This window comes from Mercenaria mercenaria, chromosome 14 (genome assembly GCF_021730395.1).
Source record: "Mercenaria mercenaria strain notata chromosome 14, MADL_Memer_1, whole genome shotgun sequence".
NCBI lineage: Eukaryota > Metazoa > Mollusca > Bivalvia > Venerida > Veneridae > Mercenaria > Mercenaria mercenaria.
This window is the reverse complement of record NC_069374.1, coordinates 15,096,618-15,237,694: the sequence shown is the minus strand read 5'-3', so window position 1 is coordinate 15,237,694 and position 141,077 is coordinate 15,096,618. Positions and strand designations below refer to the sequence as shown.

Here is a 141,077-nt window from a genome sequence, read left to right as displayed (position 1 = left end):
CCTCCCACTTTGTAAACTTTCTGTATTTCTATAAACACTATGCTTTCTGGAAATATTTCTATGTCTTCAGTACTATCACTATCTGATTTTTCACTTTCGTTATATAAGTCTTCGTTATGCACATATTCTCTGTGACTTTCTATTTTATTTTCTGTGTATCTTTCACTATACTTCTCTTCATCTTTATATGCACCTGTTTTATCCGTTTTGTTATCACTTTCATTACTTTTCCCATTTATATCTTCATCACTAACGTTTTCTTTATGTACCATTGCATGTACAACGTGCTCATTATACTTTTCACCCGTATCACTATAGTCATCATCATACACCATACTTTCATTTAATGACACATCTTTCATTTCTTTTTCTAACTTTTCTCTTTCCTTTCTATTCTTATCCATATCTAACATTAGCTGACGTTTCTCCTTATATTTACGCCTTTTCTCAAACAACTTTTCTCTCTGCTTTTGTAATTCTATCATTTTACTTTCTCTTTCATCCATTAAACGTTTATGTTCCTCTTCCTTTTTCTGACGTCTTTTATCTTTCTCCATTTGTACTCTATCTTCTTCCTTTCGCCTTTCTCTGTCGATCCTTCTTAATTCTCTTTCAGGCAAATTCGATGCCATTATTGAGTATGTGTAATGTTTTCACTGTCTCTTACTTCACTTTCAATTTCAAAGTCTCTTCACATTTGCTCGATATTTCGTGGCCGTTCTTTCCTACTTTATTTCAATTAAATAATAATCAAATTCTCAATGTGTATAACCTATCAATTCCTCCACTCCGGTCAATATAAAACAATGTTTATGTCTTTTAATTAATCCGTGTGCGGTGCGTGTCTCCTTTTGTACGCCGTACTTTTACAACTTTGCAGAATTAATATATATTTTCAGTATTTATGTATATTTTCAGTCTTTTATTTACACTGAAATTTTCACTACTTTCGTCTTATTTCCATATACTGATGTTCCTTCTTGTGTTCCGTAGTTTCTGTACAAGTATTTTCTTGTTTCATTCAATATACTAATTCAAATTTTCAATAATTTCAGTCTTTCCCTGTATTGTTTTCAAATTTCAATTCACATATACTACTTCTATGCATATGAACTATTTCTTACAATATGTATTCACTATATACATGTACGTGTTTTCAATGTGTTCAAGATTTCATTTAATTAACTTTCATGACTTTTTTTCTGTGTTGTGAAATATTGTATGTGTATGTGATGTCTGTAAAGTATTACGGAAAATGTATGTGTTTCGCGCGACCCGTTAAAACGACACGATATCAAGTAAATTTTGCAATAGTTATATTGCAACTATTTACTTTGATCACAAAAAACACGCGAAAAAAATCTTAATTTACCTTGCAAGGATTTATTTTTCACCGATAGAAAAACTTTTTTCTTTCCGATTTGGAAAAAAAATTTTTGCTCCGTCCGCGACTCGATCCGTGATCTTTGAGATCTGGTTGCACCAATCACTACCACTGGGCTATAGGGACGACTGACTAGGACAGTATATCTTATCGGGTCTTTACTAATCCGAGAAGTTTCGGAAATTAAAGCGGGGTATTTCAACAATATCAATCGTGTTAGCTCCAGAAACTAAGTCCTGTTTTCAATGAAAAAAATCAATATGGCCTGGCAATAATGTAAGAATTCACTTCAACGTAAATTTACAGAAAGAAAATAGTAGGTGGATTTGCATGCAATTAGTCTGTGTTAATATGTGATGGTCACTTCTTCAACACAATATGTATGCAAAATATTCAGCTTCTTTATGAAAAGTATGGCTTACTCAAAAATCAGAATTCAACTGATACAAAATTAATTTACCGCACAACAAAAATAATACATATAAAGAAAATTCAACTCACATATTCATCGTCACACAATCCAAAATTATTCCAAATAATAATAATTAAACTCTGCGTTATCAAAACGCCACAAAAGTACAACACTTCCTTTCTCTGAAACAAAGAATGTCAGTGTTCCTTAATCCTCAGAATTCCTCCTAATACTCCATTCTTTTCCATCATGGTAGGCCTAAGATCCTGTATGTAGATTTCTGCCGGCATCCGTATAAAAGTTTCCATTTATTTGTTAGTCCAACAGTCTCAAAATGCTCTTGTACAATTTAATGGAATATGAAATTCCATATAGTCATCTCAGTTACGTGCACTATTATGTACAGTCTGCTGAAAATGTTGGGCGCCATTATCACCGCCCCTTTTTATTTCTATAGTTTGTAATTGATTTGATTGGATTTTATTTGGTGATGTATTTCCGACTAGATATTTAGATGTTATATGGTATGGGTTCTTTTAAGGACGATGAAAAAAATTTGGTTGCAGACTTTAATAATGTCATCACAATCGTGTATCAAAATAAGTGTCATTGGCATCATAATGACATCAAAGTTTCATCATCCTAAAAATAAAGTTATGACAATTTATAATAATGATTTATCAATTACATTGTATATCAAATATTCAACGCGAATGACAGATGACAGCTGTCAAAATTGTAAACAAGTAATTTACCGAAGGTAAAAATCAATGATGCTTGACATCCAATAGATTACACAGGTAAATTAATAAATCGTTTACATAGCTTATCAAATTTCACACATACATAAAGAACAATATAAGATAAGGCGTATTTACCTGGAAAATGTATAATTTCCAGTCCAAAATATATATATGCACAAGTATAATTGAGGTACCTATGTAAACAAAGCCATTTTGAATTTTTTGACCAGTGCTGTGATTGGGTGTTAAAGATCACGTGCAGATACTTATTAGATATAGAAAGTATAAAGTATGGAAGGCCGGGAATGTCAAAAGTTACTATTATAGGAAAATCAAAAACAAACGAAGTATTTTCATGATTGTACTATATCATTTATTTGTGCTCTACGACACATGACATGATTATCAATGTTCTATAACATTTCGTTAGTTTCAACTGGTCAATTATTCTTTTATCTAGTCACTCTGATCAAACAAAATTGTAAATGTTATTTCGCATGAAATAAGCTCTTATATTTAAAAAACATAGCCTCTACTGTGAAGAGCGATAAAGGGGAATAAATCATGTTTACCAAGTTACTCGTCCTTAATTTCTTCTCTCTAGGCATACACTTAACAAAACAAAGGATAACCAGACTTAAAGACTGAAACCTACAAATTTTGTGATACTCGGTAATTAAAAGTTTTTGACTGTCAAAAAATGCTTCACTTTATTTAAATACTATTCTATTCTTCCTCTTTTTCACAACATATACATTGTTAAGAAGATACACACACCATGTAAAAGAAAGCAAAACCGTCGGACCACAAGTTGATTTGACATTAGTTTTTCGGAACACTATTGACTCGCATCAGTCGTTAGAGTCATTAAATGTAAATCACTTTCCTCTCTGATACCACTTTCTGAAAAAAAAAATTAATACCTCTTACCTCTGACTCTAACGACTGGACAAATGCGATCTGAGCTAGGCAGTTTTCATCCCAGCTATAATAATCACCATCTCATTAGAGATCATTGCAAATGTGTTCATGATGTAACATAACCCTTGATTGACTCCAGTGCCCTGGATCATAGAATATCCTTTATGACCTTCACAGTCTGTATAATGAAGTGCTTGCCAATGAGTATACCTTTTAATACCAGATGAATGGGAGAGGTGTTAATGAACTTTATACCTTAATAAACTTCATAAATGTATCATCTTTAATATGCAAATAAAGTAGAAATGAGTGTTTGAAACAAATATACTGCCTCAGGCAAAACCTTTTGATAAATACTTTTAGCTTTCAGGGTTAATTTGGTTTGTCTACATGTCATGTTCAAGGTCCATGCTTTTTCCATGACACACATGTATAAAGTGGGAAATTTTTTGTTAAAATTTATCAATCAATGCTGTATTTAATAAAATTAAGATAGTAATAGACAATCTGAGGCCATTTCGTAACAACTGCACAATTTTTGTAGTGTTGTTTCGAATATTTATTTACCCCACCCACTTTTACCCAGTTTGAGAGTGTACCACTCTTCCAATATTAATCAGAGTATACTGATATACTGTCATTTTTATGTTTATTTAGTTTACAATATCTGCTGAAAATAACACCTTAATATCTCAACTAAATAAAAATGTTTTAGCTTTTGGGTGAAGTTCGTCCATTGAAAATCAGTAAATTTGATTAGACCAATTTGTGGCTCTGTGCTGAAAAAAGTATTCAGTACAATTTAAAATGCAACATGTTGTGTGAATGTCCATTGCAAGATTATTTTATCATGAAAGTTTCAGGTAATTGTTAGAACCATTTTTAAAAAAATAACAGAAATTGTGTTCCTGGCTGGTCACATGTCAGATTACCCCACCCACTTTAAATGTGAATATCTATAAAAGTAAGTCAAAACTGGTAACAGTAACACTTGTTAATGAAACGTCATACATGTAGGTATATTACCACAAAGCATAAATAAAATCAAAAAACATTTTGCGCAGACACCTAACTGGGACCCTCCCTTTAAATCTCTCTGCTGGCACCAGGACGCTTCCATATAAACCAGATAGTGTTAAAAGTAAATGAGAAAACATAAGAACACTTTGTTCGTGCTCAATCTTCATACTGGTAACATTTATATGATTATTTAGTGAACGGAAATGAAACAACTACTTAAATACAGACTATTTGTAAACACTCAATGCCTGGAATTGTGCATTATTTAACAAAACATATTGTAGTCATGTCATAGACCAACAGCTTCTGTTATAACAAGTATGTTTACTTCCTAATAACTCTTGTATCAATTCACTTATTTAAAGAAATCATAGTGAGTGAAATGCATTTTAAAGAGGTTTTCAGATGACAAGATTGTGAATAACGCAAAACAATTTCAAAGTTTCAAAAGTAATTTATTTTCACTGGAACTGTTCATTTAATAGTTTTAACAAAATATAACTACCAGGTATTATTCTACATGTGAGACTGTAACATTTTCCATTCCCTGTCTTTTTTCTGCCTCTCTCTTCCCTTGTATTCTGCTTACATCTAGAAAATTATATATTGAAGAAGTGTCATATTGTTTCGCGCAAAACAACTTTAGCATCTCACAAACTTCCTGTTTATTACGAGTTAGTCCTCTTTTGAACACGGTGTAATCTAAAAAAAACAATATATTTCCGTAAATAAAATTGAATATTAAACATCATAAAACCCTGTGGCACAAACTTGTTGACATGTTTGTCAGGTAACACAAATTTGTTGACATGTTTGTCAGCTCGTTTTCTGCGAGACGTTGTATAAAACTAATTAACCTTGAAGTTCTTAATTTTGAAAGAAATCTAATTATTTATTGTCAGAAAACCGTACTGTCTTGAAAAATACTAAAATATCATGTTACGCTATAAAATAAACCACGGTAATATCAATAGAATATCTTTAATTATGACAGTTGAAAGGAGTAATGCAGAGTTCCTTTTGTTTTATACATAAACTTTGATATACGTATTTGATATCTTTGATATCTAATTTACACGCAGCACAGGCCCCGTTTTCACAAAACATTTTTCAGTCTCAGCTGAGTTCGAGTTTGAAATTTTATTATCATTTTTACTAAAACTTCAAGGTTAAATTCCAGCTGAGACTGAATAGTCACCTGCTATTCGGATATAAATGACAAATAAAGTTTCATTATCAAACTCATCTGAGACTGAAAATGTTTTGTGAATACGGGGCCAGTTGTTTGTGAGATGCAGTGAATTTTGCGGCATAAACGGAACACTTACATGCATATACTTTGAATAAACTCCATGATCCAAAAGGTCCAAGGACTAGACAATATAACAATACTTCATCGAAAGATCATTCTCCATAAAAAGCATTTGTCACGCCAAAAAGAAATAATTCGTCTTGGATATTAATTTTTATTCTCATGTCATTTATAAACTGAGATTTTTGTCATTTTGTCTACGATTGTTCCCCTTGAATGAGCATATTCAGTAAAAAAGTTACAAACAAATTGTGATCAAATTACAGAAATTTTGCGAATTACAATGATTATATTTTACATTTAAGAAATAATTTATAGCGAAAGAGTGCTTTAACACTATTTATACACGATGGGCGGTTGTACGTCGAGCGTAATAATTTCACGAGGGCGCAGCTGAAATTATTTGTACGACGTATTACCGCCCGAGTGTATAAATAGTGTTAAAACACGGTTTTGCTATAACTTTTTTTCAATTCTAATACGCATTTAATCTGAAAAGTACATAAAATGTAGTAGCGCTCTTTCTTGGGCTGCCATGCATATATGGATTATTTTTTATAATCAAATACTGTAATATAATTAATCTATTTTATATTAAGTTGCTGCATTTTTACTTGAATGATACGTCCATCAGCATTAGATCCAATTAAAACTGTTTCTCAGTAAACAGCAGTCATCGTTATTACATTTAGCGTTGTGCGCCTAGACTTAAACCGGATACGTAACACAAATTTCGAACATGACTGGAAGCACTGCTTGAAATTTCCTGTTGCATTACTTGCATATCCTGATAATAACAATTCAGTGTCATCACCAAGACTTTTTGCCATTGGTCTTGATAAGATGCAGGATAATGAGCTTTGTGTTCTTGATATATGCTTTGGCATAATGCATTAATACAGAGTACCTGTCTGAAACTAGATTGCATTTACGTACCAAGGCAAAGGAACACATTTATTTCAAACAGGAAGTAGATAATACTTTCATCTCAGTTTCCTAGATTAAAGAAGCGTTTATCTGGTGCAAGTCAAATATCAGCTGTTTAATTGGAAATTGCAGCTTGGTATTTGTGATTGGTACTGAATCACAGGTGTCCAGATAACGTTTAACCTTCTTCGTAATCGAGCTGACTGCCATCCAGGTAATATAGATACTTTTATTTCCTCCTCCAGGGAGATTAGAACATATTTACAAAATGTATAATATAGATTTACAATCAATTTTACAAGGATATACAAAATATATACAGATAAAATCAACACTCAGGTAACTATATGAAGATATTTAAGATATTTACAATAACCAGCCAAACTTGTACAAATAGCGCTTTGTTATATAAGTCAATAATACAGGTTCATTTTGTTTACATGACTTAGTGTCGCAAGCTGAGAAAACCATATCGACGGAACAATAATACAACAACAAATAGAAATGCAGTGTTCAAATCTGTATCGTTACAGTAATGTAACGACAGTTAAAATCCATAACAAATTCTTCATTTACATAAATTATATCTTTTCAAAACTATTGTTTTCCTTAAAATGTTTCCGGTTTTAAGCCTCGGGTATCAAGCCAATCACCAAAGACTCAAGACTCAAGCTATCTGACAAAAATACAGAACACATACGAACGAACACGGATAAAAATAACAATAAGAGACACAAACAATAAAGAAATAATGAAAGACATATTAAAGTTTATACATTATCGACATTTATAACACCCTCTATCTATAGCAAAGGAATACACATTTGGAAAATAACGTTACACGCAATCAAACTAAGTAACTATGTTGTAGGTCTATGATATACGTTTTTTATTACAAGACTGTATTCTATTGTTTCTCTGATTGGCTAGAAACGGTTCGAAAAGTAATGAGTACATATCATATCAACTTATCTTGGGTTATAAATAGTACGAAAATAAAAATAGATCGAAGAAGGTGCTTGGAAAACCTATATCAACCTGATTTGGTCTAAGTTTATATTTATTTCCTTATTTCTTTATTAAAGATACAATTGTAATAACAAGACTGACTATACATTTATTCATGTAATAAAAGAATTATTGACTTTTTCATAGGTTGACATCAGGATCAGCCTTCGGCTCGGTGAATATAACTCTTTTCGGGTTGATAAATCCTGATATCAACCTATGAAAAAGTCGATAATTGTATAATATATCAAAGATTGTAAGAGGGAAAGTTAAACTGGTATCATATATCGGTATAAGGTATTAATAATTGCAGTAAAAGAGTCGAATGTATGTTCATAAGAAAGGAAGAAAAGTATAATTATGTATTTGTGTTTATATCACTGTTATAGAAACAACAAAAAAAACAAACCAGAAATAGTCGTATCACAACTGTTTCCATCTTTATTCTTAAGATTCAAATGTAAATAGAAAGAGGACTGACCGTGAAAGGTGTCAAGATAGAAATTACAATTACATCACATTCCCACATTAAAACCCAGTAAAGCTACAATTATTAATAATTGTAGAAATTCGGTCAGTATAGAATTAATTTAATTATCGATAAATAGATTTTTGCAGAGCTACGAAACTAAGGCAGGTGGATATAACGTTACTTTTCAAAGTGCTTTTAAAAATTAACACGTCAAATCGCAGACGCCGAACACTGCAGCGTCGTTATCTTTTAATATAATATTTACAAATGCAAAGGAATTTTAAAGTTTGTAAATACATCTAAATACACAAAATCTGAAAATATCTTCAAAGTATCAAATTGGTGGACGATATGTAAGTTTTCCCTGAATCAGTATATTAGATGAAAAACGTGCATTATGATGCGGCATAAGAGGTTGGCTGTCGTAACATTTTACGAATCTCATCATTTTTGTTACCAGATAGTACAAATAATAATGTGTACAAACTCTATAGCCCATGGTACATGATGTCGTTAAAGTGTACAATGTATTTAATAGAGCTTTCAACAGATGAGGTGCAGTTTCGTGCATTATAGTTTCATCTTCTACGAATGACTATAATTATAGAGTCCGCCACGGGGCATTGCAACGGATTTGTTGCATCAGTACTTCGAATTAATTATGTTAAATGCAGGCTATTTCCTGAAGGAAAAAGTACTTCGTCGGCTTGATATAGCCATAATCCAGTTAAAACCAATTAAACGAGAGTTTCGGAGAAAAAAGTTAGCAGGTATGTTTCATGCAGCCATTTTCAATGTTGACTTCCTGTATAATCCACATTACAATTATTTTGTCAAAACAATCTATTGATTTTAATGTGCCTCGGAAAAGCCACATAAAACGGCACATAATGTTTCTTGCATTAACATAGGTCCCAATACAAAAGCTCAATCACTCGATACCCGCCCGCTTAGCTCAATAGGGAGAGCGCCATTCTACGGATCGCGGGGTCGTTAGTTTGATCCTCGGTCGGGCCATATGTTCTCCGTGACGATTTGACAAAAGACATTGTGTCTGAAATCATTCGTCCTCCATCTCTGATTCATATGGGGAAGTTGGCAGTTACTTTCGGAGAACAGGTTTGTTCTTGTACAGAATCCAGGAACACTAGTTAGGTTGACTTCCCGCCGTTAAATAACTGAAATGCTGTTGAAAAACGGTGTTAAACAAAACACAACAAACAAACAAATCAATCGCTTAATATTCCATCTAGTTGTCGTTATTCCTTTTAACAATTTAGATGAGGAAACGTAAATTGCTTAACAAACAGGAACAAGCAAAAATTGAACACTTTCCAGAAATCACGATTTCAATTTCCTGAGTAATTTTCAAATTACAAGATAATATCCGCTCGACAATATAAAAAAACACATTTGTCAGCACAACTTCCAAAACTCTCTTAATATTTGAAGTCGGTGGTCTGAAATGGAAATTATGTTTTAATAATTACTGTCGTTGGCTCTTTAAACTTAATCTTCTTTTATGCGAAATCCGTCAGTGATATCTGACAAATATCAGCAACAAAATTAGAAAACTGTTTCGCAATTTTGCTCTTGACACAGTTTACACAAATGTTTTAACAGCGTTATTCCGCTGAATCACAGCCACTACAATCCACATTAGCAAATAAGAAGATTTACTATAATAAAAGATTAATAAAAAAAGTCAAAGCCATATTTATCTAACCTTGTAACTAAATATCTAAAATGCAATCAGTGCTAATCATACGTGACTAGAATTTAATAGACACCATTATGACCTACAAGAGTTATTGTTTTATTTTCTCATATCGGGAAAAATCATAGAAAATGCATTCAAATTTCAAACGTCAATATCTTATACCAAAATCAGTGAACATGTGAAATGTACAAAAACAAAGTGAGATATCCGGTAATAACATTTAATTACAAGGGTTAATGTTATGTCTAGCACTTTTAAAATGCGGATAGTATTTATGGTACTGCATTGTTTGTAAAGAAGAATAACCAGGCTTAATTGTGATTTCATTTAAAAAGAAACAAACCTTTACGGTACCATCTCTAGAGAATTGTGTAGTTTAGAAAGAAGAACGTTCTGTACATATTGAGTATTAAATGTACATCACTTCATGACGTTAGTTCAATTTCAACGGTTGATAAAATTCTCAAAGCGAATATGTGATTGATAACCAGATGTAAATCAGTTATAGTTATAAGTAATTCAGGAAAGTTTAACACAAGAACATCGTGTATGTGATCAATCTTCACACAAGAGACATTCATAATAACATTAAGTGAAAGAAAACGAAAACAAATACTAGAAAATGGATTCGTTTTTAAATATTTCTTTGTAAACACTCAGCTCCTAAAATTGTTGAATATGTTGCAAAACGTCACAGATCAATAGCGATTGTTAAGATAAGGAACAAAAAATGGCAAAGATGTTCCCCTTTGTGAAGAAAGCACCAAATTTTGCATGAAATTACTTTAAGGTATCCCAAATCCTACAAGAGGAGGAGACACGCTATATCTGCCCTGGAACCTCCTTTTAAATAAATTTAAAAAGGGAGGTAAAATGTCTTGAAAAATATATTTTTTCCTTTAAATTGAACTTTATCTATAAAGTAATGTTTCATATGATCTAAACATGGATAACATATTACTAGCATAGACAAACAACCATTTGGTATTGACAAATATACAAAGTTTACTACAAAATACTCTTATTTTTCAAGATACATACTTAAAAGGAAGGTAATCAGATTTTACTGTGTTTAATTTCAAAACTGCGTGTAAAAAGATGTTTCTTATGAAGAAAGCATGAAAGTTTGTATTTAAGTATTAAAAAGTATTCTGAATCAGAAATGGACTACATATACGATCTGTTGGCTTGAATAGACCAAAACATGAGGCCCCAAACTACCTTTAATTTATTTCAATTAAATATATCTGTAACAATTTCAAAAATGATAATTCATTACCTTAACCAATTATAACCCTTGACACAAAATTTATTCAATTACATTTTATACACATTCAATATACTTAACTCAGGAAAATAATATGAGGTCCTTAAAAGGGAAATTGTTAAAAATCACATTTTAAGGGCAAATTAATTTATTTAAATCGTTAAGATATCATATTACTGAACTAAACTTAAGTAAAGAAACAGAATTCATGGATATTATGTATAAAATATAAAAAAATAAAAAATATTCACATGTTTAGGTCCACCTAAATATCTGTATTTATTAGGGCAATAGATTTAAATAAAAAGAGAGGCCCTTCAATGGATCATTTTTGTTTGTACATAACAGTATATTTATGACAGAATCATGTTTTCAAATCTAATGACTCATCCAAAGACCCATAAAATAAAACTGTTAATTACACCCATTCAATAGATATCTAAGAATTGTAACAAGTTTCCCAGTACTCCTCTAATACATTTGTTTGACAAATTTATATTTCTTATACATGACTGTGTTATTGCACAGAAGTGCACATAGTAATGTAAGTCAAGTGTCTTTACCGGTCAATCCAGATTCAACATAACTAAGCAATGCAAGAGCCACAGTTAAGGTATACAGACACTAAATAGAAAACTGGCGTGGAAAAAAATCATGGTAGTCGCATTCAAAGAGTCCTCCTTTTTTACATAATTTTTTTTTTTAACTTGTAAGCTTGTGAACTTGCATAACAGATGGCATGACAGATTTGTTATGGAAATTTAGGTCATAACAATTTGGGGTATCATTTTTAGTTGATATTGTAGTTGGTTTGTTTGACTGAAGTACATGACCCCCAATTTTCTTTGGATGTTTTTTTTCAGCACTGACAATATTCTTTTAGAAAATGTAAAAATGTAAGCTACATACATTTAAAATGGGCCCTGCTCTGTGCTGAAGCTATTTGAAATTGTAAATTTTATCTAGAATAAAGAAGGTTCATACCTTAATGTCTCTCCCCAAACACTGCTTCATATATAAATATTAGAAATGTGAACATCAGGTAGTTTACATGTTTTCATGGTGTCTACTTCCTTAAGGAACTAGAATTTTATCTGGCACCATTTACTGTCTTACAGCCTGATACCTTTGTTTATAACATGACCATGTATTGTTCCAAAAGTTTGTAGTCACAACATGTGGTGCACTAACTGGTATGCGACATGGTATACATTTGTTTGCCGCAGATGCATAAAAACAAAACCACAAAGGGATAATGTTACGAGCAATCAACACTGATACACACTGTTATTTCCTATAGTAAAACAGTTTGCTAGTTGTTAGCTGTAGCTTCATTTGGCCGTTCCAAACAGTTCTTGTACATGCTGACTAATTCCGTAGTAAGCAGTCTTTTTGCATAAAAACAAGGACAAAATTCTAACAGGAAAAGACACATCAAAGAACGTAGACGTGAAGATAACATTCTTTATAATGCATTATCTGGTTGTGATACTGTCTCAAAACGTTTGCAAGGCAAAGGATATCTTTACATATGGTTAGGCCGTGTTAAAATATTCAAGAAGCGAACATGACAACTGGAAGGATAGGTTGTTCTATCATGCAAAGAAATATAAAAATGAAGCCAGGGAATATATTTTCTTAAGCAATTAGACATATTGAAAGCAACCCCCTGAGAGATGTTCATGTATGTAGCAAGAAACATTGTATCAAGCAGGTTGTAGACAGGAATTTATAGCATACATTGACGTTGCTAATCCTGTCAACTGGAAATGGTCAAGAAAACTGGTACTTGGCTTTAATTATGTAATACACTTCATAATTAGCCGCTGTAAGTTGGAGGAAACTCATCAATGTAACTACAAGAATACATACAAAGGTAGATATAAATGTATCAAGCCAATTCTGTGTACTTAGACATTTTGAAGACATGTGTGCTAGAGAGTGAAATACTGGCAAATCTATTACAGTTTTAGTTAGATATTGAAAGGATTGTTAGGCCTAAAATTAAAAGTTGTTTGTTTAGGGTATCTTGATTGTTACTTTTCTTTCAACTTTGTAAGTTCACGAAAAAATGCTTTGGACATTACCCTAAACAAGTAGTTATTTTAGGACTTATAATTGCGCAACTGAGAGGTTTTCCTAACACTGTATTGGACAAAGAGCACATATCATCTATGATTATAACTAGGACGGCCTGCAATAGTCATTTTACCCGTGCTGAATGAGCTCCATCGGCTATACCGGAATACAGAGTATACTCAACTCTGACCCACAAGTACAATGTTCTGAATGATCATTTCTTTATCAGATACATGATATCATTATATAGGCCGATTTGGAACCTAAGACAGAAAATACAATATTTCGTTATTTGTCAAAAGGCTTAATTAATATGCATGATAACTGTAGCTCAGTATATTTTAAGGAGACAAGTTGTTTATAAACTAATCGATTAATCTTTACCTTCAAAAATTTGCATCTAACTCTATTTGGTATGACTTTCTTTATTTCTGTATCATATTTTAATCTTAAATACTTTTTATATGTAACTATTTGCATTCTTGGGGTGTCTGCAATAAATCACTGCACTGTAGAAATGTTTATAGTTATAAGCTCTAAGGAGGGGTTCAGTGAGAGTGACTGTCTAGTTGCAAAGGTGTTTTCAGATCAATAGGAAGGTCGTTGGTTCAAACCGTACAAAGGTTAATCTATCATACAATACCAGTGCTATTTTCAAGAAAGCAGAATTTAGACTGATTCTAAAACTTGAAATCATAATCTAATTCAAATAAATTAGTATCATTGAATATAGTATAAATTAGCAATAATAAATACAACAATACATTTAATTCACATTCCATTTTCTTTTGTTGTAAAGAAAGCATTAGGATGATCGTATGCTTTAGTTTGAAGTCATTAATTGTCTTGAAAAACATATATTAAATTATGTTTTGTATAATACGTTTTACATGAATTTAAATTAGATATTGAATTAAAAGAAAAACACAAATAACTCCTTCTTTGTTGCTCTTTTGACTGCTAATAAGGAAATTGAACTAACGGTACAGTATAAGTACTGTAAAATCGATTATATGAATTACAGTATGTACATATATGTGAACTTGTTTTATAAAATACCCTTAATGAACCATAGAATGTAAAGAATGTTTAAATAATATTTTGATATAATTTAATACTAAAATTAGTTTTGTTTACCTGCGTGATATAATATTCACAATAAAGTCATCCTGAAAATGAAATTTTTAAACAATTTTCTCCCTTTCAGGGCCTCATCTATGTCATTTGTCAGTGTCATATATATTAAATGTGTATAATATGTAACTAAATAAATATTATGTAGTTACTTATTTAGGTTATAAATTACCCTTTTCGACATTGCTTTCAAAAATATATGATTAAAATAAATAAAATCTAGGTCCCTTTTTGGGGCCTCATTTTAAGCTTATTGAGGTTAGCGAACTGCGTGTCTCCTCCTTTTTTGGATTCAGCATACTTCAAAATAGTTACATACAAAGTTTGGTGCTTTCTTCACAAAAGGAAACATCTTTTTTCTATAACCTACTCACTATATAGAAAGTATGTTTATTGGTTTCATATGATTTATTTTAAAAAGTATATCTAGATATATGGAGGTTTTATAGATGATGATAACACATTTTAAGGACAAAAGAAACTGATACCAGTAAAAAAAGCATTTGATGCTTTTAAATGATTAACTTAAAGATTTTATTAGCTATTGAAACAACAGAAATATAAAAGTACAGTGTAACAGCCGTAAAAAGTCTAGCAGTACTCAGATTCAGCGTTGTTATTTTTTCTGGTCCTCCTGTATTATGGAGTCCATTCAGTATCTGTAACAGAATTCGGCCTAAGCTCGTGCTAACGGGCACACTTTCCATTACCTCTCATGAACAGACTTGATTAAACCGAGTCTGTTATCACTTTCCTTGGCTGCATTCTATGCCCCCGAAGGATCGTCTCATCTTATTTTTATTTCTACTTTTCTCATACCACATATTTTCCGATTCCGTGAAATAGGCTAATGAACAGGTTCAAGGAAATTGTGTCGTTGTCTTCAAAACAGGAAGTTCAGTTCATTAAGTATACCTGCCATTTTATTCACTGTATAAGATGCATCCGATTGTCGGTATGAATATTCAAGATTAAGATGCCTTGGAAACATACAATAAAACCAAGCAGAATAAAATCTATCTTGGTTTGAATAAGACTGGTCATGAGAGGCAATTAAGAAATTGATTTGTTTTTGATGCGAAATAAACGACAGAATAGGATCGAAAAATCCATGAATCGGGCTAGCGACTTATATTTAATTTGTCGATCCTGTTCTGTCGTTCATTTCACATGAACTCCGTATATAAATCATTTCTTATATTTACATTATATTTCCTTTCCATTTGTAAACAAGATTATGATATAAATTGCATATATTGTTTGCATTTAACTTTAAAATCAGCTTCCCTACCATTCTCTTTACCAGACGGAACAACTGCCAAAGAACCTTCTCTATGACAATACGCGGACGTCGTCAAAACAGTGGCTGTTATCACGAGGCAGCGTTGTCGTACCTTTGGCGCCATTTTATTTTTGCTGTTCATTCGAAATGAACGTCATAATTTTCAATGGAATAGAATAGTGCGGATGTAAATACTGAGAAGTGCAACTCCCATCAAATCCCTTAGTACTGACTTAAGCAGTGTCCTTGTATAGTGAAGTTCAATGGATTCAATATTTCCCAAAGTATTCGGTACAAATAATAATTTGTCTTGTAGATAAAAACAGTTTGTTATGTACATTTACAAGTTTCTTAGTTTGTTGTGTGCATTCACTAGTTTGTACTATCCAACAGATAGTTCGTCATGTGCTTTTCTTAATATGTTCGGTACTAGTCATAATTTGTTGTGTAGATAAAACAGTTTGTTATGTACATTAACTAGTTTGTCCGGTACATTTCTTAGTTTGTGGTGTGCATTTACAAGTTTGTGCTCTCCAATTAATCGTTCGTTACGTTTTTTTCCCAATATTTTCAGTACAAATCATAACTTGTCTTGAAGATAAAGCAGTGTATTATGTTTTAATAAACTGATATGTATTAAATATCTTTTTAAAGGTTTCCGAAAATAGTTAATTGCCGAAAAGAACTTAATTAACACAAGTAGTATATTTGTTATATGTATGATAATCTACTTGAAAATACAAAATAGTAAGGGTACACGTTCTATAATTTCACATTAAATCGGATGTTTTTAAGCAAGAACGAATGATTAGAATAATAACAAACATTACTCTGGGCCTGCACTTTGCACTTTTACATACAATCGGGTATTCATAAAACAAAAATTGTAGTTTTTAAAGTAAATTAATTTTCATATTTTTCATGCAGAACATGCATATATTTAACATCAGAATTAAATTAAACACTATTTGCAAACTTCGACAAAAATAAGTATTAAAAGGAGGGGCCGAAAAAAATGAGGGACGAAACGTTTTATTTGAAACCGCCAAGGGGGGCGAAATGACCAAAATTGGGACGAGGTGACTGGAGGACGAGATGACTGGGGGACGAGTTGCCTGTCAATCATCCCAACAGGTTCCCTCTAGTTTTGCTGGAGCAATGCAATGTCAAATATTTACCTGTATAAATAGCCCGCATAACGAATTGTTTCTCGTTCAAGACAAACTGTTATCTCCGCATGACAAATTGATAAGTGGACATGACAAATCATAATTTGTACCGAATATATTGTGAAAGGTATATGAGGAACTATAAATTGGACGGCACAAACTAGTAAATGCACAACACAAACTAAGACATGTACTGAACAAACTAGTAAATGTACATAAAAACTGCTTTATCAACAAAACAAACAGATTTGTACCGAATACATTGGAAAATACACGTAACGAACAATCAATTGGGCAGCATAAACTGGCGAATGCACAAAACAAATTATGGAATGTACATGGAAAGCTAGTAAATGTACATAACAAACTATTTTAGCTACGTAACAAATTATGATGTACCGAACATACTGGGAAAAGAATATAATATTGGACGGCACAAACTAGTAAATGCACATTCAACATAAACTAAGACATGTACTGGACAAACTAGTAAATGTACATAAAAACTTCTTTATCTACAAGACAAATTATGATCTGTACCGAATATATTGGAAAATGCACATAACGAACAATCTATTGGACAGCACAAACTGGCGAATGCACAAAACAAATTATGGAATGTACCTGAAAAGCTAGTAAATGTACATAACAATCTACTTAACAAATTATGATGTACCGAACATATTGGGAAAAGAACATAATGAACTATTAATCGGACAGCACAAACTAGTGAATGCATGACACAAACTAAGAAATGTACCGAACAAATTAGTATTAATGTACATTACAAACTGCTTTATCTACAAGACAGATTATAATTTGTACCGAATATATTGGAAAAAGACAGTCTAGGCGTTCCATACATATGACTATCATAGATTTAGTGAGGCGGTCGAAATAAGTCGTCACGTATGAATATGGTGTTGTTTCTATTTCTGGTGGAGTTCATTTATAATATATTTCTAATTTGACTGAAGATAGGGGACGAGAGAACAAATTCAATATAATCTGATATTTGCTTGGTTTAGCCTACATAATCTATGAATCCAAATGATATTTATCTATCACAACAGCACTCTTATTAGGCTGTTTAGCTGCTGTAAAATGGTTTGGTACAGTTTTATTTCGGCCAGTCTTGACTACGATAGAGTTTTTGTTTCAAAACAACGAAACAGACCTAACCTTCCGAGTACCAAGGATGTTATAACATTGATTTAAATGCAATAAGAATTGGCGAGTTGAGAACCTATTAACCTATCGCAATTTGCTAAAAGGGACTAGTTCTTTCTAATCGATGAATATTGATGGTATACCTTGGTATATATTCTGTACTATGTGTTCCGGCATAGATGGTAAGTTTGAATCTATATCAGGCCAAATCTGTAATAAACATTTGAAAGACGCTAGTTCACGAGAAAAATAATCTATATCAAAACCAACATTCTCTTCACAAATCGGAATATTTTTTATTGTTTTTTCTTTTATTAATTTGGCTTGAGGTAATTAACTTCATGATGTATATATGTGGAGTTTGACTTTTCTGAAGTGAATGCGGATACAGTTCAAGGTCATAGCCACAGATCTTTCAGCCTCGGCTATATTGCACGGGCTTATTATCATTTCAGGACGTTAAGAAAATGATTTTCATTCCATTCTCTTTGTATTAAAACGTTCCACCTATTCGCAGTAAGCTGGGTGTGATTTAACTGTCGTCGTCAATAAACAACCATTTATAATATTGACACACATTCAGGAGTTCAGGAGAATGTTCCTGAGGTCGCGTCTGTAGTCTGGCCATCAGAATTTTGCATTCCTTCTTTAATATGGTAAAGAATCATAGCAAACAAACAAGTCCATGCGTCCTCTAAGTCATCACACCAATACACTTCAATGTGTGGTTTTATTGCATTTAGAAAGTGTGGAAGAATTATCTGAAAAAAAGAAGATAAAATTGGTTGTGTATATAATGTAACTGTTTCCGTCATCTAAAATATTACTTACTTGAAATCTGTACTGCATCAAAAATGTGTAAGTATACAAAATAAATAAATAGCATCATGAAAGGGTATTTTGCCGTTCGGTTATGCCTAGTGATACAACTGTAGAGAATATAGAATAAAACGTTTCAGAGAAACATCTGTGGTTTATAAAAAAATAATAAATATGTCCCTATATTTTATCAGTTAATAAAATATGGGCAGGAGTTCGGATGCGTAATAATTAAATCACCAGTGCGTACATATTTATTATTTCGATTCTAACCAAACAAATTCTTCGCATTTTACAACACTACATTTGAGCTCGATACGTCATTCGGCTGGCCATATGCTATGATAAAAACCTCCCCACGAACGGAAAGCGTTGCATAATTTAAAAAACGGATTTTTCCTATATTCAGTAATTATAATTAAAGTATTAAGTGGTTACTGCTGTGATAATGTTATTTTCAATAACATCTAATGTCGGATATAGAACTTCATTCAAAATTTATATATGCAGTTTCTAAAAACAGTACAAGTTACCTACACGATGGCACTGAAACATACACGCCAGAACATTGCGGCATATAAACACATAAACACTTGAGTCTGGACGATTGGAACGTGAATTATAATTTATTTACTGTCAAAGTAGAATCTAGTTGACATTTGTGGTACCTACAACGCAGAAATTGTAAACTATGCACACGACCAGATACAGATGGACCGATGTTGAAGTTGAAACTTGCCGGGCTGAAACATTTTCTTACGGTAAAAATATTAACAAATAAATTCATCAGTTAGAATTTGTTTGTATCAGAAAATTTGATGTACTTTTTATTACTACTACTTAGCACTGAAAAAGTCGAGTGTTTAGTCGGCATATAACGTACGGATGCAGAGTAGAATCTCACAGTCATGTTACAATCGTAGGGTGGAATGGAACAGCTATATTTTATCGTAGATTCATGTATAGGCAAGTTTGCTATATGTTTATATAGCAACTGCTGCGGATCGTGTTAGAATGTGCTATATTGTATATTTACAGATTACGCGCAATAGAAAAATCCAGAATCCTAATAATAATCTTAAGCATACAATTTGTTTGCACCGCCATCTATTTTTCACCTGTATACTGACGTTTAACTTGCGCTGAAATACACGTGTTTGCCTTAAGCATAGATATAATATTGTATGATGTTCAAAATATATAAACATACCATTTGTTTGTTTTGTTGGTCATTACGTCTCACCGACACAATTATAGATCATATCGCAACTTTAATGATGGAGGAAGATCCCAGTTGCCTCATCCGCGTGTTATTTGATCACGGGCGGGCACCCGGGTAGAACCAACGACCTTCCATAAACCAACTAGATGGCTTTCAACGCCCCGGATAAGGTTCGAACTCACATCGGCGGGGGGCAAGTGATTCAAAGTCAGAGACCTCAACCACTCGGCCGCGGAGGTCCCTTAAAATGGAATGGAATGGCTCCTAAATCGATCAAATTAAGATAAGTGTTTAACTTGGTGAAGCTATTCTTTTTAAAGGCGTCCATATTTTGATCTTTCAGCAAACAAGCTTATCATGGAGATATTTCTTAAACCACTTTAATGAGCAGCAGAACTAACATTTTTTAATGAATAAGCATATTAAGGTGGATCTTTCAAACCTATCATAATAACTATTAAATTATTTCTCGTTAATTGGTCTTAAGTGCTCCCAGTCACGCGACTTTTATTCCCGAAGTTCTGCTCGCGGATATTTTACAACTATTGCCGAAATCAATTTTAATCTTAGTAAATACATAATCATGTTCATGTTAATAAACAAAATCCACAATGTTATCATTGAACTGTGGCAAACGATTGATTCTAAATATGAATAGTCATTTCAGGGAAACGTCCGACATTATTTCTAAAATGACGTACGTTTAAAAATAAAGCAAAAAAAAAGCCCCAAAGAATTTCAGTTTAAAAAGAAATATAAATACATTATTAATATAAATTACAATACAATGTAATAATGTGAAAAGTGGGGCGTATAGAATTTTATAATTCGGTAGTTTTTAAATCTCTAAACAGATTATAACTAAGCTGACAATAGTAATTCTGACCACAAAAAAAAAACAACGGCCAATAAAGGGAATAAATTGTCTTATAAATCAGATAGGCCATCAAAAGTTTCACTGCTTTTTATATAGTATTCTCTGCGAGATTGCACTGTTTCCCAAAGCTCGTTACATGCTGACAAATTAGTTATATATCCTTGTTCGGTTTTACCTCCCGTTAGAGTTTTGTATTTTCAGTTGTTAAATGGTGGTCATGTGGTGGCCCCCAATATTTCTTTGGAGCTTGAGCAGCCTTTCATGCCACTCTACCTAAACATAAATAGTATATAAAAGAACGTCTCGTTCCCTACCCACTCCCACTCCCGACTTTTATGAAACCCGCCCCACATATTTCTCGTTGAGATCGAGTCACCAACAAACACAATAATTAATGTTGCAATGACATGATTTTCAATGGTATTTAATACTTTAAATTATTATTCTTTGATATATTTCAAACCTCCAAATATTCGACAGGCACTTTGTAGAGCGTGTGGTGAACACCTATCTTTCGAAGTGTTGAGATCATACTAGATGGTTGATCAAGGCGTGATATACACTTATCAATAGTAGTCATCACTCTCAAAGCATGGTTTCGTAAAAGTCCTGTGTACTGTAACTCGTCGACATTTTTGTCTTTAAATGTGGCAAATGTTTCTTTCAGTTCTGGTCTACTCTCAAACATACTGGAAAATAACAACGTAACATACAACATTAAGGAAAATTATCCTCTTCCTTGCACCAAGTAAATCAGTTTAAATCACTTTAGAAAATCTTTTTTTAAATATTTATGCTTTATTTATTTGAAAGCTTAGTGATTATTATCTAAAACATCGTGTAGACAAAAAATGGCAAATGTGTAAACACACCCTATAAAAGTAAATACTCCAATATTAGCGACTTGTGATTTCAAGATATTCCAGTTATTCCTTATCGCAGCTTTCTGAGCGTCGCTCAGATCCTTTGGTCTGGCACTTTTGGTATCGGCAGCTCCAACTTTTGCAAACTTCCTTTGTCTCAATATTCCATGTATACATCCCATTGTAAGCGAAAGGTTTACTTTACACACTCGCATCTGAGTTTTTATCCAAACACTACTCTTGATCCTTTATATCAAGTAGCTTGTTCACTTTATAGTAACGCATGTGTCAATACCATTTGCTTATATACCAGTGTGATTCAAGTGAGAAAACGGAAGAAACATTGGAATTCATTACGATTTATATTGCTGTAAGCTAGATAGAAAATTGTCAGGTAGAGTGCTGATTGGAGTTAAGTTTCTAATCAATTAAGTTATCCGATCTTTACTTGTCGCTGGATAATTGGATAATCATAGAAGAAAGAGCAACGTTTTCTACGTTTTCAACGCCCAAATTTCCTGGGTAGAAATAAGACAGAAGTGTGTGGTTAATATATGTAAACTGTTCTTTCTGATTGTCTGTGCTCACAAATTATATTTTGAGATCTTTGGTGAATTTTAAAATAAAATATGAAAAAAGTATTACTTGTAGTTGTTGTTGTAGCATTTTGTTCGGAATTGTGTTTGTAAGACGTAAACTGATCAAGATGTTGACATCTAATACTGATAGATAAGATCAAGAACAGCACTAAACAAACCTAAAAGAAATTAACGGCATGTGATATATATACATGTATAATTATGTTCTCCTCTAATAGCATGCTAGTATGCTATATTTTTTCACTTATGGTGTTAATGCAAATCATGCATAGACAATATAACAGTCTTGCTGATCAACATATAGCCATTTATGATGCAAATAAACTCGAGAAACATTTTTTCATCATAAAGGACTGAAGTTAAACGATGACAACTGTATTCGGTTAGATGAAAGCAGATTAGCAATCGTGAAGGATTTCACCGAATTTGCTTTTTTGTTTGACGGAGGGCTTGCATAGGGAAACATTTTATTTTGCAAAATGATGAAATATAATATTCATGTTGATTGAACTTAGGACAATAGTCTGCTTATAATTTGCTCCAGGTTTTTGTTATTCATGATAACGGATCGTTCAAAGGTTATGTCTGTTTCTAAACTGTGATTTGTTAGACGCGAGTTGTGTGGTGGGCTTAATATCTGTTTGTAATATTCTATCTTTCGTATTGCGTTTAACAAAACAGTTTTTAAACGTATGTCGTTAGATAGATTTATGCGTACAGTGTGCAACATTTTGTAGTATCACTTTGTTTAGCTGTTTGTCTAGAAAAGTAATTATTTTGATAGATTAAATATGAAAGGGGACATATTAACATTATACTTTTTAACAGGGTTTTTCGAGAGACAAGTTGAAAAAAAAAACATTGATTTAAAACCAGACCAAACAGAATATTTCAACATTATGGTTTGTACAATGTATGAATAAAAGATAATTATAATCAATAGCTTATGAATATATCAGCATCAAAAGGTTATAAAAAACTTGTAAGTCAGAATTTAGATAACAGATTTATATAATGTTTGTCTGTTTCTTTTTTATTTTGCTAGTTTTAAACACGTACAATATAATGCAAAATGCCGTGCAAATTAAATTATTTGCATCTTTAACTGTACAAGTTATCTTGCAAATTCAAAATAAAAACAAACGAAATGTATAATTTATCCCATACGATTAACTATCATGGGAAAAATAACTACTATCATCTTGTATCTCAATACGATAGGATAGTTTATTACGCTATCATGCATGTACGCTTTTTGAACATTTATTGAGTATAATTTATATGGAAAAACGGTCACTGGATATATTTCGACAGACATGAAAGCAGTGTATATGTAACTATGCTTGGAAGCAAAAGGTCTGTGTCTTTTTATGACTCCAATACACAGTTTTGAGTAACATCTGAGCTTGTAAAATGCCAGCTTGATACAAATTTCTACATTTATATAGATCGTAAGAAAAGTTTTACGTCACAAAGAATTTAAGCTGTAACTTGAATGTGTTATTTTGTCTTTCAAAACTCATGAAAAAAAGCAGTTGTTGAAAGTGATTGCACCAGTTATATTGTTCATGATATATAATAATAAATATAAAACAATTCTAACATGGCTCGATTTGATTGCCAGTTAAACAAAGGAAGAAGTCAAGCTCTGTATATTCTGCGATAAACAACGGTTGACGCGCGGACCGGTAAGAGAGCATTATGACTTCAATTATGACGTCAAATTGCCGCATGACGTCCAATTAATTACTACTCGAATGAATCAGACCCAGCATAATTTGTACAACAATATTTCAATGACCATGTAAGAATGAACAATCAAGGCTTTCTTGTGGTTTGTCGTCTAATTTACCACGGTTCATCGTTCAGATGCTTAGATATTAACTATATTTAATTCCTGTGTATCTTAACTCTGAAGACGACAAACCACTCGAAGGCCTTGATTATTTCTTAAGCAAGTTCTTTATTTCTCTTCCGGTTTTGCCTAAAATGTAAACAAGTTTTGCCATTACACACCCGTACGGGACTCTTGTATCCACCATTTTGGCATCTTAAAAAAATCTACTGAAATATTTCAGCGTAATTCACTTAAAGCGAAAATCATTTGTATGCTTGTGCACGGATATTTCCTGCATTTTTTTTTATCTAAATACAATTATTTGAGATCAAATGTTTCATTAACTTAAAGTCGTCAGTATGTTGTAAAAATAATAACAAATGTCTAATGAGACTTTCCACTTTCGAAATTACATGCGACTCGTCAAGATTCATGTTGATCGTATGTATAGTAGTCGCAACTTGACCGCGATGGTTGACCTTAGGCTGACTATTCATATCGATTATTTCATTAAATCAAGGGTGCTTAGGGTAGCCGTGTATATTTATATTGAATTAGTTTGTATACAGTACAGTATCAAAGTATATATACTTACATTTGATCAGTTAAATATTTCCATTACACTAATTTATATTTACACAAATTTATATTTCCTTTTTCTCGTGCAGCTCGTGTTTTACGTACACTCCTTTTCAATAATAGGTTGTGCCTCATTCTGTATTGTAATGCATAGGTCAACCATCGGGGCCAAGTTGCGTCTACTATATATAGCTAATGTTATAGATTTCGGGGTTCTTGAGTCGTCAATTTTATATCTAGCCCGCCCGCTTAGCTCAATAGGTAAGAGCGTTGGTCTACGGATCTCGGGGTCGCGAGTTCGATCCTCGGGCGGGGCGTATGTTCTCCGTGACTATTAGATAAACGACATTATGTCTGATATCATAAGTCCTCCACCTCTGATTCGTGTGGGGAAGTTGGCAGTTACTTGCGGAGAACAGGTTTGTACTGGTACAGAATCCAGGAACACTGGTTAGGTTAACTGCCCGCCGTTACATGACTGAAATACTGTTGAAAAACGGCGTTAAACCCAAATCAAACAAAACAAACAATTTTATATCTCGATCGTAAAAATATATAAAAGGGACTAAAGGCCGATCTTCTACGTCCACGTCATTCACGCATAATTGGGAACATTTAACTACACCGCTGTATATGCCATAATGCAATAAGGTGACAAAGACCAGTAAACAAGACAACAGTATATTTGCCTCTATCGATTCTCTGAAAAAAAAGATAACATGTTTTGATAGACTGGCAATTCGAATCAATTATAGATCAAAATGTAGTGTCCTCAGACTAACAGTTATCTTAGTTTCATTGAACAGACGGATGAATGGGTTGATTAAAACTTAATGCAATTTGTTGCTAGACACTTGCAATCACATAACCTTTGTTTAATGTTTTTTTTTTGCACTGGCATCAACACATTTTCGCAAACTTTTCAATACATTTATTAAAGACATTGACATTGGATGAATATCACATATTAACCAGTTTCCACGCAGATGAGCAAAAAATTATAATTAATATATGTTTACCACTCGTTTAAAGGTCCATTACTAAGGAAAAGTGAGTTGGCAATTTTTATCATAGCTAGTGCGTAGACTTCTGCAAGACACTAAATAATGAAGATTGGCAGGTCAAAATGTACAGAAGGTCTTTGGAACTCAAAGAAATGTATGTGTATTATGTTGAAATTTCAATGAATCGACAGAATGACCCCCAGGTCTTTTTAACTTTTTTCATACTTCATAGAAAACTAACTGTACATATACTACGATTTATTTCGAATTTCTACATACCAACTTTCATTTTCCAATAAAATGAAATAGTTTCTGTGCTTTTTAAAAGAAATTAAAATGTTCACTTTCCTTAGTATTGGACCTTTAAGCAATTTACAGGATCTGTCAGGCACCATATCAACGTTTCGAAAATAAAAAAAACACATATCCTTACTATACCTGGTATTTGGGAACCCAATTCTATGCATTCCGTAAAGTACCGTTAGATATAGTATTACCTGGTACCTTGGAAATTTCTTTTGTTGGGATCTGGAAACATCAGCAAATGAATGTGTCCACAAATATATATATATCGTAAAATTATGACTTCACACGCTCGCTTACATTTTCTTAAATTTTCATAAAAAAGGTTACAAACGAGTTTCGCCGTGAATGGCTCATCTTATTCCTAAAAATGGTCTCATAAGACAGGTGGTATTTTATTCAATCTATATGAAATGCACTATAGAGGGACCTTAAATTAATGGTCTTATAACACAGGTTTTTGCTTGATACAGGTGTCTCTTTAGCAGGTTTGACTATATGTTTTTCATTTTCGAAACGTTGACATAGTGCCTGAAACCAGCAATGACATATCCAGTCAACAGTGTATTGCCAACGTCATTGTCTTATCAGATCCTTACTGTAAAATCCGCACTAATTGAATGTAGAAATTCGGTCATGATAAAATCGATCTGATTAGCAATACGTAGCTTATAGTAGAGTCACGAACTATTTTTATGTCACAAACTAATTACAACTTTCCAAGGTGACAATGTCGAAAGCGTTAGTGTCTGTTTATGCCTAACGCACGTAACCAGTTTGTAAATTTGTAAGAATTCACGTACGATACGTACTACATGTACGATATGTACTACATGTATATTGTCTTAAAATAACAAACTTCCAAAAAACAAAGAAATAAAGTCGATGACATCTTAAATTAATATATTGTATTAAAGCTAGGTTCTTAACTGCGCTACCACGATTGAAGTATAGTTTGTTGATATTGCTCTTTGATACTTACAAAATGATTTTATTTGTTAATTTTTAACAAACGCTTTTTAAAATCTCAAACAGATTGGAGCAGATGTAAAAGAAACTGTCATTCTGCCTCTTATATCTTATTGATAGTGCATTCGTTGGATGATTTCATATTATGTCCTTTTTGTAAAATGGAAATAACACGTTTAATAATGAAACCAAGTGTGTATGAGGGGTACTCTGAAAGTAGTAATTCTAGCCATTGTTAAAACCGATATGAATCATGTGCAAGATTTTTTTAACATTTGAAAATGATATAGTATATAGGTAAATCTCTAAGATGTGAAATCCTTTACATGTAACTTCAAATCCGACAGATACATGCATTCCATAGGTTTCTCTTCAGTTACATACCGTATATTAACGTTCATGGTCACATGGACAGTTTTCTCAAATGAAAATTTTTTCTAAAATTTCTCGTAACTTCTTTTACAGTCATTCAGTCTAATCTAACCTAATCTAATCTAATCTAATCTTCTAAATAAATCTAATCTAATCTAATCTATCAATCAAAAAGTATATGATAAATGAAAGCATATGATCATAAAGGCTGAAAGCCGCCGTTGATATTAAAACATATTGTTCAATATTGAAATCACTGGATATCTTTAACACGAACATTTGTTTGAAACACCTGTTTGGCGCTTTCTTTAATGACGTCAGAGCGTACGTCACGGAATAAAACTCGAGAAAATGATTTTATTTTGACGGGTTTTAGTCGACACAAATAAGTTTTACATATTTCAGTTAACTTTGTCTTTCAGCTATTGATATGTAATCCGGATGTGAAACTTAATATCGAATGAATGTGCTCTTGTTTACTGGTCACTTTCGTCGTTTTCATCTCGTAGAATAAAAACCTATTTGCTAGTAAATTGATTTGTCGTAAATTAATTAGCTCTATATTGCTGCAAGTACGAATGCATTATATTCTCTAAAATGTTGACATATCTCAAATCCTTAAAAATAAGACGGGCACGGTAAAAACCAATATTCAAAGATTGTATTGTTTATCAGTAAAAGAAATAGAAAAGGGTTATTTAGATTCAATGAAGTACTTTTGAAGACGGAAGGGACCAGGTTTTAACATGATTACGTTCTAGTAATGTCCTTTGAGTCGTATGAACTTCTTGAAATCGTCAAAATAAATGTTATTCTCAACAAAAATACACGCAAAATGTACCGATGGCGCTTCCATAAAGCATAAAGTAGATGTCTTTTATTCTCACATCTTCCACAATACTTCATTATTCTGATAACTTCAAACAATTAAGGCAACTCATTTTCATTGTGACGTGTACTTAACAGGACTATAAACTTTAATATTAGCTTTCTGGAACTCATTATCAACAGATAATGAGTTCAGGGATGGAAAATGTACTTCATTGATAAATCTTAATACTACTGCTGTCAGGAAGCAATCAAGTGAAAAAGCAAAGGGCGATTCGAGTTTTTGTCATTACTGATTGTATTCTAGAAGCAACAAGCAATATAATATCAAGAAATTATGATGAAGTTTGTAAAACACATATCTTTTTCATTTTAGGAGAATTGATAATTCCGTACACGACGTTAACAGAATTTATTCAGCTGATAGTGGATTGTAGAAATATCTGCAATGTCAAGAGCAATGATTGAGACAAGTACCATTGTTCATAGGCTACGATTTGCAATTTAACTGACAAAAATTGTCGGCAAATGTACAGAATTATAACTATTTGACAAGTTTCAGTTTTTGTGGGGTGAAACAATTCGAAAATTTATCAAACATGTAAGTAATTAATGATATCACGAATGACAATTTTGTTACAGGAGGGAAGGTTGTATGCCGCCATTTTACCTAACTGTGATAAGATATTATGCTAATTTAAATAGGAATAATCATTTTTATTATATATCAAACGATGGAAGTATCGCTTGATTTTATATCATTTAAAATATTTCTGTTATGATTTATGTTCTGTCAATATATGTACCAATACATATAAAATATACATTTGTATTGACAATGACGTCGGATTTTGTAACTTAAAGTCATATTACTTTGTTTGGCACATATTGTTTAATTTTCAGATTAGTTGAAAGCCAAATAACAACAATTGAAATGACAAACATATCTGACTATGTACCAGATGCAAAAATTCAAGTGTGAAGTTAAAATCCAATCTTGAAACACAAAAAACATTTTGTTCTACTAACAGACACAGTTTTACAAACTGCACGACAATCTGCAACTTCAGGCTGTATAGACAGACTTTGGCATTTTTTCTACACAATGCAAACGAAAATTGCTTATTTTCATTAAGCGAAGTACGGGAATATGGGCCATTCCAGAATTTAGAATTCCAATAATGACCAGAAGTGTTCGGGTTCTGAAAATGCTCAGGTCAGTTTTTGAAACGTCCATGTGTATTTTAAGAGTCTGGACAAAATGGGAATTGCATCAGGTACAGCTTTACATCAACATTATTCCTAAAAAGATTCATTTTTCTACTTAAAGCTTTGACAGAGAAATTAATGGAATATGTGTGGTATGGTATGATATAATAAAATCCATATTATTTTAATAAAATAATAGTACTTTACGTTTTGGTCGATTCAGGTCTATGATGACTGCAGAGTGATGAAGTTAATGGTATGGTATTACTAAACAAAATGTTTTAAGATACTGATAATGTTGTCTTTTCAAGGTAGTTTTGCACGTTTGATAAACCGGATGTGATGGCAAAACGTCATTTATCCTGAAAACGTAGAAAAAAAGCTATGATTAGGCGTACGGAAATGAAAATCACTTTATGAATTAATGGCAACCTGTAAGTATTTTTTTTTACAATGGCACTAGTACTATCTTTCTTAAGTTAAACTGTGATATTTTAACATCTTACATGTTAAATAAGTCAAAATAATGTCTTAAAATTAGTTTTAAACGTGCGGTTCACTTTAAAGAGGGTCAAATATCTCAAAAACAAGCACGCGGACCGATACATTTTATTTTACCATACTATAGAACATAATTATTATGTTTATTTACAACTGTGAAAAGTTTTATTAAAGTCTACATTGTAGAAAAATTTCTATTCCCGAAAATGTTATGAAAGTTGTGATCTTCCCATAGACTCCCATTTTGAAAAATGGCATAAGGTCCAAATTTTTCAAATCAGTCTAGCAAAAATCAAGCACACGACCCTATCTTTTTTATTTGCTGAATTTTCCAAATATATAATGAAGTTTTGAAAAACCATGGTTTAATCAAATTCTACATTGTAGAAAAAAAATCTACTCAAACGTGCAGAACTACCTTAAGGCGATGGAATTTACAGGATTTAATACACATATACTTTGAATTGTGCATATGTAAATGTATGCCGTTCGTTACTATACTGTACTTGTATATTTAAGAATTGAATACACATGAACCAGCCTGGGAAGCCCAACTTACTGTAAGAGATATTAAATACAATATGTATTTTTGCATAACGTAAAGGAATAATCATATTGACTCGATTACGTCTGTTCAAGCAAAATATCCGTCTAGACATTATTTATTACATGTCATTCTGTTTGATAATCTAACTCGACGTATCGAGGAGATATGTATATCAATAACAAATTTGCATTTATTTCCCCACGCACTGTGTGCTTGGTCACGAAAGTCTGAGTCCAGCACGTTATTTATCCATGACGTGTCGGATTTACAGGCATAATAATTTGCTGGGCTATCAATTTTGTATAAATACAAACAAAAACGACCAAAAATATGTGGCAACCATAGATACATTTATCATGTTCATCATTTTATTGTCGAGCCCGCTTGCGGTGAGCTCGATATAGTCGTCACTTTTGGCGGGTCGGTGAATGTGCGTGCGCCCGTGCGAGCGTGCGTTCTTCGGCCCGATTTTGTCCGGACCATAACTTTGGCATGCATGGACCAATTTTGTTTATATTTGGCATGAATGTTTACCTCATTGAGGAGTGTCATGCGCAAATGCCATTATCCTTCAATACTTTGGCACAATTGTTTGCATCGATAAGTAAATGTGTCATGTGCAACAATCAGATTGGTAGTTTAGAGGTCAAGGTCACACTTTGAGGTAAAAGGTCAAATCTTGGTGCAGTTTTCTTATCCGGGCTGTAACTCAGCCATGGATTGAGGGTTTCTTAAATAACTTTGCACAATTGATACCTCAATGAGACAATCTGTCAGGCGTAATTATAAGTAGTTAAACGGTCAAGGTCACACTTAGGGGTCAAAGGTTGATGAAGTTTTTCTTGTCTGGGCTTTAACTACGATGTTCTTAAATAACTTGGCAGAAATGTTTACCGCAATCAATTCTGTCGCCGCCAGATAGTATCATAAATGTTATTTCTTTTGACAGCTGGCGGGCTCGATATGTTGCCCGTGGGCATCTAGTGTTGTGATATATTCAATGTTCGATGTTTAGACTGAAATAACTCCTTTTACAATTATTTGAGAGTTATATAAAGCATGCCGAAAGGTGGCTTACAAAAATGTCATAATGTTGATACCTTGAGATATTCTGCCCATCAAACACACGTAGAAATACTTCTGTTCTTATTTAAATAGTACAAATGAACTATTAAGTACTGCAAATGTATGTCAGCAACCAGTGAAAGATTCATACGAACATATCCAGCAGAGCATGAACATTATGAAAGCATTCTATCCAATATAGTATTCTTAGAGGGAACAAGAATAATGTCAATGTCTTAATTTGATGGTGCAGTTTGAATGCTTTCGTTTACTGTCTCGCTGTCAGGATACGAGTTATATGACCCAGGGAAGTGCCTACGCCTTTAGTATCTTGAACAATGAAATGGGTCCAATCGCTAAGGTGACTATGTCGATGTAGAATGCTCTTTTGTTAAACGTGTAGCTGGCCAGACCAAATATCTCGTATATAAAATTTTCCTCTGGCTACTTTGCCTATATGATTAGTGTACCAATGATTCGTAAATGAATTCGATTATGGCTAGATAATTCAGGGATTAGGCAAAAATCGCTCAATGTTTCAACTATCAACCTTCAAATCAGCTCAAATTCCTATAGGTTGGAGATACTATACTTGACTGGTCTTTTTGTTGAAGTTCCCTTCGGGCAATGTCTTTGAATCTACAACATATGAGTCCTATCGCATGGATGCTTAGTCTATGTCTTCTTTATTGAAGCTGTAACTCTATTTGTTTGCCCTGACTCCTGGATGCTCAGCGTCTATATGCTATCACATAAAGCATTCAACTACCATACAGTTGTGACGCCTATGATTTGGCTGTACTTCGCAAATAACGCTGAACTTTGTCTATAAATTGAAACTCTCCTACTATCTCAGTAGATTACCAAACACTGTCTCTGTCTCAGCTTTCCGATGCTCAGCCTATATTTGCTATCGTCTATAGCATTCAACTACCCTTAAGGTAAAACTCCTATGCGCTGACCCTATAGCTCGAAACCTTGTTGAAATTCTGCAACTCTTCTTAAGCCTATGAACTTCAAATGTCTTCTTTTTTATCATTTGTCCGCCCTGACAGTGTCGTTGCAATAACTTCCTTATCAAGGAACTGGGATAAATTATTAGTTGAATCCTCGATGTGTCTTCTTCGATCGCTGGATACAGAATGATCTCCCTGGCATCCATCGCCCTATTACCTTAGCAGACGTCAGCTTTGATTGGTGCTATTTATAGAACATTTATCTGATTGGTCCAAATTCGTACATAGCTTTTTACAAAGAGTACTTAATTGAATGTGTAATGCTGGGATCCAGCTAACACTGTAATTAACCCAAAATCGTCAATAAATGACCCAAATCCTATTATTTACAGCAATTCAAATATAATTATAGCAATGGTAGCATGAAAAGGGAGTCAAGCACTGTCTATGTTTATGTGTAACATTATCAATATACAAATTATTCTGACACTCGCGCACCTCAAAGAAGTCATTTTTTTTATTGTGGAGATAACTAGACTTAATTTTAAAGATAACGCGCTTCTTCAAATTAAAGTTTTGTCCACATACCATTAGGTACTCTGTAGTATAATACATATTTTGCTGAAAACAATACAATATGGACACAGTTTTCAACGAAATAAGCAACTGCGGTTTATACTTGTAAAGGTATTCAAAACAGTGAATGGGATGTCTATTCGTATACATGTATCTTACATGTATCTTTTATGTAGGTCATTCTCGGGAAAAAAGCACGTGTTTCTGGTTAGGTACAAAGTCGAGGAATGTCCCCTACTCGAAAATAATGCATTTGCAGGGACATTCATTAAAATGTTTGTACTTAATTATAGATAATGCGTTTCAGCAATAACAAATTAAAGATGATAGGCATTCTCTCTTTAGATTTCTCTTGACTCAAAAAGTGCAGATATTAAATTGCAGATAAGCATGTTAACAGGCAATTAACAATTTAGTACATCTATTCATTTCACAAGTAATACAAAACATTATACATTTTATCATTTTTTGATGTCTGTCGGTAACATGTTTGTGCAACAACTTCAAGAGAACTAAACATTTTTGTCAATTTGCGATATGATACAGTTAAATGAAATATTCGTTTGAGTAAAATTTTGTTTTAAAGTTACTACAGTAATGCGAAAACATTTCGCTTCCGGCATAGAACGCAGCTGTGCAAAATGATTGACTGTTCAAGGGAGGTTCCAAAACTTGCAGCACTCTACCCAAACATCGCACCCCCCCCCCCCCCCCCGTCAAAAAATATAGCCTAGCGTAGCTTCTTTGTCATACAAGTGGCATAACAGCGAGTGAATAAAAAAAAAAGTCTGTTCATGTCTTTCCGTGCAAACAGAATAAAAATTTCGAATGAATTCCCTCTTAATTATACACAAAATGGTTAAAAAGCGCTGTTTACATTTAGAACTATAGCGACCGGAACAACAATAATACCTTTATCGCACTACCGATTTCGAGTCTTATTCTCGAAATTAACAAGTCACGTTTGCATTACTAGGAATATACAAGGATATTCGCTAAACTTTTATCTGCATGAGTTGCACACTGCACATAGTTTCATGAGGATTCGATTAATTACTGCCGTTTACATTTTTGGTGTCTCAAACCGTGAGTAAAGCGGCTTGACTTGTGTCCCTTTCTTGGTGAAGCTAAAATCCCTTATATTCTTTACATGCCAGCGGAAGGTTGTAGTCATGAAATATTTTATATTCTGACTTTTACATGACGAATAAATAGTAATTTCTTTGTAAGAAAGCCGGTTCACACTGCCAATGATACGTTAGTTACTGCCCGTGGATACAAAAGTGGTTAAAGAAAAACAGTAAATTGCAGTAAAAATGTTTAATTGCGGCGAAAATATTTTATGTTTCACTGCAGTGATACGTAATATAAAAATACGCATTACTTTGCATTAATGTTACTGGAGAATGAATGTAATAAAATGAATGATAGCATGTTAGTTTGTGTTTTATCACCTGTTAATTGTCACTGTAGAATGGAGATAGTCTGTATATCCAATATACAATAGGCTGATCTTTGGTATAATGGTCTTATCTTTTCTACTAAGGATAGTTGCATATTTGTTTATGGAAGCATCATTCCATGGTCTTTGAGTATCATGGATTCCATTCAATACATGTGTAATAGAGTTCCGCTTAAACCACCGCTAGGGGGCGTAAGAAATGTGGCACTTTCATTACCTCTCTTGAACAGACTCAGTCAAACCGAATCTTCTATCATTTTATTTGGTTGCATTCAATGCTTCCAAAGGATCTTCTTACAATTTGTATTAACCATCACAAAAGCAATCTTTAAGTGCCGTGTGGCGGCTGTAAAAATGTCTCCCCGTACTTGGATTCAGTGTTGGTATATTTTCTGGTCCATTTGGATCATGGATTTCTTTCAATACAAGTATAATGTAGTTCCGCTTAAGCCGATGTTAGGGAGGCCTGAGGGGTGTTGCACTTTCCACTTCCTCTCATGAACAGAGTCGGTCAAACAGAGTCTGCTGTTATTTTATTTGGTTGCATTCTATGATTCGAAAGGATCTTTTTACAAATTTCATTTTTTAAATATTTCTATGACTTGATCAGAGATATACGCTAAGAATACCATAAGTATAATTATGATATTATGTCATCTCACTTTAGTCGAGGACCACTTCGTCTATATTTGTTCTTTTGTTATGCATGATGTCGTCTTTTGGTGGGGATTTCAAGTAGCCTAGGCCGAGAGTAATTTACAGTGTAAACTAGTTCCAAATTGTATCATTTATCAAGCAAGCCATTATACCAATAAAGTTTACGAAATATAAACTGAGCATTTTCATACAAGATAGGACATGTGTCTTACCAAGTTACAAGTTGGCATAATCAGCAAACTATTTGCCTTTGTCCATTTACAAACACAAAATGCCATGGCAAAGACATATGCATAGCAATATGGTAATGAATACTAAATTATCAAAATATACAGTGAAGAAACATTTAAACTTTCCAGTGCATTTTTATTAACATGACCATGCAAACTTTTACTTTTTGTTAACATAAGCGAGTTAAGTTTCGGTCATTTATTATCATAACCAAGTGTAGTAGTAAGGCAATCCTACTCATGATTTGAGATATGTCACTTTTGGTTGAGTATCATCAATTTGGACATAGATTAGACCCTAAGTCGACTTTCCAATAAGCAACTCATTTGTGTTTTGTAATTGTTTCACTTCTGTCCAAAGGCTGCTCAATTATTGCATTTTATGCATTTATCGTTACATAAAGAAAATGTACAATGTTATGAGATAAGAAATAAATTAATACTCAGCTGGTCTTCACCTAGATAAATAGGACTATGAACTATTTCCACATAATAAATTGTATAGACTTGTGATATAGCTTATCCTCATATCCTTCAACCAAAAATTAAAAACAAATAGTGTTCGTTCTGTATCATTCATTTTGTTTCAGTTGTGCAATATCTTAGACAAGCATTGTACGTACTCAATTTAGACAAGCGGTTTAAAATAACACACTGTATTAATTACCTGTTGTTGTTCCATTCTGAATAATATGCAAGAATATTGATATGATGAAAATATATTTCCAGTGCATAAATTTAATTTTCTCTGCATTAAAACATATATTTCAGTATTATCAAATGTTTTAGAACTGTTTTGGGTATTCTTTCGAACAAAATATTTGCTTCGTACACAACAGTTATTGATTTAATGAATGAATATTATGTATATAGGCAAAAATCTACACATATCACGATAGTTAAGGCAAACAATTCGCTCACATAATCAGCTGATTACTGTACTTCCCCATCCACCAATGAATATCAAGGGGACAGACATTATCTGAAACTGTGTATTTATCAAAGTACTGAAAGTACAGAAAGGCTGGCTACCACAAAACACTGAATGAAAACTGTGCGGGCAAGATGCTTGCAAAATCTTAGATATTATGGGGTTTCCATATTAAACTAAGGCAAGCATAGGGTATTGTTGTGATTTTGATTAACTTGTGCATCCAAGTTTAGTTCAATCGAGAAACCTAGTTTATCGGACGTAAACATGGGTCGAAGAGAGTAAACTATAGTTTAAGCCCGTTATACTGTGTGCTCGCTCGAAAATTTATGTTAGTATTCGATAATCATAGTTTTTCGACAAAGAATGTAATTGTTGGATAATTTGATTGCCGAGAACCATTGTATACGGACGTGAACCTTTGTTTACGACCATGAACTTGGGTTTACGAGCGTGAACCATAGTTTATGAACGTGAACGTAGGTTTAAGTTCGAAGAACTTGGTTTCTCGAGCAAAACTATGATTTTTGGTCATTATCCTATGTTCACCAGCGTTAACCTATGTTTACGGTTGTAAACCCATGTTCACGGTCGTAAACCTAAATTCTCGATCGTTAACATATGTTCACGTTCGTAAGCTATGGTTTACACCCGAGAACCCTGGTTTACTTCCGTAAACATAGGTTCACGCTCGTGAACTTAAAATAACGGCTGAAATTCAAAGTTCAATTAAAAAACCTAGTGGAAACCTGGGTTCACAGGCATGTTTTCGCCCGAAACTATGGGTAAGTATTAGAAAAACCTGGTTTTACGTTCTGAAACCCTTGTTTATCTGTAATTGTTAATTCTACTCTTTTTTTACCGTAAACCTGGGTTAACGTTATTATTGGACAATTGGCGTGCCATAACCGTTTATATATGTTTCTTACGAAGCGATAATAAACATTAAGGGACATAATATCAGATAAAATACAAAGGTAACAAACACAACAAACACAACATCTATATTTCGATATGCAATCCTCCACCCAACACACACATTATGTGTGATTGTATGAACATTGATCAAATGGGGCGATTTTCTTGTCGGTATGAGGTATGAGGGAAATTTTGGGCTCGAACCCCGCTATAAACCGGACTGTTAATGATTATTGTCTAGTCATGTTGCTTCCTTAATACGATGGTTAGGAAAATTGACGTTCCCGTAATAATGTATTTTTTTTTTTTGAAGAGTATTCAATTCCTACCATGAGATTACTTTAACTAATTTTTCAGGAGGGCGTAGGTTCAAACCTTACTAGGACCAAACTTTGTTCATTTGTTTCTTTTTTCGAGTAAGATAAACTGTTGTTTTTTTTAAGACATATTATCATTGATCTGTCGTACAAAAGCGGAAATGTTCTATTTGATTAGCCAGGTCTTAGTCATTTTTTGTTGTTTCAAATGAATTTGACCTGAAGGGTGAATGTTTAAGACATCTTTGAAAAATACTTAATTACATTTGTAAAAGTTCTCGATTTTGCATTTATTTTTACAAAGTTTTGAATAAATGTTGGTAGGTAGGTTTTACTTCTGCCCTATGGTTCTTTATGAATGCATAGAGCAAGGCCATAATTTTCAAAAGTTGGAGCTTAATTTCTTTTCGATTAAATCCTTTTACTCGAGGCTTCCCAGAAAAATTGTTATCGCCAATTTTATTTTGTGGTTTATAATTGTTACGCAATATTTGAGGCTTCATTTAGAGAAATATTTGGTAAAATGAATTCTCTGTGATCGTTTTGCACAATGGCTATCACTTTGAAATTTGTCTCTGTTTTAGCTGGAGGAAAATAAGACATAACTTATACAAAATTAATAAATAAAAACAAACAAACAACAACGACACGGTAAAAGTCATTTAAAGATCAATCACAACTTCAGGACTGTATCAAGTTAGTGCAATTGTTAAACATTACCAATACAGGTCCACTATCTTAATATAACCTGAAAAAGTTGAAAACGTGTGTTTAAATCAAACGCACTACATCTACACCCCCACCATTAAAGCAATTTGGTGAAAAAGTGCTTTTTACATTATATCTTTCTGTATTCGTCAGAATGTTTAAAACGAATTTAGTATAAAAATAGCCTAAAAACAGGTATAATGTGGTCATTTGTTTCTTATCACGTTACTGTGGCAATCAGGCAGCGATTACGCCCCTTAGTGCCTAAAGCAAATGATCTGAAAGAATAGTTTCTTAAAACTTAAGCCCTAAATATAAGACCTGACATAACTCATATCACTATAAGTTCATTTTAATTGATATTTCATATTAAGAATTTTCCACGTTATGTCAGGTCGTCGAATAATGCGCAATATAATTCATATCGACGATTGTTTCTCGGAACCAGCGTTTGTTTACTTAGCTCCTTATAGACCGAAGTCATAATCTATAACGAAGCGGTCAACGTTGAGTTACTTCCATTCATACGGACATTTCATTCATGGAGGCGAATTAATTTAACATCAATATGTAATATTTTCCAATGTTATCTTCCAAGTATTACCGTTAGAAAAATAAATTATTATTATAACATGTTTGCGCAAGTAGGTCATTTGAAACAGGTAAGCTTAACAGTCTTTATACAACTCTATGGCAAAACTGATTAACGTGGCGGACTATTTGAATTGCGCATGAAATTATATTTTGTGTTGTCAGTCTCAGCACCTGTTGAACTTTACAGAAACTCGATATATGGTTATAATAGTCTGGCGAATATCGCCAGCCTAAAAGCTAGTACCAGTTATCCCAGTGTAGTTGAACAATTAAACCAATATGATATATGTATTTGTTGAGAAATCAAAATAACATGTGATTACCTGTTAAACAACTTGGATGTTACAGTTATATATGGTATAAAACAGATAAACAATTGAAGTCAAAATTATCACAACAAGTCACAAAAGACGTTTGACGGGACAAATAACACATTGTGAAAAGCGTCATTCAAATGTGTCAAGACTTTTTTCTATTGTAAAACCTTTTGCACGGGTTTCAACGTTTACGTATATGTGAAACAGAATCATTTGTGCATATATGTATTATATGTTTTAATTTTACCATTAAACACCGTTTCATAATGAAATGTTACCATTGAAAACCATTTCATAAAACATTGTTTTACTCATTGCATTCAGTAGAAATAATTACAGAAACTAGCAGATAATACAGTGCCAAAGGGAGAAGTACAACCACGGTTACGTATTTATACAACGAAATAAAACAGTATTAAAAGTAATGATTTTCCGATACTATTTGTCACTTTTACGGGAAGTGAAGAGAGTTCTGAGAGACAAATCAATTTTCAACTGTTTGTGTCAAATGGTTGTACGTGAAGTGGTAAAAATGACAACTTTGAATGCGGATTTTAATATAAATAGTGTACGTTACTGAGAAGTAATAAACAATGCAACTTTTATTCATACAGGATACTGTGATTTCTTATTGTTATTTAGTTATGAATACTCGAGATTTCCTTCTTTGAGACTATCAAAGCATCTCAGCTTTGTATCATACAACAACACAATGATTGATAATAATGTGTCTCCTATGATGTACACGTATGCAATCGTGTTTACCTCGCAAGTCTGAATACCAAAGTATACAAAAAGTTCATATTAATACTTTTATGTTGTAACTAGCAAATGTTGATTTTATTCAATGAAAATGGGATGCGTTTGTGATGGAATAAAAGTGAATTGTTCAACGAAAGTTGGTCCTGTGGAAGAATATAAACAATCAGTGCCATCATTGACGCAAGACGAAATAGCCGTAGTTCGAAATAACTGGCACGTTATTAAACTAGATCTGGCTAATGTTGGAGTTAACACGTTTATATGGTAAATATACCTGCTTTTATGAAAATAGTAATTTATCAAAAGTATTTGGGAAGGAAAAATCAAGATCATGCTTCAATAGGTACATGCATAACATAGCAGCTTTTTGCCTTACGGTGGTTTTACAAAGAACAAAAGGTTTGAAAATCCCAAAATACATTTTTTACATTTGATTCACAATAATTTTCAAATTGAAGTAGTTTCTAAAATATCTTGATGCTTGTCAATTTAAATGTCAATCTAGGTCAACTTTCTGCACCACTATTCTGACACTTGTTATGTTTTCAAAAGTAATATACTAACCTGTGCGCCTTGCATGATACAGTTGTTTTAAGTACGGCTCAAACTTAAAAATACCTTATGAATGTACTAGCGACGTACGGTGAATATATTGTGATAAACTTGCCTTGCTGTTGCATTTTACTGTCGACTCCAAAGAAAAGTATTTGTAAATAAGTATCTTGACATCATTAATTTACGAATGAAAAATCAATTCATTGACACATATACACAGAGAGCAACATGCAACATGACCAAAGAGATGTTTCTCGATTAGCTAATGTAATGATCCAGACAAAGAGATATATTGTAAATCTGTTTTACTTTCTTTCACATTAGAGAAATCTGAAAAAACGATGTGTCATTGGTATAATACTTGTCTACCGTCACACTGAAAAGGACGAATTTAAAGAACGGCCATGTTGAAGAAGATATTTTGTCTTTGTTAACGTCTAAATATTCATATAGTTACAACGTAGTTCTGATTCATAGCAAATATGTGTTTTAAAACTACTTAATACACATCAAATATTATGTACTCATTACAAATAAATAAATAATTTTCAATTTCCATTCGGGTAATGATGTTATTCATCATGTCATTTGAATGGCTAGCGTGGCGTAAAAAGTCATTTGTACGAATGTTATCAATTTTTCTAAAACCAAAGTGTCTGTGAATTCGCATGCAATAAAAAGTAATCAGTCTTCTATTAAAAAAATTAACCCATCCTTTCTAGTTATTATATTACGTTACTTAAGCTGTCCCAAAACTAAAAAGGTTCCTTAAAAGAACTACAAACGATGTTTTAAATCATTTGAATAAAATATGTCGGCTTTCTAGAGAAAGCTTTTTACGTAAGCAGTATTTTCCTTTCATATCTTTTAATAACTAAAACAATTACGTGTGCTGCTAAAACAGCATATTAATAAATAGAAGAAAGAAACATAACAGAATATGAAAACTACCAATGATTTGTATATGAAATAACCTGTACAGGAGGTTATGAAACACTTTAGGCGATAGTAGATGAACAAATAAGTTCATTGGTTTGCATGTAAATGTAAAATAGTTAATCTAGATATTATCTCACAGTTGTTGTGTCTGGCTAAAACTATTAGATTTTGTTTTTGTTTTAGAAAATAAGGTACACGCACTTCAAATGAATATCGCCTGTCCATGTGTACTGGAACGTTATCTAATAGGATATCCTTCTATCAAAACTAATTATGATTCTATAGAAGCTTACTGACTATAAGTTTACTGCTATCGATAGTACACTTGTAAATTTTGTGTTAGCGAGAACAATATATCGGATGTGTAAATGCTGAGTTCTGCTAAATCTTGAGCTAGAAGCATGCATTTCCACTACCGTCCATGAACAGGCTCAATCAAACCGAGCCTGCAACATTTTCATTTTTGTCGTGTTGAACGACCTTTAGAGTTTCCACTTTTTCTATTTTCCTATCAGAGTTTGTTTTCAAAACGATTTAAATACCATTTTTTGAAGGTCTCCACAAGAACGATATGCTGATCAAGTTCCAAACTCCCTAGGCTTGTAAAATAAGATATGTTGTATAAGTGACTTCAATCTAAACAATCTAAAGCTAAATCCAGAAGTGTACATGAATCGCTTTGTTTGGCAGGTAAATACTTATAAAAGACAGTTACTTTAAACATTTCTTATTGTTTCAGCCTGTTCGAATGTAAGCCCGAGTTGCAAGATTTATTTAAAGAATTCAAAGGAAAGGGATTAAGAGAGATTCGATTGGCTGGTTTGCTAAGAAAACATTCTTTAAGAGTAATGGCAACACTGGACAAATGTGTGATGCATCTACATGATCCCTCTTTTATTGTACCTACATTGATAGACCTGGGGAAGCAACATGCAAAATATGAAATTCCAATAAATTGTTTAGAGGTTTGTATATTAAAACGTTGTTAACCCTTACCCTGCTAAATTTCTATAATGAACTTGTCCATCTTTCAATTTGGGCAGTACAATAAACTGTTAAAAGGGGTGCATACCAAAAAGATACTAACCGAATGGCGAACAGTGCAGACCATAATCAGACTGCACGGATGTGCAGGCTGATCTTGGTCTGCACTGGTCGCAAAGGCAGAAGCACTGAGCGCCAGCAGGCTAAGGGTTAATTTAACTGTCGAGTTGAAGTGTTGTGTTAAGTATCATTATCCTAGAAATAAATACATACCAGTGAAGTAAATAGGCAGTCGGCAGATTTTATATTTTCTTATTAAAGAAAATATGTATTGAGATGACCGTGCACCGAAGGAATTCTAAGAATAATTGTCCCAAGACAATTGTCCTAACGTGACTAAATTACATACATGCATTGTAAATAATGGTATCACTGGAAATGTTTCCTTGTAATGTATAACTCTCGGGGAATTTGAATTCGGATAGGTGATAATTCGAAAATACAAACATTTGGTCACTTTGCACAACGCGTTGGACGCAGACGTAATTAGAACTTTGACGCAAAGTCCCACGAGATGGCCCATATCGCAATTTGTATTTAATGCAATAACTGAACTGTTAACGCATCATCAAATGATTTCTGAGAGGCGTCCAAATAAAACCTGGTATGTATTACTGATAAAAGTTTTAACATTCATTTCCGTTATAAGCTTAAGGTTTAGATGAAAAATAATGTTAAATTATCTATTTCAGTGTATCCTACCTCATTTCCTGAATGCAATCAAGCCATATGTAGAAGAGTACTGGTGTAACGCACTGGAAGAAGCTTGGTCTAAAGTCTTTAAATGGATCGTTTATCACATAAGAAACGGAATGTTACAATTTGACGGAAGATAATCTATGAAATTTTGAAAGCAATTGCTTGTGTTAACAGATGTGTTAACCTAACTTTATTTAAGACTGCTTATTTGTTAGTAGTCTAACATAGAACATATGTTGATATGCATTTTGAAATTCAGCAAAATCACTTATAGTCGTTAGAGTGTAATTTTCACGGATCTGGTGGTTGTGTCATCTGTGAAGTTAAATACACCAGACAAACAGAACGTGATTTTATATCACTTTTAGGAAGTATAAAGAACGAATTCATATCCCTCACGAAGTAGTCAATTTGACAAAAGGCACGACATAATAAGCTCTCTGAACTAAATACTTCCAGAGTATTTGTAGAAAACTAATGGTCAGAAGGAAAGTTTTAGTTTAATATCAACTCAATTTTTTTGTAATCGGCTTGATATCTTCTGTCATTTCTAAAGCAACGACCGCTAGAAGATAACAATATGATAAAAGAAAGTACTGTTTAATAGAACAAGAAGAACCACTGGAACGGTTAACAAAGAAAGCGCAACAAAGCAAAATGATAGCACACTCGTGTTGGTACTGAGTTTTTTCATGAGTTTGTGTATTAAGAGAATAAAATGTCAACAATTTACTACATTTAATCCGTATTTGTTATAAAAAGCAACATTATCATTACACTGGAAACTGTAAAATATATGTCTGTAAATGACAGGACTAGAAATGAAAAAAGTTCATATATATAGAATGTACTTTTAAATAAAGAATGAAATTGGTGGGCATATAAAACTATTAGTTAGGGAATTTGAAACATGTATAACATTTATAAGACAAATGAATAACTTAGCATGCAGTGATATTAGTGAAAGTATGTTTGATTTTGATATTCTTATGAAAGCCATGATGGCTGTGAATAGAATACATTTTCAGATAATGAGAGTTTTGTATCTAAACATATACACTGATCAATAAAAATCAAATGTTTAGAAGGACCCTTTGGAGGTATAGAATCAACCAAGCAACATAATAACAGACTCAGTTTGATTGAGTCTGAACATGACATGTAATGAAATGTAGAACACGACCACGCCGACACCTCTCATTGCCCGCCGGCTTAAGCCGAAATCTATTATCGTAAGACCCGAAGATAAAAATTCAAACACTTTACCCGCTATTTAAGTATTTACATTATTTTTATCAAAGTAAAACATTTTATTTTGTTGAAACGAAAATTACTATAATTAATAATGGATTGATGATTTATATATGCAAATGTAATATCACTTACAATTCTGCACTACATCAGGTAAAGTGATTATAAGATGGTAGCACAAACAATACAAGTGAATAACTTCCTTTAAATGAGGAATGATGCATTATAAATACTGATTGCTTTTTTATAGTGTACATGCACAAAGTACAGCTTAAGTAAAACAATAAATCTACTGAGTGTAAAAGTGGCTTAAATCAATAATCGTACCAGTGCATTTTCTCGAAATTGATGAAGGTTAATATGCAATAATAACGACTGAAAATGTGAAAGAGAACATTCAAGTAAGGAAGGCCCTTCGTGTTTGCTGGTCAGATGTTTTGCTCTAGAGAAGTTAATCTACTCATAGCTGTAATAATATCCCATTCAAATTACCAAAAATAGAATTAGCTACTTCAAGTGTACTTATACTATACGTATCTTCAAAGGTTTGCCGTCAAACTGAAATACAAATGTAACATTAAGAACGTGTTTACTCAAACAAGGAAATTTGACTGTTATCTTTACATATCTTTGCTCCCCAACTTATAAGAAGAAAATTTCATTTACAGTATATATAAACGGGCCTCTGTACATTTCTGATATGCAAACTATATATCGTGTAGGTCATATACATGTAGAGACATAGCTTTATTCTGCTAAGATCGCCAACAACGGATACAACAGATCAATATTGAAGTCATTAACACTTTTGAAAGTAAGATATAGTCTATGAGAAAAATATATTTGCTTGAACAGAATAAGGTAATGTAATAAAATGAACTCGGTTCTTGACTCGCGTTGGTATATCAAGTCACTTAAAATTAAGAAGCCCATTACCCTTTACCGAAAAGAGACTAATTACGTAGTTTATATCAGTTCCCGTCAACTCCTTCAATTTGTGACTAATTTGAAAACTAAATCATTTTAAATCATTTTTGAATTAATCTTAATGATGCAAATTCAAAAAATGTTCGAATGTACAAAACAAACAACACAAAAGCATTTTGGCAGAACACAGTTGATATACCGGTATCTTAATTAGTCTAGGAGATAGATCATTTTCAACTTAAATTTTAAGTATTTAACTAGTGTTACTTGGTTTTGTTGGCAAATATGACATTTCTACATCTTAAGATAGCCAAAGTGAACTACTTGTGCCGCCGTAAAAGTCAATTCATGTCTTTCTTAGTTTTAACAGTAGCATAACGAAACAGACATTTCTTCAATAATCAGTTTGTATACTTTAAAATATCATTTAAGTCTTTTGCTCTCCGGTATATATACACTTTGAGTATTAAGTTGTAAAATGGACTAGTGTTTGCTATGTCTAAGCTATTGACTTAAACTGTAAGGATAAAATGTTTGAATAGTGTCATTTGGTGTTATTTGTATACAAATGCTTTAGATTAGGAGTTATTTCGTCCGCAATAAATGCTAAGCTTTTCCAAAATGTCAGACAAAGCCATTAGACGTGAAGTAAACTGCAGTAAAGGCAATATTAAAATTTTTCCGACATAAATTTGTTTGACATATGAAACACATATATATGGAGTAGATGACAGCATGCTTAATGTTACTGCGACAATTTTTCTCCGAATCCCTTTAATGATTAATGCTTCCGATATATCAGATAGTCTAATTAATTTGTACTGCCAATATCTACGTTCTGTCTGATAAAAATATATATATTACACGTCAACAGAACGACATCAAATATTTATTCAGTTTAGCTTCTCGGTATCGGTGAGAAGTCTTGTAAAATGTGTCTGCCGTAGTGTTTTATGATTTACACGTGTATTTGATACAAAAGTTCGGTATACATTTAGGTACATAGTGTTAAATTACTTACAAACTCCAAGATATAGCTATATCTTTTCCAGTAGAAATATTTTGAGGTCATATAACATTAAGAGATGAACACGTAACTCTTTGGAGAACCCTGAAGTAGTTTTCACAGTGTTTGTATCCTATTGTACTTGGCAATTATTCACATGCTATAAAGCCTTTTAGATAATTTATCTTTTCTATCGACTCAAATGACAAAGATCCTTAAGATTATTTCTACGGTGCCCCTAAAGTGACATGTTACGCACTTTTTTTCCACTTAGGTAATGTGAGACTTTTTTTATTTCGTTTAAACGAAATGATTTCGTTTCAATGAAATAACTATTTCGTTTAAACGAAATCATTTCGTTTAAACGAAATAACTAATTCGTTTAAACGAAATCATTTCGTTTAAACGAAATAACATTTCGTAAAAACGAAATAATTTCGTTTTAACGAATGACTATTTCGTTTCAATGAAATAACTATTTCGTTTAAACGAAATCATTTCGTTTAAACGAAATAACTAATTCGTTTAAACGAAATCATTTCGTTTAAACGAAATAACATTTCGTAAAAACGAAATAATTTCGTTTTAACGAATGACTATTTCGTTTAAACGAAATCTTAAACGAAATAACTAATTCGTTTAAACGAAATAACTAATTCGTTTAAACGAAATAACTAATTCGTTTAAACGAAATAACATTTCGTAAAAACGAAATCATTTCGTTTAAACGATGTTATTTCGTTTAAACGAAATCATTTCGTTTAAACGAATTAGTTATTTCGTTTAAACGAATTAGTTATTTCGTTTAAGATTTCGTTTAAACGAAATAGTTATTTCGTTTAAACGAAATCATTTCGTTTAAACGAAATAGTTATTTCATTTAAACGAAATTATTTCGTTTAAACGAAATAAAAAAAGTCTAACATTACCTAAGTGGAAAAAAAGTGCTTAACATGTCACTTTAGGGGCACCGTATATTTCTAATGACAATAAGAAAAGATTTAGCTCAATTTTTTAAATACATAAATCACACATAAACAAAAACCATTATATTAAATTTGTCTTGAACGCTTTCTATTTTTAATGTTTGTTTTCATTTTACATATAATTATGTTAAGGGAATGATGATACTGCAGAAACATTTAATCACGGAATTGGAAAACGTTTAAACGATCGTATACCTTCAAGAAATGTTCAAGAGATGCCATGCAGTTAAGAGCGTTGCAAATCAGGTTAATATACGAACGTATTCGTAAAAGAGTAACGCCTAACTAATTTTGTCAAATCTTTTGGAACTTACAAATTTGTTTATCTGACGATCTGTAAGTATTTGCAAATGGAAAACAATGAAGTATTCATTCATTAAAAGCTTGTGCATCTAACAAATTAACAACAATATCTGCATTTGTCTCAAACTGTGTTTTGAATTTATTATTGTTTATGACGCTTTTGTACATGTCTTGTCATGTATTACTACAAGACATTATTAGTAATATAGAACAGAATTATTAATTATATAAGTAATGTAATCAATCCAGTAGAAAACGGCGAAGCTGGTTAAAGTCAAAAAGTGGTTTTATATAATTATTTGACAGCCAGAAGAATAACTATGTAATATAAATATCGTGTATGTGAATTGATAATGGCCTTGTGCCGAAACATGATAAAATATGTTATGGTTATGCTGATATAATGTGTTCTGTCTTATACCCATCAACTGGTGTAAAGGGCGATAACAATTGTTTAAAGTATTTATGTCCAATATTTAGCTTCCTAATACTGGCATCCTCGTAGTCAGAATTCAGAAATAAACTTTATCCCTGTATTATTAAAATCTATACGAAATTCCTATTGAAGCATAAAACGCAATTTAAACAAGTTAGAAATTAGCATATTTTGTTTAATTGAGTCTATTTATGAGAGGTTATGAAATATGCATCTTACCCAATAGCACCGGCTTAAATGGAACTCTATCTTAAGAAAATTGAATTTTACACTATGATTCCAAAAGACCAGACAATAAGTAAAACGTGTTTGAGGGTGTTTTGTCATGTTCAATTCGTTTCTTAAAGACGCGCCACAAAATGACTGTATTCTTTTGTATTTCCATGATGGTAATTATACATGCTTTGCATGAAGAAAATGATAAATGAGCCGTGCCATGAGAAAACCAACATAGTGGGTATGCGACCAGCATGGATCCAGACCAGCCTGCGCATCCGCGCAGTCTGGTCAGGTCCATGCTGTTCGCTTTAACAGCTATTCGTAATTGCAAAGACTATTAGCGAACAGCATGGATCCTGACCAGACTGCGCGGATGCGCAGGCTGGTCTGGATCCATGCTGGTCGCAAAGCCACTATGTTGGTTTTCTCATGGCACGGCTCATTTATGTATTAAAGTGTGTTTAGACCACACTTTGTTTCTACAGTGAAAGACAGTAACTATTCTATGTTTATAAGACTATACTGAAAAGAGAATGACTGAATAAGTTTGCAGACGAAATTGTGAAAACACATTGATTCATGGAGGGCCTAAATTGTCCACCTGTCATCTTGTAGCAAAGCTGTAGTATGCCAGTATTACCAGAATGATTTGCACGAATTTCATTTGGGAGGAAAAAGTAGGTCACTAGGTCGTGGTGGATCTTTAAGTGCTTCCTGACGTTCTAATTTTATATTTCCACTTTGAAAGGTCAATCAAATGTGTTAGCCAGATAACATGTACAGATACTGCGCGATATATACGTTGCGAAGAATAGCCGTGAAGATACCAGAATGTCATCGTCAGTTATTCAACCAATATCAACGCAACTCGCATTTTGAGGAATTGATTATTTCAAACGCTTATATATATATAACTTGCACATGTTCCGGCAGCTTACTTAAAATATTAAGCAAATATGATATTAATTCAGAAATAAACTTTACATTTTTCTCCAGTTTGCAGATGCAATCTCGGTAATCAACACGATACTGTTATAAGTGCATATTTAATAAATTGGATAAGCAATTGACCTAATATCAGGCCATTAAGACATAATACGACCGCTGCCCGACAATACACGTTATGAAAAACGTCGTACAAAATTGTTGACATTTTGCCACTATAAAATTCTTGAACATACATAAATATCTACTTTGCATACCATATACACGTCACCTGTTTTGAATATCAATGCTATTATAAGTTACTGAATTTACGTGGGAATTATTACAGAAAAAATATCAGGTAAGGCAAAGCGAGCAGTATAACAATAATATTATTACAACGTAATGAAATAGTACTAACAGTCATTATTTTCCAATAGTGTTTGTTAATTGTCCAAAGAAGAGAATTCTCAGTGAGAAATCAATTATTGCTGTCATACCTTGTACATGAGCAGGAAGGAAGATGATAATTTTGATCGTAGAATTTAATATAAAATACATTGTAATTTACTAACAACTTCTTAATAAAATAAAGAGCGCAATATGAAATAACTAATAAAGACTGGATATCGTGGTTTGTTATGTTTTGCCTCTGCTTTTATTTCTTTTCAAATACATATTCATTACATGAGTTTGAAAATATGTTGTGAAACTTTAAATACCAGGGTATACTTTGAATGTTGACATATATTATTATGTGCCTTTCGTAATTAACAAATGTGGAAGTTATTCAATGAAAATGGGATGCGTTTGTGACGGGATAAAATTGAAATGTTCAACAAAAGTGTACCCTATGGAAGAATACAAACAGTCGCCGCCATTACTGACACAAGACGAGATAGCCGTTGTTCGAAATAACTGGCACGTTCTGCAACTATATTTGGCGAACGTTGGAGTGAATACGTTCATATGGTAACTATGCTTACTTTCAATTAACCATTTAAGGAATTCTGATCCAAATCTACATCAAAATTACATTTTTTAAGAGGAAGAAATGTTTCAATAATCAGTATTGTTTTGGTAGAAATTGCTTGAAGATAATGTAATGAAAATTTTATTTCCTTTTATTTTTATAAACATTTTCATTGCGACTCTAACGCAGTCCATAGTTTTTACGAAATACAGAAATATGTATATCTATCAATACAATCAAGCAACAGTTAAATCATTAGATTAACAAATCAAACAGTTTTTTTGAAAAATGAGGCCAGTCTTTTTCTTAATTTAAAGCACGCTATTCTGACACTGGATGGTCTTTATGCTCCCGTTTAATTCAATCTAGATTTACAAAATGTTTACAATTGCTTTAGTAACATGGCTGATTCATTCTAAAAGTACGATTCAAATGAGAAAAAAAAGATAAATAAAAAAATGAGGTATGCAAATGTTACAATGATCAAAATATATGATAAGAACTCTGAAAAGTTCCATTGTATTCTATATATAAAGTGTTTTCTATATTAAGATCATTTTCTAAGACAAAAAAAAAACAGTAAAAATTCTGTGTCTCTTTTATTTTAGAATGCAAAATCAATGCCGAGAGAATTACATGTTACTAGTTAAAAAGCTTTTTTCGATTAGTTAATTATACTGTAATGTGCCCATTGAATGATATATCTGGCAAACATGTTGCATTTTAATTTTGCAATAAAGCATACTCTCATTACCGATATGTTATTGATATACATTTGCTGCTCTTCATAGTGAAAATGACGATAGAAGCGATTTTGTTAAATAATAGAATTTGAATCTGATGACGTCGTAATGTTTACAAGTTATTATAAATCATTGCATAATATTTAGTTTAAACAATGTTTTTGTTCCACAAATAGCATGTAATTAAAATATTGCATAATATCTGACCTCTCTTGTTCTGTTCTGAGTGAAATCAGATGTCATATTTTCACGAACGGCGCTGCCATGTGTAAAACTATTACATTTAATTTAATTAATGCATTTTAATGATTTTGACCAATTATATCCATTTTTCCCGCGAAACGACACGTACAATGCGTCATGACATCACGATACCTATGTTATATATATAAAAACTTGTTAATTCTATGAGATTTCTATATTTCGTGAAAAGAATATCTTTATGTTGGTTTAGGTATTTATAAACATTTATATCTTTAATAAAGTATATTTCAGAAATTATATCCACTTATTTATAATTACAATCTAATATTCTTTAGCATTTATGTGTTGTTCCATATCAGAGAAAATTAAAATGTTTTTTTCACTGCTTTGAAAAAGTGACAGTTTTTATTTCACACATGTAAGTCCGAAATTCATGAAAACCCGTAAAGTGGAACATTAAATTACGTATTTATGTGCAGATTTGTTACAACATTTTGCAGTTTCATTACGGTGTACTTTGTCATGTCATCGTTATAAAGACAATATTTAGTAAATAACCATTTAAATTTAGTTTTATATTGGGAACTAAGCATTTGTTCTGTTGCAGCCTTACATTTGCAACATCTCCGCTGTAGATCTTATCCATATTTTCGATGCAATTAGCTGTTACATTTAATTTTAACCTGTTCGAACAGACAATACATCATAGGAGTTTTAACATGAGTAAACAGCGAAGTCTATTTAAAGGTTTTTCTAAACAAAGCTTCTACGAAATCAATTAATACAAGAAACAATCCAGTACACCGCCATTAATGCACATACGTTACAGGAATGATGAAAATGTCATTGATTTGTTTCTAAGAATCAGATCAAACGGTTGCGAAACTGATTCCTCTAGAAAGCTGAAGAGCAAATTAGTTCTTTTAGTGTCAAGAATATGTAGGAGAGTCAGTGAAGATTTTATCTCCTTGTCGAGTCTTATCATGCGAACTAAATGTTTTTATTTCTGTTGTCTTAAGACAAACAATTGGTTACGCAAATATCAATAAATATCGTCCGGAAATTCAAATAACAAGTTCGTTTGTTTGTTTTGGGTTTAACGCCGTTTTTCAACAGTATTTCAGTCATGTAACGGCGGGCAGTTAACCTAACCAGTGTTCCTGGATTCTGTACCAGTACAAACTTGTTCTCCGCAAGTAACTGCCAACTTCCCCACATGAATCAGAGGTGGAGGACTAATGAATTCAGACACAATGTCGTTTATCGAATCGTCACTGAGAACATACGCCCCGCCCGAGGATCGAACTCACGACCCCGCGATCCGTAGACCAACGCTCTTACCTACTGAGTCAAATAACAAGTAGCCTCATCTAAATGAATATAACCATTTAACATAGAACATTCCTGCTTAAAACAATCGTGAGAGAAATTGACAGTTCACAAATGTTGTTTTCACCAAGAATGTTAAACTTACATTTGATCAAAATACAAACCTAAGTAATTATTTATGTGCAATGATCTTTCTTTCATGGTAGAAATATGCTACTAAAGACCCATCGAAATACTAAATGCTACTAACCCACAAAACTTACTTTGACGATAATTCGAATCTTAGTAACGGAAACATGCATTCTGCAGCAAATGTATCAAGGGTAACGAACTTAAGAGTTTAAGGTTTGTTTTTCACGTTTCTTACCTAGCACACCTGCCTTCTCTTAGACTAAAACCTTCCATCTAGTAAGTAGAACATGTCTCAAAGGTAACAATATTTTTCAAAGCCAACTGCATAATTTCTTGTACCACCTCAGGGATAGTTCAAACTCTTTTTTTATTTGTATTGTATTGAGCTGATGACCTTGGCATTATATGCATTACTTTGCTCCAAACATATTGTAAGACAGTCCGAGCGTTGGACTTAATATATTGCCTCTCTATATCGTTTTCGGAGCATTCACTATTTGTTTTGTACGGTTACCCAGTTGTATGACTAATAGTTCATATTGAGTCCATGCAAATATCGTTCCAAGGTCATTAGGCCTAAGACCACAGTTATTTTTACTATATGTTCTGTATAGGCACTGGACACTATAACAATTTTGCATGCATTCTAACCCCTATAAAAATACCTGAACTCAGCAGAACTATTCAAGAGGAAAAATTCCAGCCACAGTAAACATTGGGTTGACCGGCTCTTTTTTCCACCATTTTGAACCAAATCACATGCGTATGAAGAATACTCTCTAGATGGCCGCAAACAGGAAAAACAGGCCCTATCAAAAAGTCATGTTATGCATATTCTGACATTCTCATTCTGTCAGATTGTACATGTACCTACTATTTCATATTTTCTCTATTAAATCATGCCATTTATTGCAGGTCTTTCACTCAAAAATTCACCAATATTCACCATCAAACAGAGGAACTATTTTCCGCGTAACCACTTCCGTATTGTGGTCAACCAAGGGCAAATAACTGTGGTCTTGTGCCATTAACCACTTCGTTTCCTATACCTACATGGATGTTTATTCTTCAAAAGTCCAAACACTTTGCTATGAAATATAGCGTCTATTTTCGCGCATACTATATGAACTTTAGGAAATAAATTGTATCAATACAATACTGTTATAAAAAAGAGTGAAATTAATAAGTTTCGAAATTCTCGTGCACGCACCTCATGGATTTAAAGAAAAATGTATAATGATAGGTTGAACCCCACCACCTCCCCGACACACTCACCGTTATATACTGTAATTTAGTTATCGAACAGAGTTAGCGTTCATGTAGATTCTAATACTCAAGATTACGTGTCTCTAAAATTCTACGCTCAACTTCCTAAACACAAAAAAGGTAATTTACATTAAACTCGACTGACAAAAACTACAACAAGTATTATACAATGACAGGCAAAAAGCTACAAGTGAATTTAAATCTACAACCACAAAATACTTACGAACACGTTTATAACGGAACAGCCGCAAAAACTAACGAACAGAGTTTAAAGTTCGACAGGCCAAACTCTACACACCTGTTCTTAATATCCATCTAGGTAAGAAACATTAAATAACAATTTAATAGAATGAAGTAGTTTTTGTACCAAGGGATATTTCAATAGAGAAGCTAGGGAACTTGTTATATGTTATTTAGCTCACTTTTGAAAGACAGCCTGAGTTGGACAAAACTTATTCCAGATTCAAAATTGGATGTACGGACCAGTTGATATGACAATAGTTTCTATTGAGTCAAAATTCTTTAAGAGTCAATAGGCTAACCACTGTTATACTAATGTTATATAGCACACACTAATATCAATTTTATATTTAATCCTATAAATACATGAACTAGTATCAGATGCAAAATATAAAGCCGATAAATTAGGTTGACGGTCTTTTTTCCACAACTTTAGTAAAATATGCGAGTGAAGTACTCTCTATGGCCAAACAGAAAAGCCTATCAAAAAGTAAAGCAACGACATATTCATTCTGTGGTTGTACATGTAAACTATCATTCATATTTTCTTATTAAATCATGATATGCATCTTCCTCAATATCGCTTATTTACGAGAACTATTTTCCTACCTTCATGGCAACAAAGGCAAATAACTGGGGTCTGTATAACATTGTTCTATATCATGGATGTCTAAAGTCCACTTGAAAATAAGCTATTTCGCGCATACTTTTTTGAATTTTTTAAAACGTAAAAGGTGAAATTTGTTTTGAAATCCGTGCACAGCACTATTATTCAAAATTTTATAAACGGTTGAACCCCCCCCCCCGTTTAGGTATTAGTATCGACAAGTTGGTATGTGTTATGCCATTACTCTCACTACGCTAATTCCTACAAAAAAGTATTACTTAAAACTCGCGGAAAACTGAAAGTTGTAACTCGCAGGCCAGTAATACAGAATTTTAACTCGACAGTCCAATAACTAGGAATTCAACATCGAAGGGAAAAATAAACATTCTGAGGGAAAACGTTCCATGTTTCTGCAAAGACGCAGATTAATGGCAGGCAAAACTATCAATCGTTTACGTCGACGATGGCCAAACCGACAATTCTTAACTCGACAGGAACACAAACTGTTTAACTGACAGCAAATTAAAATTAATTTTTTTAATGTTCAGGAAACAGACATTCAGAACAAAGTACGAAAATTGTTTTGTTTTTCGGCTCTATTTTGAAATAATATTGAGAATATTTCTAGAAACAAATGGAAATGAATGGGGATTCATTGAATTGTTGCAAGAAAACATCAAGAGTAAGGGATGGATGTATTAAATTGTGAATTTTTATTTACATATACTAGATTTGTATCAGAAGGAAATAAATCCGATAATTAGGTTAGATGTATTCTAAATTAATATTTATTGTCGGTTACGGAAAAAAATAAAAGAAAGCAACATTATTCAATATTTGGTTTCGATAACTAAAATTAAATTCAATTATAAAGACATAAGCCTAATATTCTCATTAGCTAATAAGTCTTAGCCGACTAATATCTATAGTATGTTTTATTGACATGTCGTTATGCTAAAAGTGGAAACATGAAATGTGATAATGACAGATGTCGACGAACCAGAAACTTGTTTTTTCCATAGTAACTGAAGGTATACCAAACATTAAAACACGTTTCCTATATTCCAGTTATCCATTTCAGTGTATCCTACCTCATTTCCTGAATGCAATAAAACCATACATGGAAGACCACTGGTGCAATGCTTTAGAAGAAGCTTGGTCTAAAGTCTTCAAATGGATGCTTCATTACGTAGGGGACGGAATGCTGAAATATGAGGACGAATGATTTGACCATTAAAGACTGTACATCTATTTCAAGACTATCATGTGTCATGTTAATATGCATTGTGAAATATGTCATTGGTGTACCACATTGTATGTATATTAGTAGACAATATTTGTATGTTCAAGGTCAAAAGAAAAGAAATTGAATGATAGTTGATTATAAAATTATAAGTACAATGTAAGTATAATAATGATTTCCGGTTGAGATCCCTTTAAGGGCAACTACCGTAAGTAGAATGATTATAATATGACAACCCCGTGATATGTTTAATCACTGTTGTTTTAACTTAGTAATGAGTGCGAATTGATGACTAGACATGTATTAGATAATGTAAGTGGATTATGATACATGAGTGTCTTTCCATACGGTACACTTGTTTTTATTCAACGAGCTTAACAATTTAAATATCCATCGATTTGTCACCTTACATAGACAAGTCAATTCGAAACCACTGACGTCAGGACCAAAACTTCTCATCCTGAAAGGAAGCGGACTCTGGAGTGGTTAAAACACATTTATTATAATCTAGTTATGGCAATTATACATTTATGTGACCAACGGCCTCTGAGCAGATGAATAGCGCCCCTTAGTCAAATGGTAAATAGCGTTAGCAAACGATCTCGGGCCGCGCATGTCGACCCATGTGGCGTTGCGACAGTCATGTGACTATTGATAACGCGCATTGCGCAATCTTAGTCCTCCACCTTGATTTATGTGGAAAGTTGGCATTACTGCGGAGAAACAGTTTAGGCAGAAACCAGGAATACTGACATGTCTGCCGGACATGCGCAGCTGTTGAAAGGTTCCAAGCATGGCGCAAAGACCAACTTGTTATTTTCTCATGCAAACATAATTAGCGTTGTTGCACAACGACGGTGTCAAACATGATAAGAAGATTTATTTACTTGGAAAGATTCAATGCAATTTTAACTGTCCAGTATGTGGCTTTAATACCTGTAAAAAGAGCAGGGTAGATGCCGTCGAAAGAAACGGTATTTGTATAGAGTCGGAACATGTTCTCGGAAAATCTCGCATAAACAACGATAACATCAGGAACATATTGTGAAATCATTAATATTCGCGGGGACTATTTTTCATGGATTTCGTGGTTGAGTCAATCCACGAAATCTAATCCCAACGAAGAAGTAGCATTCCCATTCATTTTGTGTTCAAAACTTAAAAACCAGGAATTCATATCCCCACGAAATTGCCGTTTTGACCAAAACCACGAAATTTCATGCCCACAAAAGTAAATGATTTTACAGTAATGGTAATTTAGAAATGCTATTTACTTCACAAGTAACTCGTTTTAATTAAATGATGCATTTGTTAACATTTAATGTATAAAACAAACCGTTTACAATCGTCAAACTTTAAAATGCAGTAACGTCTTTAACAACGTACCTTTTTTGTTCTTGTCACTATCGCTTAAGATGGCGTGAAATTTTGTGCCAAGTACATAGTTCATGGAGCATGTTTTAAACGGTCAGGCGCCTGTTTTTCGCTGCGAAAACGTTCGTTCGCCAAAAGATGTCTGGAATGTTTATGCTTAAAATGAACATTCAATTTGTAACATATGACAGCAAAATATACTTTGAATGCAAAATGAACATTGTAAACATTTAAAACAACATCTCCGAGACACCAAATTCTTATGATAAAGTGCACTGAAACTTTATGATGATTTATTGTTTAATAATTCTCAAAAATCAATATCAAAACAAAATTCTATATGACTCCTTGATTGAGTTATAAGAGATAATTATAGACATAACATGAGCCGTACAATGGGAAAACCAACATAGCGGGTGTGCGACCAGCATGGATCCAGACCAGCCTGCGCATCCGCGCAGTCTGGTCAGGATCCATGCTGTTCGCTAACAGTTTCTCCAACTCCAATAGGCTTTAAAAGCGAACAGCATGGAGCCTGACCAGACTGCGCGGATGCGCAGGCTGGTCTGGATCCATGCTGGTCGCACACCCACTATGTTGGTTTTCCCATGGCACGGCTCACATAATTTTTTTCAGTTTTCAATCGTTGCAGTATATGTTATATTTTCTTTGTCATATGAAACATTCAGTCGTAATTTTATTTATTAAACGGGCGTTTTTAGCATAATTATATAATATTACTTAGAAGGATTCATAATAATTTTTCAACATAAAGTCAAAAACATCGAGTTGTGTCATATAAGCAGTGATACATTTGACTACTGAGAGAAATTAAAAATGGATATCTTACTCCATCTACCACTTAATACAAACCCTCCCCATAATCTGGGCACAACTCAGTTTCAAACTAGAGTTAGTACTGTCTTTAAAACAACAGATTTATAAACCTGTATCTACGTACATGCTATAAGTTAAGTAAAACCCCAGAGATTCTAAACCTGTGTTTATGTACATGCTAAAAGTTCAGCAGGAATTAAATTTAGTTCTGGGTATATTTAATTTATGATGGGAAATTGCTTTGATATACAGTGAAATAAATACTACATGATCATCTATAAACACACGATGTAAATCAGATAGCAAAAATCTAAGAGTTTTAACAATAAATACAGCACATATCAACCCTGAAAACACAACAAAACTTCAAAAGATTATTTATTTAACATAAATTAAGTGATATTTGTCGTTATGTAAATAGAATGTTTATAATCTGAGTGTAGGAAATGGAAATTAATATTGCGGATTTATGGCAACTATACGCAAATGGAATATTAATGTTTCAGAAATTAATATGGTAAAGTAATTACTTTTGCCATACGGAATAGAAATGTATAGATATTTCAGAATAATTGTTAACGTTGTTAGAGTGAGGAGTGACTAAATTCCTTATCAACGTTATTGCAAACAGTTTCTTTTCATATTAGAGCTAGTATAAATATTTGTTTAATAAATATATGCACTTTTGACCTTTTATATCTCCGGAAAATATGACTGTTGAAAATAAAATGTATATCTGGAATGGCATATGTAAATATACAGTCATTGATATACAGTAAATATTAATGTATTATCATACACTCCATATAATATCAAAATAAACTGCACGTTTTGCCATTTTTTCCAGGGTGAACACTCAACACAGTTAAATGATATATCTACATGTTTGTGAGTTCATGTAAGAAAGACATAAAATAATAAGGTATGCATCGTATTTAACTGTCAAAGATGCAATAAAATTTGTAAAGAGTTTGAAGCACGGAATGCAACCAAGACAAATAATAGTAGATTTGGTTTGATCGTGTCTGTTCATGAGAGGTAATGGAAACTGGAAAACTTTTTTACGGCCACCACACGACATGTCTAACATAAAAGTGTGTTTCATCAATTTTGGTATATATGCATTTATTGCATAAGTACTTTCTACAAACTGGACCGACTTTAACAGTACTTGACGAGAACAAAATAGAAACTTTTCTATAAAATCATTATAAGTACATTTATAATAAAGAATTTATCGACGTTGGGTGAAAAAAAATAAGTTACAAAGTGTGACACACGTAAACCACTTTACTGCTTTATGTAATGAATCTTGTAAGTTTGTATCACAATCCATATTTTCGTAAATTAATTTCAGCTTCTTTCGCCAAAATACTTAGATGTCTTCTAAAACGCCTTTACTGGCGCAATCATGTTTACATATAATGATAATGACAGACTACAACTTCAAAATATATATGTACATTGTATGGAAAAAATGCACTTGAAAATTCATTTTCTCCTAAACATATTTTTGGGATTCAGTATTGGAATGTATATTTATATACGTTCGAGCGATTTCGACCTTCTGAAAGAAATATTACATTGACCTATTTCTGCATTAAAAGAACAACTACTATTACAGTATAATAGCATATGAAAGTTATGGCACTATACAGCCCTGTCTGAGCTGCGATTATAAGAATCATGTTAATATTCTATGACAGTTTCTTTGTGTTGTATAAAAATATTTTGCGTTAAAAGTTGATGCAATTTGAAAACTAAAATTACCCAATAAAAGTATATTGTTTAGACGTACATGACAATGAAAGTTATATATTTGGATTGTACGAAGATGTATCTTTTCATCTAGCGATTTCACACACACACACGCACACGCGCACACAAATAATAATAATAACACACGAAAGGGATGTATCTGTTTCAGGTATTTTACACAGTACCTTGTAAATTGTGCTTTTAAGTGGTATTTAAAAAAAACGAAATCATTTCAGAAGATTTATAAACTTAACCATCTTTTTAGTAAGTATTGCAAATATATATTTACTGTTCTGCAGAACACTTTGAAAACCTCTGTACTTGTCTTCGTACATGCATTTGACGAAGGGAAAAATAGAAATAGTTTTCGTAAACGTATAATTTATTTTTATTTTTAATCTCGTTTTCTTCAATATGCACTATTTTCTATTTTATCAACCTAATATGAAGACCATTTTCCGAGCAAACTAAATTATATGTTTTAATAGAAAGCATAATTAAATGTATGAAATTTGATTACATTTCCTATAAAACATCAGTTTATCTAAACAAATCCGCCTCTGTTTTCTAGACAAAGAAATTTCAAAGCAATTTACCTCAGTCAGTATCACTGATAATCAGCGAATGTTCTTTTTCTAAATGTAACAGGCAATAGAAAGTTGCTTCATAAAGTTCACTGTTGTTAGCTGTATATCGTTACGTAATGCTTGAACCACAAAAGAATTCGGTTTACAGGTTAGAAGTGTAATATGACACTGAAAATGAGCGGTAGGACTCGAATATAAGGACTCCTTTGAATTGAGCCAGCTTTGATTTGTTATTCTTTAGTATTGACATGTTTTTCGGCGATGCCGTCTAAATTCGTTTTCGTTACTTATGCCACGTGACTTCAGTTTGCAAATCAAACTACTTGATAACGCATTATAGATAATTTATCAAAATGGAAGATTTATGCAACACTGCCTGATTGGACGAGAGTGTCAATTTCTTTCACTCTGTTGATTGTGCTACGCTGAGTGAAATGTAGACAAAGCGTTTATCCTAAACGACGCTGTTCACAGTTTTAAAGCTAACTTTGGCTCAGTATATTTAGCAAGAATATTGATATATCTCAAAATGATAAGTAAGTTTAATAAATATGATAAAAACCTGTTCAAATACCAACATATATCAAATTAAAGAAAGAGCTGAATACGGTCTGCGTATCACATGAATAAGGGTGTGATAAGAGTCTTTTATGTAGAGAAGTGCTTTTAAAAGATTTTCCTTGTTACAATTGTCGTCTGTATATGAAAAGGTTTCTTGCTTTTGTGACTTATTCAGATTGCATATTAAAATGCGTACTTGTTTGCTTTGATATATTTGTTATAAATTATTTAACTGATTTATTATATATGAATATTTTTCTTTAGTATGGTATGCAAACATTGAACTCAGTTGAAATCTGTTTTATTTTATATATGCTATATAATGACTGAATCTCATTACACTGAAATAAAGGTACGCTGCATACAGTTTATCTATGTGATATAACTACGGTCAAACTTTGCTTATGAAACAGACATATTGAAATAATTACAATTGTATGTTTTGCTTGACCTTCACTTTTTATAGGTGTGACGTCATTGTCCAAAGATTCATAAATAGCGAATATGCATTTGTTAAAGCGGGATCAATTGCCCTATTTTAGAAATAAATAAAAATAATAAATAAAAAACAGAGGATATTACATGAGTGTCTTTTCATATTGAATTTATTAAACGAGTTGAATAAAATAATAAAATGCGAGGCTCTGCCGAGCATTTTATCAATTTTATTCAACGAGTTTAATAAATTCAATGTGGAAAGTCACAAATGTAATATTCTTTTTATCACATGTTAGCCTTTCTTGTCGAAACATCAAAGATTTGACTTTCTTTTACCATATAAACAAGACAATTTGACCGACGTCGCCAATACAATGAACGATTATTCGTCTAAGGATAAACGAAACAAAATTGCAACCCTACGAAACTTTTGCGAAAAATTAAAAAAGAACCATTTAAATTGTTAAAGTGCGGTGTTTAGTTTTGCAAAATGTTAGATGAAAGATGAATGTTAGACGAAAAATTCATAAACTTCTTTCCTTATTACAATTCGCCGACCATCATTTTTAAAGATATTTCTTGTTACTACTGGTTTCTTTTCAACAACAGAAATAAATCGTATAAACTATTGACATCTGTTATCTTTAATGAAGCCGCAAGATATTGTAAAATTTCGTATGCTTATCTTTTGTAAGCCGCAATTAACGTTGTATCGATCGATATTTTGCACTTTTATGAAGTCATTAACCTATGAATTAATTTGTTCCTGATAAAACCTCAGTAGAATGTAAGCCATTATTTTGAATGTGTGTCTCCTTCTTCATTTAAATTTTCAATGAAAACGCGTACTTATTATACGTCACGTATTAAAAGTTGTGTTTTTTTAGTAAACTTTTAGCCTGCTGGTGGCAAGTGAATCTACCTTTGCGGCCGGTGCAGATCCGTGCAAGCTGATCTTGGTCAGCTCTGTCCGCTATGAGGTCAGTAAATTGAGTAATGAATGATAACGCCCAAATTAAATGATAGACTAGTCCATTTTAGAAATTTAGCAGGGTAAAGGTTAAGTTATTGTCGGCTGTAAATGACACATGGCTATTATTCAGCTTCAATCTTGACCGATATCCTAACTAGTATATATTATTGCAACGATCGAATTTGTTATTTTTCGTTTAAATTGTCTTTTGAAGGCTCGATCATTAGAAAATCAGCAAAGAGGAGTAGTTTGAAGTGTTGGATCATACTCGGTTATTTAATTTTTCAGTCAGTAGGGCCAGACTGACTATTTAACTATTTACAAACAAAGGAGTTTTACATTCATAACCAATGAACAAATATGAGGCTCAGCTCTTTTTATAATCGTAAATTATTTTACACCTTCAATTAGCAATATTTATACACAAATATATGTAAAGGCATATGTAAAACATCAGGGCAGGTACAATATGTAAAACATCTACTGGAAACTTTTCTGTAAAGCTACGCAAAATAATTGATTTAATTGATTTACTCAAACATTGGAACAGACTTTTTCAATGCAGAATGATCATAAAAGTCTTGCCATTATATCAGTATTCATACTGACATATGACTGATTAAGTTTACGATTGCGTTTTAAGATATAGTGCTGTATGTTGTTTCATGAGATCAAACTTAAGATCAAATTTGCCATTTGAACGGGAAGATTGTATTCCATAGACGTTTGTCAATCAAATGTTTCAAAGTGGTTAATGTATTCAAAAATGATATGTTGATGTTCACAATTTTAGGAGTGTGTAAGCAAGCCGCTTAAGTATGTGTATACTATGTAGATTTACTTATAGTGTATGTAAAATTGTAGAAAAGACGGTCTTTTAATACTAGAAATTTCGAAAACCGTATCATCAGATATTAGACCATGAACTAATTTGTGTATTCCGTATTATCATTCTCAAAGCGATAGGTAACCATCAAATTATAAGAAAAAATTGAAAAGATACTTCCTTCTTCTGCTATAGTGTTCAAATGTAATCAATGACAGTAAACATGTATCACGTATATGGGACGTTAGAACGTTTTCACCATGACTGAACAAATTGTAGACTCTCAGGTCGAGGCCACGAGGTAAATGTCTTTTTTTCTAACTGATATTTTTCTGGTAGCATGGTAAAGATGCTAAATCATTACAATGTGTTAGGCCTTTAACATAGCTCTACGGTTCATAAAATACTCCATCTGGTCTGTAAACATATATGAAACATATGATATCGCACCGGTGGTTCATCATATCTCAGAATTCACAAAGTTGTTGGAATTACACTTCATATCATAGATGAAAACAAAATAACGGACAAGACCTTCTGTTTGATTCATATATTGTGTAGAATGTTTCTCGCGATTTTCATACAGGTATTTAAGTAAATATAACACAATAGTCTGAAAACGACATGACAGGAATAAAATACTTTTCGTTGTGATCCAATGTTAAAAAGATACACCTGTCAGTTTAAAACGAGCAATTTTGCAAGTACACTAGACCTCCGATGAAACAGTTTACGGACAAACTCCGGAGACATTTAGAATCCTGCAACTCATATAAATTGTGTAATTTATAGGCTAGAATAATTAATTTCATTCATTAACTGAAGCGATGCTATCTTCCTTCATAAATAAAAGAACTTGGATGTTTTCCGAATGAAAGCCAGTACTAAAGAATGAAGAAACACATATGTAACACGCAAAATTATCAAGACCAGATCAGACACTGATTGCTAAATGAAATAGAACGCATTATCTCGATACAAATTCAGGTTATCAGAGGATTATGTCGCCTTGATAGACCTGAGGTATGCATGTTATTGAGGATAACTGTGAGTTGTGCTAATGCATGAACGACATACTTTAACTATTAAATCACCGGCCAAGTCTTTATTTTTCTTTAAATGTGTATTGTAGTTGATTGCGCGGTAATGAAGTAGCGTAGTAGCGACTAGCGTCAACTGCTCTATTATTTTACACTCTGCTGATTTAAAGGTCCATTACTAAGGGAAAGTGAGTTGGCAATTTTTTTCATAGCCAGTGCATAGACTTCTGCAAGACACTAAATAATGAAGATTGGCAGGTCAAAATGTCAGAAGGTCTTTGGAACTCAAAGAAATGTATGTGTATTATGTTGAAATTTCAATGAATCGACAGAATGACCCCCCAGGTCTTTTTAACTTTCTTCGTACTTCATAGAAAAATAATTGTACATATACTGCGATTTATTTCGAATTTTTACATACCAACTTTCATTTTCCAATAAAATGAAATAGTTTCTGTGCTTTTTAAAAGAAATTAAAATGTTCAATTTCCTTAGTATTGGACTTTTAACTTCAGTAATCTTTCTGTATCTTTAAAGTTCAACTGACGCAGAAATTAGAAGCCTTGAAATAAGATGTTATTATTATTATTATTATTATCATTATTATTATCATCATCATTGTATGAAAACCACTTTTGAATCGACTGGATATGTCTATACAGCATAAGCAAAAACGTCTGCAGAAATTATTTTAAGTAACAGTAAGAACAAATTAACACATAACAAGAATAAACGTCAACAGATCACTTCATATCTGGGCAACATGAAACGTCTACGCAGTTTCTACAGTAAATAACAAAAAAGGCCTATTAACACGTTACCAGTACACATTGTAAAGTTAAACTTGAAAAATCAACGACCCTCGCACAAATAAAACGTCTTCAACGAGTAATACGTAATGCCTTATATCCTAAGGCTCCTTGGCTGGTTGTCGGTGGAGATGTCAATATGCGGCTCGAAGCTGTTAAGGCAGTAACGAGGTTCTGACGATTACCACGTGAACAATTACATAATACCCTGATATCCCCATCCGCGTCTTAATCCAGCGATACAATATTTTTCTTGCATGTCATATTCAACAAATGATAGTAAAAATACAATCAAACAAATAGTTTTCTTTACAGAATGTTTTTCGTAAAATAGCGAACATTTAGGAAAGCGCGGCGAAATTAGCGTTCATATACAGGGAAGACGTCATTACATTCAAAAGGCAAACAAAAACGTCGAAGTTCTATTTTCGTTTATTATCTACAGCATAACGTTATGTCTTTTTGTAAAGTAACGTTTTATAAATCGAGTAATGTACAATAAAAAGTTCAAAGTTCAAATGTTATTGGCAAATCAGCAAATTACTTGCCTTTGGCCATTTACATTGTAATAGAAATATGGCAAAGACACAATTTTACAAAATCATGACAAATCGTGTCAATCGTTAAAGGATATGTTCCATCGTATTTGTAAAATAACTCACAATGACAAAATATGGTATACCTAGACTAATAGGATTAAAGGTAGGACTTTTCGTTAAAAAAAATACAGTACGTACTTACATCTAGAATGATAAATTTGCCTGTGCATATAGTGCTAATAATTTCAGATACAAGTACCTTGACAGTTCCTCATTGTTCTTTTTGTAAATAAATTTACAGATTTTCAACCTATAAATAATAATACTGTATTAATACATTACATATAAGAAAACTGATGGAATTACATTAGTCATAAAATTCGCCGGTTGAAATTAGTTGTTCTTTAAATGGTTTAATGGTATGCACATATAATACTTCATTTGTAAGTTTTGGCCGTTTCGGTATACTTTGAGATTTTGGGTTTTTTTTTGCTTTCTATTCAGTAAAAACCAAAATAACATGAATGGACATCATTACTTCTTTTTTATCTATGCACATCATGAGCGTACCAGTTTATTTCAACATGCGTCTTTATGGACAAAAATAACTTACATAGAATAAATCTGTAAATTACGTAATTTGACTAGCAAACAAAAATGAATGATGATTCGGATCAATGCAGATCATTCATAAATGTCAAACTTATTATTAAAACTATTATAAAAAAAAGTCTTAGCGTCCATTCAAAACCATTTTTCTTTCACTAGTTAGTCTTTATGGACAAAAATAACTTACATAGAATAAATCTGTAAATTACGTAATTTGACTAGCAAAAAAAATGAATGATGATTCGGATCAATGCAGATCATTCATAAATGTCAAACTTATTATTAAAACTATTATAAAAAAGTCGTAGCGTCCATTCAAAACCATTTTTCTTTCACTAGTTTGTCTTTATGGAGAAAATTAACTTACATAGAATAAATCTGTAAATTACGTAATTTGACTAGCAAAAAAAAATGAATGATGATTCAGATCAATGCAAATCATTCATAAATGTCAAACTTATTATTAAAACTATTATAAAAAAAAGTCATAGCACCCATTCAAAACCATTTTTCTTTCACTAGTTTGTCATTTCTATACGCTATCAAGAAATATTCTTCTTTGTTCAAATACCCATCATATATTGTATTTAAAAGAATTATATACACATATCTAACTATTTATTTCACTAAATATTCAGATACACATATTAATTAAAGCAGTATTTGACTATTTCCGAATAACGGGAGGCTAATTCATCATACATTTCACAAGGGCGCAACGAGTTACCTCTCTTAAATTAGAACTGGTATTACTGATTTTTGTATATTTCATTCATGTTTACTATAAAGGCGTTGATAGTATTATTGAATGTTCTTTTATAGGGGTGGTATGTTCTGCATCAGCTGACATGGTTTATTAGATGTTGAATAACATTTTATATTGTACAAGTACTCAAAGTTAACTGACTGGCACATATTTTCAGCATGCTAGTATCGTTCACAAAGAGACATTTGTTGTCTCTTATCTGGTTGTCACCATGAATCCATTTTCTGCGATTAACGTACTCATGCCAATCAAAAGACATAAATGGAAACTAGTAGATTTTCTCCTGTCCTGCTTTTAGATGCTAAACAATGTTCCCAATAAATATAATCATGGTTAAAAGAAATGTCCATATGCGCTCTAGTCTACAATGTTTATGTATTGATAAACTGATGTTTCTGAAGTCTGAGAAAATATCAAAATGTTTAGGACCTCCTGCACGAAACTTTGTTATGTTGTTCGGAATAAGTATAATGAATAGTTGAATTTTTTAAGGGATTGGGCATAACAAATGTAACTTGAACCACGAACCGCAATGCAGGTCACTTACAAATAGGTACTGTAGTAATATTATAGCGGATGTGTTGTAAAATGCTTTAAAAGAATCTCTCATACAAATAAGTTTCAGGTATTCATTTCATATTTAGTTTTTCGGTCAAGAATTAATCATGTAATTACATAATATTTTGCATTCATTTTACCCTTAGCTTTTCGGTCAAATAAATAGACATCTGTATTCAGCAAAACTTACAGGTTACATTCCTTCACCTAGATCAGATTACATTCCTTCACCCAGATCATACACGAGCCAGTCATATATATTTCAAAATTACTAATTGTTTGACAGATTTTAAACATTCTAGTTTTGTTGACTACATGTAAGTGATTTAACTACACTTTAAGTAAAACAACCAGTTTTAATCACGCTGCAGAACCAACTTGTCAATCAAATATTAGTCAGCTAACGAAGTGTTCCTTTTAGATACCAGAGAGTTTGCTTCATGTTTTCGCATCATTCTTGCATTGATTTCAGGTTGTTAGAATTTGGTATGCCCGATACTCGCATAGTTTAGATCATAGGCAATTTACGTTGAGATGGTAATTTGAAGAATTGTAAAATAAAACATTGATTGCAATGGGGATGATATAAAGAGAAAGCAATATGTGTGAAGGCTTTCACACACTAGACATAGTCGTGTATGTTAAGTCCTGAAACATGTGCTGTAGAAACAATAATTATAGCACATGAATGTATTTTAAGCCCCTTGATAAAATATCATTGTTTCATGAACAGACTTTATATAATATTAAGTCTTTAAGTACAGTGCAATAGGTAAATACTTCCATATTTTCATAGACAAAAGCTTCTCGTAAAATAAATCTTGACCGCGAAATGATAGAATGATTTTAAACGATATTCTTCCAAAATACGTAAAAACTGCAACCGTTACGAATATGTACAAACCTGTAATATGCACAATGTCGATCAATACAATGGCTTGACTTACCATTTCATAAACAGGGAAATCTTATTTAACAATGACAAAATCCATTTTCGATAGTGTCTTATTAATACAAGATGTATATAAGGGTTTGAATAAAATAGTGAAATACAATATTCTTCTCAACAAAAAATTATTAAATTTCAATCACAGGTTTAATACTCAATTTTATCGCATGACTGTGGCATTTTCCTTTGAAGTTTTGTGTTTACTAAATTCTGGTATCGCCACGGTTAGCCGTGCTCTAAATTCCGTTGCACACAGGTATCGCTCACAGTTTTCTCTGTCTGGGATGTAGAACAATACACACAAATTAGCAAGTGTTGCTGTGACAAGGTCTTGAAAATGAATAGCTATTTGAAATAATTTATCACTGTATGTCTGTAGTTTAGTTCTCTAAATCTTGACTTTAAAACTTGATTTTTTAAATAACATAAAAACATAACTGCAAAAATGATTATGATATTCTATTCAGTTTAAATTTCTGGCAAAGTTCCATTGATACATGAAGCCTTCTGCTTATCAGGTTTGTTGATAAATTAGCCACGTGGGAATTGTTAACATTCTCTATTTCTTAAGGGTTCATGACCTCGTTAGCGCCTCCCGGCAAATTCAAATTTTTGGCAGTTAGTTTAAATTATTTTTTAAACTCTACTTCACAATTTTTTGTTTTAAAAAATAATTAGACCAATTGATAAAGACTGTTTCAACGTGTATTTATGCAATTTTTTATAACTTTTTATTCAGTAGTTTATTTAAAATTTTGAAAAATGGCTCTCTGATTTAAAGCATGCATAATTTATGTAAAAACCTGCCCCAGCGCCATCCTCTGGCTTTTATCTGGCAGTTGGGGGTTTGATATGAAATGTTTCTTAGGGAGGCTCAAGAGGGAAAATATTTTTAAATATTTTAAATTTAAGATATTTAATAAATGTATTCAGTTTACTATTTCTAATCATGCCATAAATCAGTTAGACAATACACACGCGTGTGTTACCGGCGAGTATCACCATTCTTGGAAGAATCTCAGGGAACGTAATTTGATAGCAAACTCGCTTCTACGAGGCTGTTTGCTATCCACATTACGTTCACTGAGATTCCCCCGCGCATGATGATACCAGCAGGTAACACACTTGTATGTATTATCTAACTTATACGTAATAAAAACATCAAAACTAATTTTAATACAAATAAAAAATCTACACTACATCCTATAAGACAACCACGTGGCTGTGTTCATTTCTTGAATATTATTACATGAACATTAATGTTCATAGATAATATTGTTCTCAGTATACACTTACTGAAAGTCAAAGTTTGACTATTACCCGCAAGCAGTTCGATACATGTTTTATTACTGTAACATGACATCAGAAATCAATTTTCACGGTTCTACTTTTATCTTTGTCATTCATTAGCCGAGGTCATGTAACACAGATTACTGACATGCGATCTATATAACTATTTAAAGGAGTCATGTTTAAATATTAATTGTATCCCTACTGTAGCATAAAACTGCTATGAGTGTCATTTTAACAGGAGAGTAATGTTATACCAACAAGGAGACCATATGTTATTTACTAGTCTTTTATTTATGTGCGGGCGCATACAAGCGCAAAAGTTATATAGGTTTGACCGGAAATGAACATTTGACGCAAGTCATCTATTCACTTTAACTTTTTACACGTTTTATTTTAGCATAGCGTTACCATACGTTTGCTTTTGGATATAACATCTGCAAATCCCTCGGCATACTTTATGCCTATGTCTTAACGTGTTCAAGGACAAACAATTTCCGAGTGATCGAGATAAAAAAGTAAACGATTAAGCATTGTAAAGAGCACTTACATATACATTTTAATCCACATTTATTATTCATTGATATGACATTTCTTGTCACTTGTAACTGACCTGGCATTTTACATTAAATTTTCAACAAGTTCCTTTAAAACATCATTTTTACATATAAGAGAGTTTTAAAACCCATTTGAATCGCATGTAAAACGGGATTTTATGAGGATGAGCAAGAATAAGACAAGAGAAATCTTAAATTACCCTTGACGTACGCCTACAGCCTACTGTATCCAAGCCTCAAACAAAAAGAATGTAATCAGCTTATACTCGGCAGGCATGCAATGTCTATCGCAAGTTTAGCTACCTATGGAATATATATGATTTAAACTTCTGACTTCATATAAGCCTGTATTAGTTATCTGTCCGAAGGTATTCATTTAAGCCAAATGCCAAGGACCTGTAAGTCTGCAATTGGACAAACAAAGTTCTGTCTTACTACTTCCATAACGGAAAGCGAAAAAAAAAAATGAAGTACTTCACACTCGCCTTCGAACCAATTTTAGCTCAATGATCTGTTATTGTATAACCACTGAAACAATTCCAATGTACACATTACGACAACCTACGTCCATTACTGATAAATAAAGTTAGCAGCTTTTGTGCCGTTACTCAAAGGACTATTTTCTTCGGTAATATTGCATTAAAGGACGAGGATAATGAAAGAATATTTCTTGCAGTTCACCACTATATTAAAAAATCTGAACGGTTTGACTGAGGCGAAAGAAGCTTTCCAAAAGTAACGATTAGGCATCAGTTCCCAAGTCGCTTCTGCAAGTCCATACTAAACTTACATTTACTGAACATTTTTATTTCTCCAGTATTTTTGAGTCTTTCTATCGAATACTTTAAAAAAGTTATATATAAGCAAAAAAAAAAAAAAAAAACAATTCCATCACGGTCTTATATTTTTCAGTTATCTTGTTGGATCGCCATATCTTATACTAATATTAAGCAGGCAGCGGTGAGAATTTCTATAAGCTTAAGCTTTCAATTAAATCCACTTGTCTATACTATGTGTAAAACTATGAAAATGTCATTTGATATGGGATACTAGCATACAGAAGAATAAATAAGTCTAAACCAATAAACAAAGCAAAAATGTAATCACTGGACTAACAATAATTACATTATTCAACGCTATATTTCGCCTCCATCCAAACCTCAGTTTAACCACTCGAACAGGGCTTGAATTCCGTATTTAGTCTAATTGTCTTGTATTGGCCTTGATGTTTTACATTGACTATAAACTTATTTGGCTCAATTGAGCATGATACTTGCAAATTTCTGTCAAACGATATTTGGCATCAAAATTAACACGATACACTCGGATCTTTTATATGAAATTGTGATTTAGTATATTTTGGTAGGCTTGGTCAAACGCTGTACTTATCACAATTACTGACAAAGTTACATGAATTGCTAAATAGGATGTTATATAAATTGCCAGTTATGATAGTTTGAGGAACCCAACTCACTTTTCTAAGAATAACCACACAGAATGAATGAAGAGCACGACCAACAATGGTGTCAGATTAGACATTAAACACGTGTGATGCCGTTGACAGCTCAACGCATTTGTACTGATTTTAATTTTGCTGCTAATGATATTTTTGATGACATGGTAATACATCTATTATGTTATATTTTATTCACCATGTTTCACTTATTGTTATATAGCATTACACCTTTTCATATACTTTGCTGCTGTTAGTCACTTCGCAAAACAATATACTGATACCAAATTCAATAAGCGTTTCCTAATCTTTCTATTTTTGCCAAGGCTTTAACGTCTACTCCACTTGTGATTGTTGTTCCAGTCTCCCTCTCTCTCCTCAGGCAGCAACAAAATCAGTTCGACTGGAGAAAACTCTTACCGCATTGATTTGTTTTATATTTGCCATTTTAATTTCATTCAGCTCAAATCATATAGGCCAGCGAAAACTTCAAATGTAACTGTATACTACATTATTATTCAACTTTACAATATTACACACTGTATTAAATCAGTTGCGCACTTCATAGGAAACAGGTAGAGGTAATACTCAGCATAACTGAGCCAACATGAGAAAAGAAGGGCCAATACGAGAAAACAGGAACAATACGGAATTCAAGCATTTTGATTAGTTCAAAAGAGAGGGCCAATACGGGGAAACCACTTCCGTCAGATTTTTAAATGACGCCATTTTGTTTTACATCAAAGTTATACATTACATTTTTTTTACATTTTTGACAAAAATATCACCTATTAGTAACATGTTCATGTAATAGCTAAATATGACTGAGCGGACGTATGATGTCAATGAACGTCTTTGTAGATTTTAAAGAAACTTTTGGCTTATTCGGTTTTGTGTAGAAATAAATGTTCCTGTCAGAAGTTCTGACAACTTTCAAAGACAATTGTGAAAAAATACGCGAAACTCAGATTAATTAAAAGGATGAGACATCTTTAATAGACATGTTTATGTGTGAATTATTTGTGTAATAATAGTACCGATTCACATGCTGGGAAGTTGATAAATAATTGATTGTGAACAAGAATGTCAGTTGTACTGCAAACAATTTCGGATAAATATAAAACGAGGCATTGGGGTGTATAATATGTGCTTGGTTGGTTGTTATCTTTATCAACACATATGTGTACAATTTTGTGTCTCGTTGCCTGCAGCCTACATAAAATGACATATGAGCCGAGCCACGGGAAAACCATCATAGTGGCTTTGCGACCAGCATGGATCCAGACCAGCCTGCGTATCCGCGCAGTCTGGTCAGGATCCATGCTTTTCGTTTTCAGTTTCTCTAATTGCAATAGGCTTTGAAAGCGAACAGCATGGATGCTGACCAGACTGCCCGGATGCGCAGGCTGGTCGGGATCCATGCTGGTCGCAAACCCACTATGTTGGTTTTCTCATGACGCGGCTCATATAAAGCTGTTTCTATTACAGCTCAAGTGAGAAGACACTTACTAAAGAAAATAAATAAGGTAACTACCAGTTATTACTGATTATGTCGAGTCATCACAATATCTCTCAAAATTTTTCGCACGAACCTACATAAAACCCAGTCTGTTTTACTGGCTAAAATGATTAAGCTTTCTAATATAAGTCTGATCTGAATGTGCATACCTGCCATAAGGAAGCTTAGAGTTCTTATAGTGTTACCGCCAGTTTTCTAAAGCTGAATAATAAAATTGTCATTAATCTAGAGATTTCATATTGGCCTAATTATTTGTCTTCGGGCAGTCGTATTGGCCATCGGCCTTGATTAATAACTTGATCGCTTGATTAATAACAATATATTATAGTAAGTGTGCGGTCGATTATTGGTATGGAAACTAAACATTCACTTGTACCAGAGACAGTACCTAAATTTTAAACTATGAGAAACAATTAAAACACTAACGATCATTGCTTATATGTAGCATTTAAGACCAAGTATAATTATACTAAAGTCATAACTTGATCATTTCTAAGCATGTTGTTAAAAATTTTCTAAAATTTTTCATTTAATTTCCATTTAGCTCATCATACAGATCGTCCTACCTATAAAGTCGTCGATAAATACTTTACCCTCGGTTATAATTGGATTAGTGCGTGAAGAACTTATCGGAATATTAAAATTGTAGAAACTTTTATTTTTCACTCTTCACTACAGTTATAAACATAATTTGTAAAGTTCATGTTACTTTACAATTAATTTAACAATTTAATATAATAATTATGTTAAACCTAACTTCTGTGTATTAAGATGTTTTCAGGATTATTTTGTTTTATTTCACATAAAATTTGGCATCCGCTGAAACAAAAGCCTTAGATTTAAAAGTATTTTCATTCCAGTACGATAGGGTATTCTTCCAGCTCGGGAATGACATATTCATGATGTGAGCGCTCGTACTGATCACCGCTATTGACACAATATCTGTCTGATGTTCTATCGTCTTCGGTAAGATGGTTATCTATAATTTTGAAATACGTTTGTTGGCGATTGCTTATTTGAAGTGTATGCAGATGAGAGTAATCATCAGTGTCAGTGGTCTAGTTGATATGGTTACCAACAATCACGTGATCATACACGGTCTGAAAACAATCAGATGTTTTGATAGTATTTGCTTTTGAACTACCTTGTAGAGTGTCATATGTGCCACTAGATTTTGTTGCGTCTGTTGTGTATTGCCCCTGAAGTATACCAATGGAGACAGTGTTGTTAGAAGAACGATGGGAACAATTACTGTCGTCGTTGGAAGTTTTGACATTGAACGTTTTATTTACTGCAGTATTAAACGGATGACTGTTTTTTATAACATTCTTTCGCCGGAAACATACGTATTGGTCATCAGTATGTCGGCTTTTTCTGAAAAGCAACATAATAGTTAAAATGTAAAGAAAAGCAAATCTGGTAAATTCTGACACTTATAATAATATGAAAAGCAACAGAATCTAGTGATAAAACGAATTGTAACACTCAAAGTAATTATGCAATATTGACCATTTAAAAACATATTGTGCCCAAGCCATTCTCATCGTGTTCTGCAGTCATTCAATCATGTGCCACTTACCTCAGGCTAAGTTCTAAGTTTAAATGCAGATAGATTATATGTTTGTTTTGGTTAATATTTGCTTTTGAACTACCTTGTAGAGTGTGATATGTGCCACTAGATTCTGTTGCGTCTGTTGTGTATTGCCCCTGAAGTAGACCAATGGAGACAGTGCTATATCCATTCTCAGATGTTTCTAACGACTCTGTACTACCAAACACTATTTCAGCATATAAATTGGCACTCAAGAACAACTTGAAAATTTTCATGAGCGCTCAATTACGTTAAAGTGCAACCAATGTTAATCGCAGTGCAGGAAACAATAGCGCGTAAACGGAAATGACGTCAGATGTATTGAGACGTTACAAAGAAGCACCTGACATAAAGTTCCATTTCATTTTATTATTTGCAGCATAACTTTATATGAAACTTCATTTGAATCGAAAAATATACCATTAAGGAGACAGCTCGATTATAATTTTCAACCCGTTTTACGCGAAAAATTAGAAACTTATACACAATGTTAAAGTAGATAGGCAAAGTTTTACATTCACAGTGTGAATGACATTGATTATATCTCAGTGAAATATTCTCAGTATGTCTCCGAAAAGTGTTTGCCATATTTGTTGGTTTCCTTTGCCCAGATAACTTATCATATCTTTAGTTTCATTGATGATACAGATTCTGAAATGACCTACCGCTTAAGACAGAAGACGACTCCTGTAAGGGCAGCCACAGTCGTGACCAGAACTGGAACTGAGATGTAAACGGAAACGAGGTCATCTGTTCCTCTTCCTAAAATGTATCAATCTCAGGAAGCGAAGAAATATATAGAGATTTACACTAAATCCTATGTACACAAGGGAAACAATCTGCTTTAGAGTGAAATTGTTGAGTGAACACCGTTTTTCAATCTTTATCCTGGCCATGTTATATCAGTGAAGTTGAAAAGCAATCTAACTATTTTACCTGCTATACAGGATAACACTGTCCTGCATCTAACAGTCCTGAAATTGTTTTCTTTAGTTTTTTAACTTTTCTAGATATTTTTTCCGAAAATTTGACGCATATATGTAGGTAGCAGAGATTGTTCTCTTTCGACCAATCGTTTTCTCAAAAAAAATTATCCTGTGACATTCTATGGTTTTAACTTTGAAAATAAAAATCGTCATTTTGTTGACAAAATTTCATTACAAAAAGTGCAACACTTTCCTCGAGGGATGTTGGATGGTGCTCCGTGGCCGAGTGGTCAAGGTCGCCGACTTTGAATCACTTGCCCCTCACCGATGTGGGTTCGAGCCTCGCTCGGGGCGTTGAATTCTTCATGTACAGAAGCCATCCAGCTAGCGTACGGAAGCTCGGTGGTTCTACCCAGGTGTCCGCCATGATGAAATAATGTACGGAGGGGAACCTGGGGTCTCCCGCCACGATCAAAAGCTAATAAAGTTGCCATATGACTTATAAAACATTTCTTGACTTAATTTTTCCTTAATTCGGTCCACTGTAGTAATTATGCATGCTGTTTCATACCTAAAGGTAAAATGTGCATGGTGAGATGAAGGGTACATAGTCACCTAAGGCTACAATAAAGTTGTAGCAGAGTTGTCTTCATTTTTTCCAAATATTTTACCAAAGATCTTTTTTTTGTGGCTTAAACAACTCTTTTTCAGAAAATGATACTTTAAGTACTTTGCACTTTGCAGTTGACTACACATATATTTAAAATATGTACTGCCCACAAGAAGTTTGTGTTTTACGTTCAGCTGCCTACAATATACATTATTCACAACCTATTTCAAAAAATATATATATATGAAGTGAACGGCTGGAGAATACTTGTTAGTCTTCATTCCCGATTTCGTGTTTTGTTCAGTGTATATACTGGACAGATATACCAAAAATTCATCCGGGTTTTCTTGTTGATACATTTAAAATAAATCACGGAAAATTAACTATTTTGCATGAATAGAATTTTTTAACTGGTTCTGGTCCCTTATAAGAATCCCGTTTATGCCGAACTCTTGTTCGACGCCTGGATTTACGTATCATTTACGACGGCGGTATCAAATTGCGTTATTTCTTTACAACAACAAAGAAAACTGAATACCAATTTCAAATGTTATTTCTTGATCCAAATTACGTAAATACTGTTTTTTTAGTTGTTGACACATCAGCAGATACTGAAGCTTTTACTTGGGGTATTAGAGCAACAATTAGAAACTAGAGATTGCTTTTCACGAAAAAGTATATCTCACGCATACCACACAGATTGTAAAATGCCACAAATCAAGGGTAATAACTCCAGTGAAAACCATCAACCATAACATTCCAATGATACACAAAACTAGGCTTGACTATGATCACATAGGTGAAGATTGGTGGAATTCCAAAGAGAAGAAGCACAAACATTATAGAAGTTGACAAATGAAGGGTCAAGTCCGCTGAAATTCATTAAATGTCAACATGCTGATGATTTGCACAACTACGTCTCCCACGGACCACTCGTAAGTTTGGGTTAACTTTTGGTTAACTTCGGCCCACTGACATACGTCAAGTAGTGTAAACACTGTAAAATACAACAAATCAAGGGTCATAACTTCACTGAAAATCACTGAACCGGAACATGGCGATGACGTGCACTATTACGCTTGACATTGATCACTTTTGTGAAATTTGGTGTAACTTGTCTTACGCATGCGGAAAAGGTACAATACGACAAAAAATCCCATGAAAATCAATGATCCGGAACATGTCAATAATATGCACATTGAGACTTGGTACTGATCACTCCCGTAATGTTTGGTGGAGATCCGCCTATGATTAGAACAGAAGTAACCAAAAACTTTAAAATTAACGGAAGTCATCAAACTATAAAATGCCGACGGAATGCTCAACTAGGCTTGTTAATGGTCACTTTTTGTGAAGCTCTGTGCATATCCGCCTAGTGGGTCTGAGAAGTTGTGTGGACAAACTTTGTGACAGTCAGACGAACAGACTGCCAGACAAATGGACAACACTTAAAACAATATCTCTCCTCCACTACATGTGGGAGACATAAATATGGTCTCAATGGTAGGTATCAATGCTACATACAAATTAAATAAAGGTATAGATGAAACTTTTTTATACTGTAACCAAGGCGGTATAGTGAACGAAAAATTAAATTGTTTCAAGTACATTCTGTATTTAAAAAACGTTATTCGTGTTATTTTACTTAAATATTTAGTTAAGAAGGATATAAATACAATATACTACCTCAAAATTGCTTTAAAATGTCATATTTGTTTTCTAATGTAAATAGTTCAAAATATACAAAGTGATATATTTTACGTATTTAACATCAGAACTAATGTTTGTACATGTACCATTCAATGGAAACATAAAGTAAAGGTTGCTGATTATTGTTTCCTACTGGATATTTATCCTTCCGATTTTACCTGTATCGTGATCAACTTGTTCAGTAGACGTACTTGTAATTTCAGATGTTCTTTTCATGGTACTGTTTGGTGTCGTAGATCGAATTGTTGCCTTTACAGCTGCTGTAAATACACATATATATAAACATTATCAAATAAGTATTCCAACAATGACATTAATTGTACTGACTAATTTTGGGGGTTTGCCATGTACTTTATACTTTTCAAGATATTTCTCTTAACATCAATGATCAGACATTTACCCAAAATCTTAATTGTTCAATTAATTGCATTTTTCAATGACGCACAGAGTTTCCAAACTGTTTTAAAAAGGCACTGTGAAGCAAGAACTTTTATTGAAATCAGTAGAAATATACAGCTCTAGAAATCAGTTTAAACAGAGGCCATAGTCACAAAAAGATGTAAAATAAATAAAACATGCATTGTACTTTGTATACAGAAATTTGGCTCTATTTTTTATTTCTAATTTTGCACATATTAGTTCCTGTTTTAATATTAATTATCATCTTTAATAATCACTCACTTTAGAAAAATATACTAGCAATTTAAACCACAATTACTTCTCTAAATTAAAGTCTATGAACAGAATATACAATTAATTAAATATGCATGACCCAAAAGTGTAGCATTGACCCTTGAGATAGATGCCTGGGATGTACATGTGACACTCTCATTTTCAGGCAGAGTTGTATGCCAAATAAAAATAAGAAATGCTTATTTCGGGCTTTTTGCATGGACAAAATCTGACATGAGACTTGACTCACAAAGTGTGACCAGGGTTTTTAGCATGACACATTGAGGATAAACATTTATGCCAAAAATAATAAAGATTGTTCCATACTACACTAAATAGCTATTTTGGAAATTTGCTAAAATTGCAAATGTAAACTCTACATAGAAAAGATTTTAAATGAACTTTGTCTCAATATGTAAGTGACCAGTATGATTATGTGAAACATTTAAATCACAGACATATTTAAATACATATTGTACTATGAAGCCAGCTTATAAGATTGAAATTTTATCCCAACAGTAAAAAAATATAATTTTTACACTTTAAAAAAAAGATTTTGTTTCAAATTAAGCTACATCAAGTACCATTTTGTAGACAGAAATTACTCAAAATGTGTTATCCTGTATTTATTCCATTAATAAGAATTTGACCTTTTGCTGTTATATGCCACAAAAAAATTACCGCCATTCACATAATCCAAAACAATAGATGGTATCTATGTATCTTGTTTTAATTCGTCTTTCCATCAAAATATATTTTAACATTACACAAAACTTCAGCTACATTAAAAATTCAATTTAAATGCCTCAATCATGTCAGTCTGTTACATGAAAATAGGAACTTCAATTCCTAAATGCAGTAAAACTGCGTGTTTTCAGTGACTGTCATTTAGCATTTAACGTATTTAAATTTCTAAAATAAAGGTATCCCGACCTACCCTAAATGTTTGGCCCGACCCTAAATGTTTTTATGGCCTTCTAGAATATTTTTTTCATCTGTTTAACAAAATGTTCCAAAACTGCACTTTCTATGCTTTAAACATGCTCTGTGATGTTAGAAATCAACTTACTAATGCTCTAAAGGCATAACCCCCTTATTTGTATTCATTTTTTGACACAAAATAATTTCCTAAAAGTCTCTAAAAAAAATCCAAAAAAATAATTCAGACCTACCTACCATAATTTTTTTGAGCATGTTACCGGAAACAAAGACTTTTTTTTAGGCCTTAAGGTTAAATTTTACAATACCGGTATCTGTCTATTTACAATGAGAGAATTAATTTTCAGCTCATTCCTTTCTAGAAAATCATTTATAACTGGCTTCACAAAATATCAAACTTGTGCATAATTAAAGGGAGGTAATTTTTACAACATACTGCAAAACATGCGGAATTCAGGCTTGTGTGATTGTTGTGTTGTTAAATGGTGGTCTAAAGATCCATTTGTTTATACTATAAATCAAATTGTTCTCTTGTATACGACTGTAGAACCTGATTGTAAATAAAAAAGTGTCAGTAATACTTGTTACTGACCTTTTAGATAAAACATTGTTAGAAGAATACAAACTGAAACAGAGAATCAGCCAAAATAATTTTGGGAGATAATAGGATATTATCTAAAAATCCATTTCATTGCCTGTGATTACTTTCACAAGGGTAATATTTTAGACAGAATAATACTGCATGGAAGGATATAAAATCATGAAAATATTTAATATCAAAATGTAATATAGCTTCTTCTGCTATATGCAGTTGGTTTAAAAACATGTGACCATGAATTTTACCATATTTATTAATATGTATTTAAAAAATTATGAACACAATATCAGACTTTTTTTGGACAAAGTAATAAGGATTTGGCATTTTGTACTATATCATTCATCTGATAATTCTAAAAGGTACAAAATGAAAAGTTAAAAAAAAAGAAAACTGCAAAAAAAATAGATAAAATAGATAAAAGATTCCTAGTCAAACTGTATTATTTTTTTTTTCTGCTTTCATATTACTTTTTCCAGTGAACAACAGACTCACAGTGAAACTGGAAATCTGTGCCTTTTTTTTTCAATATATTTATCATGCTCTCAAATCCTGTCGCACTATCTGGGGACTATATAGTCTAGACTAAACCAATGTCTATTCAGTAGATAAATTATAAGAAAGTAGGCTGATATGCTTTTCCTACATGCTGTTGAACAAAACAGAGTATCTGTTCCAATGTATCCTTCTGACAAATAAAAATGATTTGCATGCAGTGCATACAATTGATATCAACAGAAATGTTTGTGGAAAACGTCAAACTCCTAGTTTCAAATCCAAGAAGATACTAGTTAGATAATTTGCCAGTGGTAGCCTGTGACATGTCTAGGACGCAGCTGTGATTAAACTAAGTTAAAGCTTTCTCTACGTCTATAGTTTATGTAAGATAAAAAAAGAACTAAACTATTATCCAGTAACTAATTAATTTCTAGTTGTAGAAATACAGCACTTCAAATCCTATATCTGCCTTCTCAAAACAAAATCTTTCAACTAATTTCTGTTCCCATTATTTTGCAATTTTTGTTATGATCTATGTGAGTGTAAGATTTCATAGCTTCTCTTTTTATGATTTATAAAATAACAATGATTTATATGTAAAAGGTTTGTAAACTACCTAAATTCTGTATATCAAAATTATATTGTTAGAATGAATGTATATTAGCAGCCTACATATTTCCAAGTTCAGCTTATAGCTGTAACAGATATGTCTGGGTAAACCTAAATCCTGCAAAAAAGTATCTAACAAAGTAACCATTTGTTAGAACGATATTATGTGGAATAATCTAATTCACATGGCAGTCATTAGAAGTATTATCTTATATATATCTTTGGGCAGACATATAACAGCATTTTTTATTTTACATCAAGACTTAAAAAACACACTCTTTGATTTGCAGTTTTTATTACATATAGGTATATAGTACACACATTCTTCCTCTTCTTCTTCTGCCGAATACTGTGGATACCTGGGTTAGTTAGATATATACAGAGATGGTGGGCCACTGCATAGGATTGAGTTTTTGAGATACTATTGTCAGGGCCTCATTCACTTTTTTATTTTGAATATGTTGTAAGCAGAAAAAATCGAAATAATTAAGTTTTACTAAATAAAGAAAAGTATGCACTTGGATTTTATAGAGGTTTCTATAAATAAAGTAGGACTGTTGATTGTTAGGCATTGTGTATTTGCCTATCGATGTTCATATAATAATAAAAAAAAATGTTCATTGTTGTAAGCAACTTCAAATTGTGTTGTTATATTTAGAGATTGTGTTTACTTTTGCAAATAAATACAAAGAAAGTGGAGATCAACATCTGTTTCCGAATTAATGAGAAGGGGTATATCCTGCTTTTCTCTTATTCTGCATTACTGGCTTTTCCAATACATTATTTGGGATTTTAACCGTAAATACCGAGAAAGTCAGGAAGTATAACGATGAAATATTTGTTTATTGTTTATAAATAGATCTACTAATATTTCTCCCTGTAATCCTAACTTATATAAGTTTTTTTACATACTATACTGTACTGTACATAGCATGCTTGACCCTGAAGAGTTTGGTTTTGTCAGTCCTTCAAAACTAAAATGAAATTACTTGAAATCATTAGAACTGTTGATAAAATCTCCCAAAACAAGTTTAAGTCTTGTGTTTTCAAAGAAATGTTGTGAAACACACAAGTTTTGAAAATAACTGGGAAATATCTTGACATGGTAGTCATCTTGAATTTCTTCGTTAAAGAGAATTCCTATAGTTTTTTTCCTTTCATAGAATTTTTTTAAATTCACATATATGATAGGACAATTTGTGCTGAAAACAATGAACAAATAAAAACAATAGGTCACCAGGCTTGTTTTTGTGAAAAGTTGTTTTGAACACACCCACTGTTGCTGAAACTGCCAGCGATTTTTCAACATTTTCATAATTTTCTGCTTTTTTATAAATACCAACCAAAATATACATCTAGGCAGCACAATACGGTTTTTTTCTTTTTACAGATTTTATTATATACTTATTTGATATCATAGTCATATTTGTAATACTCTATCCTTACAATAATGGGTACAAATGAAAAAAAAATATTGTTTCATATCTATTTTTGTGAACTTTTTTCAATGAAAAATACCCATAGTGAAGAATATTTTTTTTAAATTTTGAAAAAACTCTTTCATAGAATTTTTTCTTTTTCTTCTTGTGTATAGATAATTGTATTGTGAGCATAAAAATGGCTAAAAATGTATGGGTCACCAGGCTAAATTTTATGTTAAGACCGCTAGAATACAACACCTGTTCGGACGGAAATGGCGCGAACCTGGCCAAATTGATTACATGTATGTCTGCTAAAAGTTTAAAAAAAAAGTTTTAAAAAATCTTAATTCTTTCTATAATTGAATACTAAATAATCTGAAAGGTGATATTGTCTTACCAATACTAAGTCATTTATCTTACATTTTATGAACAACACTGTCTGTACTAAAATGCGATGTGAAAACACAACCACAAAAATAGCAAGATACCTGTCAGGCATGATACTTGTCAATACAACATAAACCAGTATCAACATTTGATTACTGATATAACTTATCAAAAATGTTATTTCATTCAAAATTCCTCATATTTAAGATTGTCTGTAACATGTTTCAACAAATGTTGACTTCAGTTCAGTTTTCCATAGAAAATGTCGGCTGCGCAGAAAGATGCGCATAAAAAACTATAGGAATTCCCTTTAAGTCTAAACAAACATTTTAAAGTACATCCCTAGGTGAATTAAAATTTGCGTTAAATTTATTGTTAAACTGCACAGTTTAACAGAATTATTGTACTGACATTTCACCAACAACAGATTTTTTTTTAACGAAAAATTTTAACGAAATATTTAACATAGCTTCGCTAATGTAACAAAGTCTTTATTGTTAGAAATTCTAAACAACCGAACAGTTTAACAGCAAACTTTAACAAAATGATTAACAAGCCTTTAGCTATTTAACGAAAATATATAATATAAAATATCGATAAATATTTAACGAAAGTTTTGAACAACTGGGCCAATTTCGCCTGATTAAATTTACATCAAATGACAGTAGCCTGTTGTACTTTGTTTCAATTCGTATGAAAGTTCATAAAGACAACGTAAATGCACAATACCTGATGTTTCATCACAAACATATCTTAAACAAGTGAAAAGAAGATCAAGGTATGAATCGTTTTTTAACTGAAAGAAGAACAATCATATTCAGTTTGGAAGACAACAATGGTTACCGTAGTGTATGAGATAGGGCATAAAATTGGCCCAATTTGGTGACACACTTTGCATTTGTTACAAGAATAACATCAAGTAACAAGATGTAACATTAAGTAACATGTATAAAGACGTTTAAGTAGTGTTCAGTAGCATGCAAATAGTCGCCTACAAAAAGACGCCTTTTTTCAAACACACGTAACATAAGTAACATCCATGTAACATTCTTGTAACATCCTTGTTACATCTATATAACACTACTAAAGACGTATCTCGGCCAAATTTCAGAAATGAGGTGTAACATGTGTAACATTTTGACTACAAAATGACGCCACTTCTCAGACACACGTAACATAAGTAACATCCATGTAACAGCCTTGTAACAGCCTTGTAACATCCTTGTTCCCTCTTATAACATTACTAAGACGTTTTTCCGCCAAATTTAAGAAATGAGGTGTAAATGTGTAACTTTTTGACTACAAATTGACGCCTTTTTCAGACAAGTAACATAAGTAATCCATGTAACAGCCTTGTAACATCTTTGTTATATCTATAAACACTACTAAGACGTTTTTTCGGCCAAATTTAAGAAATGAGGATGTAACGTGTAACATTTTGACTACAAATGACGCCATTTCTCAGACACACCGTAAAAAAGTAACATCCATGTAACAGCCGGGTAACATCCTTGTTACATCTATATAAACATACTAAAGACGTTTTTCGCCCAATTTAAGAAATGGGGTGTAACAGCGTAACATTTTGACCAGAAAAACACGCCACTTCTCAGACACGTAACATAAGTAACATCCATGTAACACCCTTGTAACATCTTTGTTACATCTATATAACACTATAAAGACGTTTTCGGCCTAATTCAAGAAAGAGGTGTAACATTTTGTAACATTTTGACTACAAAACGACGCCTCTTCTTAGACACACGTAACATTCAAGAAATGAGGTGTAACATGCGCAACATTTTGACTAGAAAAACACGCCACTTCTCAGACACACGTAACATAAGTAACATCCATGTAACATCCTTGTAACATCTTTGTTACATCTATATAACATTACTAAAGACGTTTTTCGGCCAAATTTAAGAAATGAGGTGTAACATGTGTAACATTTTGACTACAAAAGGACGCCACTTCTCAGACACACGTAACATAAGTAACATCCATGTAACATCCTTGTAACATCTTTGTTACATCTTATAACATACTAAAGACGATTTTCGGGCAAATTTTTAAGAAATGAGGTGTTACATGTGTACATTTTGACTAGAAAAACCCCGCACTTCTCAGACACACGTACTTAAGTAACATCCATGTAACATCCTTGTAACATCCTTGTTACATCTATATAACATTAATAAAGACGTTTTCCGCCCAAATTTAAGAAATGAGGTGTAACATGTGTAACATTTTCCCTTAAAAGGACGCCATTCTCGGACAACGTAACTTAAGTAAACATTATGTAACAGCCTGTAACCCTCTTTGTTACATCTATATAACACTACTAAAGACGATTTTCGGGCAAATTTAAGAAATGAGGTGTAACATGTGTAACATTTTGACTACAAGAGGACGCCACTTCTCCGACACACGTAACATAAGTAACATCCATGTAACATCCTTGTAACATCTTTGTTACATCTATACAACACTACTAAAGACATTTTTCGGCCAAATTTAAGAAATGGGGTGTAACATGTGTAACATTTTGACTAGAAAAGGACGCCACTTCTCAGACACACGTAACATAAGTAACATTCATGTAACAGCCTTGTAACATCTTCGTTATATCTATATAACACTACTTAAGACGTTTTTCGGCCAAATTTAAGAAATGAGGTGTAACATGTGTAACATTTTGACTACAAAAGGACGCCACTTCTCAGACACACGTAACATAAGTAACATCCATGTAACATCCTTGTAACATCCTTGTTACATCTATATAACATTAATAAAGACGTTTTCCGCCCAAATTTAGGAAATAAGGTGTAACATGTGTAACATTTTGACTACAAAAACACGCCACTTCTCAGACACACGTAACATAAGTAACATCCATGTAACAGCCTTGTAACATCCTTGTTACATCTATATAACACTACTAAAGACGTTTTTCGGCCAAATTTAAGAAATGAGGTGTAACTTTGTGTACATTTTGACTATAAAAACACGCCACTTCTCAGACACACGTAACATAAGTAACATCCATGTAACACCCTTTTGGTAACATCTTTGTTACTCTATATAACATATAAAGACGTTTTTGGGCCCAAATTTAAGAAATGAGGTGTAACATGCGTAACATTTTGACCAGAAAAACACGCCACTTCTCAGACACACGTAACATAAGTAACATCCATGTAACATCCTTGTAACATCCTTGTTACACTTATAAACACTACTAAAGACGTTTTTCGGCAAATTTTAAGAAATGAGGTGTAACATGGGGTAACATTTTGACTCCCAAAAGGACCCCACTTCTCAGCACACGTAACATAAGTAAACATCCATGTAACACCTTGAAAACATCTTTGTTACATCTATATAACACTACTAAAGACGTTTTTCGGCCAAATTTAAAAAATTTGGGTGTAACATGTGTAACATTTTGACTAAAAAAGCGCCACTTCTCAGACACACGTAACATAAGTAACATTCATATAACAGCCTTGTAACATTTCGTTATATCTTATAACACTACTTAAGACTTTTTTTGGGCCCAAAATTTAAGAAATGAGGTTTTAACATGTGTAACATTTTGTACAAAAGGAAGCCATTCTCAGACACAGTAACATAAGTAACACCCTTTGTAACAGCCTTATACATCCTTGTTACATCTATATAACATTAATAAAGACTTTTTTCGCCCAAATTTAGGAAATGAGGTGTAACATGTGTAACATTTTGACTACAAAAACACGCCACTTCTCAGACACACGTAACATAAGTAACATCCATGTAACAGCCTTGAAAACATCCTTTTTACATCTATATAACACTAAAAAGACGTTTTTCGGCCAAATTTAAGAAATGGGTGTAACATGTGTAACATTTTGCTATAAAAACACGCCCCCTTCTCAGACACACGTAACATAAGTAAACTCCATGTAACAGCCTTGTAACATCTTTGTTATATCAAATATAACACGACTAAAGACGTTTTTCGGCCAAATTTAAGAAATGGGTGTAACATGCGTAACATTTTGACCAAAAAAAAACCCCCACTTCTCAGACACACGAAACATAAGTAACATCCATGTAACATCCTTGTAACATCCTTGTTACATCTATATAACACTACTAAAGACGTTTTTCGGCCAAATTTAAGAAATGAGGTGAAACATGTGTAACTTTTTGACTACAAAAGGGGACGCACTTCTCAGACACACGTAACAAAAGTAACATCCATGTAACATCCTTGTAACATCTTTTTTACATCTATAAACACTACTAAAGAGGGTTTTTCGGCCAAATTTAAGAAATGGGGTGAACATGTGTAACATTTTGACTAGAAAAGGACGCCATTCTCAGACCACGAAACCCATAAGTAACATTCATGTAACACCCTTGTAACATTTTCGTTATATCTATATAACACTACTTAAGACTTTTTTCGGCCAAATTTAAGAAATGAGGTGTAACATGTGTAACATTTTGACTACAAAAGGGACGCCCACTTCTCAACACACGTAACATAAGTAACACCCATGTAACAGCCTTATAACATCCTTGTTACTCTATATAACATTAATAAAGACGTTTTTCCGCCCAAATTTAGGAAATGAGGTGTAACTGTGTTACATTTTGACTACAAAAACACGCCACTTCTCAGACAACAGTAAATAAGTAACACCCATGTAACAGCCTTGTAACATCCTTGTTCCCTCTATATAACACTACAAAAAGACGTTTTTCGGCAAATTTAAGAAATGAGGTGTACATGTGTAACATTTTGACTATAAAAACACCCCACTTCTCAGCCACGTAACATAAGTAACATCCATGTAACAGCCTTGTAACATCTTTGTTACATCTATATAACACGACCAAAAAGACGTTTTTGGGCCCAAAATTTTAAGAAATGGGGGTGTAACATGCGTAACTTTTGACAGAAAAACACGCCACTTCTCAGACACACGTAACATAAGTAACACCCATGTAACTCCTTGTAACATCCTTGTTACATCTATAAAACCCACTACTAAAGACGTTTTTCGGGCCAAATTTAAGAAATGAGGTGTAAACATGTGTAACATTTTGACTAAAAAAAACCACGCCACTTCTCAGACACACGTAAATAAGTAACATCCATGTAACCTCCTGTAACCTCTTTGATACATCTATATAACACTACTAAAGACGTTTTTCGGCCAAATTTAAGAAATGAGGTGAAACATGCGTAACATTTTGACTAGAAAAACGCGCCACTTCTTAGACACACGTAACATAAGTAACATCCATGTAACATCCTTGTTACATCTTTGTTACATCTGTATAACACTACTAAAGACGTTTTTCGGCCAAATTTAAGAAATTAGGTGTAACATGTGTAACATTTTGACTAGAAAAACACGCCACTTCTTATACACACGTAACATAAGTAACATCCATGTAACATCCTTGTAACATTCTTGTTACATCTATATAACATTAATAAAGACGTTTTCCGCCCAAATTTAAGAAATGAGGTGTAACATGCGTAACATTTAGACTAGAAAAAAACACGCCACTTCTTAGACACATGTACATAAGTAAACCCATGAAACAGCCTTGTAAACATCTTTGTTACATCTATATAACACTACTAAAGACCTTTTTTTCGGCCAATTTAAGAAATGAGGTGTAACATGTGTAACTTTTTGGACTACAAAATGACGCCACTGTAACATAAGTAACATTCATGAAAACACCCTTTAACATCATTGTCAAAGTTTTCCCTATGTAAGTCTACATTAACCATGTGATCCTGGGGCGTTGCCATATTTGGCCCCTAGGGGAATTCTTTGAATGAACTTGGTAGATGACTATTTGATGACAAATACATACCAAAAATCAAACCCCTGGGCCCCTATGGTTTGAACAAGAAGATTTTGCCAAGTTTTCCAATATAAGTGTATGATAAACCCATATGACCCCTAGGCGGGACCATATTTGACCCTGGGGGTAGTTTAAAACTAACCTACCAAATATCAAGCCCTACCTACTGTGGTTTTGGGCAAGAACATTTTTAAGATTTTCCTTTCGGTTGCAAGGAAACCAGGTTCAAAAATGGATTTCAATCTTTGGGCAATATTGATGGGGGGCACCCAAAGGTTTATTTCTGTGAAATTTAGTGTAAATATGCCCCGGGATTTTGAAAATTTTCAATACAGCCCTAAAGGGAAAATTTGCCCTTCCCCCCCCCCCCCCCCCCCCCCCCCCCCGCCCCCCCCCCCCCCACGTTGGCCCTATTTTTTTTACCGAAACAGAAAGGCTCAGGCAAATTTTGGTAGAGGGTCACCCCGAGATCATTTCTACCAAAATATTCTTTTTTAATCCGGTTTAACGTTTTGACAAGAAGATTTCTAATATTTTTTCTTTTGTTGGCAATGGCTATGGCAACCAGTGTTCTGTGTGGAATTAAATACTTTGGGTAATTTTGAAAGAGGGCACCCAAGCATCATTCCTGTGAAGTTTGGTGTAAATCTGCCTAGTGGTTCTGACGAAGATTATTTTAAAATTGTTGACACACGACGGACATCAAGCGGTCCCCAAAAAACTCACCTTGTCACTACGTGACGGTGAGCTAAAATGGTACGGGTGGGGGGGAGGGAGACATGCGTAACATTTTGACTACAATTCGACGCCTTTCCCCCGACACAATAACATAAAGTAACATCCGGTTATATCCCTTTTTACAGCCTTGAGCACGCATGTCATTTCCAGTGTGAAATATTTTTTTATGAATAAAAGTCAGATAAAAACCCTATATAACCATTTTTTGAACACTATAGCTAAGCTACATACCACTAAAACGTCCAGAGAAAAAAAAGCCTCGCCCGGGGATCGCATACGATCCTGCGATCTGTAAATCTGCGGTCTCCTGGTTTTAGCTTGTGAAAGCAAATTCTACAACTTGTATATTAATCAATTTCGACATTTCATTCCCCGGTGAATCCATCATCAGGGTAGGAGCAGAGAATACCAGTTTCCCTTTTATTGACAAGTATCCAAACAAGGGAACTAATGAAGGGGCCCGGGGATCGATCCCAATCCCACCCCCGCCGCACCAAAGCAGCTGCGATAAAAAACAGGCTCTCTGCACTGTTAATGAATACGCTTTTGAAATGAAGGCACGTCAGGTGTTGTGTTTTGTTTTATCTCTTTTCTAGAATAACAGTAAAAACAACTATAACAAGTAAAATAACAATAAAAAAACCGAGGGATGTATATACATGTAGTCAAGGTATCACAGAGGGGACATTGATTATTTTGTCATACTAAAACATCCGCACCAAGTAACTAATACGTGCGCACGTTATATTCGATACTTGCGAACGTATTTAAGAATTGCGCGACGTGCGCACGTATAGGCCTAAGTATTAGTATAAAAATATCTATGCACACTTATCACTCGGTGTGATGGAAAGCTTACTATCGCTATCACTTATTAGCTATTACGTGCGCACGTGTGCAAATGTTTCTTAAATATTATATTGAAAAAAAAAAAGATCACATATTATATTTAGAGTTTTAGACATACCGATGAACCATTTTCAGCGAAACTAGTTTGTGACTTTTCTATTACACTGTAAGAAAATCCGCCTTAAGCGAGAGTGTATATATATATAGAGAGAGAGAGTTAGGACTTAATTTAACCAAAAGTATACTGCTGCATTACTCGTATTATCCATGTTACAAGAGAGTGAAAATGTGCAACGGCTTTTAAGAATTGTAAGAGACTGAGTTTATGCATATATTTAAATGTAAAATTCACGCCGATTCCGGGGAAACATGTTTTTAAATTTTTACTTCCAAGGAAAATTTCAAATTTTAGATGTAGTGACAAAATATTTTTCATACGTTAATATAATACCATCCTATTAGTTTATTTTACGATATTTGTAACAGGTGTTAAATTTGGAACAAAAATGGGAAGAGAATAATCATAAATGGACAAACCCTTTCTTATTTTATAGAATCGTCTCTTTAAAGTTCTCTAAAGATATTGCATTGCACAGTCTAAAGTTTTTAATTCTATACGTTTCGATTCTTAATGGAGCTACTCCGCATTTAATCTGAAAGGCAGAAAATTAGTTTTTGTCGAGCCCCCTCGCGGTGAGCTAGATTATAGTCGCCACTTTTTAAACGGGTTGGTTATGTGCGTGCGTGCGTCCGTGTGTCCGTCCGATTTTGTCCGTACCATACTTTGACATCAGGACCAATCTTGTTTATATTTAGCATGAATGTTTACCTCAAAAAGGAGTGTCATGCGCAAAACCCCATGTTCCTATCTCAAACGTCAAAGGGCACAGTTGGAGGTCAAAGGTCCCAAAATTTAGTTTGTCCAGAGCATTTCTTCTTTTTGCATTAGTGGGATTTTGATGTAACTTGGCAAGAATGTTCACCATTATGAGACGGAGTGTCATGCGCAAGAACCAGGTCCTAGGTCTAAGGTCAAGGTCACACTCAGAGGCCAGAGGTGCTGGCAGGCTCAGATTTCAACCCCTTTGCATGCAGAATGTTTCTAGTCATAAAAGTATAGTTTCAAAATGCTGTTAAAAAGCACGATTTGTAGTTTGGTTTGAAATTCGAAAGCAGGATCTGTGTACGAAAAAAAGAGGTTTTTTATGTATTGACGAAAAAATGTATCCGTATTATGTCTCATATGTGTTATTATACAAAACCATCAGATATATTCTTCCGGGTAATATCATGAAAACATGCTTTTTGTTGACGGGGAAGTAATTGCATTTCAAAGTATCTCAGAATTTTTCATCAGTTTATAAAATTTTTAATAAGTTATTAGTAAACTGGGAATGCCGGCCATCAGTATTCGTTTTTGAAATGTAATTGTAAAACGAAATAAAACACGAATTTTACCGATTTAGACAATTTACAAAATTATTATCATAGGATAAAGGAAAAAAAACGTTGAAATATCAAACCAGACGTGTATAAACTAGGGAGACAAAATAAGCTACCCCGGGATTCAGCTAAAAATCAACTATTGTCTATTTTAATCTGGATGAAACGCAGCATCATTGCTGAAACATTTTTTTAAAGCTGTGCAACATTTATTTTCTGACAAGAATAACTTGTCATATAGATTTCTTACTTTTTCTGATAGCCCCGAGTTTTTTCTCCTCTTTTTGAAATATACATTACAGACAGGAGAAATTTATCAGGTTTGAGAAAGAAATATGTTGCATTTCGTATCTGTTAATATAATGAGACTTATATGGTATTAATATTAATTCAAACTCTATATCGCGTTGGTATTAAATTTATTCAAACTCAATACGCGTTATTTGAAAAAAAAAGACCGTTTCTGGCAGGTTTGCATGTTTCTTTTTGGGGCAGAACTTACCATTTATCAATTTTTACACTATTTAATTAATAAATATATAATTTTATCAAAACGGTTGTAAAAATCAGATTGAAATCAATGAGCATTTAATGTTCATGCCTCGCGCGGTGTCTTAAAAAATATTTTTAGTGTTTTGTTGTTGTTTGTGTGTGTGGTTTTTTTGTGTTTTTATTTTTTTTTTTTTTTTTTTTTTTTTCTGTAAATGACAAGTTTGAAAAGGCAATGGTTCGAGATTATATGACTATAATGTTACAAATGATTTAGTTATATTCCACGGAGTAATAAAAAGTAAAGGTGCTAAAACCCAAATAACACTTCATCAACTTTGTGTACATAATAAATATTTTATGATCGGATTTAAACGATTAAAAGGGATAAATATTTTGCAGCAAATATGACACGTATTTTTACATATGGATAACGTTCAATACTTTCATTCAGTAGATTAATAAATGCATGTTATATTGCTTTTCATTCGACCTGTCGGAGTTAATCTCTGGCTTATGCAAATAATGGTAATCTAAAAAAAAAAGAGGTAAATGTATAGGATATAAGACGAAAACGATCCAATATGTGAAATACTGGACTGTCCGAATCGCGTTAGTGCTGAGGACAGTCTAGTATTTTACATATTGGATCGTTTTAGGCTTATATCGTACTTAAAACATTGTTTTTATGACATGACCAATAAAAAAGTACGTATAGACCATTGACGTATAATATTCTTAAATTAATTTGGTTTTTATTCACTTTCATACTGAAGAATTGGGCAAAAATCGATTCTATTATCTTTCCTTGTTTATTGAGATCAACGCTATACCTTGTTGTCTCCCTTCGACCGTCTAGCTAAATATCGATCACTAGATCGTTATGGTTCGGCTATCTCCGCTTAATCGTATCACGGGAGGTGCCGATCATAAAAAACAAGGATTATAGATTAGAGAAACTCCTGTAAAACGTAGTGGGAAGGGTGATTTATTTTACAACCATTTTAAGTACCCGGTAAAACAACAAAAAGCAATATAGTCATCAACTTGGTTTAATTCTGTTTTTCAATAATGTAAAATACGGAACGGAAAAAAAGAAGAACTACGTTATTCATTCTTTTTTTTGCATAGTCAAAGAGCTATAAAAAAGTGTTTTATACTTCTTTGGCTAGTATATGAAAATTATGATCAACACTATATTATCTTCTTTATATTTTACATTAAAAAACTGAGACATAAAAACAAATATAAATACACAAAATCATGTATATTAGGCGAGCAATACACAAAATTATGTATATTAGGCGAGCATAACATACATGTACATGAAACTACTATTATCTTAAAAAATAGAAAGCAGGAAAAAAAAATAATTTTAAAAGTGCTTACAAACTTGACAATTTCATTTTCGTTATTATTTAAAATGGATGTGAAATGCGTTTTTTATTATTATTATTAATCATATTTAACTTGTTAAAATTAATTTTTCCTGTAATGAAAAATTTGAAAAACTATTGTCACACATGAAAGTAAAAAAGAACAGAAAAACAAACTAGCAAAAATACTTGACAATGTAAAAGGTATCTTTTTATGACACCAGAGCCTGTTAATTGTGTGACCTATTTGCCCCCGAGCCAGTCATTGTGTAATAAAGTATGTGCGAATATGACTTCTCAAAGGTTTCTCAAAGGGACTGACTGACTGATTTAATAAATGTCAGATTTTTAAAATAAAAAGTGGAAAACCTAAGAATAAAAAACAAGCACACCATTGAAAAAAAGTCTTTTAGAAAAGATTAGGATAAAGTGACACTAATGTAGTGTAAGGTTATTCATAATAACTATCTCGAATATTTTTACTATATGAACAGGGGATTACAGATTTTTCATATCTTTTAGCGCGTGCTATACCCTTTTTGAGATTAGCTGTGCGTACATTCCAGTTCAATTCAATTTATTGCATTTAAATACAAGCCTACAGCAAGTGAAAAACATGATAATAGGAGCAGAGAAAGTTTCATAATAATTTTCAGGAGAGACAATAAACCAAAGAGCTATAAAAAATTAAAATGTATTTTATATTTTCTTTGAATAAACTAATAAAATTTAAAAAACGACAATTTTTCACAATGTTGTCAAAAAATTCTATTTCTATAATACTTTCACTCTTAGGCGAACTTTTAACACGTGTTCTATATATCTATACTTTAATACCGAACAATTAAAACCCGTATTCAGGAGAAAAAATACTGTTAATCAAATACAAGTAAATCTCAATCACTGTCCCATTATCTTTGTATCTAACAAAATTTTTTGTTGAAAATGAAACAAAATATTTATTGTGTATTTAAGTCTCGTTCATTAAATGTTACAATTTTTCAAAATGCTCTTACCAGTCCCGAGAAGATTATTATCTGTGTAATAAAAAGACTGATCGTCCGTAATCCCTAATAAAAAGGGGTTGATAAGCAATAAACTTGCAAAAAGCTGTTAATTGGTAATAAACAAATATCGAAAAGCGCTTTAATATTGCGTTCGAGGCTCCGAAAAAAAAAAAATTTACTCAAATGTTGCATTATATAAATTCTTTATAACATATTTTGGTTAAAACTTCACTAAGGGGTATAAGTATAATTAAACGAATCTTTAAATACGAGACGGTAGTTAAGAAGGAAATATATAAAATTGCAAAGTGCATCATGTCTTATATTTTATTTATTTATTAACATGATACGTCAGCATGTTTCCCTGTAACAATTCTTTTGCGGTAAGCTTGTAATTCCCCAAAAAAATATGGTTCGCCTTATATAACTGAAATTATTCCCCCACTATTATTTCACTTAATACTATGTTGTAAAAAATAATATTTTTTGTATCGTCGGCAGCTAAACTTCGGGCGGGTTCGTGCGTTTCCGCACGCGTCCCGGAATACCACGGACACGGCAAATAAAGAAATAATACAAAAATCACCAACTTTTTAAAAAGTCTAGGGAAGCAAGAAGACATTAAAATAATTTCAAAATAAAAACATATATAAAAAGTTTATTGTCTGTAGAATACTTCAATAGGATAATAAATATTCTCAATATATGAATAAAGTGGCTACAGGGAAAAGAATAAGATACGTATCACAGGTTTTTGCTTATTTTATTCAGTAACTATGTTGAGCGCAAATAACCAATCTGCGCTATTTACCAAACGCGCAGCGCATATAACAAATATTTGTACGTTGGTTATATGCGCAACGATTTACCAATTGTTGCGCAGGATAAATTTAAACCTGCGCGATTTCCCAAAATGCGCAGCGCAAAAAAACAAATGTAACTTTTATATTCAGAAATTTGCATTTCGTTTTTGATAAATCATGCAGTTGGTAAATTTATTAATAAATATAGATGTCAAATGCTGAATATCTTGGTACTTAAATTATGTCATAAATTTGTTTCTACATCGTAAATTAAACGGCAGTCGGTCACCAGGTTTCAATACCTCCGATCTTATTACAAGATGCAAAAAAAAACCCAAACATTCGTGAAGGAGTGATTTCCTCCAGCTTGCACAGGTCGTCCTCTGGTATTTTATGCTATTTTTTTTTATAATTTTCTACTTCACCCGAGCACACACTTGGCAAAATATCATTTTATTATATTGAAATATCTTGAAATTTCACAATAATATTCTTTTTACCAACGGGAGCAAATCTCTCAACATTTTTCAAAGATAAAAGATGAAATAAAAAAGTCACAGAATTAAAAGAAAAATTTTTTACAACTATCTATATATTATTATTTTTTATAGTACAAAATCGATCGAAAAAAGAGTAGACCTAATTTTCATCAAAAACGTAAACGAAATTTTATAAATTTTTTAGCTGCACAAGATATGTGTTCGGTGCCCTGCGCTAAATGAAAATCTGGAAATTAACTCTGATAACTTGAATATCTTTTATAAATCATATTAACTTAACTTAGATTTACGATTACAGACTAAAACTATAGTTGTTTTTTTTACAAATCAAATGAAACTATAATGTTACACCTGTAAACTTGCGGGGAGGTCGGTCCTGCGCTAATAGCAAAGTTTTGAAAATTAACACTGTATTTTCAAATATATTTCAAATTTATAAAACATACTATTTTTTGTAACTTTCAAATGAATACTGTAAAAAAAAAGATAAGAAAAAAAAGTGATTTCTGTCATAACGAGAACGAAATGTTACATTTTTTATCTGCGCAAGATGTTGTCTGCGCTAATAATAAATCTGGAAATTTCTCTGATAACTTGAATATCTTTTATAAATTTATATCAACTTTTACTTTGATTTAGAATTACAGACTAAAACTGTAATTTTTCTAAAAAGGATCTATAATGTTACCCTGTAACTTGCGTGGGAGGTCGGTCCTGCGCTAATAGCAAAGTTTGAAATTACACTGTATTTCAAATATATTTCATTCATAAAACATACTATTTATGTAACTTTCAAATGAATACTGTAAAAAATGAATAGAAAAAGAGTGATTCTGTCATAACGAGAACGAAATATTACATTTTTTATCTGCGCAAGATGTTGTCTGCGCTAAATAATAAATCTGAAATTACACTGATAAAATTGAATATCTTTATAAAATCATATTTAAATTTTTACTTTAATTATGATTACAGACTAAAACTATAGTTTTTTACAAATCTAAATGGATCTATAATGTTACAAAACCTGTAACTTGCGTGGAAGGTCGGTCCTGCCCCTGATAGCGAAGTTTGAAATTACACTGTATTTCCAAATAATTTCTTCATAAAAACATACTATTTATGTAACTTTCAAAAGAATACTGTAAAAAAAAGAATAGAAAAGAGTGATTTCTGTCAAACGAGAACGGGAAATATTACATTTTTATCTGCGCAAGATGTGTGTCTGCGCTAATAATAAATCTGGAAATTACTCTGATAACTTGAATATCTTTTATAAATCATATTAACTTTTACTTTGATTTACGATTACAGACTAAAAACTGTAGTTTTTTTTTTACAAATCTAAATGGATCTAAAAATGTTACACCTGTAACTTGCGTGGGAGGTCGTCCTGCGCTAATAGCAAAGTTTTGAATTACACTGTATTTCAAAAATTTCATTCATAAAACATAATTTTATGTAACTTTCAAATGAATACTGTAAAAAATGAAAAGAAAAAGAGTGATTTCTGTCATAACGAGAAAAGAAATTTACATTTTTTATCTGCGCAAGATGTTGTCTGCGCAAATAATAAATCTGGAAATTTTTTATGATAACTTGAATATCTTTTAAAAAATCATATTAACTTTTTACTTTGATTTACGATTACAGACTAAAACTATAGTTGTTTTTTTACAAATCTAAATGGATCTAAAAGTTACACCTGTAACTTGCGTGGGAGGTCGGTCCGCGCTAATAGCAAAGTTTGAAAATTACACTGTATTTCAAATATATTTCATTCATGAAACACACTATTTCGTAACTTTCAAATGAGTACTGTAAAAATGGGAAATAGAAAAAAGAGTGATTTCTGTCATAACGAGAACGAAATTTTACATTTGTTATCTGCGCAGATGTAAGTCTATGTATGTTTATGCACGCGGCGGTTTATACGTCGGGCGTAAAACATATCATGAGAGCGCATCCCGAGTGATTTTTTTTTTTGTACGAACGTATGAACGCCCGAGTGTATAAAGAGTCTTAAAACATGGTTTTGCTATAAAATATTTCGATTCCAATACTAGTATGCCCTTAATCTAAAACAGTAGATAAATATACAAGCTCTTTTTCTTTGTCGCAACAAAATCTTTGACGTCAACGCACGTTAACGTGACGTCATTCTGTCGTGAGAGTGTTTTAACAGAGGCAGGCATATTAGAATGAAACATATAAAGTGACAACAATTTGCACAAGTTACACACCCTGATATATTACAGTTGATATCCATGTTTACTTGTTTACTATCACTGATTGAAAATATTAAACTTAATTACATCAGACTTAAGCATACCAGTATTGCGTTTAGAAGCATGTAATGAGATGCATTATCAGTTGTACAGGTTACTGAAAAATTCAACAAACAGGAATATTTTCTTTTGCTATCTGGTCTTTTGGACGTACGGGCTACAATAGAAAAATGTAAAAATGATCTATTCTAAACTTTATTCTATTTACTATCTTTCACAACTATCAAATGTATTGCTTAATACTTTAAAAGGTTAAGGAAATATGCCCTTAATCTAAAACAGTAGATAAATATACAAGCTCTTTTTCTTTGTCGCAACAAAATCTTTGACGTCAACGCACGTTAACGTGACGTCATTCTGTCGTGAGAGTGTTTTAACAGAGGCAGGCATATTAGAATGAAACATATAAAGTGACAAAAATTTGCACAAGTAACACACCCTGATATATTACAGTTGATATCCATGTTTACTTGTTTACTATCACTGATTGAAAATATTAAACTTAATTACATCAGACTTAAGCATACCAGTATTGCGTTTAGAAGCATGTAATGAGATGCATTATCAGTTGTACAGGTTACTGAAAAAAATCAACAAAACAGGAATATTTCTTTGCTATCTGGTCTTTTGGACGTACGGGGCTAACAATAGAAAAATGTAAAAATGATCTATTCTAAACTTTATTCTATTTACTATCTTTCACAACTATCAAATGTATTGCTTAATACTTTAAAAGGTTAAGGAAATAAACACTATTTTCTAATACTGAACATTCACAGGAATTCGCTACAGACGATTTATCATCAAAGCAAGATAATATATATATTTTCATAGATCACCTGTCCACATAGTTTGCGCTTTATATGATCATCCTTTTCATAATCTGTAAATTGATTATAATTTTATCATATAGTCAGATCTGATGTAATACTATGTTAGGCAAATGTCAATTCTATATTTTTTATGTATTAGTGTACCAAAGCTAATAAAAGATATTTTCTGTTCTCTTCTGTTTATCAAGAGTTTATAAGCCAATAAATGTTTATTATAGTATTACGTCACCAATTTAAAAAAAAAAAAAAAAAAAAAAAAAAAAAAAAAAAAAAAAACATTGAAAATTAATTTATCCCTTAATGTGAAATATAACACTGATTGAATCACAAGTTCACGATTAATCAACTATATACGCAAAGGAAATGCCATATTTTTTCTTTCCATAATTTTAACTGTTTAACCACGTGTAGGCCGACCAACTCGACGAGTAGCAAAGGCGGAATCAATCGTGTCCAGAAATGATATGGGTCAAACTAGCTATAAGCGCAGGACTGACATCCCGCGCAGGTTACAGATGTAACGTTATATTCTGCTTTGCAGAAACTATAATTTAGTTTGGACTCGTAAAGCAAAGTTAAAGCTATGGGAGTAATATCCGGCTTTTCCATTAGCGCAGGACACATATCTTGCGCAGAGAAAAAAGTAATATTTCGTACTATTCATGACAGAACTCACTCCTTTTTCTATTTATTTTCTACCCAAAAAACAGTTTGTTTCTTCTTTTTTTTTTAGAAAAAAGTACATAAATCGAATGCTTTAGAAATAAAATATATATTTGAAGTTTCGGCATCATTTCAGGATTTGCTATTAGCGCAGGACCGATATCCCGCGCCGGTTACAGATGTAACAAGATATTCATTTTGGCAAAAGCTAGACTTTCAGCCCGTAAACAATGATAAAATTTACATGGTTTATGAAAGATATTCTAGTAAACAGAGTAATTTTCAGATTTTTTATTAGAGCAGGACACACATTTTGCGCAGCTACAAAATGTAAATTTTGGTGCACGTTTGATGGAATTTACTCGTTATTCTATTTATTTTGCATTATAAAAGCATGAAAAAAAATAAAATCAATTAGAATTGTAAGAAATGACATATATTTGGTATATTGTTGACATTTCAGGAATTGCGATTAATGCAGGACCGTCATCCCGCGGATTATGTAGAAGTAAATATTCTAGCTACAATTTTAGTCTGTAATTGTAATAACAAAATTTAAGTTGACATAGCGTATGAAATTATCGGAGTAATGTTAAAACTTTCTATTAGCGCAGGACATACGTCTTGCACAGATAAAACATATAATTTTTCGTTCTCGTTATGACGGAAACCACTCTTGTTTCTATCTATTTCTACTACATTTTTAAAAGGTAATAAATGATATGCCTTTATAAATTAAATATATTTAAATTCAGGATTTGCTATTAGCGCAGAGCTGACATCCCGCGCGGGTTACAGAATTAAAATTATATTTGTCTTTGCAAAAGCTACAACTTTAGTCTGTAACCATAAAACAAAGTTAAATTTAGCATGGTTTATGAAAGATATTCAAGTAATCAGGATCATTTCCAGTTTTTTTATTAGCGCAGGGCCGACATCCCGCGCAAGATACAGATGTAACAAAATATTCTTTTGGCAAAAGCTACAATTACAGCCTGTAATCACAAAACAATGATAAAGTTAGCATGGTTTATGAAAGATATCCAAGTTATCGGGATTATTTCCAGATTTTTTATTAGCGCAGGGCAAACACATCTTGCGCAGATAACAAGTGTAATATTTCGTTCCCGTTATGACAGAAATCACGCTTCTTTCTATTTTTTTCTACTCCGAAAATATTTTTTTTTATAAAGTTACATAAATAGTATCTTTTAGAATTGAAATATGTTTGAAATATCGGCGTCAGTTCAAAATTTGCTATTAGCGCAGGAACAACATCCCGCGCAGGCTAGGGATGAAACTTTATATTAATTTTCAAAAGCTACATTTTTAGACGTAATCGAAAAACGGAAAAAGTTAAAAGGTTTAAAAGAATTAAATTCTTGGGTATTTTCAGAGTTTTATAATGCAGGAACACATTTTGGCATTTTAAAAATGTGAAATTTCGTTCACTTTTGAAAATTATTATTTTTCTATCGTCCACAACTGACATAAAACATTAAAAAAGATTAAAATAAAAAGATTTGAAGAAGCTTTTAATTCGCTTATTTTTGTTTTTTTTTAAATCTTGGCCATGTGAAGAGATATGCCACTTGGTAAAAAAAAATTTGGGGTTTTTTAATATGAAAAAAAAGGCGTTAGGGAAAATTGTGGAAAGTGGGGGTGGAAATTCAGCTTTTATGAAGTTTATTTTAGTTCTTTTCCCGGTATAAAATACTGCATGTGATGAAAAAAGTGAAATACTTTTATAAAAAAAAAGAGAGGAGGGATGCGCTATCCAAAGGGAAATCCACCCGGCTGTTTGAATTTTATTGCTTTTGTTCTACGCAGATATTGAAATGGAACCACTCCCATAATTTACTATGTGAAATAAATTTATACACAAAAAAACCAAGATTTGAAATATCATCTGTAATTTTTTTAAAAAGAAAAAATGCTGGTTTAGGGCGTTATTATTTATCAAGTAATTTTCCAGATTTTCTATTAGCGCGGACACATCTTGCCAGCAACAAAATTCGCACGTTCTGGCGAAAATTACTTTTTTTGACTCAAAACTTTAAAAAAAATATCAATAGATCGTAAGAAATGATCAATAATTTGAAAACAGTGTCATTTCAGGTTTTTGAATTACGCTGGATCGACTCCCGCACGGGCTCGGGTTTAAAAGTTAAAAAAAAAAAAAAAAAAAAAAAAATAAAAAAAAAAACTTGTTATTAAAAAAAACTTTGATATTTTGTATCTTTTAAAGTTTTTTAACCCCTTTGACAAATGATTTTAATAGCGTCAACGAAATTTTTTTATCCATAAACTACCAGGACTTGAGCTCTCTTGAAAACCGCAAAAATACCTCATTAACTTTAAAAAATTTGTTCTTTACAAAAAAAGCACAGTAAATTTACACTTTACGCGTGCCCGATCACCGTCAGTTCCTTTAAAATTAATCATTTTATTTGCCTACAAGTCAACCCTCAAGATATTCAATTTTATGGGAGTTCACCCAAAGTTAAAGCCAGACTCTTTACCAAACGCGCAAGACATTACCCTGCGCTTAAGAAATATAAAGGTTGCCCCCTTTTCAAAACGTTGCCAAAAAAAATTGGTTTTTTGCGCTGCGCGATTTACCAAATGCCAGTTTTGGTAATGCGCGTAACAACTATATACCGAAAAAAAGACTATAGTGATGTTTTTTTTAAACGCCCAAGGGAAACATTTAATTTTTCATTTTTGATAAATAATTTTTATATCTTTTTAAAGAAAAAGAATGACGAACACTTCAATAGGGTAATAAATATTGTGTTTTCATTCTAATAAAACAAAAATTTTTTCAAAAATTTTTTCCTTCTTTTGTTTCTATTGGAAAAACAAACCAGATAAAAATCATATCGAAAAGCCCGGTGTTTTAAGGGGATAATTTTACCGATAAACGACAAATTTACGTAATTGTTGATAACCCTTTAATAACAGTTTCTACAGATTTTGAATACCCCGTAATCCTCATGCCATCTCGCACTTTTTTCTCATAATGCCCTTGCGTTTTTCCCCGGGTTTTTTCCCCCGTAATATTACTTTCTTTTGCCCGGGGTTCTCGGATGATATTTACACATGTACGGGTCAGCAGTATTCCACGAGTGGCGGCGGGGGGAAAGAAATTTTTTTTGACATTTTAGAAAAAAAAAGGATTTATTCCCCTTAATTCATGGCAAGGGTTAAGTGTTCTATTCTTTTTATTTAAGTGTGAACAATGAAACTTTCTTTGTGTTAAAATTTACAAGGGTATGGCGGATGAGGATAATGCTTCACTGAAAGCGCAGTTGGAATCGGACAGCTGGAGAAAATGACTGTTGCATGTGCACTAAATGAGAAAATGGGTTGTTTGTTTGCATGCCTGGCAATATACTGTTGTGATTTATTAGTTCAATGACAGTTTTTGTTGGGTTGTACATGAATTTGCCCACAAATCTTCAAATTTAGTGCAAGAAGACTTACAGAACAGACATTTTTAATATATTATCGGATACAGCTACTGGTAAGTCCAGATCATACTTACTTAACTTGTGATATTATTTTCGTTCGTTTTAACTGGTTAATGCACGACGCATAGTGGCGAGGCGGAAGCTGAAAACTAAGGAAAATTTGCTTTCAATATCAATTTTATTTATGCTCAAAGGTCAAGGTCACACTTAGACGTTAAAGGTCATATTTCATGATAGTGCATTGATAGGCGTGTCCGGTCCATATCTTTGTCATTCATGCATGGGTTTTAAAATAACTACGCATGAATGTGTGGCACAGTAAGACGACGTGTCGCGCGCAAGACCCAGCTCCGTAGGTCAAAGGTCCTAAACTCTAACATCGGCCATAACTATTCATTCAAAGTGCCATCGGGGGCATGTGTCATCCTATGGAGACAGCTCTTGTTGATTATGTTTTGTTTTAGCTTGAGCTCACATGTTACTTATACAAGACACACTTAGATATTGAACCCTGTGTTAAGGTTACAAAACGCAATTTTTAATGTTTACAAACACGATGTTTACGAAAATAAACTGTACAGTGTTTACAATGTAAGGTAAATGGCCAGCGAATAAGAAATAAGAAAGCCGAAAATCACTGCATGATAATGCAGTGGACCGTCGCAAAGCCACGCCCCGCCAGGTCGATTTAAAGGAAATCCTTATAGATTTTATGCGCATCTTTCTGCGTAGCTGAAGTGGAATCGACATTTGTTGAAACATGTGACAGATAATCTTAAATATGAATAATCTTAAATAGAATAACTTTTTAAATAAGTTTTATCAGTAATCAAATGTTTATTAATCATGCCTGACATGTATCTTGCCATTTGACGGCGCATTTTAGTACAAAGACAGTGTTGTTCAAATAATAGTAGACACTGAATTAACTTTGTATTGAAAAGACAATATCCCCACTCAGATTATTTAATATTCAGTTATAAATAAAAAAATAAATTTTTGGTACGATGGTGAAAATGCGATGGTGCGATGATGAAAACACGATTGTACGATGATACGATGGTGAAAAACGCGATGGTACGATAATGAAAAATGCGATACTACATCGACATTTCACCATTGTACCATCCCACCATCGCTTTTCATCATCGTGCCATCGCGTTATCACCATCGTACCATCGTTGTTTCATCATCGTGCCATCGCGTTTTTGTCATCGTATATACCATCGTGCATCGCGGTTTAGTATTAAATAAAAAGTTACGATTGTCCAAACGGAACACCGTATAACAGGGTTATAGGGTTTATTCTTTTTACTGATTTCGTTATATACGTATTTTATACCATAGTCATATTTGTAATACTATGTCATTACAATAATTGATACAAATAAAAAGAAATCTTGTTTCGCATTTCCTTTTTGTCAACTTTTTTTCAATGAAAAATACCCATAGTGAAGAACATATTTTTTAAATTTTCTAAAAACTATTTCATAGATTTTTTTCCCTGTTTTTCTTATATATGAATAATTGTATAGTGAACATAAAAATGGCTAAAAATATTTGGGTCACAAGGCTAAATTTTATGTTAAGACCGCTTGAATACAACACCTGCTTGGACGAAAAATGGCGCGAACCAGACCAGATGGATTACATGTATTATGCTAGAACACTATTATGTTGTCTTCATGCATATTTTGGTTGGTATTTATAATAAAGCAGAAAATTATGAAAATGTTGAAAAATCGCTGGCAGTTTCAGCAATAGTGGGTTTGTTCAAAACTGGCAACTTTTCACAAAAACAAACCTGGTGACCCACTGGTTTTATTTGTTCATTGTTTTCAGCAAATATTTTCAGTAATTTTGAACACGTGAGTGTCTGCGTGCATGTCTTGAGTCGAGGGTGATCAAATTTCGAAATCCTAATTATTTTTTTTCTTTCTTTAGCTTTTTGTCTGTTTTTTTTTTTTTTATTGAAGGGGTCATGCTAAACTCGGCTAAGACATGCAAAGACACAAAGGTGCGGTTAGTAATGTCGAACCCGTTTCGGCTTCTTCTAACTTAGGTCATTATCTCCAGTCAACAAGACTGTTATGTATATAAAGCTAGGAGTGATTTGTGGCAGCTGAACATTTCCTCTACATATTTTCTTCCTTCCCTTTTCATTCTAGCGAATATAGTTTTTCTATGCACTATTTCATACTGTAACCTTTATGGTCGCCTAATTTTGCTAAAATATTCTAAATACAAAAAAGCTATGTACTTCTACTTTTATTTCATCTTTACCTTCCATTTTTTAGCATTTTGTTGTTTTTTCCCTTTTTTGTTTTTCATTTTTCTTTTCCTTTTATGAATAACTAAGAGTGTGTTACACATCAGTATAACAGCCATCCATAGTATTGTAAATATTATCTTTCCGGAGGTTGACTCGATAAGTATTTCAATACTTCCGTCAATATCCTATTGCTTGTGTTGTTATGTCTGTTTGTATGTGTATGAATGTATCTTGTGTTACATTTGCAATAAAATATTCTTAAACTAAACTAACTTAGGTACTAGCTTGTTCTTTCCAACAACGTATCATTTAATAAAATCGGACATCAGGAAATGAAGATATTATATGTCAGACATAGCTCGCCTATCTATCTATTACACTAACATAAAGAAAAAAACCATATATTTTCACCAAAATAGTACGTTTTAAGAGGTTCCAACGACGGAACAGTCAGCGGTAAAAATATACAAATTGCGTATCTTTTTGGACAATGCATTGAATAAGTTTTTAAAAGTTATAATAATAATATTATAAATAAATAAATACAATAATTTGAACTTAATGAGACTTTTACCGTACGTAAAAGTACGGTAATACAGGTTTTGAAACCTGAAAAGCCTGAATTACGTACAGACGGAAGAACAAATGTTGTCTATTTTGTAACTAACTTTTATATATTATTATTTTCTATCAAAGGAAATGTTTACTTGTATCTTTTTATACCTAATAAGCAACTTATAGGCATTTATTCCTTATTAAACGGCTAAAATTTTACGGCAAAAAGACCAAAATTCAGCAAATGATCCCGACGGCAACTGTCGGGGATTATTTTATCATTATTGTATATTCGTTTAAACGTTAGCCCCAACTACCTGTTAAAAGACAGTTTAGTCTGATATGCTATTCCAAACAGTTTTTATATCAAATTGAAGTTAATGAAATTTAATGAAAAAAGCGTCCAAAATTACTGTTTAACGGTCCTAATAGCAAGTCTACAGATCGTACAGACGGACACGACTTATACAAAAGTATTTATTTCCATAGAAATAATAGTTATGCACCAAAGCATGTTACTTCTCAGTCTTGGTTGATGTAAAATAGATTTTTTAGACAAATAAGGTGCATTTTTCGCATTTGAACCTGGCACTTACATTCGAGCCCGGACGACCGTATGGTTGGGTTTTAAACATAAACTATACCTTTATTGAAAAGCCTTTTGAACAGTGTGTGAAATTTGATCAGTGGCATTCAAAATTTTCTTGCATGAAGAATTACTAACTTCATATAAATTGTCAGATTTATTGTGCTAAAATTACCACCAAATAAAAAAAAAAAAACTTTTAAAAGCAACTGAAATGCAAAGGAAATTTAAGAATTTCATGAACAATTAAGCACAAAGTAAATTGAAAGTAAAGTTTAAATTTAATTTATATTTCAATGTAATGCAATTGCATTCAAAATTTTGATATGATTTAAGTTACATTTAATTTTGTATTAAATCCAAAGTCTTCATGCAGTGTTCGTTTTTCGTTTTATTCTTTCTCAGATTAAAAGATTGTAACAATTGATCGGATCCTATATCATGATATGTTTGGATAATATTATAAATGTTGTTTATGGGGGAAAAAAGGCACCACCACACAGGGAAACGCCTCCAAAATGAAATGTTTTATTGGTGATAGCTGATTGGTCAATAACGATGTCAGTTAAATAGCTGATGGTTCCGCCTACCTTTATGACCACCTGCCAGACACAATACACAGCCACAGTTTAATATGGCCAGCATTCAATAAACAGGTCCGAGTTACTGGAATACATGACCTGTATATTTTTTGCCGATTTTATATGAAGTTGAACAGTCACTCCCCATAAATTAAAAAGACAGACAAAAAGCTTATAAAACGTATATGATAAGGCAGTCATAAAAACGTATTTTTTTTTAATGAAGTCAATTTTTATGGATTTATTGCGAACTGTATTTCCGATATTGAATACCAAAGACTATTGAATATCCTTTGCTTTTGTAACATATATTGTAATCACATGCTATTTGTTGAATAAAATACTTTTAAACCAACATGCATTGCTAGTGTAGTTTGTATTCTTGGATAAAATAATTTGCAAACTTTGAACATTTGTTAGTAACAACGTAAGAACCAAATCCGCTTATCAGGTCACATTTGACCGGCATTTGCGATATTGAACTTGGACATTCCTATCTTCTGTCATATAGTCAAATTTATATATTGCAAGTTCTATTGACCCCCTCAGTACTTAGATATGTTGTTTGAAAACATATTGAAATTTCAACAAGATTAAATCAGGATAAATTTTACGGTCACTACCCAATTTTTACAAGTCACAGAAAATACTTTAAAAACAAAACTCGTTTAAAATAGCCAAATATCAAAACATGTTTGTATCTATTCTAAAGTTAGGGAAAATAAGAAATTATTTTGTTTTACATCATGATCATTTTCGGGCGATATATTAGAATAGGATTTTACCAGTGGCGGATACAGGATTTGGTGTCAGATGGGAGGTAAAATATTTGTAGTGCAGAGCAACTAGGGGGTCCGGGGGTATGCCCCCCCCCACCCCCCCCTGAAAATTTTGAAACAATGGATCCATCTGGTGCATTCTGACGTGCTTTATTTGGTATTGACGAAGGACAGGTTTTGTGACAAAATCAACACAAATAACATGCTAATAATAGTAATGTTTTCTGAAATGTCAGACATATTCTTATTTTTGCGCAGGTATCATGGAATTTCTAAGCCCGATTTCTTGGGATTTTTTTTACCTAGGACTATGAAGCATTATTAAAGCTCGTGCAAACTTTGTTGGATTTTAAGTGTGCGGCCATAGCGAGCGAGAAAAGAATGCATTTTTTTTCACCCAGAACAAAAGACAAACTACCTATGCGACAGAGAAAAAAATGCATATTATATATTTTTCACCCAGAACAGACGACAAATTACGTACTCGAGCGTAGCGAGCCAGAAAATGCATATTTTTCACCCAGAACAATAGATAAATCATTTATGCGAGCGAAGCGAGCGAGAAAAAAATGCATATTTTATATTTTTCAGTCAGAACAAAAGACAAATTATGTACGCGAGCGTAGCAAGCAAGAAAAATACGGTATATTTTGCACTTATTTTACCCAGACCAAAAGACAAATTACCTTTGCCCCGGCGATTTTAGTGTGGGGGGGAGGGGGGGGGCACGCCGGGTGCACCCCATGGACCCGTTAGTGTTTCCTGCAAAACTTGTGTGTTGAGATCAGTACAATGAATTTTATTCATTGTTTTTATTTCTTTTAACAATATTGATATACACATGCACTTTCAAATTAATGCATTTATATCCGTTTTTGAATCTCTTTGTGACTGCATAATTTGTAATAATATCATTTACTTATTTGTATCATTTTCTAAATAAATGTGTCATAAAATCACCTTTTAAATATAATTATACCTTCAGATATATGTTTGTGTATGTGTCTAGGTATAGTCCAATTCTAGCCTTTTATAAAGTTTATATCCTAATAAAATAGGGTTATTATAACAGTAGCTTAATCTGGGATGCAGTATTCGGCTCGAGTGGATTTTGCCAGATCGGATCTCACAAGGCGCGCAAGCGCCCAGTGTGATCCGACCTTGCAAATCCATGAGAGCCGAATACAAAGTTCCAGATCCAGCTACTGTTATAATGACCCTTTTATTATATACCTTTACCATTTTGATTCTTGTTTTGTTCTTGAACGAAATCTTCAATGTTTATCAATATCAAATGGAATTTAGTGAAGTTTATATGTGCGCTATTTATAGAACTGTGTCAGGTTATGCATATTAATGAAAAAAGTCCGGCAGCATACAATACGGAAGGTACACTACGGAATTTAAAAGGTGGAATACGGAATTTTTGTCTGTCTGTTTATATTTAATTGTGAAATACAAGCCGATTTTTTACAGAATTTATGTAGGTATATAATAATTCTATTTATTGTTTCTTTTTTAAGCCAATACACACCACAACTAGGAATCAGAATCTTTTCCGAACGATACTGAAGAAAATAATTTTACGGTAAATTTTTGTTATTACTGTATTTTATGTCTTTGTGTATGCTACGCCTCTGTTAAGATTCAGCATAATTTATAACAATTCTGTTTATTGTTATTACTTTTTAGATAAAGATCCCCTAAAATCACCGTTCAAACATAAATATACATGTCTGCCTTCAAATGTATGCCTTTGTGTCCATCTTTGTGTGTCATTGCATGTTTCGAAAAAGGTTGAAGTCTAGACCAAGTCTTTATATTTTAATAATTCTATTTATTGTGTTTAAAACCAATACATACCACAACATTACACCAGAATCATGCTTTTCCGAACGATACTTCAAACATTTTTACCGTAGACATTTTGCTATTAAATTTTGTGTCTTTGTGTACGATACATGTCTCTGTTAAGTTCAACATAGTTTGTTACAATTTCATTTATTTTTATTATTTTTTTAGATAAAGATCCCCTAAAATAACCGTTCAAACATAAATAAACATGTCTGCCTTCAAGTGTATGTTTTGTGTCTGCCTTTTTATGTTTTGTCGAAGTCTAGTTCAATTCTAGCCGTTTATAAAGTTTATAATAAAATTAACAAATGGGCCGCGCCATAAGAAAACCCTCATAGTGCGTTTGCGAATGCATGAATCCATCCTGTTCACTTTCAAAGCCTTTTGCAATTAGAGAAGCTGTAAGCGAACAGCATGAATCTTATCCAGACCAGCCTGCGCATCCGCGCAGTCTTGTTAAGTCTGGTCTGCTGATGCGCAGGCTAGTCTGGACCTATGCTGGTCGCAAAGCCACTATGTTGGTTTTCTCAATGCGCGGCTCAAATGTTTAGCTAAAACTTATAAAAAATTCTTATGGTTTCCTGACATTAAGTTTCTTGCTGACTATTCCAAAGGACTCCTGCGCTTGGAGAGTAAACACGGGAGGGAAATACATATGTTGGATCCCCTCCCGTGGTAAAGAACCAGACAACAATGCAATGCACAAATTTATACCAGTGCCGCCTTCGCAATTACTCTGTAGCGTAAAAAACATAAATCTAACGTATCAACGGTCCTTTTTAGGACCACACAACTGTCTTTTTGAGGATCATAAATTGTCAAGAAAGAAGTATCATCGGTTATTGTCATACATATATTATGTGTTTATCCTATATGCATCGTATAATGTTTTATGCAATAATTTGTAAATTTGTTGTTGTTCTTATTGTTGTTTATTCTCAGGTTCATATAAACAGATTAATAAAGGGGGTTATTAATAATAAAAATAATTATAAAGTTTATACTTTTATGATTTATTTGATTGATTTATTGATTGATTGATTGATTGATTGATTTTTAAACCAATACACACCATAATAACTTCAGAATCTTTTTCGAACGATACTGTAGAAAATAATTTTACGGTATCTTCCTGTTATAACTGTAATTTATGTCTTTTGTGTGCGTTACATGTCTTTTGTTATGATTCAGAATAATGTGTTACAATTTTATTTATTTTTATTAGATAAATATTTCCTAAAATCACCGTTAAAACATCAATATACCAGTCCACATTCAGATATATGGCTTTGTGATTTTCTTTGCATGTCTTCGTGTGTCTTGTACGATACATGTCTCTGTTAAGATTCAGAATAATTTGTGACAATTTTATTTATTTTTATTAAATAACTTTTCCCTAAAATCACCGTTTAAACGTGAATATACCAGTCTACATTCAAACATGTCTTTGTGACCGGTTTTGCATGTCTTTTTCTGCCGATACTCACTTCTGTTGAGATTCTACGGACTTTCTTACAACATTAATAATCCTATACACATTTACATATATGTCTTGGTGACTGTATTTGCATGCCTTAGCATGTCTTTGTGTGTCTTTGCATGTCTTAGCAGTGTTTAGCATGACCGATTCTGATAGATCCATCTGTTACCTTAACCTACTTTTGGGGAAGGGCCGTCGCTGATGTTGGAAAAAAATGTGACCTATCCCTTTTGCTTCTGATTTCAATGTTTACATTTTAAAATAATGCGTGTGTTTATTTGTATTAAAACATGTTTTGATTCGTTTGCAATAAAATATGGTTAAGCTAAACTAAACACGCGTGAGTATGCATTGTGTGGATTATGGAAAGGGCTTAGAAATGACATTCTGTTCTGAAATACATGTTTGCTCTTCAATGGTGCTTTAACATGATATTTACAGGTTTGTGCCTCGACGCGGTACTCGCCACAGAACTAAAATTATTTTAGATTTTAACTACTGAATCCTACTGAGTCCTGTTTAGCTCATGTGACATAAATGTCGCGCGTCGTGCCGCCCGTCATATGTAGATGAACATGGGGACTGAACAAACAAACGAAACCCTGCTTATAAGTTGAAAATGCAATTACATATTGTTATGTATGGTGGTTTGTTTAGGACAAACATTTTTTTTTAAATTAATTTCTCTTGAGCGCTCGTTAATGTGTCGTGCGCACTAGATAAGACTTCGAGCGCTCGAGATAAGATGTCATGCAATCGAGATAAGATTTCGAGCGCTCGAGATAATTTGTAAAGCGACCTTCACTTTTCACAAATCATACAGTATGAACAGTCTGAGTAAAATGGTACCATGAAGCATCTTTTGCGTTAAATTGTTTTGACAAAAACATTCAGAGAAAATAAGTTACGTTCAAGGCGGCCATGCCTTTTACCATATCAAAATGCCGTAAACACCAAACAAAGAACAGACATTGTTTGCAATTATTCTAAAATTGAACAAGCAGTTTTAACAAAGCAGTTTGGCAGAATGTGCCTTTCTATGAAACTTGATTAAGTTGGCTCCACTACGAACTGGCTTATTAATCTAGAAATCTAATATGTACATATGTATACAGTGTATACTTTGAACATCTTCTTGTCTAAAGAGCTTGTTCGATTTCAGAATGAATTTTACCCGTAGCAGTTGAACACTGGTTATTTTTTCTATATGTATTGGCAAAAAAATATGTCATGTGAACGTTTAACTAAAACTGCTCACACTTTCGATTTGTGCAAAAACATGGCCGTTATAGGACGGAATTTGTTTCATATTTACTTTTATCTGTAAGAACCAGGTGATCGATCTAGGCCTAACATAGCTGTCTTATTAAAAGATTATCTCGGACGCTCATTATCTTATCTCGAGCGCACAGCATCTGATCTCGAGAGCACAATACCTTGTCTAGAGAGAATGACATCTTATCTCATAGCATGGCATCTTGTCTCGAGCGAATTAAATCTTATTTCGATCGCATGACATCTTATCGCGAGAGCACGACATCTTATGTCGAGTGTGCGATATCTTACCGCAACCGAGTGCATTTTATCCCGAGTGCGTGACATCTTATTTAGATCGCACAACATCTTATATCGAGAGCAAAGAATCTGATCTCGAGGGCACGACATCTTATCTCCGTCGCTCAACATCTTATTTCGACCATACGTCATCTTACATCGAACGCACGACTTATTATCTCGATCGCACAATATCTTGTATCGAGCTCACAGCATCTAATTTCGATCGCTAGACATCTTATCTTGACCATACGACATTGTATATCGAACGCACGACTTATCACCTCGTTCGCACGATATTTTATTTCGAGCTCACGATATTTTATTTCGATCAGATGAAATCTTATTTTGATCGCTTCAGATAATTTTGAGAAGAAAAAATATGTGTGTCCTAAATATACCAACGTATTTTGATGTATGCGTCAAAAAACTAACACTAAACATTTGTATCAAGATCAACTTCCCCATATATACCAAATATATACATAAAAACGAGTGATCTTCTACCAAAGTCATATGTTAGACAGGCTCAGCCCAATCTGAGTGACCAATTTCGGTAAATGTTTTTCTAATAGGAAAATGTATGATATATGATACATAAAAAACCTTGCCACCGAAGGATCGACGACAGATTTCTTACAAGACAATTAATCGCAAGTTCATGCACATGCGAGTAGTAGACTTGTATGAATTATGACGAGCACTTGAGTGGACAGCGGACAACTATTATAGTTCGGAGGAAATCGCAAAGTAACTGCATTCTTAAATTACCAATAAATAAAATTTGAATGTCCTTAAATTTATTGACAACTTTTACATGAAAACAAAAATCATATAAATAATAAAATAAGTCTATTTCACGTCAAGAAAAGTTAGATACAGATGTGCACCACGGGTTGTAGCTGTGATCTATACCCCAGTCACACATACGGCGCGGATAGCTACGTCCAGCCACGGATAGAAACGTAGTAAACCTTATCGATCCGTACCTGAGACATACGAGGGGTGTTTCATAAATAATGCAACTGTTACAAAATCTCGAAAACCACGTGCAATTCCACCACCAAACCCATATTTTACGCTCGAGCAATTATTCGTCTCCATTTTTCTCGAGATTTGGTTAATATATATTGAACCAGGTACAAATATCGTAGTTTCGAAGTAGGTTACTTCATGCTACTACATATTAAAATGGTTGGAAAACGTTCAGAAAAAGTGGCTACAAATTCGATCATACATTCAAGCCAGGAATAAAATTGGAATAAGTGCAAAAGTTATTTTTAATGAAATTTGTAATATATATGGACACTATAAAGTTTCATATAGTACAGTGACGAGATTGATATCTCGATTCAAATCGGGAAGGGAGCAGGTAGAAGACCTTCGACGTTCTGGACGGCCAAAGACAACAGCCATCAAGAAAAACGTCCAGTTAATTAAGGACTTATTACATCAGGATGCTCGCTTAACTGTGCGTGATTTAGCCCGTCGATCAGGAATATCATCGGCACGAGTTCATTTCATTCTTTGCAAAATCCTGCTCGTGAAAAAGAAATGTGCACGATGGATATCACACCTTCTGACAGCCGAACAAAAACAGGAGCGCGTTCGAAAAGGCCAAGAAACTGCTTAAGTTATACCCTGAATTTGACAATAAATTGAATAAACGTTTTTCAGAATTAATAACAGGTGATGAGACATGGGTTCACTTCTTTGAGCCCAAACGGAAGTGTTCAAACCGGGTATGGGCAACAAAACATGCCAAGAGGCCAGTTATTGCCAAACGTATGGCAACAGTGAAGAAGGTATTGTACTGCATTTTCTTCTCAATAAACGGACCTGCTATACAAGTACCTGTTCCCAAGAGTAGGAGTGTAACTGCCAAATTCTACAAAACCGTTGTTCTTAAGGAACTGAACAGATACTTTAAAGTACGATGACCACAAAATGGTATGAAGTACATTTCACTTCTTCATGACAACGCATCCTCACATAAGGCTCAGATTGTAAAAGATTATTTGAGCAAAAAAAAAAAGATTCGAGTTTTGGAACATCCAGCCTACTCGCCAGACTTGGCACCATGTGACTATTTTTTGTTCCCAAAGCTGAAATCAATGCTCTCTGGGAGACGCTATGCTTCGCGGAAAGCCCTTGGATCAGCTATTTGCCAGTATATGAGACTTATACCTATTGAAGACTTTATTAATGTTATATAGAGGTAACAAGGATGTTACAAGGATGTTACATGGATGTTACTTATGTTACAGGTGTCTGAAAAGAGGCGTCTATTTGTAGTCAAAATGTTACACATGTTACACCTCATTTCTTAAATTTGGCCGAAATACGTCTTAAGTAGTGTTATATAGATGTAACAAGGATGTTACAAGGATGTTACATGGCTGTTACTTATGTTACAGGTGTCTGAAAAGAGGCGTCTATTTGTAGTCAAAATGTTACACATGTTACACCTCATTTCTTAAATTTGGCCGAAATACGTCTTAAGTAGTGTTATATAGATGTAACAAGGATGTTACATGTATGTTACTTATGTTACATGTGTCTGAGAGGAGGCATCATTTTGTGGCCAAAATGTTACACATGTTACACCTCATTTCTTAAATTTGGTCGAAAAACGCCTTTATTAACGTCTTAAGTAGGTAGTGTTATATAGATGTAACAAGAATGTTACAAGGATGTTACATGGATGTTACTTATGTTACGTGTGTCTGAGAAGATGCGTCATTCTGTAGTCAAAATGTTACACATGTTACACCTCATTTCTTAAATTTGGTCGAAATACGTCTTAAGAAGGTAGTGCTATATAGATGTAACAAGGATGTTACATGGATGTTACTTATGTTACATGTGTCTGAGAAGTGGCGTGTTTTTCTAGTCAAAATGTTACACATGTTACACCTCATTTCTTAAATTTGCCCGAAAATCGTCTTTAGTAGTGTTATATAGATGTAACAAAGATGTTACAAGGATGTTACATGGATGTTACTTATGTTACGTGTGTCTGAGAAGTGGCGTCCTTTTGTAGTCAAAATGTTACACTTGTTACACCTCATTTCTTAAATTTGGCCGAAAAACGTCTTTTTAATGTTATATAGAGGTAACAAGGATGTTACAAGGATGTTACATGGATGTTACTTATGTTACATGTGTCTGAAAAGAGGCATCTATTTGTAGTCAAAATGTTACACAATGTCATGTTACACCTCATTTCTTACATTTGGCCGAAATACGTCTTCAGTAGTGTTATATAGATGTAACAAGAATGTTACAAGGATGTTACATGTATGTTACTTATGTTACGTGTGTCTAAGAAGAGGCGTCTTTTTGTAGCCATAATGTTACACATGTTACACCTCATTTCTTAAATTTGGCCGAAATACGTCTTCAGTAGTGTTATATAGATGTAACAAGGATGTTACAAGGATGTTACATGGATGTTACTTATGTTACATGTGTCTGAGAAGAGGCGTCTTTTTGTAGTCAAAATGTTACGCATGTTACACCTCATTTCTTAAATTTGGCCGAAAAACGTCTTTATTAATGTTATGTAGAGGTAACAAGGATGTTACAAGGATGTTACATGGCTGTTACTTATGTTACATGTGTCTGAAAGGAGGCGTCTATTTGTACTCAAAATGTTACACATGTTACACCTCATTTCTTAAATTTGGCCGAAATACGTCTTCAGTAGTGTTATATAGATGTAACAAGGATGTTACAAGGATGTTACATGTGTGTTACTTATGTTACGCGTGTCTAAGAAGAGGCGGCTTTTGTAGTCAAAATGTTACACATGTTACACCTCATATTTTAAAATTGGCCGAAAAACGTCTTTATTAATGTTATATAGAGGTAACAAGGATGTTACAAGGATGTTACATGGGTGTTACTTATGTTACGTGTGTCTGAGAAGGAGCGTCTTTTTGTAGTCCATTTCTTAAATCAATCAGAAGTGGGGCATTAAAAGATATTACATGATCTTTATTTATGTTACTTAATGTTACGTTATGTTACTTGAAGTTATGCTTGTAACAAATGCAACGTATGTCACGAAATTGCGCCAATTTTGTGCTCTAGGTCTAGTGTATAGGTCAATCATTTCGAATTGAAAGTTCTAAACCAAATAGTCATTCAATTTATATGAAACGATTGATCCGAGAGCACATGATAATCTTTAGAAATATGATACAGAATTCATGTTAACAATCTTATTAAACTGTTAGTGCAAAACTAAACACAAGTAGTGTAAATTTGCTAGAATTGTGGATTATGTCATGTATGTTAAGATGTACTTTTATACTTACCCAATGTATCATAAATTGATAGTGACTTGTTTCCCCCACAGATTTCTGTCTTTTTACCAGGACATTTATAGTTGCAATTGGATGGTCCATTGTAGTGAGAGATATTTTTATTACAGAAACAGTAATGACCCTGAAGGAAAAAGGCAAGCATTGTCAACAGTTAAATATGTTATAATATATAAACCCACCGTATAGCCCTGCGTACAAACCACAATAAAACATGTACACGACAATATTTTACTGCTAGTTCAAATTAGTCATACAATATATGCGGCTAAGCTCAGCAGGGAGAGCGCATATCTACGAGTCGCGGGATTGTGAGTTCGATCCCCGGGCGAGGCATATGTTCTCCGTGACGACTTGATAAAATACATTGTGTCTGAAATCATTCGTCTTTCACCTCTGATTCATACATATGGGGTTGGCAGTTCATTACGGGAGAACAAGGTTGCACTGTTACAGAATCCAAGAACACTAGATAGGTTAACTGCCCGTCGTTACATAACTGAAATACTGTCGAAAAAGGGTTTTAATCCCAAAACAAACAAACATTACCACCAAACCGCACAAACTGCTATCAAATTGAAGGAAATTTACATTCAGAACTATAGAAATAACAGAATATCAAATATTTGTTAAATGTAAGTAATAGAAAATAGTACATTTAAAAACGACAATCAGTCAAGTTTATTATATTCATTTAATAAACAATATTAATTTTACCTTTGTCGCTGCATATCTCAAGCTTACAGAGCGACATATTTTAATACACACAGAACCAGTCATTGAGATATTTTGATAATAGTACTTGATATCTCTAATAGGAAATGATTTCTTGTTAAAACAACCCATGTGACCAAACGGCTGGTAAGCTGGAGAAAAAATAAAGTTCATTTTATAATACCAGCTAGTAGAACACGGACTTTTAAATTCACGCTGAACATTTAATATATATATGCAATGGTGTAAGATTTGATTAAAGTCGCGTTTGACATGTCTAGGAAGCAGCTGTGATTAAACAAAGCTAAAGCTTTCTCTATGTCTATAGTTTATGTAAGATAAATAAAAAACTTAACTATTATCCAGTAACTAATTAATTTCTAGTTGTAGAAATACAGCACTTCAAATCCTATATCTGCCTTCTCAAAACAAAATCTTTCAACTAATTTCTGTTCCCATTATTTTGCAATTTTTGTTATGATCTATGTGAGTGTAAGATTTCATAGCTTCTCTTTTTATGATTTATAAAATAACAATGATTTATATGTAAAAGGTTTGTAAACTACCTAAATCTGTATATCAAAATTATATTGTTAGAATGAATGTATATTAGCAGCCTTCATATTTCCAAGTTCAGCTTATAGCTGTAACAGATATGTCTGGGTAAATCTAAATCCTGCAAAAAAGTATCTAACAAAGTAACCATTTGTTAGAATGATATTATGTGGAATAATCTAATTCACATGGCAGTCATTAGAAGTATTATTTTATATATATCTTTGGGCAGACATATAACAGCATTTTTAATTTTACATCAAGACTTAAAAAACACACTCTTTGATTTGCAGTTTTTATTACATATAGGTATATAGTGCACACATTCTTCCTCTTCTTCTTCTGCCGAATACTGTGGATACCTGGGTTAGTTAGATATATACAGAGATGGTGGGCCTCTGCATAGGATTGAGTTTTTGAGATACTATTGTCAGGGCCTCATTCACTTTTTTATTTTGAATATGTTGTAAGCAGAAAAAATCGAAATAATTAAGTATTACTAAATAAAGAAAAGTATGCACTTGGATTTTATAGAGGTTTCTATAAATAAAGTAGGACTGTTGATTGTTAGTCATTGTGTATTTGCCTATCGATGTTCATATAATAATAAAAAAAAAATTGTTCATTGTTGTAAGCAACTTCAAGATGTGTTGTTATATTTAGAGATTGTGTTTACTTTTGCAAATAAATACAAAGAAAGTGGAGATCAACATCTGTTTCGGAACTAATGAGAAGGGGTATCTCCTGCTTTTCTCTTATTCTGCATTACTGGCTTTTCCAATACATTATTTGGGATTTTAACCGTAAATACCGAGAAAGTCAGGAAGTATAACGATGAAATATTTGTTTATTGTTTATAAATAGATCTACTAATATTTCTCCCTGTAATCCTAACTTATATAAGTTTTTTACATACTATACTGTACTGTACACAGCATGCTTGACCCTGAAGAGTTTGGTGTTGTCAGTCCTTCAAAACTAAAATGAAATGACGTGAAATCATTTGAACTGTTGATAAAATCTCCCAAAACAAGTTTAAGTCTTGTGTTTTCAAAGAAATGTTGTGAAACACACAAGTTTTGAAAATAACTGGGAAATATCTTGACATGGTAGTTGCCTTGAATTTCTTCGTTAAGTCTTAACAAACATTTTAAAGTATCTCCTTAGGGGAATTTTAAATTTGCGTTAACTGTATTGTTAAACTGCATAGTTTGACAGAATTATTGTACTGACATTTCACCAACAACAGATTTTTTAACGAAAAATTTTAACGAAATATTTAACATAGCTTCGCTAATTTAACATTTTTTTATTGTTAAAAATTCTAAACAACCGAACAGTTTAACAGCAAACTTTAACAAAATGATTAACAAGCCTTTAGCTTTTAACGAAAATATATAATATAAAATATCGATAAATATTTAACGAAAGTTTTGAACAACTGGGCCAATTTCGCCTGATTAAATTTACATCAAATGACAGTAGCCTGTTATACTTTATTTCAATACGTATGAAAGTTCATAAAGACAACGTAAATGCACTATACCTGATGCTTCATCACAAACATATCTTAAACAAGTGAAAAAAAGATCAAGGTATGAATCGTTTTTTAACTGAAAGAAGAACAATCATATTCAGTTTGAAAGACAACAATGGTTACCGTAGTGTATATAGTCAGGTGGTTTTAGTGACAAAAGTGCTCTAGAAATCATTTTATGAGGGCCGGCATGTTAATGCCAGAAGACAACATATTTGTGGAAGCTTGAACCTTAACAGTTACTTTGATAGCTGTCTCCAAAAATATAACAATGTTTTATGTAAATTAGAGGGGTCAAAAGGTCATGCTATGAAATTCTGATTTTGCGATTTTTTGTGTAGCTTTTATGTCAATGATTATGTAATGGCAAATTTTCTGGAAAAATGTACCCTAAATGTATTATGAAACTATTTTTTAGTCATTAAGAATTGATGCAAGCCTAAAACAGAACATGAAAAATAGAAACAATATCTAAATTTAGGGTCAAAGGTCATGCATTTTATCTATCTACCTTGAGACGTTTTCATCTATAGATACTATTACTATGTTATCCAAAAGTAATGAATGGAATTTATTCAAACTTCATACAAAGATTAAGGACATTAAGGAAAAGTGCTTTGTACAAGTACAATAAATTTATCTAGCTTACTTTTTGAATTATCTCCCTTTATTAAATTTACATATAACATTTTTTTTCCCAATGAATTACGCTAAATTTAACTGATTATTTTTGTTGAAATTTCACACAACGATAAAGACCATTAAAGAAACTGAAGTGTATAAAGTCATGAGTCTATCTCGCTCATTTTTTAAAAATTATCTCCCTTTATAGAATTTAGTTCTCTGAACAATATCGTTAAACACTAAATGACAATACTATATTCAGTGGTCTAAATAGTACTTACGTTACGGGCATCAGTTGATTGTTACAAAGCTTTTGTCCAAAGGTCTGTGGTACCCTACTTGCTTAAGGGATTGTTCAATTATATAGAAAACATATCAGCAGATGGTCGCAATCAGTACTATAGACATAAAGATCAATATTTACCGTACCATATACTTGTTAAATCAGACCTCAGCTCCTTGACACTTACGTTATTATCAATATATATCATGTACAGCAGAACATCTGATCTTTGATAGTTGTATATTCCCTTTGTCTGCATATTTTGTATTAATTTAACACAGATAACTTAAGCATTGTTACAGAATATGGGGTTCCTTATTAGCTCATCACTTGATCGTCATCGGCGTCGGCGTCGGCGTCTGCATCGGCGTTGCCAGGTAAAGTTTTATGTTTAAGTCAGTTTTTCTCCTAAACTATCAAAGCTATTACTTTAAAACTTGCATCACTTGTTCACTATCAATAGCTGATTTTGCTCAGCAAGAAACATAACTCCATTCTGCTTTTTTGCAAGAATTATGGCCCCTTTTGGACTAAACAATGTCAGATTTCTTATTAAAGTTTTATGTTTAGGTCAATTTTCTCATAAACTATCAAAGCTGTTGCTTTAAATCTTGTAACACTTGTTAACCATCAAAAGCTGACTCTGTATAACAAGAAACATAACTCCATCCTGCTTTTTGCAAGAATTATGGCCCCTTTTGGACATAGAAAATATCAAATTTCTTGTTCAAGTTTTGTGATTAGGTCAGTTTTTCTCCTAAACTATCAAAGCTATTACTTTAAAACTTGCAACACTTGTTAACCGTCAAAAGCTGACTCTGTAAAGCAAGAAACATAACTCCATCCTGCTTTCTGCAAGAATTATGACCCCCTTTGGACTTAGAAAATATCAGATTATTGCATAAATTTTGCGTCTAGGTAAACTTTTCTCATTAACGGTCAAAGCTATTGCTTTAAAACTTGAAGCAGTTATTCGCCATTTAAAGCTGACCATGCACAGCAAGTACAGTACTCTACATTGTTGATCTTGTTTTCAAGAATTACGACCTCTTTTGGACTTAAAATATCATGGGTATGACAATATTTCTATTATACAGAGACAAAAAAATCAGATGAGCATCTTCAACCGCAAGGCGGTGCTCTTGTTTTATTTCAGCATGCTTTCATGGTAACGTATGTACCGATATTTATATTTACTTTTGAAAAAATGTACTGCATAACACAGGTATAATTCGATTTTTTTATATTTGTGAGTTCTTATTTCAAGTCGCTTTTACATAATTTTAATAAATAAAATGCCCCCTCCCACAATTTACCACCCTTTTAGCAATGACTGTCTACCACTGAGTACTAGTATATCATGCTTTGTTTAGCGTACCATTTATTACCAAAATCTACGTTACATTATTACACAATGAGCATTAAGTTTCAGTGCTTTGTTAACAAGCATCTCTAAATGACTTTTGAACAATTCTTCATGTAAATTACTTTAAAGTGCATTCTTTCACCAGATGAAGCTTATTGGTACGTACGTTACTTAATTATATTATGTCCTTTGTTCATTAAAACTCTCCATTGATAGAGAGTGAGTGGCCCAGTGTTTAGCAGGCTGGGCTACAACTCCAGCGGTCGGGTTTCGATTCAAGGTCGCGGCTGATATCCCGTCTAGTGTTCAGTACTGGTACTGTTTCCAGCACTATCGGCCTAGACTGGATGCTGGGAAGGTAAATATCACACCTGCCGTGGGCTCCGCTGGAAATAAGTTGTTCCATCCATTTCAGGTGGGGACGTTCGTCCATTACCCACTTTAAACAAGAAACTTTACCTTTTCCAAACTTTTATATCAAAACATGTAAAAATTATATACCAATAACCTAGATGAGTTTTCATATAGGAACGCAGTTAAATAGCTCCGAAAGTTTATATGAACTCATTGCCCTATGCTGCTATTCTGGTAACTTCACATAAACGAATTATTTGACAATACTGAATATTGTTCTGTAATCATTAGTTTTACAAGTACGTGTACATGTTTTAGTGACTCCCACATACAGCCGACATCATCCTTACATAATACATATATTGGCTTGAATTTTTGTTGGTATATTCCACCGACGCCACTTAAATATTCACCCTCATTAAGTTTCCTTTATGTTTGTAGATAAATTTACTTCCCTTTTATATCATATAGTATAATAAATGTGTTTTTCATCAGTTTTGGAACTAATTCAAAAATGAAATTACGTTTGGTTCTGATAGATATATAAAAAGCTATTAACAATATTACATTTCCAGAATATGAACACAGACGCAAGTCACAACTTTATTGTATATATAGGTAATACAGCGTTGTTATGATTGCAATACAATACGTTAATATGCAATGTAGATCTGCATTGACCAATACTGATATTTACTTTCACTGTTGTTTTATTCATTAGTACCATATAAATATCTTGCATTTCATTTGTTTATTAATTACTATCCTTGAATATGATATTATTATAATATTATTTAATAACATTTTTATTTCTTATTTCTTACCAATATAAAAATAAAATCTCATTCGTTCTCTAAAATGCAGATATCAACATTTGGAAGCATTCGGCAATTATAGATTTCCAGACAATATACCTCTTCATGAATTATGTCATATACATAGTTATAATTTATATACACATGGCCATACAGTACACACTTCTTCATGAATTATATAATACATATAATGATCATTTATATGCATATGCCTCCCGCCTGCTACTTTGAAAAGAAAATGCTGTATTAGCATGCGGTTTGTAAAAAATGCCCCTAGACGGATGGCATTGGTAACAATATATTGTTTGATTTTACTAATCATCTACTTTGATCATTCTTATTGGCATTTGGTGTAAACGTGCGAAGGGAACCGCATACAAAGACAAAAATAGGTGACATTAAGACAAATTGCTGTGTACAAGAACCTTTTCGACTTATTTTATTTTATCTAATTGAGTTGTCTAGGCTATAACTCTAAAAGTGATGAAGAGACTTTATTCAATCTGCATACAAAATTTGAGGACATTAAGAGACGTTCTTGTGTACAAGAACCATAACTTAACATTGCTTTCTTCATAATAACCTTCCTTTAATTAATTTTTGTGTTAGGACAACTCCAAAATTATCTAAGGGATTTTGTGCAATTTTTTCACATTATGTCAAGGTACGTTGAGAGGATATGATGCCATCGTGCTTACTTTTTCAAATTATCTACCTTTATCAAATTTATTTGTCCAGAACATTACAAATGGGAAAAGATGTTTATATAAACTGCATACTGGGATAGATACATTTACTGGAAAAGAAAACATAACTCTTATAACTGACACTTTTAAATTACCCTCTTTTAATATCTTTTTAAAGATTTTCCAAGAAATGGTTCAAGGGATTGATTCTTAAAGGAACAATTTAAGGAACTGTACACCAACAAACCACATTCTTTTATCATATTAAATTATGCTTGTCATAAGTGAAAAATTACTCAAGGTATCAAGTTAACATTTGATTTGCACATAATGAGAGGAGATACAATGTGCAGGAAACTGTCTATACCAGTTTATACCCTTTTTGTTATATTAAGCCAACAAAGCTCTTGACAAAGCTTTTTGTACGTGCCACTTTAAGAAATATGTTCCGTTAAATGCAATTGAAGGTTAGACAACAAACTGTACATTGAAATCGTTTCTATTCTACGGGGTAAAGGTATTCAAGTTTATATAGCTTACATAACTAAACAAGCCTATATCCCGAATCTTTCTAAAGAGTGTGCGTTTATTTGTGTTAAAGCCTTATTTCAGATACATGACGATTTTTAATCATAGAAAAGAGAAAAGAATAATTTATTGGTATTTTTTTTCAATTATTCCAAATATTAACGTGACTGAATAGTTTATCAATAAAAGTAAGCAGTGTTGTAATACAAAATGTAATACCCTTTTATATGCAAGGTTATGTATCTTTTCAGTAGGCAATATGATAATGTTTATTTATATTTCATAGCACTTACTGCGACCTATGACATATATTTTTGTGGGCATTTAAACTGAGAAGCATCTGTATGATCAAAATGATTGCATTAGTTAGATAAATATTTGGTTAAGTAGTCTCACCCGAATTAAAACAAGTCAGATACGTCCCTAAGACAGCGCGCTCGACTTTTCTCACTGCTTGACTCTGAATTAGAGCTTTGCCAGTAAAAACTTGATAACACTTTATCCAGACAATCTAAGCTAACAAGGGGCATAACTCTGTAAAAATTCAAATCAGAGTTAGAGGGTTTGTTTCTCCTGGTGTAGACTTTGATAGTAAAGAACTACTTAAAGTTTCAAGTCAATTTCTTTGGTCATAAGTAACAGAGATGTTTGACTTTATCAAAAACTTTAACCAAAATTCTTAGTCAAAAAGAGGCATAACTCCATCAAAATTCAATCGGAGTTATGGAGATTGTTTCTTCTGATGTAGACTGTGATAGTAAATAAATATTTTAAGTTTCAAGTCAATAGCTTTGATAGTAACAGAGATATTTGACTTTATCAAAAACATTAACCAACGGCAACGCCGACTCCGACGCTGGGGCGAGTGCAATAGCTCTAGTTTTTATTCGAAAAGCAACAAAAAGAAACATTTAAAACTTTACAACATGTCCTGCCAGAAGGTGAACTTCAACAGTATTTCATGAAAATATGTATGCAAATATTACATAAAGATTTACTGGGATGTTTATAATTTGTAAAATAAAAGCTTTTCTAAAATTGTATAATTTTATAACTAATATACTGAACAAAATAGCTAAGCGCCTCCATTCTTGTTTGCCAATATCTTCAAAAAATAACATAAAATACTTCTTGAAATGTAGTGTACACTCAAAACAATATGTTATTGATAAAATGCCGAACTTTCAACAAAACCAAAAGACGTCTTCAGATATAATATTCATTCATTCTACGATTTCAACCAATTTTTGACAGGTCACAAAAAGTAAACAAAAATGTTTACAATGTGCATGTACATACTAAAAATGAAAACGTTTTTTGGGAAGATAATGAAATAACTTCGTTAACTTGTTTTTTTTCCTAAAAACAGCATTCATTATATTTAACCATTCGCTAAAAAATGTTAGTATGAACAGTTCTTATTCTTACAAATGGTATTCACTTGTTTACTAAAACACAGCTTTTATGTGTTTTTGTGACTTTTTTACAAATGGGGTGAGTTCGTAAATTGAATGTAAATTATATGTTGGCGTCATTTAATATTTTTGAAATTTTATTATGTTATTAACCACACTCTGACCTAAAACTATGCCAAATTTCAAAATTGTATTTACAGAATTTGCAAAGATATTGGAAAATTAGCAAATGCGTTTAGCTATTTTGTTCTGTATATATACCCTATGACCTTTAACCTTTATATATGAGCATGCAATGCGTTTTCGAATGCGAGTCATAATTTATTAATTGGATACAAGTGTATGGTTTATTTAAACCTGTAACTGTAAATAAAGTCCTGTATAATGTGAAATTATTCATGAATCATTGCATCAGTGCCGAAAATTATGTGAAAATATCAGTTTTAATGCATGACCTTTTGACCTCTATAATTTGCATATAATGTTCATATATTTTTTGGAGACAGCACCCAGATGAACCAGGGATGTTTAAACTTTAATAAAGTCTTTGTCTCCAAGCATTAACATTCCGGCCCTCATAAACTTTTTTCAGGGGCTAAAACCACCAGACTAATAGGTCAATCATTTCGAATTGAAAGTTCTAAACCAAATAGTCATTCAATTTATATGAAACGATTGATCCGAGAGCACATGATAATCTTTAGAAGTATGATACAGAATTCATGTTAACAATCTTATTAAACTGTTAGTGCAAAACTAAAACACAAGTAGTGTAAATTTGCTAGAATTGTGGATTATGTCATGTATGTTAAGATGTACTTTTATACTTACCCAATGTATCATAAATTGATAGTGACTTGTTTCCCCCACAGATTTCTGTCTTTTTACCAGGACATTTATAGTTGCAATTGGATGGTCCATTGTAGTGAGAGATACTTTTATTACAGAAACAGTAATGACCCTGAAGGAAAAAGGCAAGCATTGTCAACAGTTAAATATGTTATAATATATAAACCCACCGTATAGCCCTGCGTACAAACCACAATAAAACATGTACACGACAATATGTTACTGCTAGTTCAAATTAGTCATACAATATATATGCGGCTAAGCTAAGCAGGGAGAGCGCATATCTACGAGTCGCGGGGCTGTGAGTTCGATCCCCGGGCGAGGCATATGTTCTCCGTGACGACTTGATAAAATACATTGTGTCTGAAATCATTCGTCTTCCACCTCTGATTCATACATATGGGGTTGGCAGTTCATTGCACTGTTACAGAATCCAAGAACACTAGATAGGTTAACTGCCCGTCGTTACATAACTGAAATACTGTCGAAAAAGGGTTTTAATCCCAAAACAAACAAACATTATAACCAAACCGCACAAACTGCTATCAAATTGAAGGAAATTTACATTCAGAACTATAGAAATAACAGAATATCAAATATTTGTTAAATGTAAGTAATAGAAAATAGTACATTTAAAAACGACAATCAGTCAAGTTTATTATATTCATTTAATAAACAATATTAATTTTACCTTTGTCGCTGCATATCTCAAGCTTACAGAGCGACATATTTCAATACACACAGAACCAGTCATTGAGATATTTTGATAATAGTACTTGATATCTCTGTTAGGAAATGATTTCTTGTTAAAACAACCCATGTGACCAAACGGCTGGTAAGCTGGAGAAAAAATAAAGTTCATTTTATAATACCAGCTAGTAGAACACGGACTTTTAAATTCACGCTGAACATTTAATATATATATGCAATGGTGTAAGATTTGATTAAAGTAGCGTGTTACATTTTATGAAATTTTATTCGCTGAATTCTTCAGAGGATAGTATCTTTTCTGCTGTAAAAAGGACATAAACTCATACGTGTTTTGAAATGTGTTTAAACCTCTAAACAGATAACACTAAATTTCACATTTGATCAGGAAGAGATTACACAAAAGTACTCATTTGAACATAAAATTGATCATCATGTTCTGTTTTGTTTAGTTCACTAAGTCTAAAGTTGCAAATATCACGGATTCATTTTGATATGTTTTTACTGTATCTCATTCACGAAATAAACGTGCATATGTCTCTTTATCGCTCTGAAGCCACAATCGTGACTTAATGAATATAAGCACAAAATGTTTTTCAGTAAACACCACAACACATACAGACACAAAATCAACAGAAATTGTGCCTGAAATATAAAATGAAGACCGTTCTTGGAACGTGACATTTCCTATACGATCTTTATCATCATTTTGTCTTGTACCATCGCATTAGTTTAAACGTTAGCACTTTGAGGCGTTTGTCTGTAACATCTGCTTACATAGAAACATATACACGTACAGTCAAACCTGTATTAAAGAACACCTCTGAACAGAGACCACCTGGCTCTAAAGACCATATGTTTTGTTTCCAATTTTAACATTTACATTGTATTTTAACCTGTGAATAAAGACCACCTCCCAATAAAGACCACATTTTGGCTCTCCCAAGGGTGGTCTTTATAGACGGATTTGACTGTATGTTGCTCAAGCCATCTTAAAATTGTTGGTGGTTAAATATTCTGATGAAACTAAAATGAAATTTGATTAAAACGATATCGGATGCTTTTCATGACGTCACATACAAATACGATTTCCTGCTGTATATACATTCTAATAAAAGACATATATCAAATCGGAAAAGAAATTTAACAAGAACACGAAACATTAATAGCGGTGTATATATTGTTGTTTAGATAACTGACATCTACAAAAATGCATAGACAAAAATAAAACAGTAACAGAGAATAAGGACAAAACAAGCATATAATAGAGCACAAAGGAAAGAAACTAATGTATGAATTTACAGTTATCCGCGTTACACCGTATATCGGATAACTATTGTCCAATCGTAGCTGCATTACAAAACATGTAGAACTAGTTTTGGTATAGCCAAGGGCGTGGTATTATGCTATATAGTAAATAGAAGTAATAAGGAGAGTATTTAGTTCTAGCGATACCTGTCTAGAGTCACCTTCTACTTTTCAACATGGACAGTGAAATGGAGAATATGATACAGGATAAAGTTCAGCAGGCATTTACGACACATAAAACAGATATATTGTCGAAGATGGAATCCATGTTCGATAAGATAAGTGAAAATTCTAACAGTTCTCAATTAAATAAAATATCTGGTATTGTGAAGTCGTCAGTTGGACAAAAGAACAATTTAAAGTTAATGAAAGTATTTCATTAAAGTTAGATGAAGCATCTGAATCCAAGAATTTGCAAGAGGCACGCTCAAAAATCGCGGAAGGTAATTGTTTTATACATATAGTTGAACGTCTACATTTGAAAGTTCTGCTTCTTTTATCATGTACATAAAATTTGTTTAAGCACGATAACGAGAATATCCCAAGTATATTTTAAATAATATCAATGAAAATTTAGTGCATTTGCACTGCAAATTGCAGAAATAAGTCTTATATCCATAGATATACATCTCTGATGAATTAGATGGCTCTGTACTGTAGTGGTTAGTGTGTTGGCTTTGTAAACCAGAGGTCTTCATTTCGATCCCCGAACGGGGTAAAAAAAATTCATTTAGAAAAGAAATAAATAAATAAATAAAAATCTGGAGTGACTTGCAGAAACCGAAACATCGTAGTGGTTTTTAGCTCGACTTTTCGAAGAAAATGTAGAGCTATTGCACTCGCCCCGGCGTCGGCGTCGCCGTTGGTTAAAGTTTTTGATAAAGTCAAATATCTCTGTTACTATCAAAGCTATTGACTTGAAACTTAAGATAGATATTTACTATCAAAGTCTGCACCAAAAGAAACAATCGCCATAACTCTGGTTTGAATTTTGACAGAATTATGCCCCTTTTTAACTTAGAATTTTTGGTTAAAGATTTTGATAAAGTCAAATATCTCTGTTACTGTCAAAGCTATTGACTTGAAACTTAAAATACTTATTAACCATCAAAATCTACACCAGAAGAAACAATCCCTACAACTCTGATTGAATTTTGACAGAATTATGCCCCTTTTTAACTTAGAATTTTTGTTAGAATTTTTGATAAAGTCAAATATCTCTGTAACTATCAAAGCTTTTGACTTGAAACTTAAAATACTTATTTACCATCAAAGTCTACACCAGAAGAAACAATCCCCATAACTCTGTGTGAATTTTGACAGAATTATGCCCCTTTTTGAACTTAGAATTTTTTGTTAAATTTTTTGATAAAGTCAAATATCTCTGTTACTATAAAAGCTTTTGACTTGAAACTCAAAATAGTTATTTACTATCAAAGTCTACACCAGGAGACACAATTCCCATAACTCTGTTTGAATTTGGACAGAATTATGCCCCTTTTTAACTTAGATTTTTTTTTAAAAAAATTGATAAAGTCAATATCTCTGTTACTATTAAAGATTTTGACTTGAAACTCAAAATAGTTATTTTCTATCAAAGTCTACACCAGGAGACACAACTCCCATAACTCTGTTTGAATTTTGACATAATTATGTCCCTTTTTAACTTGGAATTTTTTTACTGGCAAAGCTCTTATTCAGAGTCAAGCATTGAGAAAAGTCGAGCGCGCTGTCTTACGGACAGCTCTTGTTTATTTGACAATAAATATAAATTAATGATCATCATAATTACGTACATACAAATGTTATTTTGCAGCGAAGACCATGATAGCACACAGACAAAAGTTAATAAGATTGGCAGATTCGTCCGAGCTAGGTTGGAAACTAGTAACTAAATACGAGTCGGATCCTCTAGCCATTGATTCGGACAACGAAAAGCGGATATATAAAGCAGAGGCACGGGCCAACCGTAAAGCCAAAGCAGAAAAGGTTAAGAGACGATCCCAGTTTAGGACAGCGCCTTATCGCAGGATCGAGCCTAGCAGAATTGAACAAGGCACCCGCCAACAAACACAAAGTCAGCAAAATTCAAGACGTTTGTCAGGGTTATGTTTCGCTTGTGAAAAGTCAGGTCATTGGAAGGGATCACAAGAATGCCCAGTGACCAGTACTAACAATAAGATATTAAGTATTTATTGTTGCAAAAAGTTCGGAAAACTTTTCAGGTGTCACAAAATATTTAGAGCAAGAAACAAAAGGTGAGAATCTTTCGAAAAATAAGTTCGATAGTATGTCAGATTGCTATCTGAATTCCGGAAATGAAAGAGATCAAAAACAGGTAAAATCACCAGTAGGTAGGCTGAAAGAATGTTATGCCGAATGGGAGAGCGCAACTAGCAGTCTATTTATTAAAAATGTTGTAAAAGAAGGTTACAGACTTCCTTTTAAAGAAGTACCTAGCAGGGCCGTGTTAAAGAATAATAAGTCGGCTAGAGAAAATCCAGAATTTGTTCTGAAAGAAATTAAGAGTTTGTTAGAGAAAGGTGTCATATCAAAAACAGAAAATGTTCCACATGTAGTAAATCCTTAAACTGTAGCATATGGTAAATCCGGAAAACCCAGATTGGTCCTAGATTGCAGACATATTAATCCGCATTTGCACTTGTTCAAAGTCAAGTTTGAAGATGTTAATGTAGCTAAAGACATTTTTGAGAACAGTTCTTTTTTATTTACATATAATCTGAAAGGCGCATACCATCACATTGATAATTTTGAAGAACATAGAACATATTTAGGATTTTAATTTTCTGTAGGAAACGATGAAAATGTTTATGTTTTCAATTCCTTGCCATTTGGAATTCGAACGGCAGGTCATATTTTTACGAAGCTTCTGAAAGTCGTTGTAACAGTTTTGCGAAAAAACGGTCACCGGGTTGTATTGTTTTTAGATGACGGTATAGGTAGCAAAAGAGATTATGAGACAGCAGTTATGTCAAGCAAAAATGTACAAAGCACAATAAAGACATCTGGTTTCCTTTTCGCAGACGAGAAATGTCAATGGCGACCGTGTCGGTCGCCATTGACATTTCTCGTCTGCGAAAAGGAAACCAGAAGGTCGTATGGCTAGGTCATGTGATTGATATGAATAAAAATTGGTTATTCATAACGGAAGAAAGAATACAGATTTTAGAGATAAAGATAAAATCACTTATTTTGCAGACAGCAGTTATGTCAGCAGCAGTTATGTCAAGCAAAAATGTACAAAGCACAATAAAGACATCTGGTTTCCTTTTCGCAGACGAGAAATGTCAATGGCGACCGTGTCGGTCGCCATTGACATTTCTCGTCTGCGAAAAGGAAACCAGAAGGTCGTATGGCTAGGTCATGTGATTGATATGAATAAAAATTGGTTATTCATAACGGAAGAAAGAATACAGATTTTAGAGATAAAGATAAAATCACTTATTTTGCAAATAAGATTGGACAAATACGGAATAGTCCCTGTCAGATTTTTAGCTTCAGTAGCAGGCCAAATAATCTCTAAGCAAAGTGTAATCGGTAATAAAGTGAGATTATATACAAGAGAGTTGTTTAAGTGTATAAATGCAAGAGCTACCTGGAATACGCCGGTAAGGGTATCAGAACAAGCGGTTGGAGAACTGCTTTATTGGAAAGAGAGAGTAAGAACACTTAATGAGAATGGTGCAGATTTAAAGTACTTCTGTAAGTCTTTTAGAGTGATTTTGTCTCATACGTGGATGCGAGTGCCACGGGGAACGGAAGTTTACTAGAACAAGATAACTCAAGTTCATATTCCAGTTGTATTAATGACAATACATTTTCCCCGGAAGCGGAATTGGAAGGTAAGTGTAACAGTGAAAATGTTACAATTAAGAAAGCATTAGCTTTCCCGGAAGTGAAAGGATGTGTTCCACCGGATGTGGAAAGAGAAATGATAAGCATATCCCCGGAAGTGGACTCAGTAGAGAAAAATAGTTCCCCGAAAAAGCAATTCTCGAGTCGTTGTACTGATAGTGATGGTTGGGAAATATTTGACCTAAAATGGGGAAGATACATCATAGACAGGTTTGCTTCTAATTTGAACAATACATGTAAGAGGTTTAATCCGAGATGGTGGGTACCAGGTACAGAAGCTGTTGATGCTTTACCGCAGAACTGGTCACGTGACATAAACTGGGTAGTTGTTACGAAATGTTTAGTAAAATCTCTTGAAGTAAATGCTAAATGTACATATATAATACCAAAATGGACAAGTGTGCCATATTGGTCTTTATTGATAGACAACAGAGGAAATTACAAATGCTTTATTAGACAAAGTATAAACCTAAGTAGGTCAAATGTTGTTAAAATGGGAAATGAGAACCACGGACTATTTTCGCGTTATCTATTAGCATTTGATATGATAGTCTAAAATATTGATGTGTGTTACATGTAAATGATATAGACTGTAAACATTCATATATTATTATCAACAGGTGTTGGCTTTAAGAATGCTCTTAAGCGGAAGTGCGAGGATGCTGGGATTTCTGCGGAGGCTCACGATTCTACTCTTAACAAGATGTCAAATTATTTACTGCAGTCTAGAGCGGACAGTACAGTTACAAGATATAAAAACAACTCTTACACTCAATTCGAGCTCTATTATCAGGAAAACGATTTTATTTCCATGCCAGCTCAACCTATATGTGTAGCGATGTATCTGACTCAACTACTTGATAAGAGAAAATCAGACACTGTAGTTACAGCAGCATTTTATGTTATAAAGTGGGCGCAAAATTTAAATGACTGTAATGATCCTACAGAAAGTAAACTGGTGAAAACATTACATGACACTGCAAAACGGATTGCTTCAAAGCCAGTTAACAATAAGGATGTAGTTAGCAGCGAAATGTTGCAAACTTTATGTACAATTTTTGCTGAACGTACAGACGTTGTAGATGTAAGAGATCTTTGTATATTAACGTAAGGTTATTCAGGGTTTTTAAGGTTTAATGAAATCAGTAATTTAAACTGCAATGATATTGAATTCAAAACAGATCATTTAGCTTTAAAATAAGAAAAAAGTAAAACGGATATATGTAGACAGGGAAAGAAGTCTTGATTTCAAAAAGGTTCATCAGTAGCTTGTCCGTATTCGCTTTTAAAAAGATATATGCTTATATCAGATTAAGAAAATAATACAGAGAATTTTTTGTTTAAACCCGCTTATAGAACAAAAGGCAATGCGTCACTCATAAAGAAAAACAAGAAACTGAGTTACACACGAGGAAAAGAATGTATAGTAAAATAGCTTAGAGTTGTCGCTCCTGATCTTACGTTAAGTACGCATACTTTAAGGGCTAGTGGAGCAACAACAGCCGCAAACACACCCGGTGTGTCTGACATGTTTAAAGCGGCACGGTCGTTTGAAAACCGACCAAGCCAAAGATGGCTATGTTGACGATTCTTTAGAAAAGAGGTTTTTCATTACAAAATCTTAAAATCTATGATTGAGTAGAAACGTGATTGAATGTACTAATTGTTTCTGGATTTTTTGAAAAGATCCTCTAGTCTATAAATTAATCTTGCACCAAGCACAAAAGTGTTTAGTTTTTTGTTGTAGAAGTTACTGTAAGGAAGCTGAGAAGGGACTTTACAGTTATCCGCGTTACACCTTTTAGCGGATTACTGCTGCATTACAAAATATGTAGAACTAGTTGTGGTATAGCAAAGGGCCTGGTATTATGCTATATAAATAGAAGTAATAATGAGAGTATTCAGTTCTAGCGAGACCTTTCTAGAGTCACCTACTTTTCAAAAAATCCAGGTTGTTTACAATTTAAGAGAAAAACATGCATAATGTATCATTATTACGGGGGGTTTCAATTTTAATGTGTATGGAATGAATTTCATATAAATGAAATAAGCATCAGAATGTTTTAGATATTGCTTATGCATATGAAAGTGTTTCATTCACGTAATTCAGCGGTTTTCAGTTTATCCGAGTATTTATTTGAATATTTAATTTGTCTGAATGTTTCGACCTGTATCATGTACATTTTTCATTTAAGAAATAACGAATGTAATAGATCAAGGAAGTCGGTGGGTGGAGACACCTTTCTGTTTGCACCGTTTGGATATCACTACCTTCCCCCCTCCCCCTCCAAATATAAATAAATAATGAAAAAAAAGGTGGGGGTAAAAAAGATATGTATATAGGAGTTAGGGGTTAGGCAGCCGTTTCGCAGTTTCCCGACTTTCCTTTAAAATAGTCCTGTCAACAAAAAGAAATAGACTCAGTGAAAATTATAAGGTTGTGTAACAAAAGAAATTGTTTGTTTTTATACAATAAAGAAAATATTTCATTTTGTAGAATATAATTATTGTGTTGTATCACGTGGACATTGTTACAATAGAATCTGATTCTGAATAAATTAATCTCGCACCATGCACAAACGTGTTTAGTCTTTTGTTGTAGTAGTTACTGTAAGGAAGCTGAGAAGGGACTTTTTTTTAACTTCACGTAAATATTTAGTTGACTTACATGGCGTGTCATAACAAGGAAGCAATATACAATGAAATAAACTGAAACAATTCCATGTTTTCCATCTTGAAACTGTTACTGATATGATAGAGTAAGGAAGTTAAATAAAATTAGATATATGATATGCCCATTAGTAATGAAAGTATGTTGTTTGAAACTGTTGTTTTATATGAGTAATTCCGTAACGCGTTTGTTTTTATTTCCGTGTACATTCATGTGTCATGTATTCTTCATGTATTCATTCATGTTGAAAAGCTGGGTAATTGTTATTCTATTTTGAAACCCTTCTAGAGTTCACACTCAAGACCGGGTGAAATCAGATCGTTAGGGCATACTTACATGTTTTACAATGTCGATGAAACTCCCGTCAAATTCAATCATTTAATCACAGAATTAGGAGAAACGCCTTTTAGCGTGCAATATTATCACCTTAGCGCAAAACGTGAATAACTTCTCTTTTTCGCTGAGGTGACGATACACAATTACACCCAGAATATTAAGCAATAATTATCGCGATTTCGAACCCGAATGCATTTTCGTTAAGACTTTCAAACTTTTGTTGTTAAATAACCGTGCGGCTAAGTACATATCGATAAAGAAAACCTTAGAATCGTTTCGCCCTCACCTCAACAATTTAACATTTTCTTTTATTATTAACACAGCACATGATTAAATTGCTAGCACAGTAATATAACAGAATAACTGTGTATTTAAATGACCAGAAATCAAATTCTAATGTGTCTAGGCAAAGCTTAAATCAACACAACGATATTATGTTGACATCACGTCGACGTGATATTTAGCGTCATTTACGCATCAAGAAATAGCGGCTTCAAATTTGATAAAATATTTTACTTAAAAACATGTTTAAAACGAAATGTTACAGAGCATAACTGTCTTAATTTAGGCACACACGGAGTTAGGTATACAGATCACGGGGTCGTGATTTCAGTCCCGGGGCAAAATGTATGCTCTCTGTGACGATTTGATTACAGACATTGTGTCTGAAATCATTTGTCCTCCACCTCTGATTCATGTGGTACAGAATCCAGGTTAGATTGACTGCCGTTACATAACTGAAATACTGTCGAAAACGGCGTTAAACCCCAAACAAACAAAATAAAAAACAAATTAATTTATTTGTAAAATATAAAACATAATTATATACAATACAATACAATACAATACAATACAATACAATATATACAATGATTTCCGCATATCGTCAGTGCTGTACTTGAAACCTTCCTCATCTTTTAAACTATTGAAGTCGCAGGAATTATTGGGCGCATACCTATAGAGATGACAGTTATCAGTTTCTTGTTTTCTATGGTGACAGACATACTTGACATCAGCTGATCGTCTTTTCCTGGAACGTATTTAAGTATTCCGATAATAACAAATTTCAAAATTCGTAATTCACCACTTATGTGAGGCTGACATCTTCTGAACTAAAATGAAAAAAATGTGTTATGTTCATAAAATCGAATTTCAACAACTTATTACTGGATACTCAGGTTACTGGTTTCATAACCCAAACCCGACATTTGTTAAGTTAACAAACTACATGTCAAGGACGCTATGAAAGGCAATACTAAAAGCAAACTTGGACTGACCTCCTGTCATCTGATCTATTTCACCGCGCATTTAATGGCCTGTTTTTATGCAACGGCATTAGGTACATGCGTGTAATGGTTCTTTAGGTTTTTGCTGTTCGTAAACCTTTTCACGAGCATTCATGTGCGGTTTGTTACAATAACTTTCACATCCCTGTCGTTTTAGCCAGGTAATGTCACAGTTGTAAGCGATATCATTTCAAATAATAACTTACCTGCAAATGAAGAAAATGAATGCTGCTGTTTCAGCTAATACTGCAAAAATTAAAAAAACCGACAACAAGATGTAAGCAGCTGGGCCATTGCCTGCTTTTCCTTTAAATATGAATGGTATAAAATATACATTCCTTGTCTGTGCCAGACATGCATTTCTTTCTCGTCAAAAAAAAAAAAAAACAACATAATTTATAAGGCCTAAAAAAACAAGGAAAAATATCAAACAGAGAATGCCATGTTCCAAAAAAGGCAGCCTCCCCAAAACGAAATCCACAGCACGCAGAAATGCACACTACAAACACACACTCTCGCATACAAAGCAAACACACGAGGACAAAACGAACAAATAAAGGAACACAGCGGGGCACCGCTTTGGAATGGTCAGTGGCAAAAACACAACTGGGGAGCTTAAACCGGTTTATGGTGCGCACCCAACCTCACTTTTACCCCCACCATGTTCCAAAGACACGGGACAGTGTAAATAAAAGTTATCCCCGCCAGGTGATTCTCTAACACACGTAATGGAAACAAAAGGGCATGGCATGTAAAATACAAAAATGTTCCTGTATAAATATATAAAAAGCAAACCGTAAGAACCAAAAACGTATGTACTCAATGCCTAAACCACGTCATATGTAACACATAGCTCTCGTACATGTATATCATAAAACTATGTTAAAGCCCCGAAAAACAGATAAATATATGAATATGTGTTGAGGTAATTTTAAAAGTTGATTGATTTGAATAACTGAAGGCAATGTTTGAATGGGAAAATAGCTGATAATATTTTTTTCCTGGCCATATAAAGAATGTAGTGTAAACAAAGCCTCTGAGGGGTTAAAACCCTTGTCTAGGGATAAGTTATATTAGTATCGGTTGTTTTAATCCCCCACCACGAGTGGTGGGAGGTTATAGGAATGGTCTCCATCCGTCCGTCCTTCCGTCTGTCCGTCCGTAACATTTCGTGTACGCTCTGTATCTCCTAAACCCCTTGAAGGATTTTCATGAAACTTGGATCAAATAATCACCTCATCAAGGCGATGTGCAGAACCCATGAGTCAGCCAAATCGGCTCAAGGTCAAGGTCACAACTGAAGGTCAAAGGTTTGAGCTTCCATTTCGTGTCCGCTCTATATCTCCTAAACCCCTTTAAGGATAATCATGAAACTTTGATCAAATGATCACCTCATCAAGACAATGTGCAGAACTTATGAGTCAGCCATGTTGGCTCAAGGTCAAGGTCACAACTCTAGGTCAAATGTTTGAGCCTTCAATTTTGTGTCCGCTCTATATCTCTTAAACCCCTTGAAGGGTTTTCATGAAACTTGGGTCAAATGATCACCTCATCAAGACAATGTGCAGAACGTATGAGTCAGCCATGTCAGCTTAAGGTCAAGGTCACAAGTCAAGGTCAAATGTTTGAGCCTTCCATTTTGTGTCCGCGGTGTATCTCCTAAACCCCTTGAAGGATTTCCATGAAACTTTGGTCAAATGATCACCTCATCAAGACGATGTGCAGAACTCATGAGTCAGCCATGTCGACTCAAGGTCAAGGTCACTACTCTGGGTCAAATGTTTGAGCCTTCCATTTTGTGTCCGCGGTGTATCTCCTAAACCCCTTGAAGGATTTCAAGAAACTTTGTTCAAATGATCACCTCATCAAGACGATGTGCAGAACTCATGAGTCAGCCATGTCGGCTCAAGGTCAAGGTCACAACTCTGGGTCAAATGTTTGAGCCTTCCATTTTGTGTCCGCGGTGTATCTCCTAAACCCCTTGAAGGAATTTCAAGAAACTTTGTTCAAATGATCACCTCATCAAGACAATTTGCAGAACCCATGAGTCAGCCATGTCGGCTTAAGGTCAAGGTCACAGCTCAGAGTCAAATGTTTGAGCCTTCCATTTTGTGTCCGCTCTATATCTCCTAAACCCCTTGAAGGATTTTTATGAAATTTGGGTCAATTGATCACCTTAACAAGACGATGTGCAGAAATCATGAGTCAGCCATGTTGGCTCAAGGTCAAGGTCACAACTCAAGAAAAAGGTTTAAGCCTTACATTTTATGTCTGTTCTGTATCTCCTAAACCCCTTGAAGGATTTTAATATGACTTGGCTGTAATCTTCCCCTTATCAAGACAATGTCCTGAATTCAAAATTCACCCCTGCCAGCTTAAGGTCAAGGTCACAACTCGAATGTTTAATGGTTCCACCAAATACCATCAACCCTTTCACTATCCATAACAGTGGCGGGGGATATAGCTGTCTTTCAGACTGCCTTGTTCTTAATTATTGCTCTAGGACTCAAAAATAAGTCATTAAACTCAATCCACTCATATGCCGGACCCCTGTGCATCAAATATGATAGAATGTTTCTTCGCGCATATATGCCACCAATTGGTAGGTCGTCACGCTCCTTTGTTCTACACACCAGGACCGGAAATGTTAACATGTTTTGCGGAATAATTCAATTAGGGCGCAAATGATTGCGAATTATTTTGCACAGCGAATAACCAATTCATTTTGTGTTTCAATTAATCAAGACAGTTGTACTATATGACAGTTAGTTTTAAACATGCTTTTTTTTCAGTTAAGTATTTGATCAAATTTGAAAGTGCTATTTCTCGATACTTGCATGTCACAGAATATCACGTCATCGATACTAATATATCATAACATGCATTTCTATCACTAAACAAAACAAGATCTCATCGAAACAATTTTAAATTAAATTTTGAAAATGCACTTGCCCAGAAAGCAGTGAAAATAAGTCATAATACAGACAAGCAATCTAAAGTAATTCCAAGCTTCCATCTTGATATGTTCCACCTCTGATCTCAAGATTATTTTAGCCGCACTGTTAGTAAGTCAAAAGTTAGGATACATGAGAAATTATTCACTGAAATGATTATTTATGAAAACGGAAATCAGTGAATAAGATGACATATATTTTTTCTGAGTAATAGCAGTGACAATGCAAACCATAAAATATGTTTTAGTCATAAGGTTTCAGTTGTGTTCCACTTCTTCATGAAAATGATAATATTTTTACACAGTAAAATTTGATATTTCTAATAAATGAGTTTCCGTTTAAAAGCAAACTCTAAGAAATAGTAGGAATTTATTATAATAGTTAAAAAACGTAATACTCTCCGCAAGCAAGG

At 32.9% G+C, this 141,077-nt stretch overlaps 2 protein-coding genes across 8 annotated transcripts; both read right to left on the bottom strand.

The window, feature by feature from the left end:
• Window positions 1-21,395: 21,395 nt before the first annotated feature.
• On the bottom strand, window positions 21,396-21,983 carry LOC123526631 (myoglobin-like). Its single transcript, XM_045305877.2, has 2 exons — window positions 21,811-21,983; window positions 21,396-21,627 (listed from the first exon to the last, which is right to left on the bottom strand). The coding sequence occupies exons 1-2, from the start codon at window positions 21,981-21,983 to the stop codon at window positions 21,396-21,398; spliced, it is 405 nt and encodes a 134-aa protein (XP_045161812.2).
• A 52,171-nt stretch (window positions 21,984-74,154) lies between these two features.
• On the bottom strand, window positions 74,155-140,804 carry LOC123526445 (WSC domain-containing protein 2-like). Of its 7 annotated transcripts, XM_045305595.2 has the most exons (9): window positions 140,664-140,804; window positions 128,218-128,366; window positions 127,509-127,638; window positions 118,518-118,666; window positions 117,795-117,924; window positions 78,507-78,608; window positions 75,768-75,864; window positions 75,164-75,218; window positions 74,729-74,885 (listed from the first exon to the last, which is right to left on the bottom strand). In XM_045305595.2, the coding sequence occupies exons 1-9, from the start codon at window positions 140,725-140,727 to the stop codon at window positions 74,868-74,870; spliced, it is 894 nt and encodes a 297-aa protein (XP_045161530.2). In that variant the 5' UTR covers window positions 140,728-140,804; the 3' UTR covers window positions 74,729-74,867. The 7 variants fall into 7 exon arrangements, with proteins under 7 accessions (XP_045161525.2, XP_045161527.2, XP_053378949.1 ...); XM_045305590.2 differs by lacking the exon at window positions 75,164-75,218 and having other exon boundaries at window positions 74,155-74,885; XM_045305592.2 differs by lacking the exon at window positions 75,164-75,218 and having other exon boundaries at window positions 74,155-74,885; window positions 140,698-140,759.
• Window positions 140,805-141,077: the final 273 nt, after the last annotated feature.

Coding starts and splice junctions, on each gene's coding strand:
- LOC123526445 (XM_045305590.2), bottom strand. CDS start 140,727: ATGGAAGCTTGGAATTACTTTAGATTGCTTGTCTGTATTATGACTTAT. Junction 127,639..128,217: donor TGAGATATGCAGCGACAAAG/GTAAAATTAATA, acceptor TTTTTCCTTCAG/GGTCATTACTGTTTCTGTAA. Junction 117,925..118,517: donor TGAGATATGCAGCGACAAAG/GTAAAATTAATA, acceptor TTTTTCCTTCAG/GGTCATTACTGTTTCTGTAA.
- LOC123526631 (XM_045305877.2), bottom strand. CDS start 21,983: ATGGGATGTATACATGGAATATTGAGACAAAGGAAGTTTGCAAAAGTT. Junction 21,628..21,810: donor GGAGTATTTACTTTTATAGG/GTGTGTTTACAC, acceptor GTTATTTTCCAG/TATGTTTGAGAGTAGACCAG.